Source organism: Typopeltis vanoorti, chromosome 2, assembly GCF_054136105.1.
Source record: "Typopeltis vanoorti isolate ZY-2024b chromosome 2, IOZ_Tvanoo_1.0, whole genome shotgun sequence".
Lineage (NCBI taxonomy): Eukaryota > Metazoa > Arthropoda > Arachnida > Uropygi > Thelyphonidae > Typopeltis > Typopeltis vanoorti.
The window spans coordinates 55,563,876-55,708,054 of record NC_143550.1 but is presented as its reverse complement, the minus strand read 5'-3'; the positions used below and the strand labels follow the sequence as shown (position 1 = coordinate 55,708,054).

Here is a 144,179-nt window from a genome sequence, read left to right as displayed (position 1 = left end):
CTTACCTATAATTTTTTTCCCGAACATCGCATTAAATGATCTTTTAAAAGTGGATCAAATTCTGCAATTAATGCTATGATTCCAAAAAAATTACCATTATGTACTGTGTACAAAGTATCAAAATTACCTCTAAAAGCTAAATTATGTTCGGATAAATAAAGAATTGCTGCTACTATTCCTTCTTAAAACATTTCTTAACCGTTCTGCTTCAAATTTTATGATATTTTGATTTTCCTGATCAATTGTATTGTGATTTTTTAAATTACATTCCATTTGTGTCCATGAATACATGCATTTCATGTGCACTGGATTTCGTTCGTGCGACTTTAATCTTTCATTAACATGTCGCCAGTCAGAAAATCCATTATTAGATAAAAAAATTATCATCGGAAGAAAATAATTTGCAACCAAAACAAAAAATAGAGTTGGCAGAGTTTGAATATATAAGCCATCTTCTGTTTTGCTTCTCTCCGTTTGCGATTGTCCTAACATAGTGAGCTGTGGAAAAACACCTCTTGTTGTCATCTTTTGGAAAATCATTTTCAGTCGGAGGAAACGGTGGACCACGTTGTACAATTTGTGTTAGTGTTGCGTTGTTCAAAATTTTGTCCACGTTGCTGGATCATCAATAGTAAATAGTTCACCTTCCTCTGGTGTCGCAGTTTTAAGATCTTCAATACTCGTTGTTTGACCAAACGCGTCATGTTCTCCGCCGCTTCCTTTGAGTATTTCAGAACTCTCATTGTTAATTAATGTTGAAGCCGAAGAACTGTTAGTAGTTATTTCAGAACTCCCGTTATCAACTGATATATCTGAACAAATACATTGTAAAATAAATTAAAACAAACTTACTTACCTGATAAATAAAATATATCTAAAATATATAATATTAGAAAATAAATAAATCTAATATAGATTGAAAACTCCTATTGAAGAAAAATTTTAATGTCGGATAACCTAAAACCAGTTGACAAAATATATTTTTTAAGATGTTTTGCAAGTAATGTCACATAAAAAAATTGCCATGACAGTACGTGTAATGCTTACTTGTTCATAAAATCATAAACTAAAATAAAAAAAAACTCCTTAAAATTATTAAAACGCCTGTTTTAAAATGCACTTTTCCTTATTTAACACTATGTTGTACGATATTGTTATATATCTTAGAGTAGTTTCAAATACTACCGCTCTAGCGCTACGATCTTATTTCGCTTACTATAACAACAATAGTTGGTTGTAAAATTATATACAGATATTTTTCTATATAATAATATTTTTTATATAATAATTACAATATTAATTTATATAATAATTAAAAAAATTAATGGATTTTCTTTTTTCAATTTTTTGAAAAATAATTTGCGGGGCCCTGTGCCACCGCAGAGTTCGCACACTCATGAATACGGCCTTGCAGCGAATAGTAACAATTGAAAGCTAAAAAATCGGCAAAACATTAATAAAAAAATAAACAAAAATGGTTTGCAATGGTTATATATAAAGTATTTGAAAAGACATCAGAGCGAGAATGCCACACATCCATTTGCAAGCATTATGGGTGAAATTTTCACGTTGAGTTAAAGCTAGTACAATTTGAAACTCATTATTATCCACCTAAGAGCAAAGAAAAAGTTTGAACAGAACATTTCGGAAGAGAAATATTGTCATTTAAAGTCATTCAGCGATCCAGATTACCTTAAACCAACGGGACTGAGCTCGTTTTAGTAAATTGTGAACGAGCGCAACATGACGATGTCTTTTGTCTAAATTCAATACTTCACTGGCGGCTACGTATGTGGCAAATGACATAAAGAACGCCTCGGGTGGAAAACGTGCTTAGGGGCTTATCCGACGTGAGTGATGGCATGGAAGGAATATCCAGTTGTGAGAATGACGGACGCAAGCACATCGATCAGCCTGCGAAGTGCTAAATATCGCACGACATTTGCTACTACAGTCTATCTGTGGATTGGATGTCCATTGCTAAGTTTTCTTGGGGAGGATCGCCGCTGGCAGTCTGTCAAAATGTCATGTCAGGAAAAGTGCTGCCAAATGTATTTTAATATCGCGTATTGACGAAGATAAGAGTCGCACACTCACGATGAACTGCGATTGAGTTTTCTATGATGTGTGTGTGTGTGTGTGTGCGCGCGTGTAAGTTTAGTCATAGAACAGGTCTAACACGGAATGTACTGGACGGTCTGCTATGATATTATATGTTTGTTTAATATACGCTTTTCATAATAATGATAACATAATTGTTAAAATGGCTGTCCTATCGCACAGAGTGTGCGAAATTACTGTTTATTTGTTTATTTATTTTTCGTGATGTGAAGGGGAAAATTTCCGCAATTTCATAAAACATCATCTCCATTACTGTGCGACCACAGATGGGAGACCCCTCGACACTTCTGCGCATGGCAGAAGACGGCTAATCCATTCCGATATTAGGGTAATCAATGCGTTTCGTGGGATGAGTGTTTATTATTATACGTCGGGAAATTAGCTTTTCTTTTATGAAAATTCCAGTTCTTAAAGAGTGGTAACTATTTTGCTTGTACAACAGTCGAAAAAAATTTACGTATAAAGCACGTGATTTTGCGTGTTGGTAACGAATTCGTACATTTTTTATTTCTTTCTCCCCTTCAACATGAATTGACTCTTCTTGGCACTGTGCTAGCCGAGGGGTTTCGCATCTGGGGTCGAACAGTACCTGCCCACCCTAAAAATAATAGAGAGAGGATACGCTCATTTTACGATTCTGTCGTTTGAAACCGCAGCGCCCCCTGTCTTTGAGTAGTCTAATCATTCCATGAACTTTGAAGCTTTTTCTCGGAGCTTGTAAACAGTATTCACTGTGGATTATGGGATTGAACGCTGACATTCACTTCATTTAAGGTTTTTTTTTTTTTCCTTCTTTTTTTGCAAAGATAGTGCCAGAGCTTCTGTTGCAGAATAGCTATTTTGCGACCGTAAAGTTGATATCGATGTACGCCGATATCAGGGAGGAATTAGATCATTTTATTACTTTATCTGAACGCGACATTTAATCACGGAGTTTAAAATAACGTGACTGGAGCAGTACAACGCAGGTCCTAGAAGAAACACTCGGCGAATATAATATCGACACATCTTGGTCCGCACCATTTGTAAGAAATATTTGTAATCGATGGAGTGAACAAGACGTAATAGGCAATTACGAACTGATGACAATCCTTTTGGAATGCATTCCCAATGCAGATTTTCAATAAATGCATCACAGGGACGTGGGTATCAGTTAATCGCACTGTACGTGTTCAACGATCATTACAGTGGAGATTTTTTTTTTCTTTTTTCTCAAGATGACCAGTCGAGCATTTCAGTGTTCAACTAAGTGTGTATTTGCAGCATGATGGAACTCCACTGCCTATTTTCTAAAAAAAAAAAAAAAAAAGTTTCGATCATCTCAACCATCACTACTTCTGCTTCTTATTGGTCGAGGACATTCTTAACTAGCTAAATTCCTAACGCTAACTGTTTAGACTCTTGCATCTATTGGTCGTATGAAAGCGTAAATGTACTCGCAAAAGGTTAACGAGAAAGAGAAACACACTGCACGGGCAATTTCTACATTCAAAATCACGAACCAACGACAGACAGCACAATTCGAGCATTGTTACGTTAAGCAGAAATGTGTGTAAAATAGAAAGAAGACAGCACATGTTTTTAAAGCTGCTTTATTGCTATTTGCTTCTTAAAATAATTTGGTTTTTCAACTTAAGAGTAAGTTTCGAGATGATGTCAAAAAACTTTTGTTAGTTCTCCTTTTCAAATCAATGTTTACTTTTATTTTATTAAATGTCGAATAGAGAATTTATGCATGGAATATTCTTGAGAGATTATAGACTGAATTTATAAAAAAAAACAAAAAAAAACAGCATCCAATGTGGTCAAAACACACAGAACACGTGTCGCCTCTTCACATTGTTGACATACAAACTTATCTATAATTGTTTCCCATAAAATACATTATTCCGACATTATTTAATACATTATTAAAATTATTCAGAATTGAATTACTGATATTTCTATTGTTTACACGAGAACTATCGTGGTTTTTGTATCAAAATGTTTTTCAAATAAACTCTATCGAGTGTGCTGTACTTTTGTAAAAACAAAACAAATGACGAGTATTATCTTAAATAATGATAACTCAATAATAATACTAATAATAACTAAAGTCTCAGAATAACTTGAATACCAACGACGGGCAAAATTAATTAAAAAAAGTGCTTAGTACCTTAAATTTAAGCAAATACACCCTAAGGTGACAATACATGATATTAAAACTGCAAATTTCAGTAGCGTACAAAATGATAGCGGCTTAAAGAATTCTCCCCCACTCCCCGTTAAAAGGATAAAAAACATTAACATTCAGGTGCAGCTTCTTATTCTTTCAATAGTTATCTGAACATGGAAACGTAAAGAAAGTCCTCAGGTGTCAAGAACGTGGCATAATTCCATTAATTCGTAGATTAATGGGTCGTAAAAGTTAATGCAAATGAGCCAAAGCCATTTCAAAAGAATTTCTCTTTACACGAGCCTGGAAGTCGCTAATTAAAATTAAAAAAAATGCACTAAGATATGAGACTGTCGAGTGCAAATTAGATGAAAGCACTTTGATGTTGGCGCACATTTTTTTTTAAATCTTATAACTGAATTGGATTAATGAAAGACTTTTTTGTCTTTTTATGTTTTTTTTTTTCTTTTTCTGATTTTATTATCTACTCCTGTTCTCTATTATACGAAAATACAAGGAATACTGTCGAAAAGGTAACATCGCCAAAAGGGAGGAAATAAGAGACGCAGCATATGACGCCACCTGTTGATTAACCAAGAAACTACATTATCTACACTTCTGCTTACAGAAATACAAAAGTGTAAATGTGTCATCTTTGCGTTTAGAACTTGAACCCCATTGGGAGGCAGGCAAACAGTTAAAGAAAAATCGCATTGAAACATCGACAAAAGGTTAGAAAGAGCAATGACATTGTCCGTAGTAATAACCTCCCTAAGAATGCTTGATGATATCTAGAAGAGAACAATCCCTTAATAGATGACCCCTCTTTTATCATTTGTTACAGGCATTCGTTTTCTGGGTTTTCATAGATATTTTAATGGGCCCTCCACCCCGGTGTCACCGTTCTTCCACTTTATTTTAGTCATGCAAACACAAGAACAGCCACTGACATTCCTACAAAGGTCAACTCCAGACATATCGAGTCAATCCTCCTCTTTTTTGAAGAGCCTGCCTCATATTGTTCTCTCCAATGAATGCAACCTCCAGCTGTTCAAGGAGAAACAGAATAAGAGAGTAATTTCTCCTTAACCATTTACCGCATACAGTGCTGTTGTGTTATAGGATTATGCTATCTATAATATGGGGTTGAATTTTTTTTTTTTTTTTTTTAAAGTGAAATAGACTGTATTTAAGTAGATATCATCATTATGGGTTTCTTTTCCAGTATAAATTATTAGAGGGTTTAATACGGCATTTTTGATGTACTTTCAAGCCGTTGGTTGATAGGAAGTTATTCCACAATCTATACTGTCTGCCAGATGCGTGTGGTGCAGACATTGGTTGGCGGCATAAAAAAAACAAACTTGGAGCTAGAAATGTTCTCGTTCTCATTTCAAATGCGACTATTGTAACCGCACATTCACAGAGGCGTCGTATATAATGATAGTCATTAATAATAACAATGGTAATTCCTCATGGAGGAAAAGCACCAAATATATAAAAAAACATAACATTGCCATCTGAAGAAGAAACTGAGATATAACTTTGGCAGCAGTAAATCATAACAAATTAGGAAATGCATCGTAACATTGAAAGTGCCTTATTGTAAAAAAAAAAATAATAATAATAATAATCAAATAAGAAACTTAATGAGAAAACATAAATGTCAGACTCATATCTCTCAACTAAGCTTTCTGTCCCAATATGTATCTTCTAACTAGTCTTATTCCCCCCCCCCCTTTTTTTTTTCTTTTTAACATCAGTAGACAGCCAGTTTCTACTTCTTTCCAGTCATCATCACTAAATAGTGGAGTTTAGGATCTCGATAAATCAAGATTTTCAAGGGAGAGAGATCACTGATCCATCTTTTGGCCCTAAATCCTAACAGGCATATATCATTTCTGAAAAAAGGTGAGTTCTACAGTCGACTGTTCTTCTTCTGTAGTGCGGAGCTAAAGACCCGAGATTTAGTCTCGACACTGATACCAAAAAAATTCATTCCTGGCCAGGTATTAGCATAAATATACTCAACTACTGACTGCATTGAAGGTGAAAATCTCTCTCTCTCTCACTCACTCACTCACTCACTCACTCACTCACTCACACGTACGAGGGTGGCCTGAAAACTTCTAGGCCTAACATTGAAAACGCGAATTTATAATTTTAAAATTATTTTTATTTTTCAACATAATCTCCCTTAAGACTAGTACATTTATTCCAACGATGCTCAAGCGCAATTATTCCGTCCCTGCAGTAGTTCTCAGTAAGATCTGCAAAATATCTACAGCTGCAATCACCTCTTGATTAGAAGAAAAACGCTGACCAGCGAGGAAGAATTTTAGGAAGAGATAGAAGTCAGAGGGAGCCAAATCTGGGGAATAGGGTGGATGTTCCAACAATTCATAGTGCAGATCCCTTAATTTTTCCATTGCCAAAACACCTTTGTGGGCAGGTGCATTGTCCTGATGAAAGATGATTTTTTTCTTCTGCAAACCGGGTCTTTTCTTACGAATTTTTTCGTCTAGTCTGGTTAAAAGATCGGAATAATGTTCCCCGGTTATTGTTTTACCCTTTTCAAGGTAATTAATAAACAAAATGCCTTTAGCATCCCAAAACACCGATGCTATGACCTTTCCTGATGATGGAACCGACTGTCTTCTTTGGCACTGAACAGCCAGCTTCTGTCCACTGTTTTGACTGCTGTTTGGATTCTGATGTGTAATGATGAATCCAACTCTCATTCACAGTAATAAATCGACGCACAGAATCAGTTTTATTCTTGTTAAAATGCTCCAAGCACTGTTCAGAGATTTTCATGCGAGTGCATTTTTGGTCTGCTGTGAGCAAGCGGTGCACCCGTCGTGCGCAAAGCTTTTTCATTTGCAATTCAAAATATATCCTATTCTTTTGAAATCCCTATAGTCTCTAGCAGTTTCACGCACTTTGACTCGCTGGTTATCCATATCATCCACTTGATTTCTGCTGTTGTTACACTTTTTAGACGTCTTTCATGTGGATCATTTTCAAGGCTGGTATGGCCTCATTTAAACTCGGCAGCCCATTTTGTAACTGTCGAAAACAAAGGAGAAGAGTGCCCATAAACGTTTATGAACTTCAGATGAATTTCGTTTGGCGTTAAACCTTCTTTTACAAAGAATTTTATAACCGCACGATACTCAATTTTGTCCATTTTAAGGGATACAGACAACACGTTTGCTTCAGACAGCTGTGTGAAACAAAATACTTGATAGAATGACTTGCAATTTCACATGGATGCTTATAACAGATGTACCAACTTAGAAAAAAAAATTCGTGTCGATAGTGTTGCCATCTATGGTCGAGGCCGAGAACATTTCAGACCACATACGTACATATCGCATAATTTATCACTCCTAACGTTCTATATGTGCTTATCAGCTTCAACTCGTCATTTTATCTACGTATAAAGGCCTTAATGAAACACTCCTGAAGATAAGTTAAGATGATTGAAGCTTGTTCTAACACGCGTACCGGCCGTGCACACCTGCTACTTGATCAACGTGGCGGATCACGCTAAGATCAAGCAGTGACAGCTTGATAAAAGTCCTACTTTCTATTTCACTGTAGCTTAGCACGTGCTCATTAGAGAGAGAGTCAAAGGAAAGCAGGCAGGCAGAGGAAATGCACTAATTAGCGCGTGTTTCAATGAGGTCTCTCCATTGAAAGGGTCTACACAATAAATGGCAGCTGACAGAGAAAATGATGTAAATCACTGGCTCTTTTCGTGTTCTAATTCCTAAATGTCACCAGTGACGTAAGAATGAAACAGAATTTTGAAATAATAATTGAAAACAACGAACGAATGTGCACTGAAAACTGCCATACTAAGTGTCCCCCTAGTGGTGAAAGTTACTAAACTGTTGTAAATCAATGCTTCAAAGAAAAAAAAACGGAATTTATGTTTTTCAACTATTCCTTGTCTGTAGTAATTTTTTTTTTGTCTTATTGATTATTTTAATGTCCATAGTAAACTTATAAACTACCACCTTCAGAATAAAAAGATTTAACCTCAACATTTCAGCCTCGTGTTCAGGCACTCTTTAAGAGTTTATGCTGAAGATACAGAAGATAAAACTTCGTACAGAGAATACAAGAATTCTGTACACTAACCGTAAAACCACTGATTTCTAGTCAGAGTTAGAAAACTAAAAATAAATAAATGAAATAAAATAAATTAAAAAAAATACTCTTAAAATAAAACCAAAAACTTCGAGAGTTGATTCTGATGATTTTATCAGATGAACATTCCATTGATTTTACGATAAACTGAGTAAAATCCACGGCTTTCACTTTTGTGTTCGGAAGAAGAATTAGAGAAAAATAAACCGAAACACAAGTGACAAAAATGCTACTTTCAGTTCAACTGTTTGCTTAATCATGACGTGATGCAAATAAAAATCTGGTGGAAGACTTAAACAAGTATGAATCCTAAAAAATGTTAGCAAAGATGCAACGAAAAACTCGGAAAGTATAAGCATATGCAGAGATGAATCCAGAGGATATTTTATGTTAGACATCTTCCCCCTTCAGCAACATAATTATCATGCGAGCGGAAAAAAAAAAAAAAAAAAAAAAAAAAAAAAAAAAAACTGTATGTAAGAATTTTCCTTCCCTCCTGAAGTTCTTTAGAAATCCGCTTGATGAAACAAGTCTAAATTCACTACTTTATATGCATTTTGCGCGACAAAAAAAAAAAGAGGAAAAACGTTTTTTATGTGTATTTATTTTTCCTAAAGCGAGTTACACAAAGTATGACAACTTCATATAAATCACAAATCTCTGATGGCACGTGTGGGGGAAAAAAAATGATTTATACTACCGTAGAATATGAAATGTGAGTTTGCATTTATGATATTTCCTAACCTCAAAACATCAATAAACGAGAAAGAAGATCCCCTTTCGGCCTCACTTGGGTGCGACTTCCAAAACGAAACACGTTCTACCTTGAAGAGAACAAATGGCTCGCGAAATTAGGTATGGCGGCAGTTCTTATTCATAACATCCCTATTTCAAAGAAACTTGAATTTCAGTTACCATGGTTTTAGTTGATTATTACTGAAGGATTGCCTTAGTTTGTATACATTCGCTAATAGAAAAAAATCCCACGATATCTCAGACGTTACTTTTTGAAAAGCAATCGTAGTAAAAAACATCTATCATTGATAGTAACATTCCCAAACGTAAACAATCCTGTAAATCGTCGATTTTTGTAATAAGAAGATACAAAAGACATTCACTTTCGGACTGTCACAAATAATGTGAAGAATCTTGTTTCACCATCCGGTGCTTCTTGGCTGCGCGATATGCAGAGATGAATGTTGCATTTTATTCGAGTAGAAAATTGAATAAAGAAATGCTCCCATTTGGAGAACAGACTGTTGAACAACAAGAATTTTTTTTAAAAAAATAATAAATAAAAACAAAATGTAAAATTATAAAGTGTATCATAAATCACTCCCAAGCACAAAAATATTACATTTAAAGTCCGTGGGAATCGACAAAAGATAAAAAGTCGAAATAATAAAGAATAAATAATTCAAGGAATAATAATTTTCTTCGACTGTTATCAGAATTTAAATATTAGTAGTGTGTGTGTGTGTGTGTGTGTGTGTGTGTGTGTGTGTGTGTGTGTGTGTGTGTGTGTGTGTGTGTGTGTGTGTGTGTGTTCATTTTTTTCGAGTGAAATTTTACAATGTTCCTTGCTCTGATGTGTTAGGAATGGACATTCTCCTACTCCACCATTTAGATCCGCCCATTATGGTGTTCAAACTTCTAAGGAATTAATCTCAAAACTTAATATCGTGTCATAACATTAAACCAAGTAATCCTCGGATTTCACGTACAAGGAATAAATAAATAGTGCTGTACTGAGATAATCAAAAATCTTCTTCGCTTTTCCTTTTTCTCATGCGGTTCCTGAAAAGTAATGCTATTGATTTTGACTTTTCTCACACCTTGAATCCATACGAGGAACTAAAAACCATCTCATTAATAATTTTCGGTCTTCGGACGACGACCATAAAGCAATAAATCGAAAATAAAATGACTGCGAAGAGCAGTCCTTTCTTCTGTTTTGACAAACGGTTCTTGCAAAATAAAATCGTTTGAATCCTCTTTTATCACCCACCCATTCGCACACAATCTCCAAAGTGAACCGGAAATGTTGCCATAAGAGAATCAGTCATTGCAGGAAACAGAATTCCTGGGATTTATTTTGGACCAACAGCTGATCTTACTCTTTGGTATAAGTCCACTGAAGTCAGAATACACGAGTTTTCTCTCATCGTCACTCACGTAGAGGGCAGATCGATGCAATCTACTCACTCTATCGCACATCTTGCGATGAAAAATAGACTGCTCTTACTCTCGGGTATTCGTCTCTGCCAGAGCGAGAGGGATTGAGAGGGTTGGTTCTTTGCTGTGTTATATATCTACTGTCACTCGTTCAGATCTTTCACGTAGAAGCGATTCTTAAAAGCTTAATATCTGAAATTATCGATAAGCTATTGCTAGGAGTCTTCAAACTTTTATACTTTGACGGATGACGCTTTTTTTTTTTCTTCTTTTTTTTTGTTTCGCGAGGATCGAATAACTAGTTTTATCCTAACTTAACTGGGATCGATATGTAACACTGCTTGTAATGATAAGAATTAATCACGTAAGAGTTTGTACAGTTTTTCACTTTCTATCTAAGAAGCAAAAACCCTTATGAAGGGTTTTTTTTCTTTCCTAGACAGGATCCGAACCAACCCGTGTCTTTCCAACCAAAGAGCATCGTCGAAACCGACAAAGCTATTGAGGGTTCGAACATTTTTCAAGTTAAAAAAGAAAAAGAAAAAATCCTTTTCTGAAGAAAGAGTGTTGCGATATCAGACAGAACATCGTATATTAATTGTTTCAATAAATATATAAATAAAAGCACTTACATACAAGGTATTAGTGAAAACGTATTAATATATGATATAATAACGTATGCATTCTATGCAAGCTATCAGCTAAACAGATTAATATTTCTACGTTATAAAAATTATAAAGCTTATTTGGGAGCAAAGAGATGTATGTATGTATCCCGCGTCAGTCAATCTCTTCTGTCATAGCATCGGTGTAAGATCTCTGATGTGTTCGAGGTGTCTAATGCACTGATTGTTGTTAGGATCTGCAGGATTCAGTACGTGAGATTACAGATCTCTCATATGTAATATCGCTTACACAATTGTGTGAAGTTTTGGGTCAAATTGGGAAGATCTTTCAGAGACATTTGAAATGTTAAAAACGGCATTTGGGAATGAGGCTGTAGGCTGGACCCAAACATACGAGTGGTGGAAATGTTTCAAAGATGGCCGAAAACTTCAGTCGACGATGATCCCCGTTCAGGACGACCATCAACATCGAAAAAGAAGAGAAAAACAATTGCGGTGATGATGACAGCTTTTCTCGATTCTGAGGGCATTGTTCACCGTGAATTTCTTCCACAAGGCAAGATAGTGAACAAAGAGCAACGCAAAGAACTTGGCAAAGTAACCCATTAAAAACCATCGTTCCGTGTCAAAAAAATAATAATAATAATAAATAAAATAAATAAATAATAAAAGAAAACCGCAAATGTAACTTTTGAATCGTCTAGGTTTTTATACAAACATCACTGACTGCAGCGGTGGTATGGCACACAAAATTTGTTTTGGATATGCTTCTTCAAACAGTCGCTGCCAAGAAATGTCTACCGCATTCTTTACATAAAAGAGAATTTCGCCCACTGTGATCGGTAGTGGGACGACAGCGAAATGGGCAGATATGAAGCTGAGGTTTAGAGGCATCGTGAATGTATGAAAGCAATGTGTGCAGAGTAACTGCTCGAAAATAAAGCTGTCACGCTGCGAACGAAATCACAGTGATCATTTCGGTACAACAAACATATTTCTTTTCTCGAGTAGGATCCCTAAATACCACTGTGAAATCCATTTCAGAACAGATAACGACTTCAAAATCAGAGGGAATTACTCTCTGAAAAGCTCCTGCCTTAACAAGACCACATTATCTTTGCGACCTGGCGATAGGTTCTGATGTCATCACAGTTGGGAGAGAGGCCGATAAAAATGCAATAATGCAATATGCATAGGTTATCTTTCGCAGTAATTTTAACAACACAGTGCTTACATTTCAAAGAACTCATTTAAACTAAGAATACTTCTACATTTGATATTCTTTGTCCTTTTACCTCCACAGGTATCGGCATTAATAGCTACAATGCTGTTAAAGCAGAGATCATCTCCAGTAGAAATTCCAGCTTGCCATACAAAGCCCTCCACTACTCGGTCTATCCTCAGAGGGACAACGTTCATAAAGGTAAGTTTAAATTTGACTCTAATGATGACCTAATTACACAGAATCGAACATGAGAGACCTTGCCGCGGGAACAAACAAAATCGACTACTTCTTTAAGATTTCCCGAAAAATAGAAAAATCATGATCGGGGGAAGAAGAAGAGCCTGTATTTTTAATGTATACACTGCTGCTAGCGTTTCTTTCATGCTTTAAAACATTTCTGGAACACTTCTTTCGGGATGCTGCGCAGTTCCGCTAGCGATTTTTAATACATCGAGTCAATCGACTTTGACCTTTCAACGTCAATTTGGGGAATGAAAAGAAAGTTGCTGGTGTTTGGGCAGGCGAGTAAGCCTGCCCAGCACACACACACCGAAGAATATGTGTGTGCTGGGGTACAAATTGCATAGATTTTCTTAACGAGCTCTTTTCTTGTGATGAAACTTTTCTGTCGTCCAAATGGACACAAAATTCGAACACTCAAATCCAAATACAGGTAGGGCGATTGCTCATAAATTTAAGGGGCTTGATGAGTACTTCATCCTTGAGTATTTGTATGCTTATTATTTTCAACTTCGTGTTGTTTATCATAGGTCCAAAATTTTGGGCATCTTTCACGATGGGCTGAACATAGCACACTGGTATACAAAAGCAAAGGACAAACTACATTTTTACCTGTATATGAAACAAATGTCATCACTACAGCCAAATGTGGAGATAAATTTATTGCCAGCCTACCAATAAATTATATTACACAAAAACCGTGTTATAAATTTCATACACATTAAATTGCAATACGTTTTTGGCAAAAGTTAAACATTTTCCTAAGGACATGGTTAAGGAATTAATGTACAGTGCTTACAAAAAACTATGCGGAGAAACATTTCAGTATGGAATATGTCTGCCCCGAACTGCGATGCAGCTCTCACAACGTCGTACCATACTTAGCACCAAGTGATTCAGGAGTTCTCGAGGCAAACTGCCTCAAATCCCCCCCCACACACACACACTTCAGAGCAAGGATTAGGCTCTGTTTGTTTTCTGTCAAGGAATTTCGAGCAGAAGTGCATCTCCCTATTTTACAGAATTTATTAATGATACCACAAATGGTACAAATGATAACATCACACAATAGCGATGTTTGTACAGCAATACAAGTGATAATGGAACATAGAAAAAGTAATGCAATAAATACGATATAACCACTTGAAATATAATATCACCACTTGAACAGTAATGTAGAGACTAGTGTGTTAAGCAAAAGGCAAGATGATAAACATGAAAAGAAAATATAAGGAACTGTATAGTATGCGTAACCAAAGGGCCGTAGCCATACTGGTTATTAGAAAAATTATATTTGCACGATATACAGTCACTGCAAAATCCAGTGACTGTATCTATGAGGGCTCACATAACATAGTATACATTGTCATAATATATTACAATCATAATTGGACATAATATGTAAGTTATTATGATTTCTTATACGTCCATAATTCGGGTCCACATTATTCAGTCCCATGAGGTCCCTCAATCTTTTTCTGAAAGCATATTTTGAGGTTATTGATTTGACTTTATTGGGAGTTTATTGTAGCTACTTATTGCTAGGTATTCGAAGGATTTATGAAAAATTTCTTTGTTTGTCTTGGGTACCACCAGCAAGTTTGTGCCACAGCATAAATCATAATCGTTGGTTGAATGTGCGAAGTCAGTAATGGCTATAGCTTTAATTATTCCATTTTGTACTGTATCAAAAGAAGCAGATTGTTTAGTAATCTCCACCCCAACAAGTGATACCATATTGCAGTGAGGAATTTACCAAGAATAGTATAAGCATCTTACGAATTCTGCATTTACATTTTTTTTTAAGATAATATATTCTGTTAATTACGAACCTCAACTAATTTGTTAAAAATGAGATGTGGGAGTTCCATTTCAGATTGTTGTCGATATGCAAGCCCAAATACTTGACCGATTTTGTTTTTTTGAGTAAGCTACAGTTACAATTTTGGATATCACTACATTTTCTTTCGTGCCATTTTATGGTTATGTTGTGATCTAGCTTATCTGTTAACGTGAAGTACATTATACCTCGCTTTATCGGTATTAACAACAAGTTCTATGGAGTTGAGATCTGGGGGAGCGTGCTGACCACTTGATTCGATTAATATCATCGGTCTCCATTCGGGCTATAGCAACTAGACATAAATCTAACAAAATGAAGGAGGAAATCCAATCTGTCGAAGTGAACTCCCTTGGAAAATATTTTCGCAAATGGAACCTCAAACCTACTGTAACCAAAACAGAAATCTTGTGCTTCCACCTTAACAACAAATTGGTGAATAAGCCCTTACAAGTCTATCGAGAGGATAACCTTCATCCATATAAGCAGTACCCTAAATACCTTGGGGGTCATCCTTGACACGACGCTGCCGTACAATATTCGCCTGTTTAAAACAGATGAAAACGAGAAATAATATAATACAAAAAACTCTGCAGCACCTCTTGAGGCGTTACAGCTAACACATTGATGTAAAGGTGCACAATTGAATAACACCCTGCCCCTGATCTCAGGTACGATTAAATCGACTTCTATTTATTGGGAGCCAATCAAATGCACCGCTTCAAGAATACAAGATCATGCCCAATCAACAGCTTCCCATCCACTTTAACCTTGAAGACCACAATATCAACAGACTTCGTTCTAGGAAATCTTCCACTAAGAACCGCAGAGTTGCTTCTGGCCAGCAACTGCTGCATGAACGATGATTGGTCAGCAAGGTGGTTTGAAGAATCACCAACAGAGTGCCACACACACTATGCCATGTATTACAGAGTAACCCCCTAGTTTTGAATTAGTACGTAGAATGTGGTCATCCCTCAATAGAATCAGAATAGGACACGGTAGATGTGTCGACGCTTTTCACAAATAGGACAATGTAGTTCTCCAAAACTGCGATTGTGGAGCCCAGAAGCGATCAGCAGGACATTTCATACAAGAGTGCCCCTTAAGAGCCTAGAAAGGAAACTTTTCTAGGCTCTCTCACGGGGGCTACTGAACATGAAAAAAATACCATTCTCAAAATTTGTCAAAATAGAAAAAACTTTTCAACTCATATTGAAATCATGGACATAATTAACTTAACTAACCCTGATTTAATTCTTCATTGAAAGTATTCGTTATTTCAGATAGGTTTAGTGGCGTCAATACAATTCAAGAAATCCATTTTCTTGAATATTAATCGCTAATATTTTCATTTTAAATCATTAATATTTTCAATATCAGTAATGATTTAAACCATTTTACAAGAAAAAAACAAAAATATGTATACACTCTCCGAAGAGGGATTGGACCAACATGGGAGAAGAAGACCAATGTGTTTAATTACAGACAGCGGACCTTGCACCAAGCGGGACATAACGCTAAGAAGAAGAAGATGTTGATATGTATATAGTGCAATGTCAAAATTGGTAAAATTATGTTTTACCAACTAAAAGTACTGTATTTTAGTACTATTACATATTGCAATACATTCAATACATATTTCTTTACGAAATATATAAGGACAGAATCTTCTAGGTGATTTAAAATGAAGGCTATGCTTAATTTTCAGTTGAAGAAAGTAAGACTTTTCCAAGAAGATAAAAAATTTAATTAATACCATTGTCGTGGTCGGTTTTGACTTCGTTTGCTGATACATCCGTTATTCTACATTAAATGCAAAATAGGAATGCAAGAATGAAAATTTAAGTGTGTAGGACTGTGTAGTTTAATAATAATATTACGCGTAGACCATGATTGATAGACTTTAACGATCCAGAATTCGTATTCAGAGTACTAATGCCCAATACTTCACCTCATACTGGAAATCATCAGCGTTCGATTCTCGTCGGAGAGAGGAATCTTTTTATGGCTTTTCTCAACTGAAGATGAGTTAGCCAATCTCATACGGAGGTAGAATTAGGTTTTTAGGTGTTTTTTTTTTTTTTTTTTTCAGAAACTCGATTTTCTATCCAACATACAGGCAAATCGGTCAGAAGAATACACAAAATTTGTAGATAAAATGTACAATTGTTGGTGGGAAGTAGATGGCGTTGTGTTCATTGAAGCAGTGTCGTATAGCTGGAGGTTTACGCAAGGAAGACAGTAAGTTGTAGTGAATAGTGTACCCTCTCACGATGAGCCCCTGGACTCCTTGGAGGTGTCACTTAATAATAATAATAATAATAATAATAATAATAATATTGCCTTTTCCCAAGATCATTATGGATGGTACGTTTTCCGTAAAAAATATTATATTTACAAGAGCACGACACAAGCGTACCTCTTCTGATATATCCCTCATTTATTAAAGTTTGATTACTTTTTGGTTTTCTGTGTTTAGTCAAAGCTCCTGCACATCATGCATGAGTGGCCAGTGGGACTGCGCAATAGTCCCACTTCACGTCAGTTATGGGCCAGATTCTGATCAACAACAATCAAGTCGGATATCGCACAGATCAATGTTAGGTACGCGAGATCTTATGGAAAAGTATTGATGAAAAGCGTTTCCTCCCTTCCCGCCACAGTTCTGACAAAAGTCTTCCAGACTTTGATCGGTTACGTAAGTTGAAAGAACTGCTCCGTGGGAAACATTTCACTATCATTGACGAGCTTCTCTGTTAGAAATTCAGCTCATCGAGCATCCTGGTTAATGCTCACGTGTAGACCCACATTTCACCGTGCAGGAGTTCGAAACCGAAATCCTACGGAATAGGTTGATTAATCCTCCTGAACATACATCTACAGACAAGACACTCCCTGGAGTGTCTTGTCTGTAGATGTATGTTCAGGAGGCCGGTTTGCCTGTTTGAAGGATAAAAAACCCGAGTTTCCGGGAGAAAAAAACCTGCACCCCCCCTCCCCCCGTATGAGACAAGCAAAACCCACCATTTGATTGAAAACACTGGACAAAAGTTTCTCACATCACAGACGAGACTCGAAACCGGCTCTTTCCAACCCATATGGCTCGTCTCAGCGAACTTGATTTTGTAACTAAGTAACTTGATTTTGTTAGGTAAATATTTCGTTTAATAACGGGAATACAGCATGCAGAACTTTTGAAATAATTCTCGTCTATTGTTCATGAAGTGTAGTGAAAGTTATATTTTTCCGTTTCTGGTATTGTATACTGAAAATGGGGCGTGGATAAATGACAGTCATTCAGTCAGGAATTAATAATTTTCTATCACAAAGGTGTATATTAACTTCTTTAAAAAGTGTCGCGATAAGCACAGACAAATTTTCAGACACTAAATTATGATGTTAAACTGCCTTTTTTTTTTGCATAATTAATTCAATTGCTCATTTTTATTTTTATTTTTTTAAAAACATTTTTCATATTTATCCCCGATGTAATGTCCATATAGCCCTGTGGTGGCAGCTTTCTAGTTCTACAAGGCTAGACTTCCAGAAATAAAGTTCGTTTGAGATTCGATTCTAGCGCCGACTAGTGGATTTTTTTTTTTTTTTTTTAAATCCCGGCCAGTTTCAAACTTCGGACAATAATAGCAGTTAGTATTTAAAACAGGAGGTGGTTGCAGTTCATTGAGGTTATATAGACATGCTTCCTCTCACTTGCCACAATTAACTGCGTACACTCATTACTTTCATTAATGCATCAATTCTTTCTCACGGGTTACCACGATCATTATCATTTCTTTCGCTGTACCCTATTGTATACGTGGCAAACAATTCGTTTTTAACCAAGGGTTTTAACAAAGGGTTTTAACCAAGAGGTTTTAATATTAATTATTATTATACTACACTTTAGGATTATTACACTACACCTCTGAGGGCACACGTACCACAGTTTAGGAAATAATGCAGTTTAGGAAATAAGACTAGGACTAGTATGCTTAATTAATTCATGATATTACTGAATATTAGCCTAATTCATTTTATGTTATTTAAATAATAATCAGATGTCGTTGAGTGCGACATCGCCATAGTTGTTATCTTCTTCCACTGCCTGAGGATCTTTTTATTATTTTAACACATCATTCGACAGAATGTTTAAACATTGCCGATGTCAAAAGAATAAAAATGTAGTTAAAAGACTCAGGTATCTGTAGTCTTTTAACAATAGTGCTCTTTCTCTATTAACACAAAGTCTGCCTGAACTCATGTATCACACATTTAATACAAAACATCTTTTGTTTGTTACGTCACTTCCGTGAATGGAAATGCAAATTCAAAAGCCATGCTGCAATTGTTAGTTCTTTTAAAGTTTTCGAAAAGTGCAACTATTCATCGTAAACAATGAAATAGTTTTAAAGAATAGCATGAAGTAAACACGCGATATCTTTAGATAAAAATGTTAAAAATAAAAATTAAAGCTAACTAATCGAATAAATCCAGGTAATTCCAAACAGCTCTTACAGAATACTAGCATCGCATAAAATTAGGTCTACTGTTGTCATACTAGATTATTAATTACAGTGAAATTCTGATTATAATGCGATTTGTTACACAGCGGATCTGAGTATAATGCGTTGTGTTCATGAGAGAAGTACAACAAATGTAAGTTCTTCTCCATAAAAACCAAGGAAAGAATATATTACGTTCAATATTTATTCTTGCAGAATGCCTTGCAGGCTTTATGCTTGTGTTTAAAGTATTCCACTCGAGAAATATAAAAATCTGTCTTTGTTGATAAGCAAAGACAAACTAATATTCAGAGAGAAAAAATATATATTTCACTTGCAAAAACAGATGCAGTACCTCGAAATTCACGTTGCTATGGTTATGCTAAAGAAAAAGCTTTTAAACTAAATCTACTGGTTTATTATTTTGCTTGTTTGAAAAAAAAACGAATTTTTATTCTTTAAAACTTTAACAGCTTGTGAGATCTTGTAAAACAATATTTGTTTTCCTATTCAGAGTTATATTTAAGTTAAATTCTTCAGCACGCACTTTTTACCAAGCCTCTATTAAGATGAGAGAACAACATCATCATCATCATCATACGTATCAAGGATTTAGGCCTAGCATGGCCAGTTCCGGCCTTAGAAGTCATCGTTGAATCGTTTAAGAGAACGTCCTGGTTTTCTTTTTCCTAGTGGCTTGTTTTGGTAATCTTTCTGTTTTCATTCTTTGAACGTGTTCCATCCATTTATATTTATATTTTTTAATTTTTTTCTATTACTGGTTCTTGATTTAATTCTTTCATAATATCTTCGTTTCTTTTGTGATCAAATAGGGTATACTTTCCTCATAAACTTCATTTCTGCTGTTGTTAATCTTTGTTTGTCTTTTTGTTTTATTGTCCAGATTTCGCTTCCACACATTAAGACCGGTAGGGCTAATGTATTGTATACTTTTAGCCTGGTTTGTTTTTGAACTAGGTTTGGTTTAAATATAGAGTTAATTACACCTGCTATTTTTAAATATTTTGCAATTTTTACGTTTATATCTTTTTCATTTTCATATGTGATCATGCATCCTAGGTAGTTAAACGAATTCACCTGTTCTAAGATCTTGTTATCTAATACTATTTTAGTTCTTGCTGGATCTTGTCCTTTAAAGGCCATAGTTTTTGATTTTTCCGTTGATATTATCATACCATAATCTTTGGATATCTCATTTAGATTTAAAATGGCTTTCTGTAAGTTATCTTCATGAGAGAACAGCAATATAGAAAAAAAAAAAAAAAAACATATTTTCTCTAGCGCTCAATAGATGGCAGGAGAATAGCAATTCTAATTTTATATAAAAACTACACAATTCACGATTATTAGCAATATATATATATAATATATGAAAACATTATAATCAAATACGCAATATAGAATAAATATGATTTTACACATTATTCATTACCATTGTAACAGACAACGGTTTGTATGACCCACATTCTAGGAATTAATATAAAATGCCTTTAGGCAAGCTTGCCATTATTCTGCTGAGTTGCCTCTCAAAGACCAGCAAAAATTGTCAGAAGCTCATCTGCCGCAGTCAGAGGCCTTTACAAGAACAACTCAGCAACGACAGACAAGGACATATGCGGATGTAGTCCGTTCTAAACACATAACTCATGAACAGGATCAGCTAGTACCACACACCAACCTGACAGCTATCATCACCTCTTCTCTGGCCAATATGCTACTAGACTTCAGCAGATCCAACCCTACACCATCCTCAACTAAAAGATTCCTAAAGGATACACGAACTATCATCATAGCGCTCACTCATGAATAGGAATAAACTGCATCCAGAATCACTACAGATTACTGCACGGAACTCGAACGGCCTCAGAAATAAGGTCTTGGAGCTCCAAGAGTTCACCCAAAGACATCAGACAGATGTAGTTTTGGTAAGTGAAACGCATATGAGATCATCGGACAACCCCAAAATCAGGGGATGTCATCTGTACAGAACTGACAGGCTAATCCACAGAGGCGGCGGCACTGCCATTTTAATCAAGAATTACATTAGTCATAAGTCTGTAAATATCCCACCTACTACTAATCTAGAGGTTACAGGCGTAGAGGTTCTCACGAGCTCGGCTGGTAGACTAAAAATCTATGCAGCATATAATCCTCCATTAAAAGCATTACTGTCCTCGGATTTGGACGCTATCTTGGGCATCAGAGAGCCTGCCATCATTGCTAGTGACTTAAACCCCAAGCATCCCGCCTAGAACAGTCGAACTACCAATAGAAACGGCCACATACTTGCTAACTATACAGGATCCAACAATGCGGTTGTAGCAAGTCCCGCTGAACCTACCCATCATAATACGTATGGCACTGCTGATGTCTTTAGACATAGTCATACTGCAGAATGTGAGATTCCGGTACAGTTTAATGACACTAAATGATCTTTCATCGGATCACAATCCAATACTACTACAGTTGGGAAACCAAGAAAAACTGTCTCCCCCCCCCCCAACACACACTCATTCATATCATGGGAAAGGTTGACCAAAGTACTCCCGAAATATATTGGTCCTGTTCCGCTTATAAAATCCAAAGAAAAAATTGAAACAGCTGTTAAAGACCTGACCCAACAAATTAACACAGCCTTTACAGCAGTCACTACTTCCACCGCTGCCCTCAGGCCCAACTACTTGCCAAAAGATATCATGAACCTGATCAAGGAAAAAAATAAGGCTAGAAAAAGGTTTCACAATACCCATGCACCACAAGACAAACGAATCCTGAATAGGCTCAATTCTGCAGTAAGGGATGCCCTTAAAGCACATAGAAGTCAACTTTGTGAAAAAAGATTGACTTCTATCTCTGCTGACAATCACTCCATTTGGAATCTAATCAGAAAGATCAAAAACAAATCTCTTCCCCTCTCCAAACAGATCTAGGCCTCATCCACACTGATGTAGATAAAGCCGAAGCAATTGCAGAAAATTTAGACAAGCAATGTAACCCCTCATATGAGGGGTTCATTAAAATCTTCTGTAACCTGCTCCACTCAAATTGCACCCACATCACCAGCAGAAATATATGATATAATCAAGAAATTAAAAAACATAAAAGCTCCTGGACCTGACGGCATCACCAACAAGGTGATAAAGCTGCTGTCTCATATAGCTATTGTACATCTGACCGACATAATTAATTCCATCCTCCGTTTCAAACATTTCCCCTCCTGTTGGAAGGTGGCGGATGTAATTCCAATCCATATGACCGGAAAAGACCCGCACATGCTTCAAAATTATCGGACAATCAGCTTCATCTCAAATTTGGGTAAAATTGCAGAGAAAATTATTCTGACCAGACTCCAAGCCTCCGTACACAAATTAAACATTCTTCCTAAAGAGCAGTTTGGGTTCCGTCAATTCCATAGTACCACACAACAGATACATAGACTAGTCGAATACATCTCAATTGGATACAATTGGCATCAATGCAGTGGGACTGTTTTCCTTGACATAGCCAGTGCATTTGATAAAATTTGGCATTTCGGATTACTGCATAAACTGATCTCAACTGGAATACCATTGGAAATGGTACACCTAATTAAATCATACCTTTTTGACAGGCGCATGCAAATCAAGATCAACGGTGCGGTTTCGGCACAGAAATGTATCTTGGCTGGAGTCCCACAAGGATCCTTACTAGCACCGATTCTGTTTTCCATATACATGTGTGATAACCCGCACAATCCATTGTCATCTATCATGGCCCTCTACGCGATGATACAGCAATATTAGCCAGATCTCTACAGCCGCATCTTGCCATCAAAAACTACATGAAAACTTACTACTGATTGAAAAATGGTTCTCCAAATGGAGACTGCAGGTGAGTCCCAGAAAAGCGTAGCCATACTATTCACCAGAAGACCGATGCTTCCTAAAGAGGACATCTTCCTATTTAACGCAAAAGTCCCGTGGCAAACAGAAGTCAAATACTTTGGTGTACTACTGGAAAGAAGGCTAACTTTCAGCTGCCTTCTTTCCAGTATCAAGGCTGTCTCTATGTAAAGGCATCAAAATCCATTGCTCAACTCTATCCTCTAATTAACAGGAACAGTAGACTAAACACCAGAATCAAACTACTTATCTACAAACTGATGGTTCGTCCTATACTCACGCTTCTCCGGCTTGGAGCCATAACGCTGATACTAATATTCTCAAGTTAAAACGAGTGCAAAACAAATGTCTACGAATGATCCTAAACGCTCCATGGTTCATAAGGAATGTGCAACTCCATCGAGACACAGATGTCCCCTATATTCACACTTTCCTGTAAACTATAGCAACAATGTTCTTTTCAAAAGTATCTGTACACCCCAACAAATTGGTTCAACTAGCTGCAAATTGCGAAGCAACGGATTACTTCAAACATAAAAGGTCAAAAGCCATCTTAAACACAATTCTGATGTTAATATTCAAGCCTGCTCAGGGTGCAATTGGCTCATAAATATTTCCACTCACTGTTTCTCTATCAGATAGCGGGGAGTATGAAAAGCATTTTTCTTCACCCTTTTAAGTCAGAAATGCTAATCGTTAATCTGCTGAGCGAGTCCCGGATGTTTGTCGCACGTGGGAAGTGGGTGGATATTAAGATTTTCTGAATGCCAAATAATGAGAACAGCAAAATGTTATGTATATAAAGGTATAAATAAAATACGCCGTATGTACTCAGCTATATAATTAGAAAAAGAATAAAATGGCAAAAATAATGGTAAAAATTACTACTAGCAAACTGCTATGTACTTTTTAAATATTTAACATGATATTTTTATTTGGCTTAAAAATATTTTACAATATACTGAAAAAAAGACTAATAATACGCCATTTTTCGCATTGACTTTTCAAATACTTTTTGTCTGTAGATTTATTGGAGCCCCACTTATTGGAAACCTGAAGTGGATTGAAAAAGTTTTGTCTCGTCTCTAGAGCGATGTTTTCGAATCATCTAACCCTTGATTCAATGGTATTAACTTACTGTAGGTATACAACGTTTTGTAGGTGGGATTCACATATTTTTTACCATTTATTAATCACCATGGTTTCCAATAGCACGTAAAAGGGATTAAAAAATTTGGAAGAAGTAGGAGAATTATTGTTTTGTTGTTGTTGTCGTCAGTTGAATCACCAATCACAACGAGAATTGGGAATATAACCAATACGTTGGTGGCTTACAATTTACAAAATATCTTCAACGGAGCAATGGCGACACATTCCTCCGACTAAAGCCCTTGTTTACACCGCCAGACAGTTATGTGCTCATTCTTGTCTTATATACACCTGAAGCATGGATGTTGTGAAAATCGCACTACTACATACAAGCGTCCATAAATAACACTGAGACAAAATACCCATTAAAGTGATTTAGTGCTGATTCGAACATCTGATCCTACTTCATATGAGATAAAATGCACCTCCGCTATAAGTTATTTTCCGAAAGAAGGAGATGCAGTAACAAGCTTTTGAAATAAAAGAACAAAACAAAAACAACATAAAACAGAGGGAAAGGAATAAAACCCTTTACCATCTCACGTCACGCGATATCCTATAAATGGCTTAGCTTGGTAGATGGACTAGAAATCCAACACGCGAGCAAATGGATGAGGCAAATGGGCCATCCAAACAGTTTGTCGCCTGCAAAATTACAGGTTATCCCCACCTTAGCATGATTGGCCATTGCTATTACTAGATCGTGATGACCAATTTGCAGTAGATAAATGAGCTAGAAATTGCACACCGGAATCAATTTTCCTATTGGATTTCTATTGCTTGGCATTAGAACTTAAAAACATGACTAAACAGTAAATATTTTTACTGTATTGCAGCAGAAGATATTTGTGTATTTTTCAGTATTCGAAACAATGGGTTTTTTGAAAGACCCGGATGTAGGAGATTTAGCGTAATGGTAGAGATTAAAAGTCGAAAGAAAGCATGATTTCGAGCACAATCCTCGCGCCTAATTACAAAATGTGGTGCTGTCTGAAAAATACGAATCGAATACGAATGAAATTGAACCGTAGATATTAAAAACAATACTACACTTGCACTTAATTAAGTAAAAAGAGAAGATGAAAGTGATATCGCTTTTTTTTTCGAGAGTTTCTTCGAACAGTTTGATAATAAGCAGAAAGGAGAGAGAGAGAGAAAAAAACTGAATTTCATAAAAACAAATGGGTCCATTTTCAATAGACGATATAAAAACTAAAATCTACGAGTTAATTAGACAAGTACTTTGAAAATATACTGCTAAGCTATGAGATTTAATTCACTCCTTCAGTTCACTAGTTATTAATTTATTTTTATTATTATTTTTCGTTTAGTATTAGCTCCGACCTCTTACTCAGTATTAGCGATTAAATGTTCAAGAGAGAGCGTCAACGCCGTTTTCGTTGAAAAACAATCTGACTAGCAACGGTAGAAAGCTATTATTAGACCAGAGCTCCATCTAGTGTGTTAAATCTTAACTGTATTAATTACAGTTAAGATTTAACTTCTAAGTGATAGGTAGCATTGAAAGACTTTCAATGCTACCTATCACTTTAGGAGCGATGAATAAAAATTTATATTTTTCTTTATGCATCCTGCTTATGATTCCAGTGCTGAATCAGTAGTAACCAACTAATCCATAGAGGCGCTTGTTCTTAAGTCATAGTTGACATCAATCGTCAATGAATTTTTGAATAGAACAGGAGCCAATCTTCATAATCTAGTCAAGTTAAGAATATTCTGCTACCAGCATAGAGAGAAGCAATAATAGACAGAGATGTGTCGGTGATCATTTAATGCAACACAATGAATAGAAATGCACACAATGGAGAAAAGAAAATGTTCTTGACAATTTAACTTTTCCACAAAAAATAGATAAAGAAATAAAATAAGCTTTCTATTTTGTTACAGTGCAAAATATCTGTACTCCCTCTGTGCCCACTAATCCCATGATCTTTTATAGAAACAGTGTGTTTTTTGTACGCATTATGCTAATAATGCAAGTTTTTCCCTTTTCCATCAAACATATTCTTGTCCGTTATTTTATATTGTTACAGATTCACCATCGGTCACAATCTAGTTGGATATATTTAGTGCTCAGAATTGCACGATATTAAGGAAGTATTGCTGAGTAAATCTCAGATATTGTGAGGATAAAGCATAAATTATAGCGCAGGATTACCAGTACATAATCTTCGTTTGTTTCCTAAGTGGGACAGCTCTTCTACATAAAGATTTAATAAACTCGCTCTCAATTATTTACGTGTTTTCCTTTAGAAGGAGGTCGTGTCCGTCAAGGATTAAAACCACATTGTTTTCTAGATAATACTAAAAGACGACACTACAAAGTCTTAAACACTCCTGTGTTTAAGACGGCGGTCTTGTATTGACAGGTGGCAGGTAATTAGAGGATGGAGAAAGCGCTCTGTAATTAGTCTCCTCTTTCTTCTCTCGCTTTTGTCCTGTCAGCTTGCTTGTAATTATTTTGTACATCACGGGAGGATCAGAGTTTCAGCAATCCGTGCAAGACAAGATGAACTGTGTAAGATAATAAAGGCACCGCGGAAGAATACTTTATGGAAACTGGATGCGGTTCCTATTCAAACACTGGAGACTGCTCAGAGATAGCAATGAACATATGATTTTTATCATCAGGGGATTCTCTAGAAACCAACTATTTCAGGCCTGCAGTAAACAGAGTTGATTGATTGACAAAAAATTTGCAGAGTAGGCTTTTTGCCAACAGCATTTAAACTGGCAAAAGGAGATCAAATTTGTTCAGAAAGCCAAGCTGGCAGAAGGATTAGAAAGTGTTAAAATTAGATTTATTGCAGGTAATGTAAAAATCAGTTAAAATAAAATTCTAGTTAAGTTTATTTCCCAAGGAAGGAAGACTTCAATACTTGACGATAATAATATTGCTGCACATAAGTAGTTTGGAAGGTGTTTAGATCACGCGAGAGAAACTAAGACTATGAGGAGAATGTATTGCGTCTGTAAATGCGTGTGTTTACAGACATAATACATTTTAATCGTAAAAATCATGCAACAAGGCTCTTTGAGTGTTTTTCAGATAAAAAAACTCAGTTACCTTTAAGACTAGTGAATTCACTACCTTCAGTTGAAAAGTCCTTTTAAAGTAGACGGGATTCTATAAGTATTTACACGCAAAGAGTATCGTCACTCGGACTTCAGTAATCTAAAACACGATGTCGTGGATTAGTAAACCTCATAGTAATTCCAAGCCAAAGTTCCCCAGCTTTGTACAAAAATGCTTAGTACAAAAATATACAAGCAAGTTTTAAAAATAATCGAATTTGAGCAGTTTTCAAATGTGAACAGTAAACTCATTATTGAAGAACAGTGAAGATATTTTAAAACTAAAACCAAATCAAAGACACTAAGTGACAAAAATCTGAGAAAAAGATCGTGATTCGAGCAGGAAAGCATGAGGTGAAATTGTTTACAACAACAGGCTGCACTTCAAGGAGTATTCAAGAAGTTTAAAGAGTTAGTCTAAGAAAAGAGGAAATCATGTCGAAAGTTCTCAATAGGTAAGTCAGCGTATGTGCTTAGAGAATGCAGGGGAAATGTAAGAAAGCTATGTGTAATAGGAGCTAACAAAAGTTATAGGAAGAATATAGATGAAAAATATCATAAAAATGGCAGAATGTTCTGGAAGCTACTAAAAATGTAAGCAATGTAAAAGGAACCAGACATGAAAAAGATGACATAAAAACTGGAGATAAAGATACATTCTGGGTGTCTGAAGCAATTACTTTGAGGAATTATCAGGATCAAGAAGCGATGAACAGAGGTGGAATACATATCAATACTTAAAGTAGGGGGGGGGGGAACATAAAAAATCTGAAATGTGGAAAGGCAGCTGGAGTAGGTGATATTCGACCAGAAAGGCTCAAATATGGAGGTATAAAAGTTTTATAGCAGTTACACCGCGTAATTCAGGACAAAATGTTGAATATCAGAAGATTGGAGTTTCTCGTACTACCTATCCATAAAAAGGTAAATAAAGCCGGATGTGAGAATTACAGAGGAATTTCTCTACTGAGTGAGATTTATTCAAGCACACTTGGGAAAAGGCTACGAACAATTTTGGATGACAAACTGGGGGACGTACAAACTAAGTTCAGATCAAATAAGAACTGTCAGAAGTCGATTTTCACATTAAGACAAATAGTTTGAATTTCTTAAGTTATTTGAAATAGCGCCGAAAAAGGGATATTGGCAGGAGAAAAGGGGTATTCGAAAGGGGGTTCAAAAGGGGACCACTACAAGTTATACGCAGTAAAGGGGACTTTATACAATCCAATATATAGCATATACCTAAGCTGTAAGTCATCAGTTGAAAGTGAAGGAGGTACAGAAAAGTGCTTGATGTAAAAAAATCAGATTTAGATAAAGAATTAATTACATATAAAAATAAAAAATCACCAGGTTTCTCTATCTATCCATCATAGGTTATATCTAGAGGAAAGTGTTCAATCGGTTGTCTTAGGTCTTTCATTACCAAATCCATCCCTGCTCTGAGTCTTTCCACGGTTCTTTGTTCGCAAGTACTTGTTTGATCAACTGGTCATCTGACCTCCACACGTCTCCAAACCATTCCATCTCTCACTTCTTATAATAGACTGTTGGGTGTTTCATAAAGTTTTTTTTTTTTAATAATCATATTGATTACAAAATGGCCCAAAATCTTTTGTAATACATTTCTTTTATTTGCATTAATATTTTTTCTATTATCTTATGTTGTTTTCCACCGTGCTCACAACCACTGATTAACAACGGACGTAAAGAAAATACTCTTACAGATTTTCTTTTCTTGATAATAATCTATTATTTTAGGAGTACTAGGAATACTGCAAAGTATCTTCAATTGTCATTTGGAATTCTTTAATGTTTTTTTCTTGATTTATGACAAGACCCATAGGATTAATTTCTTGAATTAATAGATGAAGTTTGTATATTTGTATAGTTTGCACTAGGCTAATGGATATTCTCCCCATTCAACTTCATTCTCCCATATTCATTTAAGCCTCTCCATTGCCATGTAGAACAGGATCGGTGAAAGAACATCTCCTTAGCAAAGTTCAGATTCAAACCACAATGAATATTCCAGTACAAAACGTACCTTGCAGAGATGTTGCGAGGATATACCGTATTTTCCGGTGTATAAGACGCACTTTTTTACCTTAAAAATTTATCTTAAAAATGGGGTGCGTCTTAATGAAGGTAAAGATTGTTTCCTCTTTTCAAAGTCATACGCACTTCCTTTTATGTTCCAGGATCTTTGTAGGCGGTTAATGGTGCAATCAAATTGATGCGTGATCTTCACGTGACTTCTAGCGCGTCATTGGCTAAGAACTTGGCGTGGTCAGAAGGAGATTTTGTACAATTTGCGTAAAGAAAAGCGCTCGGAACGTGGAAAAATTGCGAAGTGGCCAGAACTAGAGACCCAAGTTTTGAAATGGTGCAGGAAAATCGGCAAAATGGCATTGCCATTTCAACAAAAATGATTCGCACACATGCAGTCAAAGTAGCCTGTGAGTGTAATATTGAAGATTTTAAAGGTGGTGCCTCATGGTATTACCGTTTCATGAAACGCAGTCGACTTTGTATGCGTACAAAAACAAAAATCAGTCAAAAAATGCCAAAAGAATATGAAGACAAAATTATTTCTATATTATAAGAAATTAATGATGATAGAGAAGAGTCAGATGACAGTGACATGGGTTTTGCAGGTTTCTAAAAGGTCAATTTACTATTAAAAATTACCTATTATTTTATCCATTTTTTTAAAAATCATACTTTAAAGTTTAGTTTTTTTCCAGAAAATTGTATTAAATTTCTTGGGTGCGTCTTATACACCGGAAAATACGGTAATTATATTACATCCGTAGCTTTATTGGTAACGACATTGCCTTTGGTTAGTAAACTTGGTTCGAATCCTGTCTAGGTTGCGAAGAACCTTCATGTGGGCTTTTAAACTGTCTCAAATGGAATTTGCAGAATTTGTGGTTCATATCCTCTTTTAAATATACTATTACTACATCTGAACACCTTCTCTGAGTTATTTGTATTTTTCTTAATTTTATTTTATTTTTTCCTATACAGACCTTTACTCTCTTCCTAGTTAAATTTCTTGCTTTTATATAGCTCTCAGTATTTCACAGCAAAGGGTCCTGTAGCAATTTAACCATGTCTAAGTGTGTTTTAGAGCCTCCTTGCACATCATTAAATCAATTATTTCTGTTGCTTGTGTGAATTGAAGTCACTTCTACACAACCAGTATTTTTTTTTTATTTGAATCCATCTGTCGTCTACACGCCTCTTAGCTATAAAAGGAGGAGGTAAATATGCTATTATGTTCCTTGTCTTTTCTGCATATCGTCTTCGTATGCTTACACCCTCACCTGGATGTTATATCCAGGGCCGGCGGAAGCGGGCATGCAGAGCATGCGGTACATGCGGGCGCCGCTACGAAGGGGGCGCCGCCACCAGGGAACAGTTCGTAAGTTCATTTTTAAGAAACAAAATTTTTATTATAAAAACAAAAAATTCTTAGAATGATCAATATTAAAATAAATAAGACCGAATACACCGAATAAAAATTTAAAAAAAATTCAATATTGCCGCCTCTTTGATCAGCGGGCCGTTTACAATTTTGCAGCGAGAGCAGGCTAAATGCTTGCCTGCAGAATGTTGTGTCTGCTGCAATCTATCTAAACCGAAACGGTGAACTTTTATGCATACCAGTCATATGGTACGCATCTCAGTAGGCTACTGACAGTAGCGCAGTGCGGACTATTATTTCGTCTCTGTGTCGTGTTGTGTAATAATTTCTTGTGGGTATAAAATAGAAATGGAATCAAAAATTAAAAAAAAAAACGTTATCTGGTGCACAAAATCGTAAGCGTCATGCTGCGAAAGAAGCAGATATTAAGAAACAAACTGGGGCTCTTAATAAATTTGTTAAAATATTAAAATATTCTGATGCAGGTTGTAACCAACTCGATACCTCAGAAATCAGAGTTGACGAACCATGCACATCATCTAGTTTTCATGAAAGTACTATTGCAACTATTGAACAAGACACGTGATGTAAGTGAAAAACAGTTAGGAGAAGATTTGGTTGACCACGAAACTAACACATTGTTAGTCTCTGTAAATTTAGAAGATCCAGGTGAATGGAGAAATATTGATGAAAAATTACGAGTTGTTTTAATTGAAATGGGGCCTGTTCAAAAGAAAAATATAATATATCCCAGAGATACATATGGTCGTAAATTTGGCGACACGTATTATAATAGAAAAATGGAAAACGGGGAGCGCGTGCCAAGAACATGGCTCATTTATTCCGAAACTTTAAATTTTGTTTTTGCTTTTGTTGCACCTACTGAATCAAGTAGTCTTGTAGAAGGTTATAACGATTGGAGAAATGTAAGTACAACTTTGCATAGACATGAAACTAGTTTAACTCACATGAAAAATGTCTTGAAATGGAAGGAACTTGATAAAAATGTAAAACACAAAACTACTATTGATTGCCAGACTCAAAGCATGTATGAAATGGAAAAGAAACATTGGACGAGTGTTTTAGAATGCTTAATTGAAATTATAAAATTCCTTGGTAGCCAAAATTTAGCTTTTCGCGGATCATCTGATAAATTATATGAAAAGAATAACGGCAATTTTTTAAAATTAGCGAACTGTTTGCGAAGTTTGATCACGTTATGGAAAATCATGTTGAAAAGACCCTACAACGAAACAATAGAGTACACTATTTGAGTAAAGACAGTCAAAATGAAATATTGGAAACTTTAAGTAACGCAATCAGGGATACAATTTTATTATCAATTCGAAAATCTAATTTTAGACTCACACCTGATGCAAGTAAAACAGAACAAATGACCATTATTATTGGCTTTGTTTCCTGTGACAATGGAATTGTCAAGATCAGGGAAAACCTTTTAGGTTTTGCAGATATATCAGATTCCACAGGACGTGGTTTATGTGCAACAATAATGGAACAACTGGAAAAATGGAACATTCCGATTGAAGACATGCGAGGTCAAGGGTATGACCATGGGGCAAATATGAAAGGGAAAAAATATGGGCTCCAAAATTTGCTTTTGAACAAAAATCCTCGAGCTTTTTACGTGCCATGTGCTGCTCATACTCTAAATGTGATCATTAACGATACAGCCAAAGTGAATGCAGATATAATTCGTTTCTTTGCAATTATTCAAGAAATATACAATTTCTTTTCATCCTCTCACAAACGTTGGGCAATCCTTTTAAATTCGTAAAAAATTTAACATTGAAACAGCCATAAGAAACGCGATGGGAAAGTAAAATTAATGTCATCCGCCCTCTGCGATATCAGTTAGGAGAGATTTACAATGCACTTTTTGAAATTTTAAATAATAAAAATTTTAATAAAGAAACTCAGCATGAAGCACAAACATTATGTGCTAAAATAAAGGCCTACAAATTTATTTGCTATCTTATAACTTGGCATTATTTACTTAACAGAATAAACCCTGTGAGTAAAATGCTTCAAGACAAAAATATGAACATTACACTTGCTTTAGAATCTGTCGAAAACTTAAAAATATTCTTACAAGAGTATCGATCAGATACAAATTTTAAAGAAGTTCTAAAAACGGCAAAAGAACTGAGTGAAGAGGTAGATGGAGAACAAGAATTTAAAACTAGTACGGAAGTTCGACGACGAAAGAAGACACAATTTGACTACGAGCATCATGACGAAACGCCACAATCGCCAGAAGATAAATTTAGAGTGAATGTGTTTTATACACTTCTAGACGTTGCAATGTGTTCGTTAATAGAACGTTTTGAACAGCTAAAAACATATTATGATAATTTCAATTTCTTGCATAGATTACTACAAATTAATAACGAAGATTTACGAAAAAATTGTGACACTTTAGAGATTCTCTTGAAGGACGGCGACAATAAAGACGTAAATGCAATAGAACTATATGACGAGTTATGTGATTTCCGGGATATTTTTCGGAAGGATAATTTAAATATTCAAAACCCTTTCGATATTCTTAATTTTATTGTGTCCAATAATTTATATTTCCCTACCTTTTCAATTGCTTTAAGAATACTATTAACCTTACCTGTTAGTGTAGCGAGCGGTGAACGTTCCTTTTCCAAGTTGAAATTGATTAAAACCTACTTAAGAACAAGTATGTCACAAAAAAGCATGTTAGTTTGGAAAATGATGTATGTGCGGAATTAGAAGTTAAGACCATTATTTCTAATTTTGTGAATATAAAATCAAAAACATTAAATTTTAATAAAAAATTTTTTCAAGTATATTTATGTAATTTAATTTATTTTCTGTTATTCTGTAAAGATGTTATATTTTGAATACTTATATTAAATGTTCTAATTATTTCTGAATTATTTTCTCATCTATCTTGAGTTTCTTTTATTTTCCTAAAAGATAGTTCCACTTATAAAAATTATTAAAAAATTTTTACAGCTTACTAAGAATTTAGTAACTTGTAAAATGCAAGAATTTTTTAAACTTTAGTTCAAATAAATTTAAACTTTAATTAAAATTCATTTTAATTTTGTTAGCGATTCGGGTCGGTGAGAAGGCTATAATCCCTGTATCATTATATTCAACGATTAAACTTTGCTTTAACTTTTGAGAATTTTTTGAATATTCGGGTTTTTAAAGATTATCCTGCCTAGTCAACACCCCCGGTTCGTTACATTTAGTGAACCAACGTGTGGCTGTCTGTCAAAATTTATTTAAGAAATTTCAAATAATTTAAATTTAAATTTTTATTATCGTAAAAGAACCACACACGCCCGGATCGTTACAGGGGCGCTTAGATAGAAAAATTGCATGCGGGCAGCAAAGACCCTAGCGGCGGTTCTGGTTATATCAACAGCATTTTTGTTTCTGTTAACATTTCTTAGCAGAGAATCTCAGCTTGAAGAAGTGTGCTACTGGGAAAATATGTTCTAATAAACTGTAGGTCTCTCAACGATGCAAAATTAATACCTGAACCAGTTTTTTTTTATATCAAGTCGTCTCTTTTCCCTATACTGGCATTAAAGTAACCGCAACTAATTTTATACAATGCTCAGGTAAAGAATCGTACATCTTTTCCAATTATTTCTCAAATTTACTTTTTTCATTTTTATTTTTCTGTTTCATTTTCTTAGAAAACAGAAATATCTTACTTTATGTAAATGTTGGCGTATAATTTTTGCTAATTCTTCTTCTTTTCCCTAGAGGAGCAGATAAAAGTTTGGAAAATTATGTTTCATACTAATGAATTTTAATTACGGCATCTTAATGATAATATCCATATGATGATGCCTTTATGAGCGAACAAAAGCTCAGAGGGCTCATTTGATCAGTTTAAGAAGGAAATTCATCATATGGTAGTGACTGACAACACACACACACACACACACACACACACACACACACACACACACACACACACACACACACACACACACAAACACGTACCTTCCACTAGGAATATTAATATACCGTGCTTTCGCGTGCACTTAATGAAATAGGATACAGTTCATGAAAACTCTTTTCTAAGCTCTTAGTAAACAAAGTTTTGCAAAATGGTTGAATAAAGCACACATGTATATTTTAAAACTACATTCTAGTAACCTAAAATTTATTCATGTGTTTGTGTGGTTTGGTTTAAAGAAATAAAAGTTCCACGCAAACGCAATCTTCATCTCTCAAAATATTCCAGTCATTGCAAGCGGAAATGCCTTAGACCTATTCTCTAACTCAGTTTAGATAGTTCAGTGCGACGCCCCAACTGTGAGAGGCTTAATAGCATCAACTGAACGGAAATTAATGCGCTGGCATAGCAATTGACAAAGGCGAGCGATGTTCTAATCTTGCAGAAGACACATAACGTTGAGAAGAGTGAAATGCATGAGCCATTTTAACCTCATTGCAGTACAGAGAAATGCAAAGGATTTATGCCTCGTTTCCTGACTGTAGTTAGAAAACATTTTAACCAAATATGCATCCATTATGAACTAATTGAAGGCCATTCACAAATAACACCGTTTCAAGATTATTTTATATGTTATTATATACTGTATATAAACATAAGAATTATAATCACAAATACAACTTAAACAAACGCTAACCTGCTTTTCTTCTCCGACTTTTATTTTCTCCTGCTGGATAAATAATATAATAATATACATAATATTCATCAGATATTCAACTGACTAACATACGCACGAATAATAGCCATTTTTTAAAAGCGCACGTTACCATTTATTGTTTGTTTTTATCTTTCTGTATATCAACTCCATAGCAGCGCCGTTTAAGCTAGACGCCTAGTCTTTCTGCTCATGCGTTGAGAGAAATGCGCACGCAGCTTGCCTTAAAACTGTTAGCTTGTAAGAGCAGACGACAGTAGCAAATTGCAGTTAAGGTTCGCGTTTTGCTTCCAGAATTGCTTTCTATGTGAACTGTTGCGCAAGTTTGGATTATATAAGCAGCCTAACAGCTACTATCTTATTTTCGGATATTTGAAAATGTAATTAAATAGGTTAGCATACGTTTCTTCAAAGACTTCTGTGTTACTGTGTTTCTATTTATCTTTAAGCTATCGTAATGCCTTTGAATCGTCAGCGCAATTGTTCTTTGAGAAGATCGTTAACTGAAGAAACGAGATCAAGAAATGGCACTATAGGATACTTGCAGTCATCAATTGTAGGGGATACAAAGCCCTTTAAAATACCCCTGTCACCTTCTGTGGGTAGCGGACCCCTCTATGCTCTGGAGAGGAATGGCCTGATGAAACATTCTATATCGACTACAGAGATCTTTGATATTGCTTTCAAGGTAAGTTTAACGCGCAGTTAAGCGATTTATGTCCCAATTTTAAACTTAAACGGCAAAATAAAGTTTATTTTAGCCTTTCTCACATAATTGCTATTTTCAATATATATAGGCTCACTCATTAAGACATGGCCATTAACATGGAAACAGTTTGAATTTTGGTGAAATTTATTGAAGTGATTATTTATGAAAAGGTATCCTACGATTTAAATTTTGGTGCCATTTTAAAGGACGATTTTTGCTTAAATACTTTATAGGCCTCTATTACATTCTATTTAATGTAATTATAATGCTATCGTTTATATCTTCCTGGCATAATGCCAAGATTAAATATCCATGGTATAGCTCATGCGTTAAATAGATGAAACTGTCGTCTGCTTAAAAACTGCAAGAGCAATAAGTTTTTTAGTATTAAACTGGTATATTCAGAACAGGTCAGTGACTTGTGTAACAGATCGGACATATATACATATTTTGTCCAGCGGTTAATGAAGAAAAATGCATTCTTAGATATTTACTTTTTTCTGTGACTTAGTCAAAATTTTAATCGACTGATGTCTATGCTAGTATATAACTTTTAACCATCATTGAGTGCGGTCCTTGATCTGAAGGGTACTGTCGTGAGCGAACGGCATACCAGCATCGATAGCATGAAAAGATCCGTTTGTATTTGGCTGGTTAAATCAGCATAAAGGCTACAAACCTTATGAAACAAAACTTGGCAAAAAGCATATAATTTATAAATGTTGTTGCATTTTAAAATACACCATGATATATAGGCATGCATTAATGAGGTTAATTCTTACGTTGGCTCGGTTATTTTGTAATTTCACACAGATAAGCGAGGTTCAAAAGCACGAGCCTTTAGTGGAAAGACCTGAGTTCGTCCGTTTAGGATGCGAACAACTTTATAAGCACTTTTTTAATTGAAGGTTAAAGTAGTTAGGAAGTCTCATACAAATGTGGAAGTGTTTCTTCCGGAAAAATTCGGATTTTTCACCCCTCAAAACGAACCAACTACCCACAGAATTCACTTAATTAACAGACAGCAAACTATAATAAGTGTAACATAATATTAATATTATAATATTAATTATAATATACAGTATATTAATTGGGTTATATGAAGGTTAGAGTAATTAATTCATATATTAATTAGGTTATATTAAAATAAGATTGTGTGAACATAAATTAGATTGTATTAATCGGGACATAAATTAGGTTTTATTGATTGGGACATGTTAATTAGTTTGACTATTTAATTAGGTTATTCGGTTAGGTTGTATGAACATGAATTAAGTTGTATTAATTGGGCACGTGATTAGGCTTACTATTTTGGGCGCATTAATTATTTTATACTAATTAGGAAGAATAATTCAATCACATAATATTGATTATGTCGTATGAACATTAATTAGGTTATATGAAGCCAAGTTGCTTGGTTTCATACTACACTTGAGGATGAGACTGAGTGGCTAAGTTGAACCCCGGTTGTCCATGGAATTTACCGCTTTGTCATAGACGGCGTCGCGTATGCATTGCAGCTTATCTTTTTGTGTGAATCACACCACACGTTATAACTTTATCGAACACTTAGTACCGTGGGTGAGCTAAGAGTAAGTAATCCGAATACACTGCTATAGAGACAAAAGACGATTATATATATATTTTTTTCAAGCATTTAATTCCTCCAGAGACCACCTGACGTGAACTCCCCCCCCTCCCCCCAAATCATCTGGGGTGATTTCAGGTTTTAGCTGTTCCACAGTGATGGCATCCTCAGAGTTCAGAAATTCCTCAGTCGATGAATCATCTTGCCAAGCAGCAGCGCTGGAGACTGGTGGTAGTGGGGAAAGTTCTCGTTCTGGAGCACGTTGGGTCCCCTTATAAAGTGGAGATATGTTACAGCATACTTGAACATTGCTGCCTATCGCATACATTCGTTGTTGTTCTTGCTTTATCTCTGTTAGTAGTTCCTTCAAGCAGATAATGCCCATTTTCACAAGGCACAGATTCTTTGCAAATAGTTTCAGGAATATGAAAGGCTTGTTATTGGCTTGTTCATCCTGTGCACTTCGTAGAGAGTTCGTTTCTCGATGTATTGACCAAAGGAGGAATTGACATACTCGCTATTAGGTAGATGCATGTAATAACGAGAAAAGACACTCATCTAATAGGAAGACTTACGTAAATGCCTTATTTCAAATACAAAAAAAAAAAAAAAAGAAAGAAAGAAAGAAAAAAGTAACCTCCGATTATTATTTTTCAAGAAATTTACAGATTACTCTAAGACTGTATGACCAAATTATGATGAATTACATTTTTTTTTTTTTTTTGTGGAATGCGTGAATGAAATTCCTTCAAATCAACTCGATATTCTTTGAGATAAATATTGGTGAACAGCAACCGGACTTTACACTTTCTAAATTAATATTATTGGATAGTATATTTACGATGGGTTCAATATTACGAAACAAATCACCAAGAAGCTTTTCATAAACAGAAGTTTAATATTATCACCGAATTTACTAAGATTAGCATTAGGAAATGTGGAAATGACGTCACTGATTTCAAACGGTTCATATGACTTCTTAAAATACCTTTTTAATCAAGCGTTTGAAATCAGTGACCCCAAGACCCACATTTCTAAGAAGGTATTTCGATTATTTTACGAACCCAACTCGAGTAACTTAATACGACATTTATATAAAATATAAAAATGTTAAAATAAGCAAATCGGCAAGATTGGTAATAAAGAGCCTAAAAAGGCTTCATTCTGGCAAATGGTAGTTATTTCTACAAATATATCAACCACAGAAAATTATTAATATTTCCAAAAAGAAATATTTTCATCGTTATTCTTAATGCAAATTGGAATGCTTCATGGATTCAGAAAATCGGAATTCCTTGCTCTGTAAGATATGGGGGTTTCTATATCGCTTTTAATAAAAATGAATACGAATTGAGCAAATTACACGCCGGTACTAAGTGAATGGATGCATAATAAATACTGCACGTCAGAGCTAAACAATCATAATGGCTGCCGATCGTCAAATTATTAAAACAATTGATATGAATATAGCTGCGCGCGCGCGCGTGTGCGTGTACGTGCGTGAGTGCGCGCCCGCTTTTAAATTATAACGATCAGAAAAGTCTCTTTTACATTACATTTTTTTTTTTTTTTCTAATTACGTCTACATGGGTTGCTTGAACTTTATATTCCGCGAAAGCCCTGGTGGGATTTATTTATAGAGCACCAAGGAAATTTTACTGTCGATTGCGAGATATAAAAGGTTATGACGCTTAGAATGTGTCTTTTATCCTAAACCTAATATAAAAAATAAAAAAAATTAAAAAAAAACGTGTCTTATAATGGAAAAAAGAAAGCGTATTTCACGAAAATGATCAAAAACAAAGATGCGTTCTTGGAAAACAAGACAAAACGTAAAGCCTTTGCTTTTAAAGAAATATGAAAGTGAATAACATTACTGATGGATCCAAAATGCTATAATGGAGGGAGGGAAAGAATAATGATCTTTCCTTGAAGGGTGAGATTTAATTTTAAATAACATGAATAAAAAATAATACTAAGAATAAAAAGGGCCCTGCAAAAAGTACAATTTCCCTTGTATCTACTTTACATCGGGCTGTCGAGCGCTTTCTTATTTATTTTTCCATTAACTGCAAATATTATGTCAGTCCATTAATTATAAATAGGATTCGTACTTCTAATACACAAGAACTGTTAAAAAAAAAAACAGAGAAAGTAAGAAAAAACGAAATGACTTAAGTACCGTACTACGCAAAGAATGATCTTTTCATTCCCCACAGAGTGTAGCGGAGCACTTGTTTAACCAAACTTTTGGAAATCGGTAGGTAGTCAGTTTCTTTCTTTGTCGCATTTTTGCAGCGTGTTGGATGTAAGCAGATAGTATTTATGTCCCCGTCCTTGTGTGTTTTATGATCGGTTGTGATGAGTTACCGAATTATAAACCCGCTTTCTTCCGTTAAATAAAAAGAAAGAAAATAGGAAATACTTTTTCACCGAAGTTTTGATTAATTTTGGAATCAGATTAAAAAAAAAAAAGTTCTTTTAGGTGATGACTAGACTCGAATTTAGAATATTACCCGTGAGGAATAAGTGTCGTGAAATTTAGTACAAAACTACGAATCCATACAAAAATTGAGTTTAATATTAAAATTAAAATATTAAACGATGTTAAAATTACTAATATTAATCAAAATGCATCAAGTGATTTTTTTGTGATTATAAGCGTGAAATTTCTGATTTTTATTTTTTCGAAATAAGTAAATAAATAAATAAATTATAAAATAATCAAACCAGTAGCTTCGAGTTTCGAATTACAGGGAGCAAAACATTAAAATAAGAATAATCAACAATAAAAAATAAAACGACTTTCAATAATAATAATAATAATAATAAAAGTTAAGCTAAACGCATAACGATACGTTCAAGCGTTAAACGAATGATTATAATGTTTATTTAATTTGCATTTGATTATTGGGAATGGAGCTCCAAAAAATTGATTTTCGAAGGTTGCTTGTCATGGCATCTTTAAGTCTGTTTTAATTGTTATTTATTTATTTTATTTTATCTGCGACAGAAATTTCGCATCAGCTGTAGGTAACTTGAGTTTTTCTCATCGGAAAATCAACATCATCTCCTTCGGATATTAAAACGATGTCGAAATAAATTCTCACTGACTGAAAATATCACTTAACATTAACAGGTTTAAAACTATCGCAAAACTTATTCAGCGGAAGTAAAACAGAATTCCGTATCTCAAGCAAGGTTCATAAGATTCTTGTTTTTCTCAATTTACACGCGATATTCGAGGAAATCGTTTTTGTCAGGCGTTTTTCGAAACCAACAAACAACACGGCACACGCATCTTCCCGAAGTCAAAAACTCTTCCTTCCGTTTCTCTAGGAATTGTGCGTAACTCTCTAATAGCTGGTACGTCTGTCGCTCGTCCCACACGGAAATGGATGTCACGGGATGTTTTCGATTATTTAATTTTTCTCACTGTAACCAGCACTAGAAGCAATTTCCTTGTCTGAGTTATGTTGAGAGATGCGTCAATCAGAAAGAATGCCTGAAGTTTTTTGCACGATCTCAAATAGTTTTTTCGTTAATGGGAATAATTGGTTTGCAATCTGTAACATATTTGCAGCTCTTGTACATTATAACAAAGACAGAAGTGCAAAAGCCTTGCTATAGAACGATAATGCTCTCAGAAAAATAATGAATGCAGTGCAATCAAATGATAATACGTATATGACGTTAATGCTAATTCCTTAACTGTTTTCAGTACATCCACTTCTATAAATATAAATACCGCGTTATTATTCCACATAGCTTATTGTTCGACTGACAGGAATAGTCTTTCTAGGAAGTTAATAGTAAAGGTTCGAATTATGCGAAAATGTTAATTGAAATGTGTTGCCTGCTTATCTGTCATACAAAACCCACACTGAATACGTCTGGGAAGCTTGGTGTTCCCAATGACAATGCTTAAAGAGGATCAAGGTCCTCGTTGACATTTCTTTTTTTTGGGGGGGGGGGTAGGTGGGAAAACATTTAGTTACGTCACTGGTCTACAAAGTGTCATCAAAAAATGTTGGAACTAATCGACAGCCGACATCTACATAAGTTAGTGAAAGTGTAAGCAGACACTGCTGAGTCAATCGCCGTTTATTTCAAGGACTTGCGTTATTGAGAAGGAATACCTTGCAAAGTGTGGCTGTGTATTGTGTCCTTTAAGATTTCCATTCCATCAAAAATCGAAGACTACTTAAAATGTTAAAACTTGCTTTTAGAGACGAAGCAATGATCGGACTCCAAACCTTTCGTTGATTTTCTAAGTTCAAAACTGGAATCTGTTGATATTTGAAGCTGAATTGTCGACATTCACCGACTACTAAAAACTGACGAAAAATGTGCTCCAATCAAGAAACGTATATGAAAACAGACGAGGGCTACAAGTTAGCCAATCAGGAGGAGAATCTCACTGGAATCATGTCAAGGCATATTCTCACAAAATATATAATTTACGATAAATTACAACAAAGTCTGTCTTGTCATCTGGGGAATATCTGTTTAAAGACGTTGTTTTGTAATCTCCATGCTGCCCTGATCTCGCACTCTGCAACTTTTTTCCCCCCCTTTTACCAGAATTCAGGTTGTTACTGATGAGAGAAAAAAAAATGCCATGAAGAAAATCTCGCCAAGCTCAAAACAACAAGTCCCAACTCCGAAACTCACAGCATGAAACAAAAGCCAAATCCCGTCTTAAACAATCCAGATTTTGTTGTTGTTTTGTTTAAATTAGCCCTCGTATATCGAACTTTCTCTTCTGACTTAAAACTGAAACGGTCAACATGGGACGTCACGGTTTATAGTTAAAAAACCAGAGTGTGATAATAAGTATTCTATTCACTTTACACTGTTGAGTTGTTACAATATACCTACAAATTTACTTATACTGTGATATACAACTTTTCAATTTCCACCTGTTGGCTACTTGAACAAAGTGCTGTCGCTGTGGATATTTTGTCCACTAAAACCTTTATAAAAAAGCTCAAAGATGAGATTGCAAGTTTTCGAGTCATAGTTCACAGAACGAAAAATGCAAATATTGCACGGGAAATATTTTGCTACTATTTATTATCCAGAAATGATGGAAGAGAGTTGTCCATTAAATAGACAACTCTGTTCCATTATTCTGTTCGGAGACAAATAAAATAGACTCTATTGTATTTGTCTCCGAAGAGCGGTGACTGCATGAGTTTGTCATAAACTTCGTAATCTTTTTTGATAGTCATCAAAAAAAATAAATAAATAAAATAAATAAATATTTTCATGCATTTCTTTAGATTTTATTGTTGGAAGATTATGCTGGGGCAGTTAGTTTTCTTTTGGAAATGCCATTTGATCAAAATCATCTGCTAACAAGGTTTGAGTCTGAGCTCGACTTCTTGCTGTTCCATTTTGGTGCACTTCTTGCATATGTCGAGCGGATAAAATTCGCAAGAATCAATTGAAGGTTATTTTCCTCGAACGATTTAAGTTTCCTAGAACTCTTCGATGTCACTTCGGCGACCGTTGTGAGTTATAAAACATAAAAGAAGCGTATTTAATTTTTATGACTACTCTCGACCTCAATCTCCGAATGTCTTTCTTTGGATATAATAGTGGAAACTTATCATCTTAATAGATAAATAACATGTTGCGAGATTGCCATCTTCAAGTAATTGCTGTCTGTCTTGTCATTATCCTTCCCAGCCGATAATGAGCACCTCCCTAGAGACGTTAATGTTGCCTTTTCTTCCAGATCGAGAAACGATATCAATTTGTGTCAAGTGTCGTTTCAGCTGCCGGTGCATCTTTTACACGTGTGCGATGCAGTAATAACTGTTGGGTAAACTGTTCTCATGTATATACAGCTGTCAGCGTTCCCGTTGTGTGTTCAACCTCTCCTCTCGTGACAAACATAGCGTGAGATACGTCACAAAGACCCTGTCACTTCTTGTCCGGACGCTTAGCTCATTTAATATGCAGGCAAGTTAAACGAAGTCAATTCTGTGATTGCAAGTTCGTTGGATTAGGATATCGATACTGCGCTTTACAGTTAAATGCAAACGAAAGTTTTTCAGGTCTTTGACTGAATTTTGGGCAATATTAATCCAATTCGTGAAGGTAATTTAGACTAAGTAGTACAAAAACAGTTAATACCTTGAAGTTGAAAATAAAATGAAAGGTCTTCATTCAATTCTCAGAAGTATCTCAAGACGATGAAGAAAGAAGTGAAATAAAAATTATCATCGTTAATTTTCACCCTGCTTTAGTTTAGTCTTTTCGTCATTTGTCAAACATCCCCAACATGAACCCACAGTAAACAAAACAGCTATCATCAGTTTATAGAATAAAATTTGTTCGTTTTGTTTCAGTAAGACGAATTTGACGTCATACTTCCATGTTTCCATGGCAACAACAGTTTCTGCTTTCGCATACCAGGTGGCAGAGTATATTATACAATATTTATCATCAAATAGAGTACTGTAAACGAGACATGATATTCAGTGTCGCTCAATGATAAACCAATTTAGAATTCGCGTATTGTTATTTATTTAAGCGATATAGGCTTAGTATTCCTTGGTTGTAAATGCATTTATCACTTGAGCCTCCTGAAATTATACTTCTAAATGTGAATCACTGATCCCTGTTTATCTCCTTTATTTTTATTTCAAATTTCTTTCTGTTTGTTATCAACATAGCATTCGGTGCGAGAGGGTGGAAGGTACACTGAGATCTGGCAATCACTTTAGCGCTCCAAACTTTAATTGCACATCGTTATGACAGCGACAAGATGTGATTTCTATTAACTCGAAGCATCCTGATTAACTGTACTTTTAAAGAGGCGGTCACAGTTGACTCTGTAGTAATTTTTGCAAATGAAGCTCTCGGAGCACATAGTTTTTTTTTTTTTTTTAAGTAACCAGGCCTCGATATAATATAAAATGAAATAGAAAAACACTAGTGTTAATTCCTAAGAGATAAAAAAAAAAAGCAGAGCGATGATCGACTTCAAAAACACCTCTGTGCTATTTTATCACAGCACTTAAGCTGTCCAACAGTTCTCTACTCTTAGCGTATAACACATTATGGCGACACAATGTTCTTGTAGCAAATCGCTTACGTTATAATCATCAAACAGTTTATTGCCCAATAACGCAATAAATTGTACGATAAGAGGTCAGGGGACAACATATGGGATTATTTCATCAAAACAGGACGACAGGTAATGCAGCTATGGAACTGTAAAAAAGCAACTGCGCCCAAGAAGCGTAGTTTGGCTATTCACATCACGTGACTCGAACTCGAGTGAAAGCTGCCAGTGCATAAGATTTTTGATCGAATTAAAACGAACTATCAGAGACATCATAATAAATAGAGGATGCATTCAGAATCTATAGTTGCTATTATTAATCAAAAATGATGTAACATTGAGATAGGGATGTCCTTTTGCTTTATCATTACTTTGTTGTTGACAGAGACATTCGAAATTGAGATTGTCAAAAAATATGATTTCGAATTTTTCGAATTATTTAATGTTTTTTGGCATGTTAACTTGCGAAAAATCATTTCATCGCTAAAGACATAATTCCAGTTAGTTGTTGAAGGTTAGCGGCTCGTGTTTTATGTAAATTTGACAACATTCATCTATTTTTATTTTTTTTTTATTATTATTTTTTTTTTTTTGTGGAAGATAAAATTCGAATTGATCGATACGACTTGGCTGCACCTTTGAAATCTCGGAATAATCATTGAAGAATTCACAGTACTTTGTATAAGAATAAAAATGAGCACAATTCAAAGGTTCCGAAGGAAGAGCATAAGAAAATTAGATGGGATGAAAACCATAACGTAAGTCGAACATAAGTCATGTTGACGAAGGAATTATCTGATCAGCAAAGATCGTGTAACTGCAGTTTCTTATCACTCAATAAAATGAAGAAATTGCATCCACCCTTTAACATGTGAAAGGAGATTCGATGCTAACAATAAACTCAATTACGTAACTAGATTAGGGTGCTCGCTGTGGATCTGCCATCTTTGAACTCAGAGTTTACACAAAGCAAAAGTCCACTTTTCCTGCAAGTTGTTTGCTCTGTTATTGTACGTATGGGTATTGACTGGTTCGGTTTGCATTTACATTAGAATTACTTAAAGAAAGTTGAGTTGCTATAAGGAGGATTACTATTAAAATTATCATAACTCAGTTCATTGAAAGAATTCAGGCCTACAGAGATCTTCAAAGCTCGAAGGAGTTTCTTGACGTATCATGAACTATTTCCTTTTCCTGTTACGTTGACAGAAAGATAAAAATGAACATTTTGGTTGTATTCTTACGGTTAGCGGTAATTGTTTGGTGTTGTGCATTTTAAATCAAGAAAACCTCTTTTGTTATTTTGTATAATCGAATTTGTCTTGCAAAACAGATCCAAAGACACAAGTGAAATTGTTTCTTCGCTTGTCTCTTTGCACTGAGATATTCACGTAGTTGCATACTCCATTGAATTCATGTTGTTTAAAATTTAAATAACTTTTCAGTTTATGATGTGATTGTCTGTCTTTTAAGTGCGATGACAGAGCAAATAATTTCAGAACTGATGTAATAAGAAATACATATGAAATCTGCTTTGAGGAAATGCAAGAACGTTGCGAATATTTGTGCAGTAGAATGTTTTTTTTTTTTTTTTTTTTTTCTGTCCAGGACGAGAAAAACCTTTCTCAGATAAACTCTCAGACAAACTGAGTTGTAAAATCTTGCTTGTTCGAGCATTCATTTCGATTAGCTGACTTGTTTTAAACTAAGTGTTAATGAGATGTAAACTTTTGACTTTATCTTAAAGTTAACCAATTTATTATTTTGCTTAAATACTAAATTTAAGTAAATTTTCAGGGACGGCGTAATAATAACTAAAGAAATATCTACGAAATACCTCAAGGACGTCCATACGGTAGCTAACAGTAGACGATTTCCCGCATGTAGATATGTATTACAACATTATGCGTTAGTCCGTTGAATGTCGTTCTCCGGTTTGCAATTTTCTTGTGAAGGTGGATCGATCGCTCGGTTGTTTTCGTCAATTTTCGAAATGGGAAAAGAAAAGGATTGGTATCGAGTTCTATTTTAAATTCTGAAAACTACATCCGAGAACTTTGAAATGTTGAGAGAAACATTTGGAGATGAGATAATGAGAAGCAGACGCTTTTGGTGATTTTCTAGCTTAAAGGGTGGTCGAATATCAATGGAGAAATGTGAAGGAAGCTGCCATCAAGAATAGGTTAAGTTTATGCAGGCTGAATTCTTAACCTTGCATTACTTTGGTGTCCGTAGGCGGTTAAGAAATAGATTCCCCTGGAAATGGCAAAAATCGGCACTGTATAAATTCACAAGAGGAGGGGGGGGAGCGGAAGGAATAAGAAAATATAACTAAATTCAACTTCCATTGTCTTCCGCCTAATCCGAGATCTTTAGATAACACTGTGAAGTGGCTTCAGATATCTTTTCTATACAAGTTCTGTTGGGATTCGATTCCGATGTACCAATCTAAGAAACTTCAGTTCTAAAAGTGGGCGTGTCTATGACGTCATAACTTTTGTGAGGTATATTCCTGTGATCTAATTGATGCGAAATTTTGCAGCTTAGTTTCGTTGCTTATTATCCATTCCAACTTTTTAAATGGAACTTCATGTATTTAGTCGAAGTCTATTTTTTTTCCCTATCAGTTTTGATGAGCTTAGACTATCGTATATTAAAAAAAATCGGTGATTTCTATACTTTATTTAAAAGGAAATGGGAACTCTAAATATTGTGTTTGTAGTCTTGTCACGGGATATTGCATGGCATAAAGCAGCTGGCCAGTCATTATTTCGATCGAGAAGGCGTCACTGTCCTTCCTTGTCATCCTGGTCTTGTTCTGATAGAGGAGGAAAATAGAAAGGGGGAAAAAAAAACGTATTTGCAGAGACCCAGTTGTAAGCGGCTTCATTTTCACACCTGTTTTCCGCTAAACCCTCACGCAGTGTTAAAGGCGCCGCAAATAAATGAGACGTGAAAAGTTTTTCGTTTTTCCCAGGAGCTAATTAAACTGATAACGCATTTTAGCAACAAATACCAGATGGTTATTTCACACCTTCTCTCTCTCTCTCTCTCTCTGTGTGTGTGTGTGTGTGTGTGTGTGTGTGTGTGTGTGTGTGTGTGTGTGTGTGTGTGTGTGTGTGTGTGTGTGTGTGTGTGTGTGTGTGTGTGTGTGTGTGTGTGTGTGTGTGTGTGTGTGTGTGTTTCTCGAAAGAATACCAATATTTCCTTGTAATCCTTGTAGCGGTTAAATAGGATTTTTTTTTGTTGTTGTTCTGCACATATTCAAGCTGTAAATAATCTCTATTTTAACTTTTATGAAAGCAGAATGGGATCCGTGCCTTATCTTTTAAACGAACTTGCGCCAAGAATAACTAGAAGAGCTTCACTGCGCGAATAAACTTAAAAAAGCAATGTTAACCGTGAAATTATTTTAAAACTGTACCTATAACAGACTGTTATACAGTCTGTTATATGTACAAATATGTTAATACTTTCTCTGAAATATATTTTTAATATTATCCCCATTTAAAAACTAACTTATTTTATTTAATTTCAAATTGCATAATTTGATACATTTTCTACTCATTGAGGTAATATTCAATATTCAATTATAATTATTAAATTAATCTTGAAACAATAATCAATTCCAGAGTAAAACTGGGGGCAACCCCCTCTCAAAAAAGGAAAAAAGATCAGTCTATTTATTGATTTTAAGTAGCTAATTATTTTTGCCTGAAGAGCAAGCACTTTAATCTTAAAATATTAAACATACGGAGATTACGAAGACTGGTTTAACGACGTAATCCGTGTTTATAGAAATGTTAATGTTTATCGGGATGAATGGATTTGGTAGTGCATACATTCTCAGAGGATGAAAGACCTGAAGAAAAAAAAAAAGAAAAAAATATATATATTGTAAAAGCTCTACTGAAGATTTTAAATGGAAGCAAACTACCAGTCAAATACCAAGCTATGACTATCGTACAAGTGTGATCCAAAACTTTTTTTTTTTTTGAATTTTCGCATTATTATTTTTAGCACTTCCTAACATAAGAAATGAAAGACATTATTAAACAAAATACAAGTCGTTGCTTGCATTCTTCTTGATCCATTTCTTTGCAAGTAGTTCCAACCCTCTAAGATACTAACACCAATAACTGAAAGCAGAAAACTCATCTTCTTGAAAAGTTGAGTTTTTTTGCCGAACTCTGCCTTCGGAACAAGTAATAAAAAGTTACCCGGATAATCCGGAGCCTCTGCTCGAGACCAAGCATCACGCCATTACAGCAGTACATAACTCTCTGTACAAACTACAACGACACTTAAACACTTCCCAGTCATTTATTTATTTATAACCTGAATTTGTTTTCTTCTGTAGAATGAGATGTCTTCTTACCCATCTCCTCCGGGCATTACAGACCCTGCCAGTAGGATAAATTCAATTTGTTGATTTTTTTTCCCTTCCTATCTGCCGTATGAAGTCTGGTGTTATCTTAATGGAGAAATATCCGTTTTCGATTGCTCAGTGACGGGTCGGTCGGGAGATTGGTGTATTGACTACTCCCTCTTCTGAAACACCGTCTTCAATTAAACCCACGGTACTGTTATGTTCTGTAGCTTACTTCTTTTCAGTGTTTCTTCCGGGTTGATTCATTCACTTTGTGCATTTGGACAGCACGCAATAGCACGATGCTAAACATGTTCTGATGTCCATTCTGCACCGAACACTTCAGTATCTTCCACTAACTTCAAAGTTCATAAAGATAACAAAAAATTGGACATCCTTTGGGTGTCCAATGTTATCTTTATGAACTTTGAGGAGCTTCTCTGGCAAACACTCATAAGTTTGTCGGCTAAATTCGCTTTCAACGATCTCATGAAGTGTCTCAGGATCGATCGATTATTCGCTTTCGAGAGTGATGTCTCCTTTCCCAAACATTTGAACCATTCAAATACACTGCTCTTCTTCATGGCATTATGTCCTCTTTCGTATTCTGTCATGCTGTTTAAAGTTAAAACTTTTTTTTTTTTTTTTTGGATTTGTTAGAATTGCATGTGTTGTTCTGTTTCATTTTCCTGTTTTTCCGGATAACTCACCTTCAGTTGAAAGAGCCGTCCGAAAAAGTTCCTCTCGTCCTGAACGGTCGAGACCGTGACATTAAAAACAATGCCGCTATTCTAGTGGATATCAGAAATGGCAATTTCATGATTAAGTCATTTGTAAAATAGGCAGTTAAAGTGTCAAGTAATTTTATTTTTAGAGATTAAATACAGTAGTTATTTACTTTCCTGCTAAAGTGAGAAAAGACGAACGAATTTCGTTGTGTTTAACATTTTAAGCAAAACGCAGTAAGCTGAAAATTAAATTCTCACAGAATATATTTATTATTTGTACAGTCCGTGCCGCGCTTATCTTCTATTCAAGAGTTTATACCCCTGACACGTGCCAAAAGTTCTGTGATGCATGCGGAATTCTGTGATTTACTGAGTCACCTCTGTTAGTGGTGGTTTTGAATTTTTTAGCAAAACGGTGGAGGGAAAAGTGCTTTTGTCTCCACAGAATAGCATGTTGTAGAGTTTCTGCGAGTCCATTCTGTCAACCAGAAGATTGGTTTCAGAATAAATGATGGCTCTTCCACCTTCGAATGTCCTCGACTGAAATGTACACTCACACATACACAAGAGAGACTGAATAAAGAAATTTTTACTTTCCTAAGTTATTTTTCTAACTCTATCGAAACTTTATCATAATCAAAACATTCAGTTCTGACAATAAATAACTTAAAAAATATTCTTAAATGCATTTTAGTTGTTCCACTGACACTCTGCACAGAGCACATGAAAGTCGAGTAAATTAGTCACGTGATCTTATCACCTGTTCTTTCTTTTTTCTTCTTCTGCCAACTGCCAAATGAAAGAAAAAAACCTTTCTAGAATAGCAAAACTAGAGTATTGGAATTGCAGCCAAAGTATCTGACGCTATAAGACTAGCGTATTATGTCTGTTAGTTGAGTGTTCTGCAGCTTGCATTCTGTGCAGGAGGAACTCAAGATGATTCCGGAAGAGAGAGAGTGTGTGTGTGTGGGGGGGGGGAATTCTCATATATCGTGTTATATGATGTCTTTTGTACGATTTTTAAATGTAATCTAACCTGAAAATAAAATCTGAATTCGAAACCTGGATTGTATCTAAAGTACTAGATGAGATTTTAACCTGTCTTTCGGACCAAATGGCGTCGTCGCCAAAGCTTCGGTAGCTGAGTCGGTTTCTTTGGTTGGAAAATACATGAGTTTGAGTGCCGTCTAGAACGCGAAGAACTTTATCAGGACTTTTAAATCGAGAGTGAGTTAGCCTGTTATATACGGAATTGGTGGATTTTTTTATTCCCCTCCCCTCCCACAGAAATTCGGAATTTTCTTCTCGCAAAACGGCCAGGAGGAACACATGCTTACGCACAAGAATCTACAGTATATTTAAGTATAAGACCAACTATATTAATCTAAAATTATGGTTACGAAAGCTAATCTTGTCAGGTTATGGGCTTAAAAACCTCTGAGTACCCTGAATTATTATTATTATTATTATTATTATTATTATTATTATTATATAAACATCTCGATGCCCTTAAACGATAATATTTTGTATTCATTTTGTATTTATTTATAGAGTTTAAAAAGATCACTACGCATAATGAAGTTGAAAATATGCAAATCACTGATGTACGAAATCTTACAGTTGTTAAACTTTTGGTCAGAACTATGATGTTCGCTGTAATCGATAATCTAATCTTTTGAACTAGTGGATTTTATGCTGTTCATGGAACAAAGTAATGAATATTCATGCTAAGCCTAATTTATATTCACGTAATAATTCTGTTTAGCCAGCTTTAAATAATTACTTTTTTTTTATAAAAGATATCATAACCTCAGGAATATGAGTTTGCATACATGAAATCTATTGTTAATCAGTGTAAAGAGAGAGAGAGAGAGCGAATGAATAAAATTTGAAGACGAGGTTTTAAAACCTTGGGAATTAAATTCTTTGATATGCAAAACATACCACTGTTTGTGCGATAATATTTTACATATTAAAGGCATGCAGAAACTACAAATTGTATCGTCTTTGATCTCAGCGTTCCTTCTTTTATACCTGTTCTCCTAACGATAAAAAAAAAAAAACAGCATCACACACTCTATTAATTTATAAGCCCATTCCGAAAGATGAGTGTGTATAAACCAAGTTTAAGACGAAGTTTAATGGATCAGGCCTCGACCGCCATTTTTTCTCTTGTATCTAAACGACCCTCCATCGGCACTAATTCGATATTTAGTCATTTGCCGAGACTGTCTATACGTAGTCTTGTATCATCTGATTCTTTATGTAGCAGCTCTATTGAGCTGACAGTGGAATTACCTTTAATCTGCTTATTTCCTGTTTGACTGCTTTCATATCTTTCTGTAAGCCACTGACATAGCGCGTCGAAATATGATTATCACTTCAATTACGATTTTTCAGCACTGAAAATAAAATAAAAAAATAAAATAAAAATATTTCACTCAGTTTGTTTTATTTATCACTGAAATTAACTGATGGTTATAATGGATGTATATAATGCATTTTTAGTACTGTTTCCATTTAGTACGAAAGATAAAATGGAATGTTGATTTATATTTTATAAATATAGGTATTTAAAAGAGCCCATTTTGGCAGCAGCCAAAATATCACTTATTTCGTTCTTTAAATAAATACACAAAATGGTTGGAATGAGGAAAATTGGACTAAAACGTGGACATTTGAAAATAAAAGGATATTTTACTGATGCTATGCTGTTCGAACGACCAAACGTATGCTGACTGCTTCGTCACGTATGTATTCATGTTTCCATGGAAACCTGGAAGCATTGCGTCACATTCTAAGGTTTTGTGGATTCCATGTAAGTATTATATCACGTGTGGATGGGTGTGTGCGTATGTAAAAGGACTGAATGTTTTCGCTCAGGAGTTGCGTGATTTAACTCATCATTCGTCGAAATCGTCACACCATCAGCGCGAGATCCGTTGCACATGTTTACCACCAATTTCTGTTGAATTACCATATGAAGATGCATCAGAATATGAGATGATGAGCTCTCGTGTTAAATAGATGATCGGGATAGTTCTCTCAATCTACACTTTAAAACAACATCTTCAGTGTTGGAACTGCAATTTCCTTCAGCTCCCGGATTGGATTCAACGCAGCTGGAATTAGGAGACAGTAATCAGATCGGGGCTCCGGAAGACTTTCTGAAGTCATCTGCACCGGCCAACCGTCCATTCTATTGATAATGCTAATACGCAAACCTTTATTACTAATCCTGTGAGGATGGTCTGCCATTCCTTTCTGACTCTATACCGTCTACCTTCATTCCATCAGATAAGATTAGCTAATATACGAAGTTCAAGAGTAGATGTGAGAGAGAGAGAGAGAGAGAGAGAGAGAGAGAGAATGAGAAAGCAAAAGGGGAGATTGGGTGGGAGAAGAAGTGAGGGGAATGAAAGTGCAAGAGTAAGAGAGGAAATGATCAAGTTCCAAGAAAATATGGGCGTCGAGGAAAGGAAAGATGAATTGAATAACGAAGGAGTCGCGATGTGCAGTTTCAGGATGTGCGAAGTGAGTTTGATGGACGAATGGACTTAAATAAGGCAGGCAGGCGATTTGCACTTGAATGGATTTGGTGTTGAGTCTAGAAAAAGTGCCGTTGACTGGAGTGGGATTGGAAATGCAAAATCAGAGAAACTACAGCTATTGAGGGGAAGCAAGTGAATGAGTGTATGCATACCAATAAGGAAAATGAGTGGACAAAAATTGCTTAATTTATTTTCCGAGTTAGCAAATAGGAATGGGATTGTTAATACAAAGCGTAACGGTAGTTGTGGGCCCTGGAAACTAATACCTTTTATGTATGCTGAAGTCAAATGAATTCGGAACAAGGAAGTTTTTTTAGGGCTATGGTATTTTCAGGGTAGGTAGATAGAGCAAACAGTATGAGAGAAAGGGGTGTTAATGATGATAGCAGATGAACTAGGACCAAAGAGAGTGGGAGTTCAACAGGAGATAAGTAAGATCACGGTATGTGCATTTAAGGCATCTGATGTTAGATAGAGGCCAACAGAGGAAAAGATACAGTTGGTTACTGCTATAAACAATGGGATGCAAAGGATAATGTGGAAGGTATACGTCAAGAAATAAGTTCAGTCAGTGCGTGAAAAGTAATTATGGGGGATTCAGTTATGGGACAATAATTGGACACATGGGGGGGGATTAGATGGAACTTGTTATATAAGGTACTAGGGGATCGAAAGGGCTGGATCTTGTGATTGCATCAGAGGATGTGTCTACAACGAAGACAGCTACATTGCCGCTAACTGGTGAGAGAGAGAGAGAGAGAGAGAGAGAGAGAGAGAGAGAGAGAGAGAGAGAGAGAGAGCGATCATTCAGTTTTAACCTGAAAGGTGGTTAAACATTGGATTTTCAGTTAAGAAAAGAAGGGTTACATCTGGAATTACAGAGCTGGCGATTATGATACATAAGGGAGATAGCGTAGAGCGATACCTATGGGCGGACATACTACAGGGAAATGATCGAGTGTATAGTTAGTGGTAAGGAATGTTTGAAGGAACGAGTGATAGATTACATACTTAGATTCAGGGGAATAAATAAAGTGGGAATTAAGCACTTGAGTTGCACCTTAAAGCAGGATTTAAAAAAGAGAGAGAAAGCTTGTGGAGAGAATTTAAAGAGAAGGGTTATTAGTAGGCGCATGAGCAGTATAAAGCTGACTGACTAATATGGTAAGGAAGACGACATCAGAGTACGAGAAGGAATTAACTGAGCGAGCCAACGGTAATCGGAAAGAGTTCTTTCAGTATGTGGCAAGTAAAAGAAAGAGTGACTATTGTAGAATAACTTCGATGAATGCAGATGGTAGGGAGATGACTGAAGCAAACTGTAGTTGAATTACTTTGATCAAAGTACACTGCTCAAAACAATTATGGGATACTTTAGTTTCTGTCGGATAATCATAAATTTCTTCAAATAATTATAACTATTGGGTACTTTATACATGAATAAATATTTCTTACTTGCGGATAGGGTGTAATTTATGAGATATTGTTAAAATAATCGATATTTATTACAAATTTAGCAAATTATACATTTTAGCGTGAAATAATTTTAACAAGAATAGCAAAAAAGGCTTTTGTTAATTTTAAATAGGGCGTATGATCTCCATTAACAGCCGAAACAGCGGTACATCTTGATTGCATGGACCGGATAAGATGATCAAACAGTTCTTGTGGGATATTTCACCACTCTTCTGTGAGAGCAATTTCGAGCTCTTGAAGCGATCGTGGTGACACCAGTCGAGCAGAAACGCGCCTACCTAAAGCATCCCTGGCATGTTCGATTGGATTACAATCCAGTGAACAGGCAGGCCAGTTCATTCGTTCAATATCTTCTTCCTCCTCCTCAAACCACTCTTATACCAAATTTGCACAGTGGGGACTAGCATTGTCATCCATAAAAATGAATTCTTGGCCAATTGCAGCAGCAGCATATGGACAAACTATAGGTTCCAAAATCTCATCACTCCTTTTGGCTGTTAAGGAACCGTTTCTGATAAAAATAGAAGTCAGTACGGCCACCTATACTTATTCCAGCCCATACCATCAAATTCCCACCTTGATGTTGGGATCTTTCACGAATAAACTGTGGATAATTTCTTGTTCCACTTTCACGCCTTATCAACGAAAGAAATATTATGTTAATGATTGTGAACTGCGATGTTATAATTCCATTTCAATGATGGAAATTCTGTTGCGAGTTCCATATTCATGAAACAAAAACATTTTGCCAGATGAACACACACAGTTGTGCTCTGAAACTATATCTCTCTTAGAATAGTTTTTTTTTTTTTTAAATAAAGCAGTGTCATCCTTATTAGCTTATTATGTAGAATGCCTGCTGATCTTTCGAGTTAAATGGAGAAAGTTGATATTTGATCTTAATCGGGAATAATCGAATATTTTTGCATTTTATCAAAAACTAATTACGTTAAGTAAACAAATAAACTATTAGTATGATAGGGCTTTATATTCTCTTCTTCTACATCTATCTTATTCTTACTCGGTGAATAAATATGCATTTATGGTTAAATATGTATAATTGGTCTAGTGGATAGCTGTTCTCCAACTAGCAGGCTGCAGGTTCGAATCCCGCTGTAGACAGAGATGTTTGTAAATGTCTTTTGGTCGGAGATGAGCTTCATCATCCGATATGAGGCTATCGTCCCGCTTAATGGAAATCTAAAGTGGCTTGAAAAAAAGTTCCCTGTTTGGTCTGTTAGAGCAAGATTATGTAAAAAAAATAAAATAAATAAAAAATAGCCCACCCCAAAGCAGTATTGTATTATAGCTTTATAACTTTCTGGGGATAGATCATATGAAAAAAAAACTATGAATAAATGTCTAAAAATGTGCAGTTTTGTAGACTTCATCTTTGATATCATCTCCACTGATTGATGCAAAATGGCGTTAGAGTAAAAAATTAATTTATTTAATAAAAACGAGACTATTACTATTATCACTATTACAGGACGGTAATTAGTTGGGGAACTGTCTGTGATCATCTGATCAGTTGACCACTAAGTCAGAGTGATTTCATTGATGCTAATCGCAACTGCTCTCTTGTTCCAGTCAATCATCCTTTAAAAATGATTATCAACTGAAGGTAAATCCAACCAATTTCGTACGGAGGTGGCTGGGTTTTCCCCTCATCTAAAGCAGAAAAGCTAACTGGCGAACAGCTTCCATACTACAGAAATTACAATTTATCTCTTGGAAACTTGGATTTTTTTCATTCTACAAACCGGCCAGAAGTCACGTGCAATTTGCAAACATAATAAACCGGAATCCTAGTATTATTTGCTGTAGTCGTTAATTTCAACCAGTGACAACAACAACAACATTCATAATAGACGTGGATTTTGACTTGTTGTTATTTAGTACTACGCTAACAGTAAACCCTCACAACTTAAAAAAATATCATATTATAATTTATATATCTGCACAGTTGTATCTCGGATTATTCTTCGGTTTATGACCTATATTTTTAATTCATGCAAAAAGTTTTTTTGGAGGATAAAACATTTGGTTTTAGGATGCGTTAAAATCCTTAATACATAAACAGTAGAAAAAAAAATCAAAATTTTCTACAACAAAAGATTTCAATACAGAGGGGCTAGGATGCATGAATTAAATACTTTTATTCAGACTATTTTTTTACTTTTGCTCACAGAGTGTGAGATTGTTTTGAGCTATTTGTTTAAATTACGATCACACACACACACACACACACACACACACACACACACACACACACACACACACACACACACACACACACACACACACACACACACACACACACACACTGTGTTTTCTGGTCAGTTAGTCTGTTTTGCGGGAATAAAACACCCAGATTTCTGAAGAACAGCCTGATATATGTGCATACATTTGTATAACTTTGTTATAAAACAAGAAATGTATATTTATCTCCTTTTTTTTTCATAATTATATGCCATATTTGCAATACCCAGATTATTTTTTGTGAGATTTCAAATGTGATTTCAGTTTTTATACACGTAACACATAATTTAATCTGTTGAGGCAGTGTTGAAATCTCTGCATGTCACTTACAACACAAAAAACGCAATATTTTTTGTACGACAGTACATGCTCCATTTATTAACTAATTCTATAACTACTTTTGAGGGCGGAGACATTGCCAGAAAAAATTTTAGAGAGATACAAATCAATCCAGAACTTACAACACAAATAACTGGGAATTTATGAGGCGTTGCTTGTAGATGAGTTTGTTTCCCAGAGGTTAGATATTGCTTAAGGAGAAAATTCAACACGATCTAGATCCGGGAATGAAACGTGTTTCTTGGTTTGTTTGTTTTATAACAGACAGTCTGTGAAAGCAGGGAGTGCACACAGCTGGAAATAGTATGCAATTATCAGGCTTCCCTATCAATAAAATTATACCTCTTAGCCGCTCGATAAGTAGGTTACTTTGAGTGGAAGGGCCGAGCTTATCGCCATACGTGACAGTCACCGCACGTTCCACCTATGTGAACAACAGAATAGCAGTAGATAGTCGAGTATTACGTGAATCGAAGATTTTTGCTTTGTACAGAGAAGGTAGTTTCCTAAGTTGAAACAACAAATATGTTAGCTACCGAAAACAGCAAAATGGGAGAGGGGAGGAATTAATGATTATTAATCTGGATTTTGACAATGATAAAACAATAAAATGCTTGGGAAAAGTTTCTAATACAAGATATAATAAAAAAAAATTATGGATTGTTAATTTGCGATTCTTTTGTGATTTGAAACAGTTAACTCAGCTTCCTCACCATTATTCATTTCAATTGATTTGTAGAATCCTATGTTTTACACTCAACGGCTGTTTCTTTCTTCTTTGTTTTAAAATTCTTGATTATTATTTTTAGTCAGAAATTCACGTACAGAACAAGTTAGATAGAGCTGCAACAAGTAGCATGATCACATGCAGAACCGTTGTTAGGATATATGCCCTAAATTCAAGAAAACATCTAAACTTGCTTTTAGTGTTTTTCTGTAACCTTTTAATCAGATACAATTTTGCTATTTTTTGTCGCCATCCAAACTTATCGCTTCTAGGCATTACTTTAATGTTTAATGGGTTACGACAACTCTGATCATATCTTATATAAAAGTGCTTTGGCATGACTCAAATGAGATTTCCAACCGATTAGCTAATTCGCGGATAGTAATACATCTGTTTTCATGAACAAGTTTTCCTTAATTTGCATTACATTTCAATCCTCGTTGCTCATCAATGGATATCCTTAATCTTTTGTGCCTTCAACAGAAACACCACAACTTTTGAACTTGGCAAACCAATGTTTTATCCCAGTTTGAACTAGTGCACAGATGCTCGTCTGTAAAGTTTCTTTTAGCTTAATCGATATAGACGAGGCCTTCTGGTTGGAGAAACCTGGGTTCGAGTCTCGTCTATGACGAGAAGAATTTTTATCCCGACTTTTTAACCGAAAGTGAGTTATCCAGTCTCATACTGGGAAGGGGGGGGTTCATCCCACACATCTACAGACATAAAATAACTACCCTTATAGGGATGCAGCAGATAAATGGTAAGCCTTGTATATTAAATTGCCTGAAGCCCCTAATCAGGAAACTAGCCAGTCTCAATGGACGAGAATTGAATGGATGGAGAATTGCAAAAGGTGCAGTGGACAACACTTTAACAAGATATTACTTTTCCGTTACGTAAGCTACACTTTGAAATAAATAGTAGATTCTATTCTATTCAATTTAGCGGATGGGTTTTGTACTAATTGCTGTTTTTCTTATGTTGAAAGCAAGAATTTGACTTCTCCACGAGTTGCCTTCAATATTTACTTCGAATGCACTCTGGAACGCACGTATATTGTACGTGATGTATTTAACAAATGAGTACTGGGGCAAGTTTCTGCTCCTATTAGAATATAATAGAAAAATAAAATAATATAATAGTATGTATTGTTATTATTATTATAATTACGTGACAGCTCAAGGGAGTCCAAAGACTCATCGAGGGAGAGCAACTACTCTACAACTCTCTGTCACCACCATTCAATCCACCAACTACAACTAACCGCAACTACACCAACGCCATCTACAGCCTACCACCACTAATATTTTCACAGACAATCATAAACATCCGTGCCCACGGCGGGATTCGAACCCGCAGCCTTTTGGCTGGAGAGAGGATACGCTAGCCACTCGACCAACCAGGCTGGCATTAGTTTAACTATTTTAATAAATTTGCAAAGTTTTATGTCACTTGAATCTCATTACCTAATCCTAAATTCAACGAAAAATATGACGTTTTAAACAGACATTTTTTTTCTTTAAATAGAAGTCTGCTAATGAAAGATTTGACACATGCTCCCATGTCATTTCATTTCGACATGTCAGCGGAAAACGCAACAGTAGTAGAGACCTAGTTTCTCTATTCCTGTTTCTAGATGACATTTCGACATGTAGATGACAATCTCCCTTTCCAGAACAGTTAATTTCGACTATATAATTCCCAAATCCAATAGCTACTAATTAAACCTTCACTGCTTCACATGTTGTCATGGTAACTGACGTTGCTCATCATCCTCCAGCTATATAATGCTAAACAATAGTTGCCATATAATGTTATATGTCAAGTGGAAATGCCAACCAGAAGGCAAATCGAGTTATCCGATTTGCCTTCTGGTTGGCGAGAGAGAGCGAGAGAGAGAGAGAGAAAGAGATCACCCTCGTCGAGAATTAGTTCCAGAGAATAATGTTTGAGTACATGATAAATTTTTCAGGTTATTTGTTCGGAATGATATCATCAGGATGTCACCGTATGCAATCGTTTTCCTCCTGACAGTTTTCAAGATATCGACGGGAAAATCCAAAATTAAATAAGAAATATTGAGTTGAATGAAGTATTCTTATGTCATTCGGGTTACAAGAAAATATGTAAAAATGACTTACGTGACTTTTGACACGTACAGTGACCTTCAGAACGCACATTTATCTGTGCGAAACAACGACAGTCTAGAAAGACAATTCTTAGAAAGCCGTTGAAGGCAAGAAAAGTCATCAAAAATTTCACCAGGAACATCCTTCAGATTGAACTGATGCGTGTCTTTGCAAACAAAATAAGACTCGTCTACAGCATGTGTGTGTGGGGGGGGAGAGCACTGACATTTGTTATAACTTAAGTGCCTGGAAAATGTATGTGCATTTACGTCAGGGAGCTCTCTGGATAACATCATTCGTCTGCGGTGAGCGCACTGGGACTCGACTAACCCCCTGTTGTAATATTTTTCACGAATGATATTCAAAAGGAGGATATAGTTTATAGTTTAAAGGGTCGCATGGGAGTAGTTGAAAATGAGCCCTTTTCCTTGTATGTCCTTACATAAGTTCTGTTATGTTTTGGTGCTAGGTATTTGAATCAACAAATAGCTAATGTTAAGACCACACAAGGCTCGAGAGATCCTCTAGACCAGCACGTGGCATTGTTTTTCAGCGTGTTGGTTTCAGGATAAATAGAAATGTGTAGCCAAACAAAGCCCTGGATTATTTCAGAAGATACCACAATTTGTTTCGGATACTAAAATATGGCATATCTGTTAAAGAAAGAAACAAAAGCAAACAGCTGTCCATATATGATGCTGAGATGGACTCATTTAAACATAGTCACACTTTACTCCAGTAGGCGCTTTAATTTTTCCAATTTTTCTCTAATTAAATTGTTTTAATTTTCATTATCTTCTTCTCCTGTAGTCCTAAATGAACCGTTGGGTCATTCATGGCAGGTAGGTGATACTCTTTGCTAGCCTCCTCCAGTCGTCTCGGTCTCTTGTTCTTGATGTCAGTTGAGAAAGGGAGGAATTTGTCCATTTTTTGATGTTATCAGTCCATTTTAATCGAGGTCGGCCCCAACCCTAGATCCCGGAATGATTCCTTCTAGTGCTTGCTTTGGAATGCCAGTAGCCCTCTCCACATGTCCAAACCATTTCATCTGTCTTCTTCTGATGACTGTCAGAATATTTTCCCTTTTTCTCCCATCTATTGAATCAATCAGTTTTCGGACATTTTCATTGGTTTCGTGAGCGGTATAGGGAATTCTCAAAAGTCTTCTGTAAGTTTTCATTTCGAAAGACAGGAGTCTCCTCTCTAAAGTCCAGGCCTCACAACCATACAAAAGGACAGAATTCACCAAGGTGTCAATTAGTCTTAGTCTGGTTGTGATTGCTATTCTGTTATCTCTCCACAATGGTTTTAACTTCTGTAGGGCCACGGTTGCCTTAGCAATTCGGCATTTAATGTCGGTTTTTGAGCGACCATCTTGACTCAACTTGCTTCCTAGACAAGTGAACTTGTTTTCATTCTCAATTTGTTTATTGTCAATTTGTATCTTTAACAGTTCAATGTCTAATTTTGAGGTTATCACTGTTTTTGGTTTTCGCAGGTTTATGTATAATCCATATTTTTTTAATGTTCCGAAAACGCGGCTGGTTATCTCTTGTAATTCTTCTTCACTTTCTGCCAGAAGATCGATATCGTCAGCGAAACGCAAGTTATTTATTCTTAATCCGCCAACTACTATTCCAGTGTCACATTTATGAAGAGCTTCACCTATGACATATTCCAGAAAACAATTAAAAAGAAGAGGGGACAAGATGCATCCCTGTCTTACCCCCCCCCGTTCTGCCCAGAACGGTTCACTGCTGTAATTTTTAATTTCAATTCTCATATCAGATGAGGAATAAAGAGATTTAATAATAATCCTAATGATTTTGTTGTCAATATCATGTTCTAAAATTTTCTATAATGCCTTATAGTATAAATTTTCATCATACTATCCCTTTAATAATTAGAAAATTTAATTATAATTTAATTCTCATTAAATTTGTAATTAAAATTAATATTCGGAATCAATAGAAGTCTTTAATTTTATTTAGGTGTAAACTGATTTGCAAAATAAAAATAAAAATCGTAACTGACTTCTTGGAAATCGGAGATCAGTTAATCTCCACCCTACTCGTTACCAATGGCCATTACCCATGAATATCGATGGTTTCAGAGGAATCGGAGGAGAGGGTATGGCAGTCAAGTGCCGCCATCTCGTGATCTCGAGCCCTCGTATGTTGTCTGTAATAGTGTGAATTTTAAGGTAGATTTTTCTGAACTGTTGGGTTAAAAACTCGTGTTTCCTGGGGGGAAACTCCACATGTTGACCACAAAGATCGACTAACTCAAGAACCTGCTGGAGCAAGGCCTAGAAAAAATGGTCTTCTGCTTGGCGGCGAGAATCGAACTTATAATGGTGCATCCTCTAGACATCTAGTATTATGGTTCTTACTAGAAGGCTGCATAGTGAATTTTTCAGAAACTTTTTCTGAAAAATTCACAACTCCATGCAACTCCATGTATATTAAAATATCATAGACGTAGTTCAGCGATAGTGAACTTTTCAGTAAATTGACATCGAATGAAGATTTTTACCAATTAAAACTTAAACCAAATCTTGGTTTTTGTTTTAGAATCGGAATTTTAGTCTAATGCAATTTATTAATTGCATTAGACTAAATTTTATCTTTTATATGTATAGAGGGAGCATGACCAAGAGGACTTCCTTTCTTCCCCCCCCCCCCTTTTATTGTGTTTCTGATAACTTTAAAACTATGCTGTAGCACCCATCGCCAAAATTTCCAACAAATTTACAAACCCAAAAGTGAACATTAATCCAGCTTAGGGAACGGAACCAATCCCGTGAGGGCAACATGCTGGGAGTTTCTAATGTAGAGAGTATAGATAATTGAAGAGAGACAGAAAAAGAAAAAAGAAAAAACTGAATTCAATTGCTTGAAGCAGACTCTGTTTTAACCCAAATTGAATTTTAATATTGTGAATCAAACACAAGGCAGATCGACATAAGTACGAAGGTAAATTTAAATTCTTTACGAATTTAACTGCGTGTCTATTCAGTAAAAATGCAGGAATACTTTTATTTGACTGTATGAACATGAAATAAGTTTCGAAAACAACTACAAAGATATAAGGTTCTGCTGACGAAAGGTTGAGCAATTAGGAGAAAGAAGAGTCCCGGAAAAGACGTTGTTGTTCTTTCTAATATAACAACTTTCAGTCATGAGTTGTGTTATAATAAAATGTCACACTGCGGGGTTGTCTGCATACCAAAAATCAACCGTTGTTTTTACTGATAGGATATCTCAATACAAAGAAGTCTTTTCTTCTTTATTAACTGTTATTTTATAAATTTAAAAGAGGATGTCTCGATATTGCACTGTAAGTGGGAAAAAAACCCATTCTTTTAATAAATGTTTGCGCCAGTATTATAAAGTTTAAGAAAGGGTAATTGCCTCTTTTTGAAATATTAGATCAAAATGGATGATAAAAAACGATAAAGTGTCACTGTGAATCACATACTAGGATTCCTCCCCCTGCCTCTTACATTAAGACATCAAAGAAAATACAACTCTTAAAGAATACAGTACATCGATGTTGGTTATGGCTGCATTTTGTAGCAATAACGAAGCTCATTTGCATATTTCTTTATAAACTCACTAATTATGGACAAATAACATCGAGAAGAAATTATGAAAGTGGAAAAGTAATTGAATTACATAATGTAGTCGTCATTTCATTAACAAACAAAACAACTAAACAACGTATGTTCTTGTTGATGCCTGTTTTTAAATTAAGCTCTTCTGAATGAAAAAAAAAATGTGGTGGTTTTACCAAATTTATTCACTTATCCAACTTTGAATTTCTATGATCATTGGTTGATGGGTTTCAAATTTATTATTATAATTTTTTTCTCTTTTCATTTCTTCTTTTTCTTTTTTCTTTTTTATTTCCCATACCGTAATGACAAACTAAACGTCATTTACTTAGATGACAGTAATGGAACCGCTGGCTATGCAAGCTTGAATGTATTCAGCTTTTACCTTAAAAACACAAAATAAAACGGCGATATTAGCTTCGTAAGCTTGCAGACATGGACGCTTAACGATTGTAGTATGTGCAGTCGTAACACCCACCAACAGAATCCACCACTGCTCAAGTGCGAGGTACTCACCTTTTATTAGTTCAATTTTAAGGCTCCATTGCCAGACAACATTTTTTTTTTTTTTTTTCGGTGTTAGGCTGAAACCTGTGATATTGGCAATTTGAACGTCTGGAGCTAAGCAAAACTGCTAGCAGAGGGGGGGGGGGGGAAGGATAGAAAAAGTATTAAAAAATGCTTTGCATTTCTATTGAGTGAAAAAAAGCAACATGCTAGAATAAATAGGAAATTATTGAAAACGCTGTTGTATCCACGAAATATTCACGCAAGAATGTTATTCAATGACGCAGATGTGATATTTTTACAACCTTACCTGATGATAAAACTAACTTGTCATCCAAGATTTCCTTCCTCTCAAGTGATGAACGTCAGGAAATCCACCAAGCCAAATATGCCCTTCTCAATAACTCTTTGTTTTGCGTAGGAAAGATGAAACTGTGTCATCCTGTACCTCCCTCCCCATTATCCTTTAGCTCTTTGTTATAAAACAAAGAAGAAATTTATTAACAACCATCTCCTGAACTACCTTGAAACTTCCAAATTAATTAATGAAAGCAAGCGTCAGGTCCTCCAGCTATCGGATCCGCAGGGGATCTGGCTTATTCTTCTTGTGGAAAAACTTCGGCAGCGAAACTCAAGCATTTACTGTTTATATTTTAAAGGATTTTGATTTAAGCTTGATATAAAAGCTTCTTCCAAGTAAACTCCTTTTGCACAGGTTTTTTGCCTTATATTTTTTGCTTAAGAAGTCAGTTTCTAGTCTGTTGCTAAGATATAGTCCATGTACTCTTTTACCATTCTAGTTTCAATTCCCTTCGATAACGTGAGGAACCTTTTATCTGGTCTCTTTCGGCTAAAGGTGAGTTAGCCGGTCTCATACGGAAGTAGAGGGTTTTTCCCTCCCTGAAACCCAGGTTTTTCGTCCCTCAGAACAGGAAAACCAGCCCCGTGAATACACACGGATCTACAGTCAAAAATTCCTACTTAGAAGTCCCTCATTGGAGGGCACAATCTCAACTGGTCCTAAGGGAAGATGGGGGAAATTGGGGAACCCCACACGACAAACAACAACCATTCTAGATAATACTACTGTAAAGTTTCTATTTTTTCATACTTTTTTGTGGTTAAAAAGTTTCATTAACTGCTAAGTGTACTTAGTTTTGCTGAGTACTCAATATTATTTCTTATTTCTAGCTTCCGTATCTCTCGGTATAGATGTCCTTTGATTGGAAAGATCTGGGTTCGAATCCCATCGCGAAGAACCTTTATCAACTTTTCAATTGAAGTTGGGTTAACCGGTTTCATACAAAGGCGGGAAGGAACACACACACACACACACACACACACACACACACACACACACACACACACACACACACACACACACACACACACACACACACACACACACACACACACACACACACACAATTTACAGACAAAAAATACGTTACAACCAAAGTAATGTATCGGTTTCATTAGATGGTATCAAATTCCCGTGTGGACATCCTGCCCACATCAACGCAATACATACATATATATATATATATATATATACGTGGGCTGTTCAATAAGTAATAAGACTAATTTTACTGTGGCGAAACCACTCATCACAATATTAATTTCTGTGGAATAAAGAAATGTTGCTGTCTGTATTAACAAAAGTGGTTGATAGATGGCGTATACGGGATGATGTGCCAGAGTGTCACGTGACTAAACGCAACCGCTCATCGGCGCGCCTACGAGGCGCGACCAGTCTTCGAAATGGAAGCGTCCTTGGAACAGCGTTATGCGATTAAATTTTGTGTGCGTTTTCAAAAATCGGCATCGGACACTTTTAACGGGATATGCAAAGCTTTCCACGATGAAGCAATGTCGAGGGCAAGTGTTTTTCGCTGGCATAAAACTTTTAAGGAAGGAAGGCAAAATGTGGAAGATCTTGAACGTGAGGAAAGACCTTCAACGTCCATCACAGAGACAATGATCAACACAGCAGCGATTATCATCAAGCACGTCAAAAGGAAGCGGCCATTGCTGAAGAATGGCTTCTTATTGCACGATAATGCAAGGCCACATATTGCTGGTTGTGTAGTGGACGTTTTGCTGTGTTGAAGAACAACACATATATCCTACCACACCCTCCATACATCCTGATCTCGCACTGTGCGATTTCTGGCTGTTTCCTCAGCTCAAGAAACCACTAAGAGGCCGCCATTTCGAAAGCAACAAAGCATGTGTAAAAGATGCGGAGGCGGTTTTGAAAGAACTCTCAAAAAACGGACTCTCACATGTGTTTAAGAAGTGGACGCAACGTTGGGATAAATGCATCACGTTTCACGGTAGTTACTTCGAAAAAGACCATGTAAATGATGACGATTAAAGGTAATCTGTTTATATATATATATATATATATATATATATATATATATATATATATATATATATATATATATATATATATATACAGGTCCAAAAGTGGAATGCTTAGTTTGTTCTTGGGGGGAATGGATAATTACTAAAGTACTTTTTAAAGGGGTCCTTATGGATGCAGTAAAATTATATCTCGTCGTTAACTCAACTTTTTTACATATTTTTATTACGAAGTTGTGATTTATGAAAGTGTTATAAAGGTAGAATTTCCTTACACAAATCCACAGCATCCCTTTTACTAATTAAAACTAATAACAAAACGTAGGCATTCAGTATTGTTCTGAATGGCATGCAAACAATTTTGCAGAATTCCAATGAAAACTTTAATCGGAGTCATTACGATCGAGTTAACCACCGCGGCAGCTTGCTGATATTGCATGCAGCAGTGGGAAGCGGAATTTCTTAAGGATTATCGGAGAGTTGTAGGACTTTGAATTGAGAGTTGTAGAGACTACTGAATTAAAATACACATTGATATTTTAATTGTTTCAAAGAACTGAGATGAATGAAGAGGAGGCGATAAAAAGTAATTGCGGAGACGAAATAACTAAGGCTATAAATCTAGTGTATTATTGTTTATTCATTTTTATGTGTGTGCCTTTATCAATTTGTCAGTTTTGTGTGATGAAAAGTCCGAGTTTCGGGAAGAAAAAAAAATTGTAGTTCCCCGTATGAGACCAGAACTCACCTTCAGCTGAAAAGAAATTGTTCTTATCTGCTGAAGTAGTTACTTTCTCTTCTTAACAAAATATTTAAATTACCACTTAATTTTTCTCTAAGGAACAGAATTAAGCGTTTTACAAAGACTAAAGAACATCTTCTTCCAAGGTGGAAATTTCTCAATGTATCTATTAATGTATATCTCTCAATGTATTCTACATGAAAGGTTGTTTTGTGAGATGTTAATGGCAATGCTAAATTCGCGTTTCTTTAAATTTAAATGTTATTAAATATAAGAAATATTGGAAATCTTTCTTGGAAAAGTAAAAACAGGAATAAAACTGCATTTTCACAAGCATCTATAAATGCGCTTGATTTATTGTGAATGAGTTTTTTCTTTAAATCATAACTTGATCGTAATTCAGGCATTTCATAAATATCATTTATTTAATGTGTTTATATTCTTTTTGTAACGTTTACTAATATATGTGTACACACACACACACACACACACACACACACACACACACACACACACACACACACACACACAAATTTTCAAAAGAAACTAATATTTCCTTCCTATATTTCCTTCTTGGAGGTCTGACGTCGCTTGAAAAAAAGTTCCATGTTTGGTCTGAAGAGAAGAGTTTATAATTATACTAAAATATAAATAAAAGACATAAAATAATAATCCTTGGGTACCAGATAAAATATAAATAAATAAGCTCTGAGCCTGGGTTTAATCTAGCTGGTATTCCATTACAGTTACATCCCCACCTGTAGAATATACTGTCTCAAATGATAAAAATCAATTACCGCATCCTGTAGCTACATAACTGTTCGTGGCTCGCGGGAGCTTTGTGTGTGTGTGTGTGTGTGTGTGTGTGTGTGTGTGTGTGTGTGTGTGTGTGTGTGTGTGTGTGTGTGTGTGTGTGTGTGTGTGTGTGTGTGTGTGTGTTGCAATGTTAAACGTGCTGTTTTATCTTGTACTCTATTATATATTTATTTATCTATCGTAAATGACAGATAAATGTTACCGCTAAAGTGCGAAAACCGTTAATGTGCACATTACCTAGCTAATCTGCAGATTAACTGATTTGCTCCGTTAACGTGCGGAATCAAGAGTTTTCCGCATTTTACCTAGGTAATGTGCACATTAACGGCTTCCGTATCGTTAAAGTTCAAAAGTTTGTTTCTCTCATTTCCTTTCCCTACTCCTTCCCCCCTCTCCCTCCACTTTTAGTTTGGTTTTTTAATAAATAAACATAATTTTATCATGTTTTTTTTCTTAATTGTAATAATATTTTAAACCGTTTGATTCCTTGTATTATATTAATTGATTGATGATTGATTCTATCAACTAATTTGTTGATTGTTTGATTGTATTAACTTGATTCTTTAGATATCAAAAAATAAATAAATAACATTATCTTAATTTAAACATACAGAAACGTTGCTGTTGTTCCAGCAAAGATCTTATTTTCACTTTAACGAGTGCCTAGTAGGTAATGTGCAGATTACCTAGGTAATTTGAGAAATGAAACAATTTTCCGCACATTAACGGATCACCGTAGTTAATCTGCACAATACCTAGATAATCTGCAGAATAACTGATTTCTGCACTTTCGCGGTAACATATATATAAATTATGAAGTTAATTAAAATTGAAAGTTACCAAAAATGGCAATCATTTTTCCTCCCGAGAATTCCGAAGTATGTTTTTTTCCTTTCTTTTTGACATTATTTTTCCTGAAAAATAAATTTTCACTTGAAAAAAACACAACTCATTAAATTATTAATAATTAATACTTCACTTATTAGTAAATTATTAAGGTTGGCAAACTGGAACAGTTTTTTTTTTATATTCCAAATAATAAATAAGGCTCTTCTGAAAGAAAGAAAAAAGTCACCTATGTGTTAAATACTCTGCTCATTGTAAATATAGTATATATTTTAAAGCGAATATTTTAAGTCCTATGAAATCATCTAGTACGTGGACTTAATGGTCCGCATCTTAATGTGGACATACATCAGCAAATATTCCCTGTAGTTTTATACGCCTTTCGTAAATATGCGTACTATTATTTCGATGTTAAAAACTATTTTTTTCATTTGAATAGTGAACAGTTTATGGACCTTACCGGTTGCCTCCTTAAAAAAAAAAAAAAAAAAAAAAAAAAAAAAACATCGAAATAAAACTGGTCGAAGGAGAGAAAGAAAATTTTATAGGCTTCGAACTTACCGATGTCATTTTATCGGAAAGCCAAAGAAAATTGAAAGCACTTCGTCCTAAACAGCTTTCTGTGTAAAACCTATTTCCAAGCACGCCTGCGGATTTCAAATAGGTTTCCTCGTGGTAACAGAGATTCGATCCTATATATATATATATATATATATATATATTAAGTGTAATAATATACCTAAAGAGCCGAAAGCTGATATCACAGATAGAACTGGGTTTGTTTAGATCGATTTCTTTCATCGAAACTTCCAACAAACATTTATCATCTGGTGGGAGAATAGGGTTGACTGAATCACTTGTAGGATGTCCTGAGGTGAAACGCAATTAGCAGCAGAACGTGAAGGACGCATGAAGCTGGAAATCGACTCCATATACAATCGGATTAAGATTTCCTTTGCTCAAAATGATGTTTTTTTTTTTTTGTTCGTTTGTTTGTTTGAGGAAACAAAACCTAATGCTTTGTTTGCTGGTTCCAAGAAAGAATGGAAAAGAAGATTTACAGTTCTACACTGCATCAACACAGCTGTTGCTGCGCAAATAGATACTACCTTTACAAAGGTAAAAAAAAAGTATGGAGCACTATAGTTGTATTTTCTTTTTTCCATTCGTGTGTTTGTCACTTACCTATTCTCCTTTATTATTTCAATAGATATTGCACATAAGAAATATAAATTCTCAAAAAAAAAAAAAAGGCTATTGTTGAATGCTGTGCAGTTAAATCTTCAATAAAGTTCATGGTTCTCCAGACAGTGCTCTACAGCGTGTCACCTCTGAGACATTTTGCCTCAGAGGTGCCTGCAAAACTATAATCGACACTGATTGCCGAATTTATTTGTAAGGTTCAGTTTTGCGAGACATTCGTATATCCAAATCAGAACTGCGCTTTGTTCAGTACCTCGAGGAAAGTCAAAATTTAGTCAACGCTGTTTCAAATAATCGTTAGAACAGTTAGCCCGAATTAAGTTTTGAGGGTAATCAGTGATTTGCGAAATTCTCATAATGTTAGCGTAGAATTACATGGTGGCGAGTGTCATTTTATTTTTTTATTTTTTTTCCAATAATGATGTCATGAGCCTGATCGCTAGTTTTATTCATTCTTTCTTGAGAAATGTAAGTTTTATTCTTTTGATGTTTTATATTTAATTTGTAAATTCATTTCCTAGATTATGTACAATCTCCGATATATTTCTTTCCTCATATTTGTATAATTTATTCTATCTATCTATCTATCTATATCTCTTTCTTTTTTTTTTTTTTTTCGATTTGTTATGAATGTTTGTTTGTCCACTTTGGATAGAGTCATTTTCGTGAAACCTGGTATCTCTTTTAAAATTTGCCGAGTCCTCCAGTTTCTGTTTAAATCATTTTGGATGCAACATACAAAATGACATCAAATGCTGCCGAACTGTACACAGTGTCTAACTTCTGAATGATGTTATTGTTGATTGAACAATGAACTAAGGAAAAGTTTGCTGTCAGTTCACAGTAGCAAATTACGAAGACAGGATTGGAAGCTTAGATACTAAATGCATTTCCAAATTCTTCTTTCGAAAAGGCTGTAAGGAATTAAAACGAAAATAAATACCCTATTCTGTGTGTGTGTGTGTGTGTGTGTGTGTGTGTGTGTGTGTGTGTGTGTGTGTGTGTGTGTGTGCGCGCGCGCGCGCGCGCTTGTGTTGTACGTAATAACATCAGATTTCGCAATTATTCTTTAGATTGCGTAATTCTACAGTGTACTGATGCGACACCACACATCCTCGTTCTAAGAAAACTGTCAGGCACTTTTCTGACATTCACGTATGTCTCTGCACGTGTGTTTGCAATCTGGTTTTCGTCTCTTGAGAGAAACGAACCAATCGGTACTAATGGTAGGGGGGAACTAATTATCGTTGAATGAACGAGGCAGCTTCTCGGCTATCCTTGGTGAGCAGTCTCGTCTAGTTTGTAAACCGAACGTGAAACAAGCCACAGGACAGAAAGCACGATTTTGATTTGCCATCAAAATTGCTTCCAAGCGTGGTTTATTAAGGTCTGATGGCCATCATCTAAGAAGTAATAATCCCTTTAAGCTGGCCATCTCCGTAAGCGTATTAAGGATAATGGAAGGGAGACACACAAATTATACAGTTAGCTGACACACACACACACACACACACACACACACACACACACACACACACACACACACACACACACACACACACACACACACACACACACGCTGCCAAGCACGTACCTACAACGATAATTAAATCTTTATGCCATATATGAAGTGGGGTATATTTCGATGCCTTTCATAGCTCTTGTTCTTCACCAGTGCTCCGTTTTGCTGATGAATCTTTTGGTTATCGATAAAAGGGCGAATTTTCATATACCTTAGAGGACAAGGAAGAAAGGAAACAGATAAGCTGTCTATTAATGGCTTTTTAATGTAACCGCTTGAGTGGAGGGATGAATATCCTCGGTATTCAAATATGTCTCAAAGAAAAAATTATAAAAGGTCGAAGTTAATTTCTAATTTTATGTAACACCTCCAAGGAGTCCAAAGACTTATCGAGGAATGAGTGCCACCAGCATCGAACGATTGTTTCCCTTCCAACACTAACCCCGCTCAAACTTGCTTAACTATTTGGGTGAGCCATTAGTAGTAGAGGCTCTACCAATCGACCAACCTTTGCTGGCTTACAAATGAATCGAGTTTGAAAATGGTTATAAATAATATTATTCTTACCTCTGCTTGTTTTGTATTCACCGAAACAAACAGTTGGTTGTAGTTACCGAAATCTTGCGATTCTATAAATAATTTTATTTTAAAAAATAGATACGCAGTTCTTAATATGTAGAACTTTAAGTATCCTTTACTTATGGTGGTTGATTGTAGAAGCATTTTCCGTAGAAAACCTTCTTGCTTTCAATGGTACATTAATATCTTCCCAAGTGAAGTAAGTTGCTGCAATTTAAAACATTAAAATCCTTTGAGAGCAATTTCTTCTAGCGCGGTTTCGTAAACTTTCAGTGATCATTACGTAACGTTTTTACAGAAGTTAGTAAATTATCATTTATTCTCCAGCAACTAAAAACCACATTATATGAACCTTTTTTTTTAATTTTGTTTTTGAAATTTCTGTCAATATATGCCATCTCTCTCTCTCTCTCTCTCTCTCTCTCTCTCTCTCTCTCTCTCTCTCTCTCTCTCTCACTTGAATGCATAAATAAATATTATCTTAATTTTAAATGCATTCATATTGTTTATATATCAACCGGTCAGCGACAGAACGAATATACTGCAAAATCCTTCAAATTGGAAGAGCATAGTTGAGGATGGCGGGGGGGGGAGGATTTCCAGTGTCAAAGTTTGGCGGGAACTGATGAAGTGCTCAATGATCCACTGAAAGCTTGTTGCGAAGAGTTCAGCCACTGCTATGGAGCTCTTAAATTGAAAACAAACTGCTTGTTCCAAAATGCTTTGAGTTGGCTCTGAAGAATGAGATGTTGTACTATAAACGGAGGTTGATACTGATTAACCCTTACACATCGATCAAGTATGAAAACATTTGGTATTCATGAGAGCAAGGGTGAGGTTTTATAGGTGAATGGTAAAAAAACAGTCCACTGTAAGAGTATATGGAAGTTAAACAGTTTTTACTAGTCTATAACGTCTACAAAAAAAAGGTAATTATTCATAGCAGTAAAAAACCGAAACATCCCTACTTTTTTCTACTCTAGACTATTTTGACTCTTAGACAAGCGGGTGTTGACTAATAGTCACCGGATTTTGTTTTATTGCTAGCAATTTTCTCACCTGATTAATCTTTTCACAGGCCATTGAGCCTAATATATAAAACATTCTCTCTCTTTCGACTAGAAAATCCACTTTTATACTAGTTAATTAATCACGCTGAGATACCTAGCATTATTTCTTGAGTGATAATGCAATTACCTTTCCTGTCATTTAAAGTTGCGAGCAATATTCTGAGATTAAGAAGGTTTAAAAATTTTAGACATCTGCTGAATAAACTTCACCTGCTCCCTGTGATGCATTGCATCCAAACAGAGTAATGAAAACCAATTTTTTACTTTGAATCTTTTCTAGCAATTTGTTTTTTTCGTATCAGTATTGCTTCATTAATAATGAAGATGTGTGTAGAATGAAGCGACCAGATTTTTACCGATGTAGGAGTAAATACAAGGAGGATGAAAGAGTCCCTTCTTTTGAAATGGGATAATTTGACAATCTATTTATGGAAAAAAAAAACGAATGTATGTTCTATCAAATGATTTGATTAGCTCCCTTTATCTGTTGATATTATGCAAAATCCTTAAAAGCTCTCTATAATTCTTTAATTTCGCTTTATAATTTCTATGAACTTTCTATAATTCATATTTGTAATTAATAGATAATTAGTGTACAGAACTGAGGAAAAGATTTGCACCATTACTTAAAATAATATCTCAGGCTCAGATTACTTATTCACTAATATTTCGGAACGAAGTTATCAATTTTTGTGAGCTGGATCTTAGGACGCATATTATTTAAATGTCCCACATGTTAAGTTAAATGTCTCATCTAAATAGAGATAGACTGGCCATATTATTATTAGACTAATAGATGAAAGATAGACAAAATTAAGCATCAGGGGGATACCAACAGAAGGAAAGAGAGGGAGAGATCATCAAACAACCAAATGGAGAAATGCTCTACAAGCTTTGAGATAAGATGGTGGACAGAAACAAAAACAATTAGAAATTTATAGGGGTGGCCTATATCTAGCAATAAATGGAAAGGGCTGAAGAAGAAGAAAATGATGACGATGAAGTAGGATTTCGGCCAAATTCACAATCCTATATATAAGTTATGCACATTGAGTGACCTTGCAGTGACCACTGACAGAGGTCACTACAAGGTCATCTGTTGGATTGTTTAGTTCTCCTTCTTGATATATTTTAAGCTCACAAATACCAGAAAAACCAAAATTATATTCAACTCACACATTCAAATGATCAGAATGAAAATGAAAATCAGATGAAAATCATACCAAGTGATTTGTGATTTCAGATCTTCACAAAAGATATGTAGTTAAGCGGTTTTGCTAGCTATGTCGATAATATGCATGTAGAGAAATTAACTGGATCCATTATCGGCTTTAAAGGAAGTTTGATTTATTTGTGCAGTTTTGATATTTAAATTTTTTTTTTTTACATCATGTAGACTTTTTTTATATTGTTTTGAATTACGGCCGAGGCTACTAATGCTAACTGAAACCACTCGTATTATGTCTGTTAAGTGCATGTATTCTTGTGGTCAGTTTTCCTATTTTGCGGAATAAAAATCAGAGTTTCCCGGAAGGAAAAAAATCCCTCTTCTTTCGTTAAGACCGACTAAACTCATCTTCGTTGAAATGCCCTTATAAAAGCTCTCCGTTCTTGAAGGGATTCTAACCCAAGTCTTTCCAATAAAGGTATAGTTGGAATGGCAAGTGGTAACTATATTTCAGGGGAATGTTCTTAATGTTTCTTTTCGGAGAAGGCTCTATCATGGATCTCTTCTGAAAAAGGACAAAGGAAGAAAATGGTCAAGTTTGTTACCATCGATTATCAATGTCTAAATCTTTGAACGGAAGTTCAAACAGGCCTGCATTTAGAACAAACCATGCAGCTTTAAACTCCATTAGCCTGATCAGAAAAATTATGCAGAATGAGGATAGACCATTAAAATATATTTAACTGTTCTACCCCCCCCCTCCCAAAATAGGACAGTTTGGCGAAATATGTTATCATTTCCATTAAGATGGAGGAGGGAATGAGTGGCCTTTTTTCGCATATTTCAGCCCGAAGTGCAAATGCATCCAGCAGAATTGCTTGATATTCACCTGTAGGTAGCTTTGACGTATTTGACAGTTTTTTGATCATTTTAATGATTCTTTGATAATTGCAAAAGAAAGTTACATCTAAAAGAAGTCGAATCATTATTTTAATATGTTATTTATTGATCGCTTTAATCTTGAGTAGAAAAGAAATATCTGTGCTTTAGAAGAAGATAACATCTTGAAGTTTAACAAGAATAGAATGAAAAAAACAACAAAAAGTTGAGATGGACTGAAGACAGGAACATCTCTCAATGAGAAAGAGATGACACGGTTCAGTAACATTTGCCAATAGCAGTTGGTGCTTCCATTATCGCTTATCAATAAACAATAAATTACGAGTAGTAACCAGGAGCATCTTCCAAGCAGTGAACGCATCTGTAAGTGACGAAACAAGTTTTTCAGAACATTCCTCGTTTTGCTAGAAGGGCGTATTCCAGATTACAATATCGTGAAACCCCGCAATACGAACGCTTAAGAGCATACGTGTGCCCATTTCAAGAATTCTAAGATGTATTTAAGTGTCCAGAACGTTTATTGCAAGGAAATACCAAAAATCGTAACCATCGACGGATTTACGCCTTAGAAAAACTGCCTCCGCACCAACAAAAGTCCTGACGAAAAAGTCCAATTATTATGTTTTGAAACGATGTCTCTCTGAATATAACACGTCACTACACGGCGCCTTTTTAAAGATTTATGGGATCAGCGGCTTTCTCTGCGTGCGTGCGATCATGTAAGCTAATAAAGGATAATAGCTGATAAATGTATTCTGACCACTTTACACAGCATTATTTAAAGCACGTGCTAAAACTAAGTGAAAGGCATTCAGAAAGCAAAGCCTTGAGTGCTTTGCTTTCTCATTGACAGTTTTTCAAATATTCAAGAGTAGCCTTGTGAAGCATTTTTATAAATTCCTTAGGTTTTACTTGAGGTAACCACCGAAACTTATTTTAACAGCAAACTATATTAAGAAACTTTTCCAAAAACAAAAATTTCGACTTTTATTCTTATTTTTTAAGCACACTACGAAACTGTTTCTCTCCATCTTTCCTCAACAGTCTTCCATAGCTATGCGACGTGACTAAGTCTACCTTTGCTAGAGCAAGTAAGCGCTAGGGTGTTGTTTTCCATTCGATCCGCTACCTCTTTCTCTCTCTCTCTCTCTCTCTCTCTCTCTCTCTCTCTCTCTCTCTCTCTCTCTCTCGCTGATGGCTTCGGTACGGAAACTGACAGTTGAGAGAATGCAGAGAGTGTGCGCCGAGGAAAAGATGGCTTGTTTATAAGACACTTGGTATCTTAAAGTACAGAGTCGATGTTTTGATGACAAAGAGAATCGCTTCAGGAGAAAAAATATTGATTTTTCCCCACCGTACGTTACTAATTCGTTTCCTTCTATTTCATTTATTCCTGAAACAAAACCAAAATCATATTCGAATAGTAGAAATTAATATTTTTCATTAGGCCATATTTTGGAAACCAAACAGTAACTTATTTTTTTTAATTTGCTTTCCTTAAGGAACAAGGTCAGTTTTTTTGTTGTTGTTGTTCTTGTTGTTTAATGAAAAGTCTCTTAAGAGGGGAAGGCAGAGATCCACTTTAGAGAAAGACATAATTTGGAAAGAAAGGAAAAATAAAACAAACCAAAATCATATGGTGGGCTTAAACCATCATCAAACATTGGCCAGCTTTGTCATGTTTAAATTAATCGGCAGATTCGTTTCGATGATGAATATAACGGAACCTGCGGTTGGAGGCAACTTTGGATGGATTGCCAACTCTGTACATTCGTCAATATAGTAATAATTCGTTATCTAACGATTACTTTCAATTAACCTTTTAGACGTTTTAAATTTAAATATACCTAAGAACCGCCTATTTGTTTGATACATTGAATTTTTAATAAAGGTGTATGTGAAATCATAATTTTATGATTTTAATAGCTAGTTAGTAATCAACTAGCTATTAAAATCAACTAACTCTCTTAACATTTTCCAATCGACACAAAAAAAAAAAAAAAAATTGATTAACCTTAAATGGAAGCATTCGGCATTTGGGCCGCTAATTTCAGGTTTTGTATTCCACAAATTATTAAAATCTATTCGTTTGCAGTCTGCATAACAAAGCATATGCTGTTATTGCCTGTTCTAAGATACTTTAGTACAATAACTTCCAACTTTTTAGGTTGTTGTCGTTAATTTGCGGTCGAAGCAGCTAAGACTATGACTCGCCAGGCTCTTATGGCTTTTATTTTATTTTTGCCGGTTTGGTGGGTGAAACACCCAAGTTATCGGGGACGGAGGAAAATTATTTTTTACAGATCCCTCTTGAATTCGAACAAACACCAGCAATTCATTTAAAGAAACAACACTCAGTGTTGTATGGATGAGATAGCGAGATCTTTCATATACACGACTTGCTTGCTTGCTACTATCCAGAGTTTGTTGAGTAGACTGTTGTGGTTGATCACACAGGAAAATAAGATATGCATTTAATTTCTGTTTTAACTAACCATAGCATTTTCGTTTACAGAAGCGTTTTAAGCCATTTGGACGCCTGCTATCGTCGGAAATGTGGCCCCTAGCATTTGTATTTCTTTTATGCCATTATATTTAGCTAATTATTGTATTTATCAGAATTAATAGGGTTTACTCTCTCCACGCATAATGATAACCGACCTTCAAACAGACAGAACTGATCAACACACTACTTGGATAGAAGTTAACGGACACCATAGTGTGAAGAACAAACAGCCATGGCGCCCACCTTAATAAGACGTAGGACCTCCTTTCGCTGCCATGACTGCAGCAATTCCACAGGGAATACTTTCCACAAGTGTACGATAGCGATCAATGGGAATTTTCGAACATTTTTCCTGTAGGCATGCAATGAAGTCCTGGACTGTTGGAGCGTCGGGTGAGGTTAAGGGACGGACGTCCCTTAACCTCACCCGACGCTCCAGTTCACAGATGTTCAATGGGATTGAGATCGGGGTTCTGTGGAGGCCAGTCAAGAGCGGTGACGTTCATGTCCTCAAACTACGCAGTTACAACAGCAGCAGCAGACTCATGACACGGTGCATTGTCTTGCTGAAAGAGACAATCGTCAGTTCCGTAGAAACGCTACAAAGTAGGCGTATTGAATTGCATAGTCCAAAATGTTCAGATACCGCTCGGAGTTCAGTGTTCGTAGCACCATAAACAGAGGCCAGAGACCAAACCTGGAAAAGCAGTATTATACTAACACAACGCCACCTCCGAATTTCATAGTTGTTTACACACTCCGCTAAGAAACGTTCACCGAGCATCCGCCACACCCACACCGCTCGGTAGATGATGTACAACACCTTTCCTCCTCCCACTGTACATGCTCTTTGCATCGTCTTCAGTGGCATGTTGGTTTGGGTAATTTGGGTCTTGTCTATTGCAGTCCTACCTTGGAAAATCATGCTGTGAGCCTTGGTTCTGAATGTTTTTGTGAAAACTCGTGTTCTAGTAACTGCCTGAAACTCTGCATTCAGCGTCGGCCAGCCAATGAATGACGGATTTTACATATTTTCTTTCGTAGCACCCTACGGTCACGTTCGGCGAGTATGGTGTGTCGTCCACTGCGAGTAGCACTTGCAGTTGACTCCCTGTGCTTTCATCTAAGTATGGTATAACTCAGTGTTTTCCAACCTTTTTGATGTCGCGGACCCCCTGTAGCGAATGTTAATTCATCGCGGCCCTCATAAAATCCAAAATGGAAATTTTTTATATTTTACATATCATAAAGATATAGTAATAAGTTACAATTTTATAACACTAAATGTGTCATTCATGGCAATGCAATACTCTTATAAATGGAGATATTCGGAAGAATTTGAACATATCAGTTAGGCCAGGTGTGAGCAACATGAGAAGATAAAGTTTAATGAAAATAAACTATCCCGCGGACCCCCTTTGAATCACTTGCGGACCCCCGGGGATCCGCGGACCACAGATTGGGAAACATTGGTATAACTGATTGTTCACCTGGGATTGCTCAATTTGTCAACAATTCCAAACAGATAGGCCTGCGACATGCCATCCTATTACAACACCTCTTTCAAACTCAGTTAGTTCCCTTCTCGCAGCCAATTCACCAGGACACAGTTGCACTGACTTGGGAGCATTATATTCCTCCAATTTACATGCCACAATGCACCTTGTCCATAGTGTGTGTGTGTGTGGAGGGGGGGGTCCGTTGACTTCTTTCCAAGAAGTGTATTTCGCATGTATCACATTAAAGATTTGCTAGAATTACTGTTTGCATATTATTACACGGCGCAGTTGTTTTTAATATCAAGTCTTTTTTCATTCAAATTAATACGAAAAGGTTTTAATTTCATCAATGTTGTTTTATATAAGTTGCTGGAGAGACACCCATAACGCCTATGAATTTGTTAAATGGTAACTGCATATACGAGAGGTTGTTAATTCAGAATATAATACATTAGCGCCATGGATTGCAGAAAGTTGAGGAGAATGAAGAACTTACATTGCATTTGAAGACCTTCAGATTAAAATGGAAGACTGTTCCAAAATGAATGAAGAGGAACTGAATTTCTCTATAAGTTTGGAATTAAAATGTGAAGAGATGTTTAATAGCTGCTACGTGTTATACTCATTATACTGAGTCAAGTATAATCAAAGAACTGACAGTCTTCCAAAAAAAAAAGACTATAAATAGTCAAATTCTTTGTAAAAGACCGAAAGATAAACCAAAAGGAAGATGGTTAGATATCATTAGTTAAGATGTCAACATCATATAACATTGTCCAAACTGGAGAAGTAAGGTTTGGGGTAGATAGGGTTGGAGGTGACAAATCCAGGAGGCTAAGGCTCGATTTGCGCTGTAGATCCATAGTAAGAAGAAGAAGTTAGAATACTATCTCAAATGCGAGACTGTGTTCAATGGTTGAGGGAAGATTTATGATTTGTGTTGTTGAAAGAGAAAAAAAAACAGCTAAATGTTTTTGTATACTGTGGAAGCAATAGTTATAATGTTTCTCTAATTATATATTTCTCTAATTAGAATAATTGCTAAAAGGGAAATCTCGTTTTTTCTAGAGATTTGGGTGTTGTCAAAGGCAAACCTGAAAGAAAAGTTCGTTCGTTTTTTTTTGCAAGAAATAAAACGGGATTGAGTTTTACTAGCATTGAAATTAATAAAGTCAGTTTTGAAGAATGCTTTGGAGACGATCAGAATTTAGATTGTAGAAATTGATATTCTGGAAATTCTCGTGATTTAGACAGGCTAAGGTTTGTCGAATGAGAAAGATGAGTTCAGTGCTGATATAAAGAAGAGTCCATCCAAAGATGGATGCCATAAGCAAGAAAATAACTCTCCCACCCCGTTGAAAACAATGATGGAATCAATACTGGGGATACTTTATTTGTTAAGAAGTTTCTAAGTAGAATAGAGGTTGAGTGTTAATTTTATTTGTTACTTTACAAATATTAAAACTTCCCTACTTATGGTGGTAAAGGATGGCGGATGTGTGATTGGAATATACTTCTTGTCAACGAGTTAAACTATGGGAATCTGGATGTCATTGTTTGGTCGTATTTCCAGTAATCCAGCTGAGGGGGCTACAATAATAGGTTACATGTGTTCGTAGACAGTGCTTACACTTACATGTTTGTGATTATGAATATAATTGTGATGTATAATCGCGTGATAGTAGAAACTGCTTGTTGTTATGTATTTAAATGCTGAACTAGGTTGAGGTTTAACCTACTTGATAGGTTGGGACAGTTAAATGTGACTTCATGTCCTCTGTTTGTGGTTTGTTGTTTCCGAAAGTCTAGCTGAAGAATAACCTTGCACTGTGAGTCCCCCCACACACACACAACCAGTGTGTGGGGGGAGATTCACTTTATTAATAATTGGTTACAGAAAAAATTTAAAATATGTTTTAAAATTTTTGAGTTTCTCAAAAGCATAAATAAATAGTATAAATTTAATAATAAGAAGAATAAATCTGTTGGAAACCCTTAAGGAGCACGATCTGCCCCAGAAAAAATTACTTTTATGACTAAATATATATTTACGTGCGTAAACTGCGTGTATTCTCCTGACCGGTTTGCTCGTTTCCTTCCGAAAACAGCAAACCGGCCTGGTTCGGGACGAAAAACCAGAAGGTGGCGGGGAGGGCCTCTTCTACCGCCGTATGAGACGTCTAACTCATCTTTAATTGAAAATCCCTCAGGTTCCTCACGTCCTAGAACTAAAAACTTCTTCAAAACCAACTGAGCTGTTGAGGTTCTTGGTTAAAATCTAATATATATGTGATTTGGTAAGAATGCAGTATTAGACGAATGTAAGTCGAATGGACAGGCTTTAGAGGCAGTTAATAAATACTGAGATTTGGGTTTATTGTGAATTTAAGTTCAAAATGATATTCGTAAGACACAAGTAAAGCTTATACAAATTTTAGGTTTAATTAAAAGGAACTTCATTTATAGAAGAGTAGAAGTTATGTTAGAGTCTACTGTCAGACTAATATTGGATTAAGACTTCTAGCTTTACTCACCCAAGTTTTTAAGGGATACTAAGAAAATCGAAGTAATTCGAGAGATAAGTGACTGATTGAGGGATTGTATCATGATAGTTATGAGAATCTTTTGTTTAGTAGTAATTTGACGACTTTTTCCCTAACAGGAGACGGCAATTAGATTGAATTGAAATTTATATCTTATAATTTAGTTCATGTATATATATTATAGCAGAAATTTAGTGCACGGGTTCAACTGAGATCTACTAGAGAACATAAAAAAATGAAATGTAGTGGAAAAAGTGAGTTAGAACAAATATAAAAATCTGAATTTTTATTTAGAATTAACTATACCCTACCGTCTACAAAAAGTGAATAGAGCTTAAAACAGCTTAGCCAAATATCTGTAGGAGAACAAAATGCATCAGCAGATTTTTTTATTTAGTTAAATATGCTGCATGTGAATTTATTTAAATAAGAACGAATTAGCTATTATTTATTTTTATTTATTTTTTTTATTTCTTTACATACGCATTTATAACAAACCATTAACCTGCGAACCGAATAGTTAGCGTACTCCTACAAGCAGCAGGTTCCAATCCAGCCGTGGTCATGAATGTTTTGTGATTGTCTTTAGGTGAGGGATGAATTTCATCCCTGATGTGAGACCATCTTATTGAAAGTTTAAACTGATTTGAAAAAGTTCCATCTGTGAACAGGATTTCCGCGGATTATGTAAAAAATCAATAACACACACACACACACACACACACACTGCTTGGAAAAAAGTTAATGGACAAGATGCATCGTGACATGTAGAGTCACGTGCTTGTAGCCGGTGAAATTTGGAGGAATATGATGCTCCCAGGCCAGTTCAACTGTGTCCGGATGAAATGAGTGCGAGAGGAGAACTGACGGAGTTTGAAAGAGACATTGTGATAGGATACCATGCTGCAGGCCTATCTGTTCGACAAACTGTTGACCAATTGGGCCATCACAGGCCAACAATCAGTGAGACCATACTGAGATGAAAGCGTAGGGAGTCAACTGCAAGTGCTACCTGCAGTGGACGATCCACCTAACATGACTGTAGGGTGCTACGAAGGATAATATGTAAAAACTGCCAAGGGAGGCAATCTAGGGCAGCGTTCTTTTATGATGGACTGTGTGTAATGTACAATGAAATAACAACCGGCGTTTCCGTCTGTTTTGCTCCCGTCAGTGTATATGGAAATCGTCACTTTCAGAGCTTTCCTTCTCCTTAATATGTTCTCTTTGCTGGGTGAGGCCACCTACTGCAGTGAAGTTCGTAGCATTTTGGATCAATGTTGGCATTTACGTTATATCTTTCGCAAGTGACTCCATATATATGAGAGAATTCTTGCATGTACGGGCAGATCGGTGTTAGACCAGCAATAACGCAAGCTGCCTCGAAAGGTATTGTCCTGTATCCTTTGTTTCCAGGTAGGTATCAATGGTATCAATGGTAGTATAGCTCCAGTATATATATTGTTTTCAGCGTTCTTTGGCCTAATCCCTACTTTATCCTTGCCGACTTAGCTAGAAGGTTTACTATTTGTAAGCTTTTTTTCGGTAACATACGAGACTTGTGTTGAAGGTAAATTTTTCACGCATTGTTACTCCTAGTATTTTAGTTCACTGGCTGCCTCTAGAACTTCCCCATTTAGAAAGACCGCTGCAAGAGACCTATTAAGCAGCAATTAGTATGCGTTTAGACCTCAATCAAACACAGTACACGCAATTATGGAGGTTAAAGAGTTCACAGAAGACAGTCTACAAAAAAAAGACGTACTGCTGATCTCACTCGATGTACCTTCAATGCTGGTGGTGGCCAGCCATAATTACTCAATTAAGTGATTTCAAATGTCCACAAAAAAACTATTCTATCTCACAAAAAAAGTATTTTACAGACAGAAAGCAACCATGACATTGAAAACCACAACGGTGAGAAAAGAAATCGAACGCGGCGCACTCCACATGGTTCCTGCTGTGGAGCAGGTTTCTGGAGTATCCAGTAAGGCTCGTTGTTAAGACTGTGTGTGTGTGTGTGTGTGTGAGAGAGAGAGAGAGAGAGAGAGAGAGAGAGAAAGAGAGAGAGAGAGAGAGAGAGAGAAAGAGAGAGAGAGAAAGAGGTTTCGGGTTTAGCAATCAGAAACGAGTACACACTCGCATCCATATGCGCGCATCGCATAATTAACCTTTTTTAATGGAGAGAGGACTAAACAGGATGTGTCTTTGTGTTGGTATACTTGAGAGAACTTCATTATGCTTATTTGCAGTGATTTCCCTTCACACAGTATCATTATAATATATACATGTGCTATTTTCAGGTTTCTATAGGTCCCAAGGTTTCTCTTATTGAATGCAATTTATTGATTTATGTCGTTTATAAAAACTCCAAGTGACTTTTCCGTAGACTGTTATATGTGTGGTAGTTTGCTGTGTGGTCTTCTGTTTGTTCCCAGAATATCAGTTTTTACCATTTCATTTTGCACGGATTGTAAACTGTTTAATTTGTAGTCTGCGCAGGACACTTATGTCGTTATTGGGTATCTTAAGTTGCTTTCGCATAATGCCTTATTGATTAATCTTTTATGTATGTGGAAGATATATGTTTTTTTAAAAAAATCGATGTAGTTTTCTTGCTGTTATCCGGAATTTGTTTTGCAGATGTTCATATGGCTATTCCAGCATCGAAGTGAAGTCTGAAGAAGTATCGTGTTGTATTGACCTGTGTGATGGTTTTAATAGGGTCGGTATATTTAGTATACCAGCGATATACTTAGTTTTTGAGGATTAGGTCTCTGGATTTTTTTATATCATTATTTTTTTTTTTTAGTTTATGAGTATCCCGTTTTATGTCGTGTTGAATGTTTATGTAGGCAATGTTTGCGCCAATATAAATGGATACCATGACCTTGTTGTCTGCTTCTCAGAATATGTTACTTTTTTAATGGGAGTCGATTAATGTCATGCGAGTACTTGTATATGTAAACAGGTACGTATATATATATATATATATATATATATATATATATATATATATATATATATATATATATATATATATATATATATATATATACAATCGTTTTCCAATTGTTTGAGGGATTTGGGCTCGCAAGCAGCAAATAATTATAATAATGATAAATATAGTAAATTACTTGCTACTACTAAGAACCACGGAATTAAAATATACTTGCAACCTTGCAACTTAGGATTTGCCAGTACTTTAATATTGCAATTTTAAATCAGTGGTGTATGTGAAAAATATTTAGTATTATATGGGAGATAGCAGTGAGTCAATTGACGCTACTTTTCAATATCGTGTAAATAAAAATTCGAATGGAAGTGGAATTATATTTTTAGAACTAACTTTAGAAAGTGATTTTTTGTAGCAAGCTAAAAAGTAGAATTTGAGTAATTAGGCCCACCTGATTAGTTTAAAGCGCTGAAAACCAGCGCTTTAAACTAATAGGAGATGGGAGTAGCTGCAACAAACAAACAAGCAGTGCAGTTAAACACATTATACATTAAAGGGAAGGTCAGAGATAAACGATTATTTATCACGCTTGAGGAAAAGAGAATAAAAAAAAAATTACTCAGTATATATCTCCGAAAAGTTTGTTAGCGTTGATATTATAAATGTCATGAATTATTATAGCTAAACGACTCTAAACCTATCTTAAAAGGTTGGAACAAAAATGTACTGTAAATGAAAATGTTAGTTCAGTTTTACTTTGTCGAGAAAAAGTAATGTTTACCTAGTAAGAGTAAATACTGTACTACACTTCATTGTCAGCCATACTTCCTGTTGAAATGGCTAATCACGCTTGATCACAGCGCCATTCAGCGGTGATTGATGCACATCTGGATCTTTTTCATATTAATGAAGACTGGGCAAGTCGTCTGCTGTTTATGGATAGACTTCAGAACTGTTTTATCCTAAGATTAGTTTTTTTTCTTGTTTCGTCTCTTTATGTAGATACTATATAAGCTCTCTCCGGACATATAATCCTCATTAATATTAATACAAATCCTGTTGAACAGCTTGTAAAGATCGCCACAGAACTACTCTACACACACAGCATTTATTTGCTGTAGGAGTTGCGGCTTCTCGTGGTAAGGAGATTAAAAATGGGAAAAAAAAGCAACAAAATGATATAGCTAAAAAAAAAGGTTTTAGTCTGGCCAGTTTAGTTAACAAAATTACCATAGCACTTATGATAATATAACCTTGGGCATTGGAGTTACTCAAAAAAAAAAAAAAAAAAACTACAAGTGATAAAAGAACTAAATTTTTATATGCGACCAGCAAAAGGTTGGCAGTGTAGTACAGTGGTAGCATCATCGGATGGTTGAGACTAAAACAGAAATTCAGGCTTTCAACAAATCTGATGGTAATATCACAGCAGCGAAGAAAAATCAAATGCAACAGTTTTGTTTATTTATTATCACTGTAATAAATTTCTAAAGTGATATGGCGATGGGAATTTGAACCCATAATCTTTGTGGCAAACTGAAGATACGTATTTACACTCTGCATCTAGTAATCTATAGGCGCAACTATCTGCGTCATATAACGTAATCGCTTATATTTCTTTCTACATATAGATTGCTTTCTGTCTTTAGATATTTTAAGAGTTATTTATTTATTTAGATGCTTTAAAATTTTTTCTTTCATTCTTTAGATTTTTTAAAGATTTTTCGTTCTGTAGATTTTTAGGTTTTTTCATCTTTAGCTTTTCTAAAGGATTTTTTCTTTAGTTTTTTAAATATTATTATTTTTTCTTTCTGATTGAAGTGGACGGACTGTACCACAGCTTAGAGTAGCAAAATCAGCATTTGTAATACCATGATCAACCTTATATAAATGGATACGATATCCTGGTGGTTCGTTTCAGTTATTTAGGAGCTAAGGCTAAAAGAACTAAAGTCTATGAGCTAGTGTCTATTAGCTGCGCGTGTTCTTCTTAGCCGTTTGTCTCTTTTGCAGAAAAAATCCAATTTTTATGTAGGAAAATTTCACTACCATCGTATGCGACTGATTAACTCAGACAGATTCGTAGGTGTGTGTGTGTGTGTGTGTGTGTGTGTGTGTGTGTGTGTGTGTGTGTGTGTGTGTGCGCGCGCGTGTGTGTGTGTGTGTGTGTGTGTGCGTGCGTGCGTGCGTGCGTGCGCGGGGGGGGAGTGAGCAACTTTCATGACGTGAGTATGAGTAGACTTCGACCTGAACGATGCTGAGAAAGCTCAGAACTGTCTGCAGTGGAGGTTATTAGGGTTTCCAAATTATCGGTAGCCGATTCGTTCAGACGAACGAGGATGGTCTAAAGGTATGCTTGATGAGATACAAATTCGTTTTTAGCAGCAAAAATTCAGTATGGATGAGATTATATGCATAAAACGGCTGGCAAAGGAAAACGAAATATTTTTTCTTCTTGGATCACAACTAAAACTAACGCACCTATTTTCTGAAGTCATGTTTAATATTCAGGATTTCCATCCTCATTTCATTCAACTGTTGAAATCATTTTTCTCTTTTTTTTTTTCATGGAAATCTATTCTTCAATTCTGGTTTTCGTAATGCTTTTCAATTTCATGCAACACTTCGCTGACGTCATCTGCACTCAGAATCCAATTATATAACAGTGAATTTAATATTTCTTCCATCAGTCAATATCAGTCATGTCACAAGGGTCGTCCGTGTATTGCTGCTTAAATGCCACAGAAACTCGAGACTCTTGTAAACTATCTTTTACATCAATATTTTATGCTAAAACTTGAATCGCGTCGCTCAATTCAAAAAAAAAAAAAAAAAAAAAGTTGCTACCTCCCTAATTACAAATTTAAATTGATGAACCACATTTGCTTTTCGATTTAATCTTCGAACCAGAACGAATTTCTGAGTTCGTGTTTACCAGAAACTTTCGGTTGATAGAATGTATTCGTGTTTGTTACCATGTAGCTAAGGAAATTATCTTAGAAAGGGAAATTAGAGATATTCAGATGCTGATCTCGCTTCATCTAAAGCAATAAAGCCAATTAAGTTCTAACAGCATTCCCAAATTGAATTACTACCTTTAGTTTTCTGCTTGAAGTATAGTCGAGTTCATCATTATTGCTATTATGCTGTGATATTTCAAAACTGGAGATGTTTGTCTCTTTCCATTAATGGCAAACCTAATTCCAGTGCCTGCATACACACGTTATTTTCAGTGTGGAACATGATTTGCATTCGTAGAAGTAATTTCGCACTTAGAAGAGCGGACCAAAAGCAATTTCTTAATGGACATCTGAATCGTCTTTCCACTCTAGAATGAAAAAAACTGACAGAAACGATATGAACTTAAAAGCGAGTAAGAACGGGAAAGGATTTTGTAGAATCAACAATATTTATCTGTCATTAATTCTAGTAATATTTTTTATTGATAACTTAAGCTATTTTCGATTCAAAGAATCGAAATAAAGCACCTTGGACTCCTTAATTGCGTAAAGGACATTTAACACATCAAGAGTTCAATTAAACCTTCGAATATGAATCCAACAAGGCGTGAAGAACGGCTTAGTTTATAGTACATCAGTATTAGTAGTTAGTACCACCAGCAAGCTAAGGGTTAAACCGAAAACCCTGCTCTACTTCTGTCCGAGTCACAGCAGGACTCGAACCCACAGCTTGTTGATTGGAAAGAGGAAATGTTAACCGCTCAGCCAACCAGGACAACGAACTTGGTTCGAATTCAGCTTGTTTTCTCATCCTTTGAACATTCGTCTTTATTTTCGAAACTATATATATATATATATATATATAACACAGGGGGCTATTTTTAGTAGATAACTCTCTCAGCGTCAAATATGAAGTTTAATTTTAAACAATATTTTTAAATAATCAGTTTAGTTAATATAATAAATGTAAATAATATTAAACTGTTACTCATTAAAAGTAAACTCTAAAATAATAAATGTTATTATGATATACTTATTTCGTTTATAAAGGACATAAAAGTTATGCTGGAAAAAAAAAAAATAGTACTTACAACGCCGAAATTTTAAATCTGTTCTAAACTGAAGGGAAAAAAAATCAGTGCAGTTACAAATCTACAAAGATAAATCGCTGATACCGGATTAAATAACTACAATATGACCTAGAATTACATTGTAGTCTCATATAAAACTCAGTATTATAGAATTTAAAACTATAAATAACTGTCAACATAAACAGTATCTTTAGGGATCATTAAACACTTGCTTTTTGTTTCTTACTGTATCGAGTTAAGTTCCACTTGAAACTAAATATGATTAATTGGTTAACATTGAGACTAAACGTAGTTTAGCATTCATTCTGAATCACACACTATAAAAAGGAGTGCTGTTCACTTTGCGGTCATACTTGAGTTCTCAAAAACGTAGCTACTTCTAGCTGGAATCTGAAACTTGGTGCTAAAATAAGAAATAGCGAGTTAGCCACCCGAAAAAAATATACTTAATTTTCGAGAGAACTGTACCTGTCTTTGAACCGAAGATAACGCTGGAATCAAATGACACTATCTGCATGTTGTAACGGTAAACAATTCGTAATTATTATTATTTGCAATTGGTATTGTACGCCCACGCTTCGTAGAACCGACCTTGGCTTTGTGCCAAGAATAATCAATTCATGCTGAAGGGGAGAAAGAAATAAAGGATGCATGAATTGCCAACAAGCGAAGTCACGTGCTTTATACATAAATTTTCCGACTGTTGTACATGCAAAATAGTTATTACCACTTTAAGAACTAGAATTTTCATAAAAGAAAGAGCTAATTTTCTGACGTATAATAATAAACACTCATACCTATTCTCGGAATGGATTCTCCTTCTTTTGACATGCGCAGAAGTGTCGAATGGTCTCGCATCTGTGGGCGTACAGTATTTGTAATTACAAAATACCAGTATTTGTGATTACAATTAACAAGTCATTTGTAATAATCATTTGAGAAGAGTTGACATCTTTCTGCTAGACAAAATATGTGAAATCAAATTACAGAATTCCTGCGTTGATTTTTGTTATACAGAGATAGATATGTGCATCAACGGGCATTCATTTTTTTTTATTTAAAAGTAATATTCACAATTATATAACTGTGAATGTTAAATCATTTCTAAAATTAAAGGCACAAAATATTTGCTGTCTACCTCTGTATTTTAATTGTATTATTTTGAACCTAGAACAAAGAGAGAGAGACTGCGATTTTTTAATTTTGTTTTTTAAGTGTTTATACGAAAACTCAACTGTCAACACTAGTGAGGTGTGGAGGCCCATCGATTTCAGAAAAAAAAAAGTTAGAACTAAAAAAACTAGTGCCGTAAGTTCGTCCTACTTCCTTTGAGGAATACAAAAAAGCTTCGGAGGATTGATTTATGATGGGATCACTTTATAACTTTTTTTAAACTGCTTCGTTAATGAAGAAGTTACTTCTGATATTTGAATACTTATAACTTTTTTCTCACTTTTTTAACAAATGGAGTTTTAAAAACATCAGTTAATTGATGTTTTACCGAATTCTGAGAAGGAAAAAAAAATAGGATACCACGAAATTAATCATCAGTTTTTTTTTTTTATTTATTATTATTATTATTCAAGAATGAACATACTCAAATTTCTGAAAAGAGTTTATTGTGAAAGAGAGTGACAGGTTTGAAAGCGAATATCGTTAAAGAGGATTGGAAGCTAATTGCATGAAAGAGCAATTTACATAGGAAAAACGAAGCTGGTAGAATAAAAATTTCCAGTTGTTGTATAGTTTCTTCGATATAGAGCGCTCCTAACCCAGATATACGAATTGAAAGAGAGAAAGAAAGAATTGCTGAAAGGGGACTTCCCTGTCGGACTCCTTGGTTTTCTCTCTTGGAATTCGAACACAGTCGGCCTCCAAGCATCTGCTACGATAGTAGCAGACAAAATACATGCCATGAAAAGGCAATGATAGCAGGCAGTCATAAAATAGTGTTTCTTAATCGCATTTCTGAAAGGTAAAACCTTTCGTTATTACAATTGCACTTAAAGCTATTTTTGTCCTTTCATAGATTTTTGCTTTATAAAGTTATTAAAATTGTTTCCAATGAAACAACTGAACAAACTTAACAAAGGTTCTCATCACCATCATGCTTGTCAAGGATTTAGGCCTAGAACGGCCTGTTCCGCCTTAGAAGTCATCTTTGAATCTCTTCAGAAGACGTCTTGGTTTTCTTTTTCCTAATGGCTTATACTTTAAGGCTTGTTTTGGCAATCCTTCTGTTTTCATTCTTTCAAAGTATTCCATCTATTAATGTTTATATATTTTTTAATTTGTTATATTTATTACTGATTCCTGCTTTAATTCTTTCATAATTTTTTATTTCTTTTGTGGTCAAATAGAGTATACTTTGCAGTTTTTTTTTCATAAACTTTATTTCAGCTGTTATTTATCTTTGTTGGTCTTTTTGTTTTATTGTCCATATTTCACTTCCACAGGACTGGACTAAAAGTATACAATACATTAGCCTGGTTTCTTTTTGAACTAAGTTAGGTTTCAATATAGAGTTAACCGCACCTGTTATTTTTAAATATTTTGCAATTTTTACGTTTATATCTTGTTCATTTCCATATGTAATTATACATCCTAGGTAGTTAAATGAATTCACCTGTTCTAAAATCTTGTTATCTATTACTGTTTTAGTTCTTACTGGATCTTGTCCTTTAAAGGCCATAGTTTTTGATTTTTCTGTTGATATTATCATACTGTAATCTCTTTGGCTATCTCTTTAAGATCTAAAATAGCTTTCTGTAAGTTATCTTCAGAATTTGTAATTATTATTTGGTCGTCGGCGAAAAGGAGAGTGTTTAAGTTCACAGTAGGAGAAAGTTTAATACATTGATGGAACATTTTATTATTATTTCATTTAGGTAAATATTACAAAGAGTTGCTGAGAGGGGACATCCCTGTATTACATATTACATTTATTGACGGACATATTACATTTATTGACTTTTTTCAAAGTCAATAAATGTAATATGGGTTCTAAATTGTATTCTCTTCTTTTCTCTATTATTAATTTTAGGCAAAAGGCTGGGTCTGTATATGATTGTCCTTTTCTAAATACATTCTGCACTTCTAAAATAAAGTTTTCGGAATATTTCATTAGTTTGTTATTTAAAATTCTGCTATGTATTTTGTAACAGGAATTTAGAATACTTATACTTCTATAATTTTTCTCGTCATCTCTACTAGGTTCTAACAGAGGTTCTAAATATTAAATTTCGATAAATTTCATCCAGCCAGAGAGGAAATTATTTATTTTCATTCATATCATTTAGGCAATAAAAACCAATTAGCTGTAACAAAAAAAAAGGAAAAAAATCTCAAAAATTTAATCGGTGTATACCAAAAGATCCCTCTGTAGGGGAAACTGATCTGTTACTCAACCTAGTATAAGGCCAGATGGAAAATCAGAGTTGCGCCAAATATATTGTCGCATACACTTTGAAAGATTGGTCAAAGTCTAGAGACCATAAAATGAAAATTATGAGAAAAATTTGGGGAGTTAATAGGTGTAAATAAATGTCAAAATCATATTAAAAATGAAGATATTAGGAAGGAACTGTCATTGTTGAGGGAATATGTGAGAAGACCTAATCTCATATGCAGAATGAGAGAGCAGAGAAAAGTTAGTAAAACACGTTTGATGCCATGATCAGTACCGTCGACAGGGTGTAGCATAGGAGCAGTCTGCTTCACGGAGCGGCTTAAAAAGGGCGCTCGTTCAGCCATGTTAGGGTAGGCGCCGTTCCCTACGCTAACAATTCCTGTTAACGTAGCAAGTGCGGAAAGAAGTTTTTCCAAGCTTAAACTGATTAAAAATTATTTGCGAACAGCAATGACTCAAGAAAAATTGGTTGGTCTATCAACTATATCGATAGAGGCGGACACAGCTTATAATTTAAATTTAGAAGAGCTTATAAACAGTTTTATTGTGCGATATCTCCGTAGAGCAAACATTTAATTAATATTATTATGTAATCGTTTTGCATTAATGTTTCTCTTGTAATAAAAACAAAATAGCAATTGGAGATTTTCTTATATTTTTGTCTTATAATCCATCGGGGGCAATATTTAATTGTTTGCCTCAGGGCGCGATCTAATCTGGCGACGGCCCTGGCCATGATAACAAAGAACCTACATATATGTGCCCTAGAAGCAGAAATACGTTGACAATATTGGATGCAGACCAATTTATAGAAAAATTGTTGATAGGGGATAAGTAATAATGTAAACTTAATCATGTGATGCTGTCACAGTGCCCTGAATACCCCTGAAGAATACATATCAGGAATTTGATGATGATTGCCGCGAACAAATATATATTTATTTAATATATATATTTATTTAATAAATTTTTTATTAAAGTTTTTATTAAATAAATATGTATGCATAATATATATATATATATATATTAACGCCTGTGATGCTTGCCTAATTACAATGCACTGTAATTAGGCAAGCATCGGAGGCCGTAGCTTGCAACCAGCATATAAATCGATTAAGAGGACTAAATTACGGTGTTATCCAGAACATGTAGCAATTACTGTAATGGAAGGTAGCATCGAATATCCAATTACAAGCATTGATAAGTTGTACGGACAAATACATATTAGGTTTACAACAATCGCTTCTGCAAACTGTCAAAAATGTGCGAAAAGTAATCATCTTGATTAGCAGTGGGTTCGTGATGGAATCTCTAATCAAGAAAGAATTAGATAGATGGCAGGGAACAACCAATTATTTGACAAAATGCCACACAATCATGTACGAGGAAATGTAGTTCTGCTTCTTTTGTTTTTAAAAATAATTAATCCAGTTATTTAAAGAGAACCAAAAAAAAAAAAAAAATTAAAATCAGGTTGACGTATTTCAACCCTCTTCTGTAAAAGTGGACAATGATTTTGACACGAGTTTCTGTCATTCGTGTGATAGATTCACGTGAAATGTGCAATACGATCTCAGCTGCAATAGGACTTCCTGGAGGAGTCATGTAATAATAATAATAATAATAATACTATGTGAGTGTTTGTGTTGAGCTTACACAATGTTTGCTGCTTGTGTCTTATTGGTCTCAATTTAAAAGTATGACAGGCACATACAGGTACCAAAAAACAAATGAAATAACTACCACCTCCTTATGAGAATGGCTAACATAACTTCAATTCAAAAGTTCAAAGATATTTCGACGCGAATTAAACTTAAGTCTTTCCAGTCAAAAGCTCAGAAACCAAATGTCAGAAAACCCGACGTCCTAATTACGGTTGTGATGTTTCGTGGTCAGGACAGTCATAAATATAAATAAAAGAAATTGTCACTTGATCTTTCTCACTCCTAATAGCTAATTTACTATTATTATTATTATTATTATTATTATTATTATTATTATTATTATTATTATTATTATTCATTCTGGATAATAACAAGCAAGCTACACGGACTAAAAAAAAAATTAACTCTATGTACATAAAGCATTAATACAGAAGACATTACGTGTATGAGGGGGGTGTCTACTTTATGTACATATGTATATAATGTAAATAGTATGTATGAATAATAAAGTTATACCGATGAAAATTAATAATAATATATTAAATTAGACTTTCATATTAACTGCATGAATATAATTTATGTAGGAAATAAATTGTTGAAATTATTATTATTATTATTATTATTATTAGTTATAGTAGTAGTAGTATCATCCCACATTGTCAAACGTAACATCAAACTCTGATATAAAAATCTTTGTTTGAATCAATAATCCGTTATGTGCTGACTGTATACGGGTGTAATTGATGAGATATTGTTTAAATAATCGATATATATTACAAATTGTGCAAATTATTTTTATAACTTTATAATTTACAAGAAAACCAAAATATCCTCTAATTGTTTTGAACAGTATATTAGAATTTCCTCTTCATTTTAGGATACCTGAATATCTTATACCTTTTGACAGTGTGGCATTCAATTTCCTTGCGTTAATATCGTATCCATGCAAAATGAGCAACTGTTGTTACTGCACATCGAATGGTGAGATGAAGCCAGTTATCCCGGCTATTTATGAAGATCTTTATCGCTTTTATTGTGTAGTAAAGATAGTACAAAATTAAAATGCGCACTCATTGAAGTACTACTGAGAAAAATTGCAGTGTTAGTGGTTAAAATGCATATCTATCATCCGGCATTGTGAAATTTTACCTTTTGTGGCATGACAAAAAGAGATCAAAATAAATGAGTTGTGTGACGGAAACCAGACAGAAAAAATAAATAAAAGTAAAGATCGAATAAGCAATATCCCCCCACACACTAAAGTTAATAAACCAAAACAGTTAAAGAGTCCTATCAAATAAATGTTCGGAAAATCTGTCAAACTGCTTCCATCAGTACAGCAATGAAAGAATGTAAAACATCTCGTATGTGCAAGCAATTCTCGTGAGTGCATTAGCTCGTGGTGCTTTGTTTAATAACATTGCTTCCATCTGTTTTGATTTTCCACTCCTATGCTTATCACTAGTTTGTTTTGTCCGTCGTAATTTAATTGGACTCCCTTGTTGGTCGTATATCTGAAACATTTATTGCGGGGTTCCACAATGCTGCAGTCTTTGGAAGGATAGAGTTACTGCACGCGAGGTACTCTTAAAAAGAACAAAAAAAAAAAAAGGAATGTTTCGTCGATATTGTTGATTAGTACTGACACACGCTAATGCATCTCTTGAAAGTTTAAAAGAAGCCTCTAAAACAAGTTTCTCTCTGGGGGAGGGGGGGGGATATACGTGAATAACAAAATAGAAAAAAGGTTCAGAAAACTTTTTTGTTTCAACGGAAGACAAAAACAAAATACCTGTTATGTTTACTACAGTTTTATGAACCTTCCTTAGAGCTAAACCTTTAAAATATTGATTATATTCATATTCACAGGTGAACTTATCCGTTCCCCCCCCCTACATCATTAAAAAATGACCTAATTTACCTTTTTTTCATCGTCGATATAGCGAATAGCCACGCCTTCACTATAGAAATCCGCTGACTTTTCGTAGTTTTATTCTCTATCGAAATTATTAATGTAATAACTCTGATTGCTTTGAGAGAGGGGTCGTTTTTAAACAATACTCCGAACTGCTCCACAGTTCGAGTCTGCAAAAAATGACTCCTATTGATTGGAAATTTGTACGATCGCGTGACAACGTTCAAATATTTGTTTCTAACCGTTTTGCATGGTTTGTCCAGTAAGGTTTGCTAATCTTTTTCTTTATTACTTACAGGTCACGAGATCATGTATGGCCCAGATATTTAAAATAGTGTTCTCAGATCCGCCCATCTCTCTCTCTCTCTCTGTTCTAGACCTAAACATTATTTTTGTGATCGGAAAATGAAAAATGGAAGAAGGGTGTAGCAGGAACTGCGGAAATAAACACAGCCCGGTTTCTAAGAAAGCTTTGGTGTGCAAAAGTGTTGGTTTGAAAGTGAAATATTTTCGAAACAAAACAATATTAAAGAAGGGACTGCTGATGCGTGCTTCACAATTCTAACCTGGCAAAGATGACGCAGTTGGTAACAACTTCCATCAGTTTTTCCAAAATCTAGTTACATCGTAATTGATTATTACAACAGAGTTCTTATTATTTCTAAAACACCATGTAATAAGCTTCCCAAGTTATTACTATCCTTAGTAACATTGAATCATTTATCTGGGGGGGGGGCGTTTAATTAAGATGCAAGCCATTAAAACTTATTTTCATCTGCAAAGTAACAAAAAAAAAAAAAATCTAACCCCACAGACGTGCGCATAAACGTGATCTGGACGATCAGTAGATGAGCATTACTTTTGTTTAGAATTTAGATGATCCTTATTGGACAACTAAGTTGAGCTGTTCTAGTTAATTTGCAAAACAAAGAGATTCTTTTGTTCTTTTCTGAGACTTCATATCTCCTCAGAGTGAATTTTGATTACCTGTGTCATAAATGAAACCTGCAATCATACGTCAGCCGCCCCCCCCCACTATGAATGAAAGAGACAAAAGAATTACAAACTGCTAGCAGCTGCACTAGTTAGTAATAAACTCTGATGAGAAAAAGGAAGAAGCATCCAGCTGCACTGAATACTTATTCAGACATCTCCAGACATGCTATTAGTCATCTTTATTGCCAGGGAAATTCTCTTGGCAAATTTCTGCAATCAGTAATACAGCTCCTCCGACTACAATGAAAATCTGAATGGTAAGTAGTTACAAGCAGTTGTGATAGATGACAACTGCTTATAAACCATGTTATAAAACTATTAATAAACATTAAGTCAGTTTAATATGATCAGGTCGAATTAATATTAGGAAGATCACGTGCAAGTGAAAAGATGGATTTGGAATATTAAAGAAAGCAACTTCTGTTAAGATGATGTTAAGAATATATATATATATATATATATATATATATATATATATATATATATATATATATATATATATATATATATATATATATATATATATATATATATATATATATATATATATTTGTTTTGTTTTGTTCACAAACCAGAGAAATTAAAATAGCTCGCAATACAATTGCTCTGTTCTTTCATTTAATTACATCTCCTATTTTATATTCCTTGCAGGTTATGCTAGTTGGAGACTCGGGTGTAGGCAAAACTTGCATCTTAATCCGATATAAGGATGGAGCTTTTCTATCAGGGGCTTTCATATCCACAGTGGGGATCGACTTTCGAGTAAGTGTTTTAACTTTCCCTAGAAATCATCTTTTAGTGATCTGTATCCTAAATTAATGCATCACATAACTTGTATGTTCCCCTAAAGTAACATTCAAAAACCATCTAGTAAGAATAAACAGTTATCGTTAATAGTTATAAATTCGGCTATTGCCATACCATGTTTAGAAATAGTGGACTATAACTTAATCCTGCGTTTTAAGGAGTTGTTTTTAAATGTTCGAGATTAGTCATAGTCGCCCGTAATGGCGTTAAAGCAGGAATGAAAGAATATTAGCTGACTATGCCTTCATTTTGTAGCAACCATTATTAATACAATCTTACACTGCGATCAAAGATTAATTCCTGCCTCTCAATATTCAACGATTCATACTAACCTGAAACATTAGTTGCTCTATTCTTAGAATCAATCCCTTGACATGCGATGCATTATTAATGATAATACAAATACTTATTCATAATCTTTTATCGAGACAGCCAATATTATTTGTAACATTTTTCATTATTAGCAATTAGATCTGATATTTATCTTCTTTACGCCTTATACTAAGAAGATTATTAATTGAACATGTATCCTTACTTTGCAATCTTCTTATCCTAAGAAAACATATATAATTTTTCAGCGAGATATTACATTTTCTCATTGTATTTATTTGAAGGTGTCGTGATTAATACATTTGTAGATCCTGCATGTTGTAGGTAAAGCAGTTAGGTTAATTGCATCGCCTATTCTGGTTTCATCATTTATTTTCTTATTTACTTATTTATTTTTTTTAATAAGTGATTTATTCTTGAGTAATTCAAGTATTGCTCATTATGTAAACGAGGATCGTACAGATGATATTAATAAGTTTAATCAAAATGTCTCACCTCTTAATTAAGAGGCAATGCTTATTTAACAAAATAAATATCTCGCCATCTACGGCACTTTTTTTTTAAATTCCGTGGTTGGTATCTCACTGAGTCTTCATATTTTATATTATAATTAAAACTTCTCTCTCTTTTTTGTTGTTGTTGTTGTTGTTGTTGTGTGAGTTGTTTTATAACAGCTAATAGGAAAGACAGTTCTCTAAAAGTTGGCTCGCGTTCAGAACAAAACAATACACGGGCCCGGCATGGCTAATTACATAACAATCAACTAGCTAATCTCTAAACGATCATTACATCGATCTTAATTCTCGATAATCTTAAACAGGTATTATTATTAAAGTAAATTCTAGAGTTTAAACTACAACAGTCAAGACTATAAAAGTACTCTACGAAAAGAAAAAAACTAAAAACTTTCCTATCTAAAATAAATGCTGACAGGACGACATCATTATAATCACTTTCAATCACAAAGTAAAACAAATAAGCCATTTCAACCTACATTTAATTAAAATTTAATTAAACATTGTAATAAAAGAGTAATTAGATTTGCATATCAATAAAAGAGTATATTTCATTCCTAAACAATCCTAAAGTGAAAATATTATAAGATTGCCAACTCAACAGCAAAATTTCATCTGAAGAATGACGTGAGTATAAGCATCTATTTGCCTGCAGCGGAATATTTCACTTCAATAATTCAATTTCAATAAGGTAGATTTTTAAAATTATAATGTAATATAATAATTTGAATTAGATCATGATTTTAATTTATGTGTTTTATAAAATATAAAATAACAATAAGTATTATAGTGAACACCAAAAGATTTATTAAATATCAATTTTTCTTATTGAAAACAGAATACTTTGAGTAAGCAATTCCCCAATCACCACCTATTAGATATAGTAGGTGGTGATTGGGGAATTGGGGAAACACCACCACCTAGCCCAGTGTGAGGCACCTTGCCTGAAATGTGGAAATACAACTCACAAGGTAGACGTTTGTTCCAACAGGACACAAGCAGAACGAATAGGAGGTGCTATATCGCCAACCTCAGCAGCCAATCCAGTAAATAAACCTGAACCCGAAAAAAAGGACGACATTCTAGTTATAGGCAAAACAGCAGAGGAGCCTAAAACAACGGAGCAGGAAGACTCTCCAGTCATTCAACCCCCAGCTATCGTGACAGTAACAAAAGGAAATCAAGTCGCCACCACGAAAAACTCAGAATGGAAAATAAAGAAAAAAAAAAATCTTACCCTGCAGGGCCTAACACCAATCAAAGTCAGCCGGATGTACAGATCCGATAAACAACCGATGCCATTAGTATTGGTCGAGATCCAGAACACACAAAGACGAATTTATGACATAACTGCGGTCTGTGAACTTAAGATAACAACAGAACCACTCAGGAAAAGGACATCAGCAGGGCAATGCCATCGTTGCCAAAAGTTTGGCCATGCTCAAAGACTGCGTAAAGCCGAGTTCAGATGCCTGAAGTGTGGCGAGAAACATCAAACCATTACATGCACAAAACCAAGAACCACACCAGCCAAATGTGCCAACTGTGGAGGTCCCCACCCAGCAAATTACAAAGGATGCAACCACCACCCCAGAAATCACGGAACTACAAGACCCGTCCAACCTCCCCCAATCTGGACCACTCAAAGCATCTCTGCTGCACAGTCATCAAACCAACAAAACCTTATCCATAAAAGTCAGGAAAGGGCTCAACCTTCCACCAAGACCTATGCAGAAGCAGCCCGCCCAAAGGACACAATACAAAGCAATCAAATAGGCTCCAACATTACAGCAATACTGACTGCCTCGCTAGCCACTATGCTGCAGGAATTCAGCAGAACAAACCCAACTCCATCCTCCACAAAGAGATTCCTGCAAGGAACCCATTCCATACTCACAGCACTGAATTATGAATAAAACAAAGGTAAAACCCAACTCGCTTCTAATTGCAGCCTGGAATGCCAATGGCCTCACCAACAAGACACTAGAACTACAGGAATTCGCAGAAAGACACAACCCGAACATAATGCTGATCAACGAGACCCACCTAAGACCTGCCAACAACCCAAAAGTGAGAAGATACACAATATACCGAACGGATAGACTCAGCACCAGAGGGGGAGGCACTGCCATCTACATCAAACCGTACCTCCACCACAATGCCATATCCAACCCACAGACTACAAACCTGGAGAGCACAGGAATACAAGTCCACACAAACAATGCTGGAATCCTCAAGATATTTGCTGCCTACAACTCACCAAGCCACCCTCTACTGACAACAGACCTGGATGCAGTCCTTGGCACCATAGACTCCACCATCATAGCAGTAGACTTGAACGCCAAACACACAGCATGGTTCAGCACCACCAACAACAGAAGTGGACGCATACTACATAACTATTCAACACTTAACTCAGTTGTGGTAGCAGGACCCACTGAGCACACTCATTACAGCCCTCATGGCAGATCAGATGTACTTGATATAGCTATCCTTAGAAACATCAGTTATCAATACAAACTAGAGATGATCAGTGAACTCTCATCTGACCACAACCCAATCCTGATCAAACTTGGCATGCAAGACCAACTGTACCCATCATCCACAAAAAATAAGAAATAGATGAAGCAGTGAGCAATCTAACAAGCCAAATTAAAAAAGCACTAGAAGCAGTCACCAAAACCACAACCAACCACCCAACCAGATGGCTCCCAGAAAACATCATGGACCTCATCAGAACAAAAAACAAAGCCAGGAAAAGATACCTCACCACAAGAGCCCCACAGGACAAGAAAACACTGAACAAGTTGAACAACCAAGTCAGAAAAGCACTTCAAATCCACAGGAATCAGGATTGGGACAATAAGCTATCATCACTCAACCCAGAAGATCACTCAATATGGAAATTTCTGAAGATTCTGCGCACCAAACACAACCCCCTAACGCCCATGCAAACTGCTCATGGAACGGCGCACACTGATAAAGAAAAAGCAGAAGCAATAGCAGAAAACCTAGAAAAACAATGCAGCCCATCATATGACAATATAAACATCACCCACATATATAAAGTCCACCAGCAGGTCAAGCGTACCTTAAGACAGTCCGAAGACAAACCAGCCAGTATCACCCCCACTACTCCAGTTGAAATAACCAACATCATAAAACATCTAAACAACAAAAAAAGCTCCAGGTCCAGATGGAATTATAACATCATCATCATCATCATCATCATCATACGTATCAAGGATTTAGGCCTAGCATGGCCTGTTCCGGCCTTAGAAGTCATCGTTGAATCGTTTAAGACGACGTCCTGGTTTTATTTTTCCTAATGGCTTGTACTTTAAGGCTTGTTTTGGTAATATTTCTGTTTTCATTCTTTGAACGTGTTCCATCCATTTATGTTTATATTTTTTAATTTTTTCGATTACTGATTCTTGGTTTAATTCTTTCATAATTTCTTCATTTCTTTTGTGATCAAATAGGGTATACTTTGCAGTTTTTCTCATAAACTTCATTTCTGCTGTTTTTAATCTTTGTTTGTCTTTTTGTTTTATTGTCCAGATTTCGCTTCCATACATTAAGACCGGTAAGGCTAATGTATTGTATACTTTTAGCCTGGTTTGTTTTTGAACTAGGTTTGGTTTAAATATAGAGTTAATTACTCCTGTTATTTTTAAATATTTTGCAATTTTTACGTTTATATCTTTTTCATTTTCATATGTGATCATACATCCGAGGTAGTTAAATGAATTCACCTGTTCTAAGATCGTGTTATCTATTACTATTTTAGTTCTTGCTGGATCTTGTCCTTTAAAGGCCACAGTTTTTGATTTTTCCGTTGATATTATCATACCATAATCTTTGGATATCTCATTTAGATTTAAAATAGCTTTCTGTAAGTTATCTTCAGAATTTGTAATTATTATTTGGTCGTCTGCAAAGAGGAGAGTGTTTAAGTTAACTGTAGGTGAAAGTTTAATTCCTTGATGTAAATTTTTACTCCATTTTATTATTATTTCATTTAAGTAGATATTAAAAAGAGTTGCTGAGAGGGGACATCCCTGTCGGACCCCTTGGTTTATCTCTCTTGTATATGATAGCTCGTGATTTGATCTTATTTGTATTTGATTATTTTCATATATACTTGTGACAGCTTTTAGGATATTATTTGGTATTTGTCTTTCTTTTAATATGTTAAATAATATGTTTCTTTTAACTTTGTCAAATGCTTTTTCAAAGTCAATAAATGCAATATGTGTTTCTAAATTATATTCTCTTCTTTATTCTATTATTAATTTTAGGCAAAAGGCTGGGTCTATACATGATCGTCCTTTTCTAAATCCATTCTGTACTTCTAAAATAAAGTTTTCGGAATATTTCATTATTTTGTTATTTAAGATTCTGCTATATATTTTGTAACAGAAATTTAGTATACTGATACCTCTATAGTTTTTAGGGTCATCTCTATTACCTTTCTTAAAGATAGTTTTTAGGGTCATCTCTATTACCTTTCTTAAAGATAGGAATCGCATTTTTTCCATTCTATTGGGGGGATACCAGTTGAGTAAATTTTATTTAAACATAACAAGAGTCTTCCTTTGAATCTTGTTCCTGCGTATTTATATAGTTCTGAACCTAGCTTATCTTCTCCAGGTGATTTTCCGTTTCTTGTTTCTTTATGGCTGATTTCTAATTCTTCTTCAGTTATTTCCTTTTCATTTTCATTAATTGTTTGCCAGTTGTCTTTTTTAAAATATTTGTCTGTCCACAGTTCTGTGTAGTAATTTAGAAAATCTTCTAATTTCAATTCAATGTTTAATTTTATGTTTTCTTTGGTATCTGCATTTAGGTGTTTCAAAATCTTATATACATTGGGTCTTATTTTATATAAATCATGTTCTAAATTAGAAACAAATTCATTCCATGATTCTCTATTCTTTTTCTGACTTCTCTTTTAGCTATGGCTCTTATTCTTTTATATTCTATTTCATCTTTTTATCTTTTACTACTTAACCATTTGTGATAGGTTTCGTTTTTCTTTTTGATTATTTCTTTGATTGTATCATCCCAGATCTTCAGTTTTTTTCTTTTATTGAATTTTTTGGTCTTTCCTAAGCTTTCATTTGCTGCTGCATTTAGTCTCGCTTTTATATTAAGCCATTCTATTTCTATTTCTTCATTTTGTTTTATTTTGTCTAGCTATTGGTTAATTCTTTGTTCATATAGCCATTGTACATTTGTGTCATTCAATAGTCTAGTTTTATAAACAAATGTTTCAATTTTTCTTTCTGTTCTTATTACTTGTAGCCATTTAGGTGGTAATCTTAATTTTATTTTAACAAGGAAGTGGTCACTGCTTATTTCATATCCTTTGTGAACTCTAACATCTAGTGAAAATTTTGATGTCTTTTCATTTAATATGAAGTAATCTAATATTGATTTTCATCCTCTTGCTGCCCAAGTATATTTATGTATGTCTTTATGTTTATAGAAGGAATTCATTATTTTTAGGTTATTATAAACTACAAAGTCAATCAATTTTTTACCAATTTCTGTTTAGAGTGTGTTCTCCATGTATTCCTATATTATTATTAATTTTCGTGTTTCCAATTCTTGCATTTAAGTCTCCTGCTAAAATTATGTAATCATTTTTATTTATTTTATTATATATGTTTTGTAGCTGATTATAAAAATCAATATTATCCTGTTCTCTTCCTTCTTCTGGGGCATATAAACCAATTATTGTTAAATAGCCTCTATCTATTTTTATTCTAGCTTCTATTATTCTTTCATTCCATAATTTATAATATTTTAACTGTTTTGAAAGGGAGTTATGAATCCAAATCATGACTCCTGCTTGTGCTCTTTGGTCTCTGTCGACTCCACTGTATATCACATTAAAATTTCCAGTTCTCATAGTTCCTTTTAATTTCTTTTTTGTTTCAGGGAGTACTGCTATTTTAAAATTTCTTTCATTTAATAACTGGTATAATTCTATTTCTTTATATGCTATTCCTCTTACATTCCAGTTTGCTATGTGTATTATATTTTGTCGTTTCCATTTTCGTTTTCCCTTTTCCATTCCAGGGTCGTTTCCCATAGATTCAATCCGATTACCTTTTTCTGCCAGCTTACAAGTAGGATTATGTTCTCCATGTCAGAGGACTAGCCTGACGATGGAATAGTTCAGTCGTAGGGCTGCTACTTTAAGGCTTCTGAACTAGCCTTCTTCCGAATTTAAACCCATAGGAGGTATAGGGTATATTGAAGGGGAAAGAGTAGATTATAGAAGAAATATAGTAAGGTTTATAGAGAGGGCATAGTTTGTAAGCCCAGAAATGAAAAGACCCCATGGCCCTCGAGTACTCTAATAGCATAAGGGTCATAAAGTAAGAAGAGTTGGCTGATAAGGCCTTATAGGAAAGATTAAAGTAAGTGGATCTTCCTCAAAGTAGAAGAAGGAGAGGATAGATCCAGCTAGGGGTCCATGGGAGTGCCGCTTCCCTTACAATCAAGATGATTGCCCCTTATGGCCCTGTTGGTCCACGAGTCTTTATTCAGTATATTCGGACCACCCCACCATATATATATATGCACACACGCACGTGCATGTACACACACACACACACATGGTGGGCTCCCCTATCCGCCACCCAGGGGACGCGCTCTCTGGGGGTTACAGGGTCCCCCGAGAGGAATTATAACAGAATCATCAAATTACTTCCTAGAAAGGCTATTATACGCCTGGTTAACACAACCAATGCAATACTGAGGATACAACACTTCCTCACTGCATGGAAAACAGCTGACATCATACCAATAAAAAAGCCAGGAAACAATCCACAACTCCCGCAAAGCTACCGTCCAATAAGCCTGCTTTCCAACCTAGGAAAGATTGCTGAAAAAATTATCCTTTCAAGACTACAAGAAAAATCAGACCAATTAGGAATAATTCCAAACGAACAATTTGGCTTCCACAGCACAGTGCAACAAATACACCGACTAGTGGAGCATATCACTCAAGGATACAACTGGAACCTTCACACAGCTGCAGTTTTTCTGGATATTGCCAAGGCCTTTGATAAGGTATGGCATCAAGGATTACTCTACAAACTCATTCAGGCCAACATTCCAACAAACCTTATCCGTCTAATAAAATCATACCTCACTGACAGATCCATGCAGATAAAAATAAATGGCACCATCTCAACTAGGTGCCAAATCCTGGCAAGAGTACCACAGGGATCTCTATTGGCTCCTTTACTTTTCACAATCTACATGGCTGACATTCCTCAGAACCTGAGGACTACCATCACAGCCCTATATGCTGACGACACAGCCATAATGACAAGATGTCTCCGCCCACACCTGGCGATCAGTCGTCTCCAGGATACCATCACAAAGCTAGAGAAATGGTTCTCCGACTGGAGGATACAAGTAAACCCCGTCAAAAGCTCAGCTATACTATTCACCAGACGCAAAGCCTTCATCCAAGATGATATTCAACTCCTCGGTAAAAAGATACCATGGCAGACAGAAACCAAATACCTTGGAGTACAGCTAGACAAAAAGCTAAATTTCAACAGCCATATCAAGCTCATAGGCACAAAGACATCCAGAACCATAGCCCAACTCTATCCCCTGATCAATCGCAACAGCAAATTGGATAAACGTAACAAGCTGTTATTATATCAGATGGTAATACGACCAGTAATCACATATGCATCCCCGGCATGGAGTCACACATCCAAATCTAATGCCTGCGGATGATCTTGGACGCCCCATGGTTCGTCAGAAATACGCAGATCCACAGAGAAACTGGAACCCCTGACATCCGTTCTCTCCATGACCATGCGGAAAAGTTCTCCAGCAAGGCACATTCTCATCCCAACCCACTAATCAGACAAGCTTCCAGTTATAGTGAACATGACTATCACAAACATAAAAGACCTAAGGCAATCCTGCTTTCAGCAGAACAGAGCTAACTCCATAGTTCACAAAGTGCGAGCATAAGACTCACAACCTCCCCCCATCAAGCTTCTCGACACAGATAAAGGGGAAAATAAAAAGCATTTTATGCTTCACCCAGCAAGCCAGTAACGTTGTTGTTGTTGTTGCTTTTGAGTTTGAATGTTAACTCTGGTTTTGTAGTGTAGCTGCTAGATTAACTAGCAGAAACGTGATTATAGTTTTTAAATTATATACAAGAACATCAAGTTAACAACACAGGTAAGTGGACTGCAATTGAACGATTCGATAGGCCTCACCGTCGCTGGAATCATTGTTGATTGATTAATTACTAAAAGCAACTGAATCGTAGGCTCACCGCCCGACGTTGTTGAGGATTTTTTTCGTAGCCCTTACAAACTCTAGGAGACTCCCGATTAGTATGTGTATCAAGGAACAGATTAATACTCTAAACAAGGAGTCATTAGAAGTTTTATTTTAGAACTTATCATGTCAAAGTTTGAGACTGACTGGCCGGGTTATTTAAACCTGTTCACCCAAACAAATGATCCAGAAGTAGAGGATGAAGAATCCCAAGGGGAATTCATAACTGTTCCACCATCTAAAAACTCCCGTCATAACAACTCACAAGAAGAGCACTCCAACAAAGGGAGAAGAACAGCAGGCGATCTAATGGAGGATGACTCACCCACACAGGACGCCCGAAAAACTCGGAGAAGGTCCCCCCAGTTATTCTCTGGGACAAGGAGAAATGGATTTCTGTCATATCAGTCCTCAGGGAGCAAAACATCACATACTCCTGGGCAAAAAACTCAGATGAGGGAGTCAAAATCCAGCCAGCCACTGTCACTGACTACAGGCAGATGACAAGGCTACTGAACACCAAAAATCTTCCTTACCATACATTCGTTTTACCAAGTGAAAAAACCCTAAACGTGGTAATACGTGGAGTCAAGAAATCTCAGCTGATTTAATCAACCAGAGCCTGACTACAATCAAAGCAAGTAGGATGCTCAGGTCTGATAAAAGGCCAATGCCTTTAGTACTCATGGAGATTGATAACACCCAGAAGAAAATATATGAGCTGACTGCTGTCTGTGGCCTCAGAATTACTACAGAACCTCTAAGAAAGAGAGCGTCAGCAGGACAGTGCCACAGATGTCAGCGGTTTGGGCACCCACAAAAGCTATGCTGGGCCAACTTCAGGTGCTTAAAATGTGGTGAAGGCCACCAGACCATATGCACCAAGCCAAGATCTATGCCGGCTAAGTGTGCAAACTGTGGAGGTCCTCACCCCCGTCAACTATAAAGGATGCATAGCACACCCAAAGAACCGCGGGTCTCCCAAAACCGCTCATTCATCACATAGCAGTGACACCCTGGGCAACTGTGTGGATCGCCATCCAGTTCAAATAACCTCCACCTTGACAGCTCAGAAAGGAAATCAACTTGAAACCAGGACAGTAGTAGGGTGGTCACTCTGAACAAGATCAAGATAAGATAAGGAATCGTGACGTCATTGGTTGATAAGAAGATTACGTCATTGTGGGCATGACGTCATGAGATTGGAATGTTTGGAATTTCTCTGGGGACATATGTGTCAGTGATGTGAGAGCTTGTGTTTTGGTTCACGTGTGGAATTATGGGTGATGGTGGAGATTAGGATTCATGTTGTGATTGGTGGGACACTCTGAACAAGATCAAGATAAGATAAGGAATCATGACGTGGGTGTGTGTTGTTATGAGATGTAGATAAGTAACGTCATTTGTTAGTTGTAAATAAGTGATGTTATTGTTTTCAATGGAAAGGATGATATTAGTGGATAAGGTGTCGTCTCGTGATTAGTGGGACACTTCTGACAAGATCAAGATAAGATAAGGAATCGTGATGTGAATGTTTGTTGTTATAGAGTTTGGAATGTTTGGAATTTCGCTGGGCCCTCGGCTGTCAGGGACATCACGTGGTGTGTTTGGTGATATTTAGAGATAAGAATCATGACGTTATGTGTTTGGAAATTTCTGGGGAATATATGTCTCCCTGTGATATCACATGATGTTTTGGTTTGGCTATGGAATTGTGGGCGATGTTTTTGAGATAAGATATCTTGGAATTTTCCCAGGGTGACAACCATTCGTCACTGTCATCATGTTTGGATGTCTATAGATGGGTATACTAATTTCCAATACATTATGTGGTATTTCTTTCCTGTTAAAGGGTGGGAATTCTAAGAGTAAGTCGTGATTATGGCAGTGTTTCGAGCTTTTCTGAATAATTTAATTATATACTGGTGTCCTTCAAACACACACTTTTTCCCCATAGCTCATCCGTATTTTCTTCTATATTCATATTTTATTCATAATTCATCCGAATTTTTTGATTTGTCTAAAATTAAGATCTTAAAGTTAAATAAATAAATAAATAAACAAATCGTGTGTGAATTCACGGTGATTTCGAGAGTGATCTTACTTAAACATACATAACACATCATGTTTGTTCTTTTAAGTTTACATATTTATTTCACAGATATTATTTACAATGCAATATGCAGAAATAGGAATTTACAGATATCACGAATGCATAAAAACTATTCAGTATTAGAATTACGCTTACTGAAACATACGAGCATTGAATATTGAAATTACAATTATCAATTGTTTTGTTTAAATTAAAAAAAAACTAACTTGCATTTCTTTCCAGAATGGGATCATCTTGGTACTATGCTTTTCTGAATAATTTTATTATATGCTGTTGTCTCTACGGTATTTTCAAATAAATAAATTAAAATAAATGGGCAGTTAAATGGATTACAAAACCTTTTGTATGTATTCTAGAAATTCTAATGATAATTTAAAATTACTTACTGCTTTCCAGAATGGCTCTTCTAAATACGAATATTCTAAAAAATATATTCCAAAATAGTTGAATTTTTTATCCGCACCACAACACAAACGCAAAAACCACAAAGAACGAAATTTCAGTAAATACTGTAACCTGAAATAGTTCAGTACTTCGTCCTTTAGATTTCAGCCTGTAGATGCTTTGTTTTCGTCAGGAGCAATATCCCCCAGCGAGCAGTTTTCTTCAAAGGGATCTTTCATGAAGATGACATGAGTCACATCCGTAAATTGTAGTATTGTTCAAAAGGTAGCATTTTCTCAAGTTTGGATATTTCTGAAATACTTACATATGACTAAGTGATTAGCATTCACATGATTGTGATGACACATATCCTAAAATTATTCATTCTTCATTCCCATGGGAAATTATTGCTGTAGTAAATTAATACTTACATTTATTTTTTTAAACCAATATTGACTATTAATTTTTCCTGCGATTCCTTGTACTCTAAGAGCATTAAACTATTTCTGTAACTGAAATTTATTTATTTTATTTATTTTTTTCTTTAGCATTAGTAATTTTAAGTAACAATATGCGACAAACAAGGTTTTGAACTCGCCGTTGTATTTTCTTTTGGAAATTTCTTTTGCTAGCACAACAAAGAAATATTTTTTCTTATTATTTCAAATGAATATTAGTTATGTAATATATACATTGTTAATTTCTATGATACCTTTTATTTGACTGTAATATCATTCAAAGATGGCTCTGTAAAATAGCCAAATTCTTAGTATTGTAACTTCTCAGGTGAAATCTTCTCCACTAAAATTCTGGCTATTAATTTAATACCCGTTTATTCCTTTTGGTTCCAAGAGTTGACAGTTTCATGAAATATTTGAGGGGTTGCATGAACAAATAACACTTTTAATTCACTGAGTCAAAAAAAAAAAAAAAACCTTATGGCCTTACTTAAATTTGTATAACACATTAATGACACCCAATTTGTTCATTTAAATTTACACATTTTATTTGAATGAAATATTATTTCATTCAAATAATTTCATGAAATCTTTAAAATAAAAATTAGCAAAATTTAGACTTTCGATAATGAAAAGACAAACACTTACTCGCATGCAAAAGTAAACTTCACGGGCACTTACTGCTTACACATTACGCCACAATGTGTAAGCATTACGGCAACGTTTTCTATTTCATTCTGAAATAGAAAACGTTGCCATAGAAAAGTCTAAATTACTTCAGCAGTAATAAAAGGCGATTACACGAGCTGTTGGGGAAAATCTATTTCTCTAAAGTGGTGCAAGCCAAGAGAATTCTTATGTCGAAAATTTTATTAAAATTAAGAATAGGTATGAAATTTTCTCTAAAATGGGGATAAGGGAGATGTTATTTCACCTTAATTATTTACAGTAGCCTAGAAGAAATTTTTTATAATCTGGTAAAAAAGTACAGGAGTTAGTGAAAGTGGGAAAGAATTAAATCGCCGAAATTCAACAAATGATCAATGGATTGAATGCAGAAAGTGAAAAATGAAAGGATTACACAACGATAAAACAAAAATAATGTATAATAAATACGTAACTAAAAAGGCAATACATATAAGACACCGGGAAATTGATACAGTAACTCTCTATGTTTACCTAGCGCAAAAGATCGCAATAGAGGGAGGCCGTGAGGCAGAAATTATTCGAAGAATTTACCATGATTGGGTAGCATATGGAAAACATTATAAAGATTAAAAGAGAAACATTCCAAGCCTGTATACTTCCGATCATAACATATGGAAAGATTACTGATCGGTGTTACCGTTCAAGATAGGAAGCGCAATACTCGAGTTAGAGCGCAGGGTGACAGACAATATAACAGAACTATAAGATAATACAAGAGAACTATAAGATAATACAAGAGAACTATAAGAAGACCAAAGAGATGGCTGGAGAATCAGATTAAAGAGATGAGTGGAACAAATTGGTATAGAAAAGCTCAAGATAGGTCGAATGAAGGACTTGAGGGATGGAGGCCTTCATCGTCCAGCAGTGGACAGCAAAATGGCTGATGATGATATATTTGGGTTATTAATCCCACAATGCAGCAAATTCCACTGCCGTAGAACATGTGAATAAATACTGTTGTTCATGGGCGTGCAGAACATTTTCCAGGGGGACAAAGCTTGGAGACAAATAATTACATCAATAAATTTTTATTTAATTTTTTTTTTTTTTTTTTTCACAAGTAGATCCCAGTGGACAAGCGCGCCCCCTTTGCTGTTGTTAGGAAATTCGACTCTTATCTGACAATGGAAAGGAAGATCGACTACCTGCCCATTTCGAAAGTATTAAAGCTTTGGAGAATGAAAGATATTTGGAAGATCTATTTCTTTTTAATATATAACTGCTGATTTTAGTATACGTTAGTAGAGGGCACCCTCATCGGCACTTAGAGATTCAAATATCTCTTTGTATGACGTCTTTTGGTCCTAATGATAGCTAATAATCCATATGAAAAATAATCTACTAAATTTGCCAGAAAAGGACCAACATTGTTCCGGGGAAATGGAATGAGCTACGTACAGTGAAAGGCCCCCCCTGAGATCTTTAGATGGGCCCTTCCTTTACAGTTTTAGACTTTGAATTCATTTGTTGGGTCCACTTGGCCTTTTGGTGCTCTTAAATTTGCAAGGATTCGCGGCATTTAATTAGGAAAGCCATTTCAAGCACCTTATTAACAGCGCCATTCTAATAGCTCATTCAGAATTTTTTTTAGCGCTTATGATTTTTACTTTTATTTGTACTCTAACATTATTAGTTCTTTTGTGTCCTTCCACTCAGCACAGAAGGAGATATATAAACATTACATATACGTATTTATATATGTGAACGTCTATTTTTCTTTTTTAAAACTGCATTTTTGTTTAACTTTGTAATTGGTACTCCTTGTGACATTATCGCTAAGGCTGTGAATTCAAACTGCGCGTAAGGCAATGTTTGTAGAAGACTTCGCCAAACAAAGTATACAAGCAAATCTCTCCTTTTTCTGGAACTAGAGATATGATGGAAATTTACAGAGGAATACAAGATGAGGAGTAAGAAATCCAATAAACTAAATATAACACAGAGATACAATCTGTTCGCAAATAATTCTAAATAATTCATTAAATGGCTCATAGCAAGCGTGTACAATGTTTATTTTACTTTAATTAAATGTTTAGACATTCGTGAACTAATTTTCATCAAATGTTTAAAGAAGACAAGTGATTGCTTACTGAGATGTATTATCTGTTAAAAGAACTGCCCATAGTCCGACCTAGTAATGTGGTAAGATCTGGAATTATAACATGAGACTTTATTCCTGATGGGGGGGGGGGTTGTCTTCCGTCTTCTCACGTATAAATTTAGTACTTGTAGAAAGCGAACACAATTTGAATCATGCATTTCTTCCATAAAATTCATTTTCATCAATCTCTTTGGAGAATTCTCTACTAGTATTACATGACCATGTGAATTCAATATGGTCTCTTGGCCATTCGGTTTCAGTCAGTTGTGCATAATCCAAATTAAAGAAAAGTTTATTAAATTCGGTGTTCTTTGGGGTTATTAGTGAAGTATCTAAGGCGATTGGGTTTAGTCATCTGCCAGTTGGTGGAGATTTCGGAAGAAAAAAAAAAACTTTGCCATTGCTGTCTGAGATTTCTTAACTCGACTTCTGTTACAAAAAACTTAGAATCATTCCTATAATTCTTAGTCAAATTATTCGTGTTTCTGAATGATAACAGTAGAGCACTGACTTAGGTACTAATCAGGTGTGACAAGTAGCCACAATATAGTTTTCTAGTCAACCTGTTTTTTTTGTCGAACTTTGTACACTATAGGTGTACAAATGCATTATAGCAAAGATCAATAGACTGCAAAACACAGGTAAACATGTATGAATCTAATAGGTGGTCAAAATTCATAACCTAACTTCGCTTATCTTACAAATTTCAATGAAATTAGGAGCTTCACTTCTTGAAAATGAGGAATGTTCCTAATATAATGCATTTCACTGTCGATGATGTCTGATATGTCTTGTTGGCTCATTGTAACTAAGATATATTAATAACATCACTATAATTCTTTAGCTTATCTGCAATAATATTAGTTTTAATCAATTCAAGAGGATTTATCATTAAGATAAAAATTGCATTTAGTCGGTTTCCATTAGATTTGCTTAAGACTGGACCATTTTCAGTTCCAAAGCTAGAGTCAGTAACCTCAGCAATGAAGATGGTCTTCGGCTTTTATTACTTCTACACTCGAGTGTTTAGAATTAAATGGTGTACGATTCGGAGCATTCCACAAACTATCAGAGGATCAATTCGCAGCGCTGTGGTGACGCATCTTTACGACATCTTTTTAATTACTTAAAGTTTTTTAACAAGTAATCAAACTGGTTTTGATACTTGCGATGTATGAAGCAATTCTAATAGCCTCTACAGATATTAGAATTCAGTACTCAAACTCAAAATACACTGGCGTGTTTTTCGCATCTAAACCAGTTATGTAACTCTCCCATTATACTGGAAAACAAATTGTGAAAGCGTCGTTACTGCCTTTGGAACTTATAAATTCACAAAAGGAAAACCTTTTCATTTCGCCATGCTCTTTTTCTTCTGTTCTCTCGCTCGCCAAGAATCTATAAATCTCGGACAGACTCATCTAATGAAGCTATGTAAATACGCCCTCTTTACTATTTGAAAAATGTTAAAGAGGGCGCTGTAGAAGCAAAGCAGTATGAAAAACGAGATTTGAGTGATAATCATGTGAGATTATTATTTTATATGGAGTTCTTTTGAAATATTTATTATCTAACTGAAATTTATTTTCTTACAGAACAAGGTGGTGACAGTGGATGACAAGAAAATAAAATTACAGGTGGGTAATACGAATTGCTTCTATTCCAAGTTGTTTATTGCATATTGAATGAGGAACTATTCTTAATGTTTTCTTGGCTGAGTGGAATGTAATGGAAGTTAGTATTTTAGGATATGTACAAAGTTGTTATTACGTCATTAAGTTCTGATTTAAATGGAGCCGTCAATTTGCATAATTAAAAAATGATACGGGTTTATGTTATGCAATCATATCCATACTTCTGTGTTGTTATATACGTAGTCACGAACAAAACTTATAAAAGAAACATTTAGATTTAATCTTAATCATTTTTAAAACTGATATTTCTTGACATCAAGTTTTTTTATTATTATTTTTATTTTATTTTATTTTTTATTTTTTTTATTTTTGGTAACGTATACAGAAATTCTTACAAACTCTATTTCGTTTCTCAGTACGACAAAATCTTACTTGATAAGTACACATCAAGTAAAGTCTTAATATTATTTTCGAATCCCTTGTTGAGTATTGCGGCTAATGAAAAAAGACTCTTGAAAAACATGCCCACTTTAAAAAAATTGAAAAAAAAATCAATAAGTCACAAATGCTACATGTTTGGTCTATTCTGATAGGCGTCAAATGTGCCCTTCACGTTAGCTCTCTGGCACCTATACCAGAATATAAATTTGGCAACCGCTATTCTGTAGAATGTTGGAAGGAACAGAGGAGAAATAATCCATTCACTCATCAGCAACTTGATCAGAAAAGCATTCTCATGTAAAAGTCGTTATTAAATTGAAATAACTTCATGCTTTTGTTCATTTTTTATGAAGATTTCGTTTTCATATTTTGAATTAAACGCTGACTGAAATTCGTTTTTGGCTTCTACTTTCCCTTAGATGTTCAATGGGATATTCAGCGTCCTCATTCTTTAGTTACTAAACTATAAGACAACCTCCGGCTGGAAATGTGCCCAGTAGCAATACTATTCCGGGACTAACCATCCTTACTAGAGTAAGTTCTTCTAGATGTGGACTATGATCTCAGTAGAATGGTATAAAGTCCTTACCGCTTCCTATTTCCGGAACTTTTTTTGCGGGATGATAACCTGTCACTTTCACTTGAGACCAATATTTTAAGGGGAAAAAATCCCTTATAAAAGTTCTTGCATTCTAGACTGAGTTCTAACCAGGTCCCTATTTCCGAGTTCGTTACAGTGTTGCTTCATTATTGTAAAAACCAAAATGACATCATTTAGACGATTGTGTTTTCAAACTGCGAGTCGGAACCCGTCAGCGGATCGTGAAATCAGTTGAGTGGGTCGCGACCAACATTTTTTTTAAAAAATGAAATATGATGGAAAATATCAAAATGTTTCTCAGATTTCGTAAACTTTAGCACGTTCACCCGGACGGTATCGCATCCGCATTTCCCTTCAATATGGAACTCGCTTGATGGTATGTTATGTCCATTCCTCATTGAACAGGCATATTTTTTACAAAGTTTTAACTACATACGATATGCTAGTTTGGATGTTTTCGATTAAATCCTAATTGTAAAATTAGTATTGTGCTAACGATGAGGCATATAGTGTCTGTGGGAGGGGAGTTTTTCATTATTCAGGGTTATTTTCGTTTTTCATTATTATTCAAGGTTATTTTCTTTTTAGATGTCTTCAATTTATACTAATTGTTGCTATGTAATTGTGTCCGTACTGTATTTAATGGTACAATAAAGCTAAACGTTAATTGTATTTACAGAATGGTGTCTATTGGGAGGGGAGGGGAGGAGATATTTATCGCTGTATACGAACATTTTCATTCGTCTTCTTAAAGAATAGGTGTGGTGGGCAAAACTCTGTTTATTCCTATGAATAAAAATGAATCCTTCTATGTTTTATAACAAGCACATTAAATTATTAAATAAAATTTAATAAAATTAAAATAAATAAATAAATTATATTCCCTAAAATTATTTCCTAATTGCTGTTTTTCTTTTTTATTTGGGTATTTTTTTTCTATATTGTATTTAAATGTTAATAAAATTCATGTTTGATATTAATTTTCTTACGTTTTTGTTTTACTTTATCATATGTAGTACCGACACGTACTGTACGCCCAGAAATACGAGACCTTTCGACACTTCTGCGCATGGCAGAAGAAGGTGAATCCATTCCGATAATAGGGTAATCAATTCGTATTGTGGGATGAGTTGTTTATTATTACACGTCGAAAACTAACTTCTCTCTTATGAACATTGTAGTTTTTAAAGTGGTAACTATTTTGCTTGTATAACAGTTTGAAAATTTTACGTATACAGCACGTGATTTCGCGTGTGGGTGACGAATTCGTACGTGGCCCTATTTCTTTTCAACATGAATTGATTCTTCTTGGCAAATTGCCAACTGAGTTTCTCGTATCTGTGGTCAGACGGTATTGTTTTGTAAAACTTTTGTTTCAGTTTAGTACAGAAGTTCTCCCCTCCTGGGTCAACCTTGGTCCGAAGATATTAACTTACAAAAGGTCAACTTATGAAACTTTCATACTTTCTACAAACATTCGGCTTTGAAATAATGTTGGATCTAAGATCCACTTTGGCTATGTAATTTTACATCTCCGAAATGAAGCTGTATAGCTCTTTCTTTTAGTAATAGACAATTGCTGATCCCAGAGGTAGTCCAACACCAGGGCAACTCGTTGCAACGGTGGAGAAAGCTACACGCAGCTTGAAGCCTTACGGAAATCAGGAACATCTGGAATTGCGCAGCGTTCTGAGTAGTTCTCGGCTATCGGATCGACTGTCGCGGTATTGCTGTGCTTGTGGTCAAGTAACCCTTATTTTATTTAATAATGGCCCCAAAGTGCAAGAGTAGTGAAGCTGGCAATTCGGATATGCCAAAGAAAAGCCTATATATAAAAAAAAGGTATGCCGAGGTTGCTAAGATTCCATTTACATTCAGATAACTTTATTACAGTATGTTGTTATAATTGTTCTGTTTTATTATTAGTTATTGTTGCTAATTTCTTACTGTTCTAATTTATAAATTAAATTTTATCATAGTTATGTATAGGAAAATACATAGTATATATAGGGTTCGGTACTATCCACGGGGTGTCTTGGAACATATCCCCCTCGGATAATGGAGGGGAACTACTGTATATGTTTTTCATTTTTCCCCGATAGAGAAAACTAACTCCAGAGGTAGTGCAGCTCCAGGGCAACTCGTGAAATGGTGAAGCAATCCACGCTCACTTCGTATCTTTCCAAAAATCTATCAGATGCTGCTATACGTTACGCAACTCCATCTTTTGGCTAAGTGTAGCATCTATTTCTTATCAGCCTAACATTTGATACGGGCCACAAGATATTAAAATAAAATTTGGAAAGCGGTGAAGTTCTTGGCGCATGCTCCACCTTTGCCATGAGTTGCCAGCGAACTCAAGGCAACTCAACTTCAGTCCCCTCGGAATATCGCTTCTAGGTCTGATCTGAGCTGCACATTGTGCGTGTATGTTGGATTGAGATGTAATTTGTTATTTATTTGTTTTATTTATTTTTTTTTTTATTGAGGGTCGCATCGCTGTGAGAAAAGTTTGAAAAACGCTGATTTAGACTCTGAATTTCATTTATGACACATCGATTTCATTGGAATAATACTTTTGCAAAAATACCTGTCTAAACTACGTGCGTTTTCTCCGTTCGGTTTGTGTGTTTTTAGAGGGGGGGGGGGACTCAAATTTAGGGAAGGAAAAAACTTGTCGTTTCCGAATGAGGACTAACTCACCTTCAGTTGAAAAGTCCTTTTAAGGTTCTTCACGTCCTAGTAGACGGATCAAAACTCCAGTCTTTTTATCCAACCAAAAAAAAAAAAAAAGCGTCGTGGCCACCGACTACGCGACACTTGCAATGTCTTCATTGAACAACTAATAAAAAGGGGACATCATTATTCTTTAGTAAACGATAAATCAACTGGAGTCGGATTCGAATTGCGTCTACAATGCATGGAACTTTTATAATGGATTTTCAACTTAAGTAGTTGTTGGGATTAAGTGGAAGCGGAAAGATTTTCATCGCGCAAAAGAGTCCGAAAATTCAAATAATAAACTTCAAATATATTTTCTAATTTAAATATATACAATGTTAGAGGCAAGGGGAAGGGAATGACTGAATATTTTGTACCGAACATTATCGACTGGAAATTGCGATAATATCAGTTTCGTAATATGATGCTAAACGAGAAATGTTCGAAGTATGTCTTCGTTACGTAGAACTGAAGCATCCGCTGATTAATTTCCTACTTAAAATGCCTTCTGTGTATTTCCCATAATCCGGCATTTTTTAAAAAAATTGTTTACATACGTGATGATTCAAACCAGAATAATTTAATATTTCCGGATGTGATGACAAATGGATGTTACTCCGGGTTGATACTATGAAGTTGCATCGGAACTTTGACATTTTGATGCACTTCCTTGCTAATTCAAGGAATGACCTCTTTTTTTTTTTTTTTTGCATATAATATTACTCATTACTGTCGTTACACTTTCCAGGCCGATCAGAATTATAGCTAATTATCTTCAGTAAAAATGTATTTTATTTATAAAGGAAATAATCGGGGGTTGGAAGATGCACAGATCATGAAGTGGTACGATGCCAGGAAGATTCTCATGAGAATCTCTTTATTCATATTAAATAGAACATCGGCATGTTTCTCTATCAGTTATTTGGACTGAGAATAAAATCTATAAACAAATTCACAGAAAGTATTAATGGTCCAATCAAAAAACATTTCAGAGCTGGAAGCAAACTCTTTTAAACTGAACCAGTTTAAAGAACATTCTGATGCCTGCTTTGTCTGTTTTACTGTTTGTTTTGCTATTTCACTCTTCTGCTTAACAGCTGGGTGATTTATGTGGTCTTTTATGTGAAATGTATGCTTTTATCTCAATAACTATTCTCCTCCCCTGCATTGAAATAAATAAATATTAATAGCAACATAATAATAGTTTTTCACTGTTACAATACATGCATTTTAATGTTTCAAGTTTATTACATGCCAGTTGGTGGGATGCTCTATAAAACGAATCCTAAAAATAGAATTTACATCTGCGAATTAATTACGTTACATTTTAGCGCAGAATATTTAAATATATAGCTGAAGAATATAACTTACAAAATATTCAGCTTGACTTCTATTATCCCAGTCATGTTCCTGGCGTAACTGTATAAGGCAACTCGTAGCAAAGGTAGACTAATCCACACTCACTTCGCATCTTTCCAAAAATCTATCAGATGCTAAACTGATAAGAACAGATACTACACATTAGTTTTTTCATATACATGACGGTAGGAATCTGGTAGGTTTTTAGAGTCAAGCATGAAGTAGCCCAGCCAGAGAAGCTGGTGTAAGATCGCAAAGCCAACAAAGAGCCTGCCAGCACCAATAGCTATTAATAAAAGGGCTTGGCAGCAGATAATTTCGGTCTCAAGGAATATAATTAAAATGAGCCTCCCATAAAAAATGTTTTTAAAAAAACGTATGGGAGATAATAGCATAAGCTGTTATAGAAAATTTCTTGGAAAATTCACCAATATTACATTGGTTTTTTGCTTTTAGTTTATTGATTGAGAAATAATTAAAAATATTCTATTTATCACTATCTGTTATGTGGTGGTGTTTATTTATTTATACTTTTGCTATCATCTGATAATTATTATATGATTATACCACGTTTTTTAAGGAACGCATGCGAATACATGCTGGATCTGTCGGCCAGTGAGGCCGACAGATCCAGCATGTATAATGACGATACTGACCAAAACAATTCCCCAATTGGGATTGGAAGGTTTGTCTTTAAGTGGGAGATTAATTTCACCCCCTTTTTTTTAATGACTTGATCTCTAAATCGGGCTGGATGGATTTCTGGATGATGCAAAGAAATAAAAATTAAATAGATAAAAATCCTTAGCCCATCTGTGTTAATGTACTACAGATTTGCAATCTTTCATGGGTATGGGAGTCACAAAACAATATGAAATTTGGCTCGTACATTTTCCAGAAAAAATATTGATCTTCTGATTTTAATTGTACCGGTAGACTCGTGTTCTTAGGCAATAAGAAATCCGCTGCGGCATTTGGAAATCGTATATTTTTTTTTTTAATATTTTCTGTCAATTTTTGCACATTTTAGGATATGATACGACACGCACTGCAGCTACTAATGTTTCCTATGACACCGAACAATATCAATCAATGCAAGAATGTTGTAACTATTTGATGCAATGTTTAGAAGAAAACTGTGTGAACAGCCATATTCGAAGCAGCGTCATCTACTGGTAATGGCAAGTATCTCTATCTCCTCAAATTTCGGCAGGCGAATTTATGGTCCGTATTGGCGTATGATATAATCTGAGGAACTCAAATAATTTTGTTTTGGGTGTAGAAGGTGGTTGGAAATAAGGACGGTACACGTTGAGACACCTTTTTTTTTTCCCCAAAAAAGATATTAAAATAAGAGAGAGAAAAAGATACACAGGGTCGGTCCGAATGGAATCAGTTTTAAGAAGGGAACCCATGCACCACCGAAAAATGGAGAACAAGCATCAGTCGGTGATTCATCTCTTAATGTAGTCGCTTTGTTCAGATTACTCCAAAGCAATTGGATTACGTGTGTATAAAGTCTGTATTTTGTGCATGCTCTCAGGAGGCGGGTTGAACTGCTTGAGCTAAACTTCTTATAGTTAACATTGAGTCACGAAGACATTCGGTTGTAAAGCCTTGGATATCATAAAAGATAGGATATCATAAAAGTTTTTCAACTGAAGGTAAGGTTAGTTGGTTTCATTAACCGCGACGAAAGGTTCATCATCCCATAAATCTAACCAATAATTCATCCTAGTTAGTGAGGGCTTTCTCTCCCCCCACCTCTCAAAGATAAAGCGTTAGATGGCCGGTCCCATCCAACGATTTTTGTGTGTGCGTGATCACACCAAAAAGCATATCAAAAACTTTGATAATACGTCAAAGATTAGTAGTTTTCCAATAAAAATGGAGATTTTTTTTTCCTTACGTGAAACAAGAAATGTGTTTCTTCACTACTCAACTTTTCTTTATTACCTTTATTTTGTTATTTGAAAAGTTTTTATTTTTATTCTGACGACCCATAATGCGATCAACGCACATATGCTAACAGTCTAGCAACAAAGTGTTATTACAACTGTTTTCCTCAGCTTAGTAAATTAAGGGGAGAAATGCCACTGATTGTTTATATGTCCTTTAATCGATTCGCGTTTTATGATCTCGTAAATGTCCTAACATTGATGTGATGACTGTGGACCATAATGTTGTCTGCGGCTGTTTTCTGTCATACAACAACGCAATAAAGTAAAGTGCATTTCGGACACACAGTTGGAAAAAAGCTAATGTGAGTAGCGTGTGCTTGATCCACGAGAAATGCAGTGTTTATTATTATTATTATTAATTTGCAGTGGAGTTTATTTTCCATTTTTGCCTGTAAGAAATGGCACTTCACATTATAAAGAATGAAAGCTAATATAGCGTATAATGACCTATTAAATGTGCCTAACATGGTTTGTCTTGCTTCTTCAGATCTGGGACACTGCAGGACAGGAAAGATTTCGAAGTGTCACTCATACGTATTACAGAGATGCACACGGTAAGTAGTTCTCGAATTCGGGTTGATTGATATCTTATTTTGCAAAAGTCTTTCTTAAATTAAATATATAAATAAAACCGGAACTGAATTCAGATAAACTGGATATAAATAATCTCGGATTTAACATCTCGCAGAAACGAAAGTATTTAAAAAAGAAAGATTAAATAATGAGATTTTTTTTAGTATATTAAGAAACGAATTAGATACCTGGAAGCAGTACGTATTGTTTTATGGTATATAATTGATTACTTATCAATAAATACTTTAAATATTTTTCATATGACTCTTTATTCCTTTATCAGTGTTCTGTTCTAAATGATGACTTAGAAGTATCCTCCTTTCTAAGAAAATAAGATCTTTGCCTGGTAATTTCCAGTTGCTTCTCAGATATAAGATGATGTCGGTGTGTTCTCCAAGAGTTTGCCTGTCATTTCTCTTCCCTCCTGCTTTTTTTTTTTTTTTTTCATGTCATTCAGGATTTTAGAACTACATCTTATGACTTTTGTAAAATGTCTGTTTTTACATTTAAAAACTTAAATTCATTTCTTAAAATAATCACAAAGAAATGTGAACAGCCCTGCCCTCCGTGTGCAAATTTAATACTTCACTACTGTGAACTGGCTTTTGTTTGCCGTGAATGCTGTTAAAAAGTATTACAAAGTATTAAAAATTACAAAGTATTAAAAAGTACAGTTCAGTGTTAAAGAAAGGACATTTTGAATATGATTTTTGATCTTAACATCGAAAATAATGCTGAATTCTGAAAAGGTCTTAAACTATAAAAAGTACTGAGATTTCTCTAATCTTTATTTATGCATGTTTTTATTTTTTTATCTTGATGTATAGTCAGTTTAAAGCAAAAGATTATTTTAAGTTTTCCTTCGGATATTTGACTGATGAAAAATGAGCATTTTGCCCAATTTAAAATAATCTGAAAATGTACTGACCCCAAGAATTTTTTTTTTTTTTTTGATTTTCAAGATGGGTTGTCCTACAAAAAGGATCGTTGGTCATTCATTCCCTAAAACACTTTTCTCCTAATAATTCTTGTCTTCTATCATTTTCTTGAGAATTAGTAACTTAACATTCTTTCCAAATTCCATTAGTAAGTGAACGGAGTCCTGTCTGGTTTGAAATGAAGAAATTTAATGTTCAATAGATGCAGAGATGTAATAAATCTTCTTGGCCTTCTTTTAAGACTAGTCGTGTAATCTGTCTGACAATATTTTTTTTTTTATTTTAATGAGTGATCTCTTGAACCCCTTTCTACCCTGATTTTGTATGATAAATAATCGTGTCAAATTATTTCCCATGACAAACAATGCATAATCCTTACCTGTCCGAAGATGTTGCATGAAGATAAGATCGCTTCTCCTTACGGAAGAATAGATTTTTTATGCGCTATGTAATTTCTTTTTGATGTTCGAATATGGACTTTAGATATTGTATTATTGAAAAAAAAAAAAAAGAATAAGAAGAGGAAATCATACGCAATTATGTGAAAGCCTGTGAAGTTATTTATTATTTCAGAAAAGAGCATTCTTTTGGTTTTATCAGGCTAAACAACATTGAAACCCCCCCCACACACACACACACAGGTGATATAGGATTATTTCACACGTGGTAGCTCACATAAGATGCGGAATATCTCATTATAATGCAAAGAAATGTTTGCATGATTACTTTATAATAAGAAATAGGAGATAAAGCATGTCGTGGATGTCTAATAAGAACTTTTCCAGGTCATATGTCACGTGTATAAATAACGAGGCAAAGCCGTCAACAAAAGTAAAATGGGAAGATCATTACTTACATAAGAAAGTTTTTGCAGTGTATTAAATAGATTACTAAAATTTCTTAAATAGCAAATTGATGTAGGCATTCACTTTAACCACCAATGAGCCAAAAAAAAAAAAAAAAAACCTTTGCAGAATAGACTCTACTGTGTGTGTGTGTGTGTGTGTGTGTGTGTGTGTGTGTGTGTGTGTGTGTGTGTGTGTGTGTGTGTGTGTAACTTCATACGACTTAAATTCTTACTCCGAACAACGAAACGTATTCTTTACTAGTCTCAAGTAATCATTTAACTTTATTATTTAGGCTAATTTCTACACTCATTACAGGATAGCAATAAATAGTTATTTAGTAGTGCGAACGTGAGTAGATTGAAAGGTATTTCGGATTTCGGGACACGCGCATGAACAGAAGAGGTTCCATACGTGATATTCCGTATTCAGTCTGCCAATATCTACAATCAAATCCGTGACAATCCATAAAATTTCATCTACGTGATGAGAAAACATAACTCTCGCCCAATCATATATTTATAGATCACTTTTTTCTTTTTTTCTTTTTTTATCAGACAAGCAGTATTCGATACTTTTCCTATCTAATACGTATGTCTACTGCCCCATGCATAAAATTATTATGTAGATTCTAAGAATAAATTTCCTCTTTTTTTTTTTTTTTTTAAATTCGTTTTTCTCGTAGATGTCTTCTTGAACGAACAGTAGTGGTAAATATTGCAAGCAAAATCATATTACGAACTACGAGATGAAATCCGGAGCAACCTATGAAATATTTATGGCACTGATGAGTAACTTTATTCGGCAGTTTATCAAGTACGTCCTACACATACAGCTTCATTTACGAGAAACTTAAATTAAAAAAAAAAAAAAAAAAAAAAAAAAAAAAAAAAAAAAAAAACGATTTTTCTACTTAGATGATGTAATTTTTTCTCGAGCAACTGCTACGCGCTAAGATGCACGTAATGTAGTATCGCTGCAAAATACTGAATATAATTGAATCAAGTGTCTCGGAAATTAAAATTTCAGAATAAAATTTAACTTTTATAATAATATTCCGCGAACGTTTAAGTTTTATAATTGATGCACTTGTATTTTTTTCCCTCGCAGCTTTGTTGCTTCTCTATGATGTCACAAACAAATCAACCTTTGACAATACCAGGGTAAGTTCCTAGCACTTTCTTGGAAGATTATTACACAATTAATTTAATATTTATAATTTAATAAATATTAAACGAAGGGTCTTTCAGTAGTTTTCTCACCCTTTGGTTACATTAAAGACAAAAGATCGGCTCACAACTTGTATTAAATTTCAAGGTTAAAATTAGTCGATCTGGCCAATACTTCAGTGCCAAGAAGTTCAGATTTGAATGTCTTCATTCTTCTTTCCCTTAAGCCTACTTATTTGTAGTGTGGCTGTTTTCAAGACTATTCTGTTTCTCCTCGGTCTTCCTCGCTTCTCTTTCCCTTTAGTATCCAATTTTTTATTTTCTTTACTTGTCTTTTATTCCGCATCTTTTCTATACGATTTTTCTATTTTTATTCCTGTTTTTGGTAATTTATTCTAATTATTTTTAAATCTTCCCTGATTTTCTAATATTGTTTAATTTTAAATATATATTGATCTTTAATTGACCATGATTTATAAACATCTAATACTAACAAGTGTTTTTTCAGTACAGAGAAAATGGAATAACACTATCGTATAAATTAAAAATTAAAACAGAACGCGTAATATTACACGTATGGAGCGTGTTGTGTTAGTCACTGTTGTGAGAGCACGTTCTGTAGTTTTTGAGCGAAATTAAATTCTGGCAGACTGAGTGATCTTATTAAGGTTTTCCATATGTCAGCTATTTTCATTCCCTGGTTTCTGTTAATATTTTCTCCAGAACGGAGAACTACAACGGCTTCTTTGAAATTTCTACAACCGAAATCTTCTAGGTAAGGCATGGAGCTGCTATCTCAATCAATGGTATGGCTAGTAATCGCGAAATGATGGGCTAGAGCTGATCTTAAAACGTGACGGACAGTCTTGACCGGTTTGAACGTAACTCTGATGTTGAAAGGTTTAAAAAGTTTTGCGATCTTCCCGGGCACTGTACCTACCTGCATAAGGAATAGCTATGGATGAACTGTATTGAGTGATGGTAGGTTTTTGTTGTTGTTGTGGAGGTTTTCTATGAAGAATCTTGTTGATTAAATTCCTTGGATAGCCATTTTTTATTAATGTCTCTGATATATGAGTAATTTCATCACAGAGTTCTTTTTCTTCTGAGGTGATGTTCGTGGCTCTATTTTTTTCGCCAGACAGCCCCTTCGGCGAAACTTGTTGGTATTAGATGTTTATAAATCATGGTCAATTGAAGATCAATATATATTTCATTTTAATTATAATATTTGAATGACCAAATATAATTTAAACATTGTTTAATTTTGTTTCGTCGTCAATTTTTCTTAAGTTTTATCTGAATGGTTTTATTCATTTGTCTAATTTTTGTACTTCCTGCACGTTTTTCGCTGCATATGCAAATTTATTTGACAATTCTCCTGTAGATTTTTATTTTTATTTTCTTGTGTCCTTTTATTCTAGATGAGGCTGTCGAGACTTCCAGATATTGTATCCACTTTTATTATCCATTCTATCCTTATATATAGAACTATCACCTGTGTATACATTCTTAATTAGTTTTTAAAATTGTTTTTGTTTTTTGTTTTTTTATTTTTAATGTTAACTTTTAAACTGTAATTCTGTCAAATGCTTACATTTTTATGTTTCCAAGTATTTTGTGCATAATTTTAATGTCACGCAAATTATTTCTATAGTTCTTCAGATTTGTCCTGTCTCCCTTTTTTTGAAAATTAGTAACGTTAGGCTCTTTCGCCAGTCATTTGACATTTTTTCTTTATTGAAATACTCTATTTTGAACATGCCCGTACTTCTTTTGCTGCTTGTTTTCCTGCATATCTTATTAGTTGATTCTGTCTCTTCCGTATTCCAAGTGCTTTTTTTTTTCTTTTTCTTTTTTTCCCCCCAAATATCTTTATTTGGTCTTACAAAACACATTATCTTTGTAATGTTATCTTTATTTAATTCTTTTGTATAGATTTTGAAAATAATCTTTCCATTTATCCAATCTAGTGTTTGTTAATTTTTACACTTTCATTTGGTTCTTTCTTTTGAGTTTGTTATCTTCCAGATTCTTCTTCTCTGAGTACCATAAAGAATCATGTTCTGATTCTTTTCTTTACTTTATTTCGTACAGTTTTATGTTCTTCATACACTGAGATATTTGATTCATCTCGTAGAAATCAATGTAAGCATTATTTACGCTAAAACAATCCACGATTTAAAGATGAATTGACCTACAAAACTTTAAGGTTATTCAATATTTAAAAACAAATCTTTTTTTTTTGTTCTAGCTAGAGGAAAATTTTCAATAATATTCAACAACATCACTTCACTCTTTCTCTCTCTCTCTTTCTCTCTCTCTCTCTCATACACACAAAATCCTGAATACTGAAACGCTGCTTTTTTCTTCTCAGGCCTGGCTGAGCGAAATCAAAGAGCATGCCCACTGCGACGTAGTCATCATGCTTATCGGCAATAAATCCGATGTGAACGGGGACAGACAAGTGAGATTTAGTGACGGCGAGAGACTTGCTCAGGTATGTCGCAACCGTTTCTTATGTAACTCATTATTGACCGTTTTCATCTACTCAATAAAAATCAATACTAGGCGAATGGAAATATCCAGAGGTCTTGCGTAAACAAATATCTGCACTGGATTTTTGTGCTTGATGGAACCTTTTTTATCTCAGAAATTAATTTTAAGAGTCCTAAAAAGAAAAAAAGTTCTACGAGTCTTCAAAGACTTAATACATTTGTAAGGAATAAGTACTTAGAAGACTAGCAGAACTCGTAGAAATTCTAATGAATTCCTAGCTACGGACATTATAAACCTTTTTTCTCTAAAAACATTTTCTTTCTCTAAAAGAATTCCACTCTGCTTTTTTTTTTTTAATTCTTCCCTCATCACCAATGTCCTGTGCGGTTGATACCTCAACACCTATCGTCATCCATGGCATTACATTATCCATAAGCATTGTGGAAAATTTCCATAGTAACGTGCACATTTCACCATACTTTATGACGTCATTATCACAGCCCTCTATAATGAGTGTCAGCTAATCTGTATTAATCAAAATATAGTCAGCATCCCGGAGCTATTCACTGTCCCATCAACTAATTTGGATAAGCAGTATGCACAGTATCGATCGACTCTTAGTTTTAAACCCAGCAACTGATAATTTTCTCTGCTAAGTTATTCCAATTATTACTCTCCTATTTCAGCATTATATGTATCTAGGCATAATGCACTTTGTCTTTAGTATCATCTCATTATTCCTTCGTGTGAATTTTCTTCATTAAACCAAACGTATTTATCTCAGTTCGCCCCGTTTGTTTGGTTCTTGGTTTTTTCCTACTCTTTTTCTGTTTTCCCAAAAGTAAATGGATTCTTACTGTGTTTTGATAAATGTTGCAGTCTTTGTACTCACCTAAATATATTTATGGTTTTTCTTTCATGGTAGATTGCTCATTTTTGTTTATGTTTCAGGAAGTTTTCATTTCGTTGCTGTCAGAGAACCATCATCGTCCTAATGTTGCAGAATTCTCTGTTCCTCCCTCGTTTCGCAATTCATTTATATCTCCGCTCTGAGTTTTCATGATAGAGTTTTTGTTTTCCTCTTTCATGTACACATTTATCCAAAAAAGTGCGCAGTATCCAATCAATGATTTATTTAAAATCAGGCACTTTTCTTCGGCATTTTTCGAGATCTTTCAAATATTATTGAAGGGTTTAACATATATGACATTCACCAGTTGCGTTTATAAATTTAAGTGGCTATAAAAATTAATCGAATTAAATACAATAATGCAAGTCACTTGCTAATTTCTATCTTTTTCAGAATGAACAGAATTTCCATTTTATAACTAATAACAGAAAAATGAGTGTACTTATATTGTAACCCTTCTGGTTCCATAATGAGTTTCAATTGTAGTTGCCGACAAGAGGAACTTTTTTTAAGCCTGTTTCTGGCTGAGGCAGATAGAGTTTTTTTCTCTTGAAAACCCTTTTTTTTTGTTTAATTGTATTCTTTACACTGCAATTCAGGACAATCAACCATAGAACCCACACATTATTTCAAACAGTCATGCTAGTTATGGTTTAGGAACACAATATGGCGATTTTCTGCAGACGTCTCTCTCTCTCTGCTAGGTCCTCAAAAACTAACAACCATGAACTTAACTATATATGAGGACTAACAGTGGAGAACGACTACCTACCGGTTTTCAAAAGTTGTTTAAGACAAGAAAACAACTTTTAAGCGCTTAGTCCCTCGAAATGTTACCTATTTCTAGCATCTTTTATTGATGACACACATAATATACCCTCCATCTAGTGTTGCTATTGGAACGTGGAAACATAACACCATGTCCGAAGTAACTGGTTGTATTAATGCTAAGGCCAGAAGACCGTTGACTCATAAATTGGCCAGTGTATAGATTTCGAATTAGATGCTATTTACTACAAGCAAAGAACTCCTCCTGTATCGGTGTAAACTAGGTTATTTTCCTTAATGAACATACTGATCGATGCATTAGGCAGAATTATGCGATATAGTGGCTGCTGAAACATTGAAAAGTGTTTCACATACTGCAAAGCCGTCTTTGTAACCTCACTTCATTCATTTTACATTACGGCTGGAAGCGAAAAAGGCAATTTTGATCATCCTACGTATGCCTGAAGCTGTACGTTTATTATTTAAAGCTTCAGTGGTTGACAACGGACATTGAGTCGCTGTTATATACAAGCTGTGACGCTATTAATATTCAATGAAGCACAACGCCACAGATTTACCTTCTGAAATAGGACATTCGATATATGTAAATAATTGCGCGTGAAACTAACTCAAGTTTAGGCGATAAGAAATAAGTGTTTCGAGGATGGATAATACCGTGTTCTATTGCCACCTTTGCTCCCTGTCGGCTAAAGGATAAAATTGATCAAACGAAGAGGAGAAAAGCACTTCACCTAAACTCGTTCGAGTCATATTCGAAAATCTCTACTTTAATAAGCGATGAATGCGTGGTATATTAGATTAAAGCTGAGTTATTTTCACGGGTGCGAAATAGGATATTAAAAATGTATGTACCCTACCTGGCTTTTTTTCTATTAAACTGCTGTAAAATGCAGGGAGCACAATCTCAGCTTAATATCGCAATATTTCTCTATCCAATTTCAAGCGGATTAATGCATCGTTGAATAATGTTTTATTTCTGCATTCAGGAAATTGTTTGTTGACTCTTGTGGTGGTCGTGTCAAACCGGAATTGGCATTTGCTCATAAAATGCTCATCAGAAACATGGGGGAGGAGGGAGGGAGGGAGGCTGGATATAAGTAATTTCAGATTCATGCAGCGGAGGGAGAAGAAAAACAGATAAAAAGAGTTATTTTAACTATTTCTGTGATTTGTGTCAGAAAGGATGTCACCCCGTGTTTACTGTAAATGTCGGTTAGCTTCAGGGAACCAACAACTTAGTAGAAAATATCCAGTAAATTGTTTTCGAAAAAATACTTCGCATTGACAAAAATCATTCAATTCCTTGCACTTAAAAAGAAAACATCTCTGTCTGGTCTGTTTCTTTTTTTTGTGCGAAGTACACTTGCATTTGCCGTGAACTGCAGACGCGAATTAATTTAAGTTGAGTTGAAGTCAGGTCAAAGGGATTAATTTCCGTAGTTATTCTCTAGTTCCTTTTCCATATGAAAAAATGAGAAACATCTTTGAAATAAAAGGCAAATTTTACTGATTGCAGTGAAATTTTTTTGTTGCGCAACAGAAATATTTTACATTCTGATGAATGCTGAAGAATAACACTGGGAATTGTGTTCATCACTGCTTTTAAGTGACAATAGTGTGAAAGGAAAATTAAATAAAGAAACTGTATGATCTGGTGTTATCTAAGAAGTAATAATATTTTTCAAGTTGCTGTCTCTTTTGGAATGTTATACAAGGTACGTCTCCATGACTCAGAAGACAGAATGACACATCCTTTGAGTTCGAATTTAAAGATGCAAGGTAGTTGAGTCCTATTGATTCTACCAAATGGATACCAAGAGACATTCTTAAGACTATGCCACGGAAATTGTATAAAGTATCCCATCGAGTTGGTTAAATACTAATGATTTTATTCGTGCTACAAAAAATATCGTGTCTTTTATGTAACCGGATTATTGTATTGGGTAGCGTGTCTTTTTCCTTAATGTTCAGGAAGAATAAAAGTTTTCAAAATACGATTGTCTTATGGCTAACTCTACGATCATTCTTGCATTTATTACATAAGAAACCTTATTGATTCATTTTTTAAGCTCAAAGTGAAATCCAGGGAGTGTTAATTACCAAAAGCGCAGCAACTAGCCTGAGTAACCTAGAAACGCTATTTCGCGAGAGCAAAAATTAGATGTACTTCAAGTGTTCTGAGAATATTAAACACATATATGGTATCGTGTTCGTGAGACTTGTCTTGACTTAAGAAGATTAAGGCATTGCAAGTGCAACCACTCTAAGCAGATATCATTCGAAGCATAAAAAGAATGCTTTGTGACTTGAATTGAAAACCAAGTAAAGCGGAATTTATCAACCAACTTCATGGCTGTATAGACAGACTAATAGTTTCTTTGAAGAGACATGAATAAAGATTACCTGAAGAAATGAAGATTCACTGCAAGCAATGGCTTCGCTTTGAAGCTTGCTAGCAGCTTCACGTCATTCAGTTTACCATAGAAATGTCTGGTTTAGACAGTGCAAGCGGAACAATTTTCAGAAATATTTAAAAATAGTAATAATAATTGAAAACATGGTTGTGCATCGAAGCAAATCCAGCATCGATCAGTTTATTTGCATTGAAAACAGAATGCTTATAGGAACGTAGACATTCCGAGGGATGAAAAAACGCTACGATTTAAAGCAAGAAAAGCTTGTGAGACAAGTAATTGAATTGAAAACTCGGTTTTCAATTCAATTACTTGAAAACCGAGTTTTCAATTCAATTGAAAACTCGGTTTTCAATTCAAGCAGAAAATGTAAACGTTGAAATCCCTTGTCATCTATCATTCTGAAACTCTAAGAGCATTAAATCATTCACTTCGTGGTTATTGGAGGTCCATGAAGAAGGGTTGGATTTCAAAGATCATTATTTTCCACGTGGTTCACTACACAACTGTTCTGGAATTTAAGAAAGACCTCGAAACTGGACATGCGGAAAACGTGTGTTTTGTTAGTGCCAAATAAGGGATAATGCTCAAAGACATCATCTTGTTGTGCAAATTTGATTCGCACACATTAAAGTTTCTATCCTATCGGCATCGTGACTGAATTTTTCCAACCATCTTGACATTTACATCCTATTTAAGATCTCAGAAAAAATGTTTGCATGTTTAACGACGAAATATTAACAAATAATTCTCTGGAAATGTCTGAACTGTGCATAATAAGTGCTTCCTCAGTTGGTGTGCTTTTTTAAGTTTTTCATTTCATGATGTAATCAAAAAAGTCTTCAGCGATATTCGACGTAGTCTTTGTTTTGATAAAATGAAGAAAGCAGATATGATGGAACTGTTGAAGTCGCACAAAATACAACTCTCGAATTAAGAGAGTTAACCCAACTGCAAGAAGAACTTGTCCTTCTTGGTGCAGATCAAAAGAAAGAAAATTAAAAGATGTAACGAAAGCTATTCCGATGAAAATTCGATTAGGTCGAAGAAGTTTTAAATGAATTGCTTATTATTCCATCAGATCGAAGAAGTCTTAAGTGAACTTTTGGAATGCGATTGCCCCTTTCAGCGTGCTTCAAAAATTATTGCGAGAAATGCAAAGGGAGTTCATTATTAGAAGGCAGGGATGGCTTGACAAGAGGCAATGAAAAACAGAACACAGGAAACAACTTTATTCAAAACTTCAAATGCGTAATCTAAAAATGTAAGAAGTTGCAAACATATCGTACATTGTAGTTTCAGTAAACAGTACGATATGTTAAAATAAACTACATTTAGCTATTTTTGGTTTAACTTCATCATTTGTTCTTTTCTGTAAAAATGAGTTACAATGTACGAAATATACAAAGGAAAAAAAAAACGGATAGCTGACTCAAGTATCGTAAACGTACGAAATAGGAATATGACTGAACTTGCCTGCAAATTGGTCAAATCAAAACTAAGCGAAAGAAAAGTTAATTCAACGATGACTGAAGTAGGAAAAAATATTTTTCTGATCTTACTTTTATTTGAAGTAAGCTTCTTTGACTACCAGTTAAAAAGTTTGCAGTCTGCAAAGAAAGGCAACTTTACAAGACATTTGCAAAAGAATGCAATCCTGGTCCTGTACATTGCAGCTATTATGATTGTGAGAAAGACTTTCTTAAAGTTGTAATCAAGGACCACCCAGTATTTTTTTTTGTTGTTGTTGTTGTTGTTGTTTTTGATCATATATGAAACATTCATCAGTGAAAAGTTCTAAGAAAGGAGATATTTTGGAAGTACGGAAGAGAAAACTTTAACAGTTTTCTTTTGAACACTTCCACCTGTTTGATGAAAGATCTTCCAAAGAAGATAAAACATTACAGATTTACGTGAACTTCGGCATTCACTGACTGAATAGCCCATCTAGCTAATTTTTCTGGAAGAAACATGTGAATAAAACCATCCTCAGTTTTAAAATCAAATGCGAAAAAATATTTTCCTATTGGAAATTCGAAAGTCTTCCGGTATAAGTTAAAATGATTCATTGACTAGAAAACAAACAAGTTTTCTTCAGCTTTTGATGAGGTTCCTCTTCATCCAACTGTTTACAGTTTGACTAACACAACCAATAATTTTACTGCTAGTTGAAACACATGCGAGCTGCAGATCATCGGTTGCGATGTAATATTCCATGATCTTTATATCAAAACACAAAGCCAAAATAAAATAAAAAAAATTAGAAGTCTCAACAAAAAAATAGTTGCAAAGGTATTACATTGGGTTAGCCTTCAAACATCGTTTTATATGACGTATATGAAAGAGTTGTTGATTCAAAGAATGGCTGCGCAAAATCGTGGTTAGAGTTTGCGCAACGGTTTAGTTAAAAAAACAATGAATGATTATAATTGCAGGCAAGTTTCTGAAGAAATTAAAAACGCAGAATTCTTAGAAGTGGTACTGTTTCCAAGGCAGCAGAACATTATAAGAATAGTGAACAAGATTCGTCACTATTCGAGGCCAATTCCCATTATCTTCACATTACGTACGATGATAAAGAGACTTTTACTCGTCTATTTACAAACCTATAATTACCAAACAGCTCTCTGGCTGCAAAACAATCCACAAGGACAGGACGTGTTTCAGAAAGCTACTAATGGAGTCGAACAAGATTCGTTTAAGTTTTCCACGTAGATCATTTGTATTCTTTAATCTATCACTAGTTGCTACCTAAATGCGACACTTCTAAAGCAGTTTCTTGTTTGCTGTGTATCTGAATCATAATTTAGTAAGACTATCTAACATGCAAATTAAGTTACGGATGGCTTCTTATCCTGCGAAGAATAATTCACTGCCTGACTGCTTTATAACTCGGCAAGAAGATATGAATCAAGCCCAGTGGATATTTTGAGCGACAGAAGACATAATAATCAATAGTCATCTCTCATTATAACCGTATAAATATGCATGAATAGCTACTTTAGATTTACGTGGTCGTAAAGAGCAGTCCCTGCAGTAGTTGATCGATTGCGCTGATTATTAGAATAGCTTGATAAAGCAAACAAGAACGCAGAGGCGGTCGCAGAAGTATTTGGAATCTAGTTAGTGACATGCGGAGATAATGCATCAATGACTGCACTTCTGGAAGAGCAAATCTCTTTCTAAACCGCCGCCTGCAGAAACAGACTCCTAGCAATTTTAACTTTCTGGAAATTGGTATAATTGGTAAAGTGTATTACGTTATTGACATAGTTTGACTCTTCGCTCCAAAAGCTTTCTCTTGTCATATTTGCTCATTTCGGATATCTTCAAGGCACATACTGTATATACTGTAAATTCATTCAAAACATTGTTTAATATCTTTCTGAAATGTCTTTTTAAATTTTTCACGGAAGGTGTCCTGAAGTATTCTGGATTCACTACACAAAATAATGTCCCGGAGGATACTGCGTTCTACGTGCTCCCACGAATGTTCAATGGTGTTTAAAATAAGGAGAATTAGGCGACCAAGGGAACACACGGAATGCTTGGATATATTCTTCTAACTACGCTTGGACAACGCCTGTGCCATACTGCGAACCTTGTGACACGTGGTGGTGGTGTCCTGATGAAAGAGTCCAGATTCATCTGACCACATTACCACCATCTAGGGCAATACCAGGTCGAAAACAATTCTCAAGTGTAAAAGCGGTCAAGATGTGTTCAGTTTGAGGATGAGAGGACCGAGTGATGTCCATGACAACAATCCCCCATACCAGGATACGTCCGGTGGTGGTGGTGGACCAACCTAGCAGCGTGGGTGGTCGGACACAGGCTTGGTAGTCATGATGGTTTGGCGCATCAGCTTATTCTTCAGTATAATCACGTCATCAGCTTATTTGGGTCATTATAGAGTTAACATTAAAGCAATAGAGAGCCCATGGTAGAAGGGCTCCATTGCTTTAACGCAGCGGTGTAAACCAGATGAATCCAGTATACTTAGATTCATCTGGTTTACACTGCTGCGCCTAGCCTTTTAGTCCAATATTTAAGATGCTTATAAATTTAATTCTGTGCAAAGCTGTAAATAAATTTAATTATTCTTATCTAAAATATGAGCTTTCTGCTGTACTATACTTCAAATACGATTTTTTTTTTTGCCGTTCCAAGTATAGTTTCTTTTTTAATATCGAAGCTCGAAGCCTCGTCCTCCGTATTTACTCAGTCTGCATTGAATATTATTTCATGTTTTGTGTGCGTCTTTTAAGCCGAAATACTTCTCCTAATAAGGTTCTTTAGAATTATGGCCAATGCAACTAATGCAGGCTACAATTCAAGCATATCTGTTAATTCCTCTGTTCTTCGGGGAGGTTTTCCTGTTCTGATGGATGAAAAACCACAAGTTTCGTAAGGAAAAGTCCACTGCTTCCATACGAAACTCGTTAAATCACTTCTGTTTATATAGTTCTTTCGATAGTAACCATCGTTAGTAATCGAATTTCCCTTTTTTTTCTTTGATGCGCTAGTTTTATTGAAATAAAATAAATTATTTTCATAAATTACTTTTATTTGTTTGCTATACAGCAATTTATATATGAAAAAAAAAATGTATCAGGATCAACTGTCTCTCTCTCTCTCTCTCTCTCTCTCTCTCGAAATGCATATTTCCTGTCGACTAATATTACTTTAATATCAATGGGTAAGACAAACTGGAATATAAAAAAAAAAAATCAAAATAACATTTCGGCCTAATACATTTTAGCCGTAATAAAATGCTTCCCTTCATTCTTTATTTCTCGATCACGGCTCAACAGAAATTTCTAACATCCATCACGAATTCTGTGCACGCGCGTGTAAGTGGTGTTTTTAGGAAGAGAGAAAGAACGAAATGTTAAAAGAAAGACGAGTTAAAAACTTCCGTGTTTAAGCAATACATCAAGGCATGAGACAGTGTCCATTTTTCCGTTAACTGTGATAGATGCGTTCTTCTCGTATTTCTTCTTTTTGTATTTGTCACGTGCACTCGAGCTGCTCATATTAATTACAGACTATTTCTCTCTCTCCCTCCCCCTCCCCCTCCCTGCATTTTAGGCGTGTACGAGCCTACTTGTCAACTTTATAATGCTTCTAAAATATCGGAAACAAAGTAGAAGCCTTGAAGTGTGATACTCACCGAAAGTAAAAACTCTAATAGCGAAGTGGAGTTTTAAAAATAATCGATTAAATCTGGGACTCGTTAATACCTGGACGAGCCCGGATAATTATTTTATTAAACATAAAAGAGTTTCTTTTTTTTTTTATCTGTTTCTGCTTATGAGAGAAGAAGAATAATGCAATAATTACAGGGTGTTCGGGATAAATTTGACAGTTTCGTAAGGAAAAAGAAAATCTTCTTTGTATCTATTAAATTTAATGAATTGACAAAAAAACATTACAGGCAGAGTTAATTACAATACTATCAACAAGATTTACTCAAAATAACCACCATTAGCATCGATCACAGCTTCAATTCTGCTTCGGAACCTCGAACAAGCTGATGCTACAGTCTCCCTGGGAAGGGCCGCAAAAACTGTTTTAATTTTATCCATTAACTGGGCTTTTGTATTACTGGAAGTGCGATTGGTGTCTTTTTCAACTGCGCCCCATACAAAATAATCCATGGGGTTAAGGTCTGGGGAGTTTGGAGGCCAAACATTTGGACTGGTGAAGTCGTAGAAATTTTCAGACAACCATTTTTGACTTTTCCCAGAGGTGTGGCAAGGGGCCGAATCCTGCTGCCATACATACGGCCTACCATTGGCTACCCTTGTTATCCAGGGCTTGACTACAGTTAGCAACTCCACGAACAAAGCCCGAATTCCAATGCCAGGGTTCTTCAACACCTGTTCCTGCAGATTTGCGAGGAATTCTGCTGTACGAACGCAATCAGATCGTCTGCTAGGGATCTTTCTTCTTGCTACATCCTCGTAGTCACCATTGCAAGTCTCTAGTTCATGCCTGATTGTTTTTACTGTATTCAGGGAGCATTGGGCAGCAGTCGTAATATCCTTATTTTGATGGCGGGCACGAATCATCATGATACAAGTTATTCTCTTCCATGATTCAGGTGGGTTCCAGCTATCCATCCTTTCTGACATCTTGTATATGAATGAAGAAGGGTCCAAACTTTTAAATGAAGAGAAGTGTGTGTTAATACATGTAACTTACGGAAAAATATAATTAATTATAAATATGTCAAATTTATCCCGAACACCCTGTATATCCTATCGTTGAGTGTGTTTATTTTTAGAATAATAAAAATCATCCAACAATAAACACGATGAGCAAACTAACGGAAGATTTATAAAAGTGTTCACTTATTTTGCTTTAAGTAATGAGTCTAAATATGTTGTTATTGTCGAATAAAATCTGAATAAGTTAAAATATTCAGAAACGAATATTTCTAGTGAAATTATCTTGGCTTTACAAACGAATTAACAGCCACGTTATTAACATGAAATGTCTATTTTTCCGTGATATTATAATCGGTTTCATTACTGCCGGATTTGGACGTTATTACAAGAAATGCCAATAGTAACTATGAGTATGTCAGCCATTTCGCCATTCTCGGACCGTTTAAACTCTCTCCATAATTCTTTAAGTAATCATAGAAATTACCTGTCCCCCAAGGAGAAAACCACTCATTTACGGACCATCTTATGTTCATAATGATCACAGCAATTTATTGCGAGGTAAATTTTACGAGTATTTGTAATTTTATCTCAAAAATTAACGTTCCACATAAGTGTTGGTTACTATTAAATATGCGAAGAGAGTGTTGAGATGCTATGGCGACAATGATATTTAAAAAGAAAAATAAGCGGCTAATGCAATGATCTAGAATTGGTTCCGCGTGATTCATGTGTGATTTCCGTGTCGCGAAAGTCTAATGGATGAAAAGCACGCACATCCTTAATTTCAGGTAATTATGAGCGACATTACTTCATAGTGTCTGAAGAAATGGAGAAAATAATTATTCCTCAATACCTCACAAGATGTCGTGATCATCGCAAGAGCGCCACTCAATAAGAGTTAGCATCTTATTCAGTGTTCTCTTGTTATAATACGATCACTTCGCTGTTAAAGAAATCAGTAATTTCGTGAATGACCAACTGCCCTTTTGATCACCCCCTTGTTTGGGATTTTTTTTAGGCATATGTCCCCAATTTATTGTTGCTAGAAATCCTACTATCAAAGTATTTGAAACATTTCTCTTTCCAAACTGTCTTCCTGGTTTTTTTTTTTGTTTGTTTGTTTGTTTGTTTGTGTTTTGGAAGCCTGAGGAAATAGTCATTCTCAGGAAGTGCATTGAATCACATGTGCGTTATTAGCTTCGAAACGTGAACCACCTGTACTTGACTTGACTACTGAGATTCTACATATATTACCGATACTGGTATTTGTACTCTGTTTCTCTTACTTATATGCGAAATGTACTTCTAATTCTTCGTTTTGATGACTGTTAAAATGCATCTCCAATGTAAAATCTAGAGAAATTCTGATATATAACCTTATCATTTTTATTGATTGCAAGCTGAACTGCCCACTCAGTCTCCAAAAGCTAGATAGGGTATAAAGGCCTCGACTACTCCCTATTTAGGGAATAAAAGGCGTTAGCTGATTTATTTATTTATTTTAGTTGATGTTCAATCATGGATACCAATTGACAGTATCCAAATGGACTGTATATTGCACCCAAAAGTTATTGTAAGTCTGATATTTTACTAGACTAATAACTATTTAAGAGTATCACATATGTTAATCGACTTTTACTGGAAACAAACTAATTCTCTGTGCTAAATACGGGGTTGCTATACAGGCATCTTATTCAACATCCATCATTATTTCATAGCGAAATAATTGAATTTGAAGCGTAAAAAGTTTTAAACTCCAACAGAGAACTTATTCGCGTACAACCTTCGGGACTGGAGTTGTTTTAGTATTGCAGTATTTAAAAGACACGAACTCTGGACAGGTTTTCCGTATGTTTACCTTTTATTAGTGCTTTTCAATTAAAGTTTTTTTGTTTTTTTTTTTTATCCTAATAGCTGTTTCGAACTGTTGGTTCTCATCCGAGACCAAGATTTTTGACCAGTTTCAGCAATTAGACTGCTGCCGTATTCAAAAGAGAGTTTTTATCCCATTAAAATTCCTGCCTAGTCCGTGATGCGGACGAGCAGCTCGAAAAAACTTTCAGGCCACTGAACCCTTAATTAAAAGCAGTAATAAAAGGCGAACATATGTATTCCTTGGCAGAGTTCATGTCTTTTAAGTAGTGTAATACCACTACACTTTAAATATTGTAATAAAAAAAAAATTCTGAATCTGAAGATGTATTTCATAAATTCTTCGGACCGTTTTGAGACTTTGTTTCATATTCAATTATTTTGATATGAAATAATAATAGATTTACAATATCTTCTACGCTGATTCTTCAAAATAAAAAGAAATCTGTACAACCTTCATGCACCTCAGCACGATAGACAATATCAAATGACGCTAATGACAATAACATTTTTCAGTAAAAATCAATTCAGGTTACATCGACTAAGACATTTTCATCCTCATTACCGACACTGTCCTTTAAATGCTACAGACAGGTACGCTATAACAAAATCATCCTTACAATAGGGAAAGTTGAATTATGTAAGAATCAGTTCGCTCGTGTCTTGATCGGGTGTATGCCATTAAGCGATCTGCCAGGCAGAGTTCAGTGAACTGCTTCATATGCGCGGCAAATTACTCCTATTTCTATCCTTGGAGTCGACACAAAATCTATACTTTTCTGTACACGTACATTTCTCCACAAACATGACAGCTCGTGCCGAAGAGCAGACCTCTGAGATGTTCTACATTTAAAATTATTTTAAAAAAAGAGGACCTGAGGGGTGTTGCCTGTGGCTCTGTAGCAAACATTCCCTAATTGGTCCTTAATGTAGAAGCATATTCCGTATTATTTTGTAAAATGCGTAATATGCATCATGGTCACATGCAGTCTACAGTTATCTAATCTAAAATAACTTAGTTCTGTTTCTTTGAGAGAGAGAGAGAGAGAATATTAAGTCAAACAAATCGAATTAACTCACAACTAATTCGTTATTAATAATAATAATAATTGTCTTGGTCACACAAACTACTCGCAAAAAATTCGGTTTGCATTTTTTTCCTTCTACCTTCGCTACAGAAAAAAAAAATTGATCTTGAGAAAATCAAGTACAGTACAGTTTTATTTTCTCTTTCTTTCAATCGCAGGAATACGGTGTGGCTTTCATGGAGACCAGTGCCAAAACGGGATTGAATGTAGACCTTTGCTTTATGGCCATAGCGAGGTAAGGATTATTTATTCTTGCATGTGCTTTTGTAAAAAAAAATAAATAAAGAAAAAGTATGTTGCATTACATATGCAACATAATCTTATAGTAGAATAAACGAAGAATTATAATTTGTTACATGCATAACGTTCCCTATTGCTATAATTACTATGAGATGCTCTGGTAAAGATCGATGTTGAATGTGCATAATGGAAGCAATAACAAACACTGACCTGTGTGTATAATGAGCACACACACAGTAGAACAGCTTGAAAATTAAGTAACTTGATTAGAGAAGAAAAGAGACAAAAAAGATAGAAAGAGAAGCAGTTATGTCTTGGACTATAGTCTTCAGTTTAACATAGAGTATTCTTGGCTTCGAATATTGCCAATGAATTCTTGACTAGCATACGCACTATCAAAATGTGATTTCGTTTTTGCAATAAGCAGAAGCAATCATAGACATAGCAGTCATGAAAGTTACATAAACCCAAAAACAAATTGTTGGTTTAAATGTGCAATTATGTGTCACTACAAAACCAAACTCAAAATTTGGTTCTGCATATTGGCAAGACGGGTTTTCAAAGCTCTATTTTGTAACAAAAGTTGTTTTGTAATAAACTAAAAACTATTTTATCGCTATATTAGAAAAATCGGGATTTTGTAGGAATGAACCCAGCGCCATCTATTGGCCGAGCCGAGAACTATCTTATATTTTACTACACACACTCAACAACAGCTTTGGGTTCTTTATTAATATAGTTTCTGTTACTTCATTATGTCACCTTCTCATTTAGTATGCCTTTGTTTTAGAAAATTTTATTTAAAGTCAAAACTTACCGACCTGGTTTGAATGTTACATTCTGCATAACACAATTTACATAGAATTTTAGACAGATAGACCCGTCTCTCCTGCTACGCATTGAGCACTTGTTTGTGACATTTCAAATGCTTAGATTTGAAAGATAGTATCTTGTAAATGTGCATATAAAAGAAAATGAAAAATTTAACTAATAAAATTTTCTATACATTATTTTCTGTTGGATTTAGGGAACTCACCTACCGATACACCAAAGCTCCATGCGAGCCTAAATTCAATGTCACAGAATACGTGCGCCAAGAAAGCCAAAAACCTAAAGCAGGATGTTGCGGATAAATGGAAGATGAAATCCCCAAGGTCTTCCTATTAATTTTGCCTTTGTGTCGAAGGATGTTAGTCCAGTCTTTCCCTTCTGCTGCCAAAGCACATGTACCAACTAAGAAAGGAAATGCCTGCCATAAGAAACGTCAGAGTAAAAAAAAAAAAAAAAAAGAATAATATTTATAAATGCGATTTGGTGACTTCTGCCAGTGGATGTTGCTGTCACCCTAATTTGTTCGTTATTGATATTAATGTTATATATTTCATGTATATATAATGTATCTATGTATATATGTTGTAAATGAAGAGGAAAATAAATAAATATAATCTATTATATGCTCACTTGTTCCTTCTATAATGTATAATATAAAACCGTGTAAAACAAAACAATTAACTTAAGCGCATGATTTAATTCTAAAATATTTATAATAAATTAAATTTGCAGTTATAAATCAAATCCTCCAAGATTTGCAGAAGAATGTTAGCACAACAGGATGATTAGCCAAAAAAGTCCCTGAAAAAGTGGAAAGATTTATTAAAATGGGTACAACAAACGACAAGTTCAGACTTGTTCTATTGCATCACGGTGATTCTCAACCTCATTCAGCCAATGCTACTGTTGGAACAGTTTAATGAATTATGGTTGAATTTTTTTTTTTTTTTTTTTTTTATCGTCAACCCTATTAGTCTGAACTCCCTTCCCCCAAATCATTGTTAACTTTTTAGTACTCTAAAGAAAAAAAATTTTCGCGTGATTAAAAATGTCAAATACAAACTTCTCAGACTGCAGGAAATTTGTGCACCAATTAAATGAGTGTTAAAAAAAAAAAACAATAAAGAGAACTACGTTTAAAAAAATGGCGTTCATCGTTTATATATTTTATCTTCCTCGATTTAATTTAAAAAATAATAAATTGCATTTTCACATTTTTAAATTATCGTCATAATTCTCGATCCTCTGCTACCAAAAATAGTTTTCGTATTCAAAATGAAACACAGCGAATTCTTTTTCTCTCAAGATATATTATTGTAGTATATTAGTGGGGTTAGAAATATGACGTCAGTATTCAATCAAGTCACATAATGAAACAGCACGAAATTACTAAAGCAATTTACAAAAATAGTTTTCATCTTCCATTTTTCGTTCGGTACATCAAAAGTGGGGTTTTCGAACAAAGATTCGGAAACACGTTAAAATTAAGATATTCAATTAAACGATTTAGTTAAATAAGCAAATTTACCCGAAAAACTAAAATCTTCTAACCTTTTTAAAGTTTAACTAAAAATAAAAAACTGTCTCCCTCAAAAATTGTATTTGTTAAAAAATTATATTTTCCAGACATATTAAGGAACGAACATAAAATTTAATAACGATCACGTGAATTGTCATTCAAAATTCAGTTTTCCAGATAAACATTTAAATTAACGAGTCTGCGGAAATTTCTGGGGCCTAAAAAAAATAAAATTAATAAAACTTAAGATGTAGGACCTAATTTCGCTGGAATGACTGGAGCAATCCTGCAAGCGTACGATAGCGATCAATAGGAATTTTGGACCATTCTTCATGTAGACATGTAATAAGGTCCTGGACTGTTGTCGGGAAGATGTCCCTTCACCTCACCTAACGTTCCAGTTCATTCCACACGTGTTCGATAGGGTTCAGAGATCAAGACTCTGCGGAGGCCAGTCAAATGTGGTGACGTTTATATCCACAAAACACGCGTTTACATTATGACACGGTGCACTGCCTTGCTGAAAGAGACAATGGTCAGTTCCGTTGAAATGTCACAAAGTAAAATGCAGTGCATTGTCCAGAATGTTCAGCTACTTCTCTGAGTTCAGTGGTCGTGGCACCACAAACAGAGTTCCGAGGTCAAACCAGGGGAAGCAGGACCATACCATAACACCGCCACCAGCGAATTTCATAGTTGGGGTTACGCACT

The 144,179-nt window shown here is 35.1% G+C and overlaps 1 protein-coding gene and 1 pseudogene across 1 annotated transcript; both read left to right on the top strand.

Moving 5' to 3' along the window:
* The first annotated feature begins 35,581 nt into the window (after positions 1 to 35,581).
* On the top strand, positions 35,582 to 142,568 carry LOC150109048 (ras-related protein Rab-37-like). Its single transcript, XM_090405111.1, has 8 exons — positions 35,582 to 35,995; positions 97,793 to 97,903; positions 114,487 to 114,528; positions 122,096 to 122,162; positions 125,075 to 125,127; positions 127,511 to 127,633; positions 141,037 to 141,113; positions 142,146 to 142,568. The coding sequence occupies exons 1-8, from the start codon at positions 35,765 to 35,767 to the stop codon at positions 142,249 to 142,251; spliced, it is 810 nt and encodes a 269-aa protein (XP_090261237.1). The 5' UTR covers positions 35,582 to 35,764; the 3' UTR covers positions 142,252 to 142,568.
* On the top strand, positions 117,782 to 117,943 carry LOC150109049 (U2 spliceosomal RNA; annotated as a pseudogene).
* Positions 142,569 to 144,179: the final 1,611 nt, after the last annotated feature.

Bases quoted from the DNA above. Each gene is read 5' to 3' on its own strand.
- LOC150109048 (XM_090405111.1), top strand. From the start codon at position 35,765: ATGCCTTTGAATCGTCAGCGCAATTGTTCTTTGAGAAGATCGTTAACT. The intron at 114,529-122,095 runs GTGGGTAATACG...TTGCTTCTTCAG, and splicing joins ACAAGAAAATAAAATTACAG to ATCTGGGACACTGCAGGACA. The intron at 127,634-141,036 runs GTATGTCGCAAC...TTTCAATCGCAG, and splicing joins ACGGCGAGAGACTTGCTCAG to GAATACGGTGTGGCTTTCAT.